The sequence below is a fragment of the Aythya marila genome (assembly GCF_965140915.1).
Source record: "Aythya marila genome assembly, chromosome: 4".
NCBI lineage: Eukaryota > Metazoa > Chordata > Aves > Anseriformes > Anatidae > Aythya > Aythya marila.
Window position 1 is genome coordinate 52925734 of NC_139045.1, and position 110401 is coordinate 53036134.

At 41.9% G+C, this 110401-nt stretch overlaps 2 protein-coding genes across 2 annotated transcripts; one reads left to right on the plus strand and one right to left on the minus strand.

The window, feature by feature from the left end:
• Positions 1–8314: 8314 nt before the first annotated feature.
• Positions 8315–50435, minus strand: UBE2K (ubiquitin conjugating enzyme E2 K). Its single transcript, XM_082759997.1, has 7 exons — positions 49868–50435; positions 35105–35198; positions 29855–29913; positions 27213–27295; positions 18369–18468; positions 14734–14862; positions 8315–14546 (listed from the first exon to the last, which is right to left on the minus strand). The coding sequence occupies exons 1-7, from the start codon at positions 49928–49930 to the stop codon at positions 14472–14474; spliced, it is 603 nt and encodes a 200-aa protein (XP_082616123.1). The 5' UTR covers positions 49931–50435; the 3' UTR covers positions 8315–14471.
• Positions 50436–64291: 13856 nt separating this feature from the next.
• SMIM14 (small integral membrane protein 14) lies at positions 64292–103472 on the plus strand. The gene is made up of 5 exons (XM_082759621.1): positions 64292–64452; positions 79091–79201; positions 93025–93073; positions 99701–99849; positions 100311–103472. The coding sequence occupies exons 2-5, from the start codon at positions 79127–79129 to the stop codon at positions 100341–100343; spliced, it is 306 nt and encodes a 101-aa protein (XP_082615747.1). The 5' UTR covers positions 64292–64452; positions 79091–79126; the 3' UTR covers positions 100344–103472.
• Positions 103473–110401: the final 6929 nt, after the last annotated feature.

The following is a 110401-nucleotide window of genomic DNA, read 5'->3' on the forward strand; positions in this document are numbered from 1 at the left end:
TGTAGAGGAGTTGGGTATTTTGGACATTTGGGGGATTACTTGCTGTCCTGAAATGGCTCGGGTGTGGCTGTGCGCTGTGAAGCAGTGACTGAGGCTGCCTCATCCAGCATTTCATTGGTGTCACAGTTTATTTTTTTCTCTGTACCAGAGAAAATAAACTCTTTGCGTGGAAATGTGCCTAAAGCAGGCAGATGCTTTGACTTGAAGGATTTTAAATACTTTCTTATTTTGTAAATACTTTCTTATTATTAATTAAATACTTCTTTTTATTTTAAATACTGAGGAGGGACTGGGAGATTTGAAAAGCATTTAATTACACATTGATCCATCAGGGTTTTGACATCTAAAACTGAAATATTTTTACAAATTAGATTTACAGATCATAACACAGTTTTGGGTGCTCTGGTGAGATACTTCCCTCATGGAGACAGACGATGTGCTGTGTTGATTTAAAACTATTTTTAAACTTTTTTGTCTATTTTAGAAATGAGCTCCGGTACCTGGTGTTGTGCCTCTAACAGTGATTTGAAACCTGGACTTGACAAATCTTGCAAATACTCAGAATTGTTTCCAAAAGCTATGAGTTTTGTGAAGTGCAAACCAGGCTGGGTATAATTGGCTGAGCAAAAATGGACACAAGCTGTAGGAAAAGGTCTACTAAGGGTGCACTGATTTCTTACGGGACCTTGCCACAGGCAAGGCTACGTGCGGAATGTCCCTGCCTGCCCCCTGCTGCTCCTCACCAAACTCCTGAGCGTGCACGTGGTAAAATTCAGAGTTATCTCGGGGTGAACATCAGCCTTTAGAGCAGTTCCAGGGAGGTACAGGCGCAGCTTTATACATGCAAAATATATGCGTTGTTCATACTCTTTCTGAAGTTAAAACATAAAAATTTGTTAGTGTGGAGCTGTGGGATTGAAGGCAAATTATTGCAAAGAAGATGTTTATTTTGTAGTTGATCACACACGAGCTTTAAAATATTTTACGTAAGAATGGGGATTGTCTCATCATAATTAGAGTGCTGATGCTCAGAGGTTTTTCACTTTTAATGTGTGATAAAGAATAAAAGGAAGACCGATTAAAATATAGTTCTTATGGCTTTTATCTAGGGTAGGACTGAGGTGTTGAGGTTTCACATTCAGTTCCATAGCCAGAGCTAAGTTATCACCTTTTAAGTTCCCATCTTCATAAAAGTGTGGCTTTGTTTCTTAGCGGACATACATTTATTTCTGCGGCTTTGTTTCCTCTGATTCCTAGCCTGTACGGCTCTCAGAGCAATGAGAGTAAGGCTGCTCTGGGACCATCCCCCATAAATGGAGCAAACTAAACCTGAACCACTCAACAGAACTGAACCTGAGCAGTTGGTATAGATGATAACATTTCTAGAGCAACCTGCTGTATTCCTTACACAGGAAGAATAATATGCATTATGAATCTTCTCAGCATGTGCTGCGTCAAGCCTTTAAGCTTTAGAACTGCTATATAACAACAAAACAAATCCTTATCTAAAATCCTTATCTAAGATGTACTTCAGCCAATAGATGCTTAGCACACATGACTGGGCCAAGTTCAACGTCAGACTGGCTGTGGAGTCTCGTGTTGGCTGATGGGGCTCTGGTAGCTGAACTGTCTCATGTGAAGATCCAGGAAGATTTGGGATCACCAAATGTTTGCAGTGCACAGGACACTTTAAGAAATGCTTTAAGAAATGGACCGTGACGATCCTCGTTTACCTGCTCGTGTGCTCCCTGGTCACGTTATCAGCAGTAAGAGGTTTATTTGTTTGTGTGCAGAAATCAAGTCGCAAATCAGCGCTCAAGGAAATGGCTGAAAGCAGTCGGACTGTAAGGCCTGCTCGCCAGGCACGCACAGCTGATAACCAGAATTGTTCACAGACCAGCTGGTCTCAGCCAGAGGAATTGTGTCACGGTACAGCAGCAAGTATGCATTGCCAACAGCAAGGTGTCCGACAGCAGCTTAACAAGTTCTCCTGTACAGCAGCACCTGGTACATCCCTGGAAGCCTTCTCCTCCTCAGGTTTCTGACAGAGAATCGTCCTGCTTTGCTGCCTGGGGTGCTCGAGGGGTAAGAGGGAAATTCAAACCAAAAGAATGTTCTCTTGGAGGAAAATACTCCTAAACTTCAAAGACTAGTAACAGCTCCCATTTTTTAAAGACTTTTGAAGCATGGTATTCCCTGGATTGGATCCATTTGTCTTGGTTCCTGGAAGGAAGCAAACAAGATCAGACTCCTGCAGGAGAACTTGGAAGTCCTGCTCCAGAAGCAGAGACGACAGCCTCTCCTCCCCTGCTGCACGGCCTGGGTCAGGCGAGTGGATCCATGGGTACAGCACTAAAAGCCTGGCAAAAACGCTCAAATTTACAACCTTATGCCGTCCTTTCAACTTAAGCCACACACCCAGACATCTGCCTCATGTGTTTCAAGCATGGTGCGACTTTATTTCAGCCAAAGCCATTCTGGAAATTGCATTAGCATCTCTCTAGCTTTCCAGCTACTGTTCTTTTCAGAGCTGGTTTTACAGTACTGTGCTTACTTTCCCACTGATTCCTCGTGATGGAGCAAGGGCTTTTGTTCAAGAGCAAAACTTCATATTCCTGTAGCTGTTACCACATGAGAGACAGAGGGTGAGTTACCCCCTTTCTTGCTTTAATCTGGCTACAGAGCATCTCCTGTTTCAGACTGAAGATGGCCAGTCCCATGGTTCCATCAGTCATGTTTCAGCACCAAGTCAATGTTTGAACCCACAAAGTGCCTGCTTTCAGATCTGGCTTTAAATACTTATCAGAAACATCTCCCACTCTTCTCTGAGTCCCTTATTTTATCCAGTTCTGAAGGAAACGGTGAAGCTTTAGGCAACTGTGGCTGCTTGTAAAGAAATAACTGATCCAGGGGGACCCCAGCAAGAGGCTGGCAGTTCCAGTTCAAATAACTTCCTTCACTCAGGCCACAAAGCCAAAGCAGCAGGCACACTCACCCCATGAACTGGGAGAAGCAGCTATTCCTGAACTCTGCTGGAGCCATATTTGCCTGAAGACAATGTGGCCGTGTTCCTCGGAGCTGTGGTGTCGCTCACAGGTGTTTGATGCAAACCGTACTAAAGCTGCATAACTCAGGGAGCTGCTGCCTGTGCCGGGCAGTGTAAAGCCATTTTAGCGTTGCTCCAGGAGAAGCCTTCCTGCTTGACCTGGTGGAAAGGTCCTGCTCACCTGTAGCAGCATGACTTTTCTCTGTTTCTGCATGGCAAAGGACACGACAAACTTCTGAACCACCCAGCTGCACAGAGGCTGGGTGCTGTCAGCCGACAGGAGGCAGAGTTGGGACCTGCCGTGACACCGCTACCTTTGCCAAGAAGCCACTTGACTTTCAACCCGGTGGATTTATCGCCGCACAGCTCGATCCATGGCCAGCAGAGCTGAGACATCCACGGGCAACCCCAACAGCATGGTTGGGTCCTTGTGGAGGAGGGACAGCCACCAGGAGATGTCTGTTCTTCAGTGGGAGCACAGAGTTACCTGGGCTGCTCTGTAACTCACCAAGAAGTCATGCTGGCAGCAGTCACAGCACAAGGCAGCTGTGGTACGAAGCATGACCAAACAACTTTGCATACCCTGCGCGTCCTCCACCCACGACAAGACTGTTATTTCAGCAGCCACAAGAGCCCAGCTGCGTGTTCATAACGCTGCAAGGCAGGCGGGCTCCGGAACAAGAAGGACACGTTTTGCTCCTTAAGTTCAGGCATTTAATTCTTCTCTCATTGCCCAGGAAGCCGAGACTGATGTTTGCTGACCCAGATGCACCAAAACTTGTGAAGCAAAAGCTGGCCTACGATCACAGCAGTCCCAGACATGAGCTGAGTTGCTTTGGTGCTGGGTCTGAGTGCTCCACAGCAGGTAGGCATTGCTGTTTGCTCTAGAAATTTAATCAGCAATAATTTCATTTCTTTCCTTGGTGCAGCATAGTTGTGGAGGCAGTCTGGCTGGACAGCTGGCTCACAGCCTGGCACTCTACCCCACGGAAAGTTGGGATGTTTTGGGGTAACACTGGCATCTCCAGGGAAGCAGATTTCAGTGTTTTCCCACCCTGTCTGGTTGGGGGAGGTTTCTCTCTGGTACACTTGTGCATAGCTGCTGCATAAAGCTGATTCTTGTACTTTGACATCTCTTTGCTTCGTTACTGAAAGCCTTTCCAGCCTCTAGTGTGATCTCAGTCAGACCCACAAGCGGTGTTCAGGTTAAAGGCTGGGGCTCACGGGGCTGGTTGGGGATTTACAGAGCAGTAAAAGACCACAGAAACATGATATAGGTAAAGTAGAAATCAAGAGGTGGTTTCTAACCATCTAACCAAAAGATATTTGGAAGGACTTCATAAAAGAGAAGTAGATTTAAGATGGATTTATGTAAGCCTGTGAACTTGAGATTTTGGGGGCCTGTGACACGCAGGCCTGGACTTGATACCACTGTGCTGTGCCTGCAAGCTGCAGTGACGGCTCCATCTCACCTTGCACCACGGGCACCCAAAGCACTGGGCAAGGCCTCAATCCACCCAGAAGGGTTGGTAGTGTGTGATGCTCCAAACTGTCTGATACTTTATAAATAATAAAAATGCTTCCCTTAGAAAACATTTTATTTAATCCAGGTCTTCCAAGCATTCCCTTCTCTTCTGTGCCTATAAGTAACGCTATTAGAAGCAAATTCTGTGGAGCTTCTGTCACTTAAAAAGATGATTTTCCTGTGCACCTCTGAAAATCTAATGTCTTTAGTATCTTGTATTTTTAAACTGCAGTACAGTTTTTAGTCATTTTGATCCAAACACACTTTTTTGCTTAAAGTTTTGATTTCTCACACCAGTGTTTTGCATATGCTCAGCTGGATGTTGGAGAGATGTGCTTAGCTTAACTTAATATCCCTGCTCTGAGTTTGGACTCCCTGGTTTTAAGGTCAGTGCAAGTTATCCTAGGCTAATGGTGACGTTTCCTTTCAGTATAACAGCAATCGCTTTTGATTTCTGTGGTGGTTTTCCAGAAACCAGAGGCAAAGTGGTGTCTGTGGGAGTTAGGCTGGAAGCGCCGGGTAGGCCTCAGCTGGAGGCCGTCCCCAAACTCGACGTGTTCCTCCCGGCTGTGACAGAGCCACACTTGTTCCTTGCCATCATTTGGAGCATGAAACTATCCCAGCTCAAGTAGATGGGTGCTGGCTGGTCTGTGGTAACAGGGATCAGGGATCACTTCAGTGCCTTGGGGGTTTCTGCAGCCTTCAGGCGGCTAGGCAAGCAAAACAGGAGCAATCTCCTCCGTAAAGTCCCATTTATCTTTCAAATGGCTCAAGAACATTGCAAGGCCCACACGAGAGGCGGGACAGCAGGTTTCTCTGACAGGAACCATACTGCATTCAGCTGCCAAAGCCCCATAAAAAGGCAGTGTCCATCCCCCAAAGCCTAAGGGAAGTACGGCCGTGCTCAGTTTTGGCTGTGTCACCAGATGGGTCAGGGCGGGCTGTGGTGGCACAGGAGCTTACACCCAGCATTACTTGCTGTTCTCTTTGTGTGTTAAACAATAAATGCCTGCAATGGTTTTGTGCGGGTGGCTGAGCCACGCGTGGAGCCACCACTGCCCCCTCCATGAGGGCAGGGGCTGAGAGCAGAGGGCCGGGAGGGGCCTCAGGGTCAGGGACAGGTCTTGGCTGCCCCTGGCCCCTCTCCAGGTCTCGTACAAGTCACTCAAGTTCCTACTCAGGTTATTTTTAAGCGGTGCTTTCTCTCCATGGAGTTTACATGCTGAGAAAAGGCAAACCAGATGCGGGCAGCCAAGAGGAGCCCACCTGCTTCACAGCCAGAGCCTGGAGGGGCCCCAGAGCACCTCAAGGGCCTACTGCGTTTACCAGGCTGGACCTGCCATTTTGTTCTCATCTGCTCCTTATGTGGTTGCTCTTCAGCCTTAGAAGCCCTGGCAATACTTGCTTCCCTCCACAAGACCACTCGTCTTCTTGCCCTCTCTGTCCCCCTGCTGCTGGAGGGAGGAGGGCTTCTGCCTCAGCACTGTCCATGAGCATGGTTTGGACTTGGCCTTGAGCAGGTGCCTACGCTTATACCAGCGTTTCATTTGAGTCAGCATTCAGGCCATCCCCCTGCCCTACCTCCTGGTGGTACTGTCTGTCTGTCTGTCTGTCGCCTCCTCAGGAGCACCCAGGGCTGTGGGTCCCAGCCCTGTTGGGCATGGTCACCCTCACACACATGCCCAGCTGGAAGAGGGGGGAGAGAAGCAATTTGCCTACAGCAAACAGCCTAAAAACCTGTCACTGAGTAACAAATAGGTGTAAAACAGCAACTGCCACACGCAGGGCCCCCACTTTGCCCTCACAGAAAGGGGGCTGCTGGTACCCTGGCCATGAGGGCATGCACACACCCCCAAGACCACAGTTTTATTTATAACTCTATTGCTTTTTGTCTCCCATTATGCACTGTTTCGTTGTCAACTGGATGTGGTTTCCAAGAGGCCTCTACAGACATAGCAGCCGTGATTTATGCAGCAGCCCAAACCACAGAGGTTTGCTGCAGAAAAGATTCAGTGAGCTCAGAGCAGTTGAAAGCAGAGTCAGCACGGCCCTGTGAAAGTGAACTTACCAGTTGCTGTAGCACACCTAGCTGTGACACAGCTGCAAATTCAAGGTTTGGGACAGACCTACAGGCTGGTGAGGCCAGCAGGGCCCTCTGGAGGCCCCTGCCCCAGCCCCTGCTCCAGCAGGGACACCCCCAGCAGGGTGCCCAGCACCACGTCCAGGCAGCTGCTGAAGGTCTCTAAGGAGGAGACCCCCACAGCCTCTCTGTACAGCCTGTGCCAGGGCTCTGTCGCCTGCCCAGCACAGAAGGGCTGCCTGCTGCTCACAGAGAACCTCCTGTGCTCCTGTTTGTGCCACTGCCTCTTGTCCTGGCACCGGGCACCACTGAGAAGAGCCTGGCTCCATCTTCTTTACACCCTCCCTTTGGGCATTCACAGACACTGATGAGTTCCTGCGACTAGTCACAGGTAAGGCCCAGCCCTAGGTGAGAACAATGGCAAACGAACAATATGAGGAACAATGCTGTCCTTGTTTGTTCCTACAAACCTTTCGGCTTTTTCCTCATGTGCATCATCTGACTCGGTGACTTTTTTGGTGCTTACTTTGTTCATGCACGTCTACTTCTAAATAGCTCTCCCTTCTGACACGCATGGCCTAGAGCCACTTCACTCCTGGCATTTTTGATGTGGTTCAGACCAGCTGAGGACGTGACTGTGGGAGATTGCTCTAAAGGGAATGTGCAGGCCAAGCAGAGAGGGCGAGCATCCCTCCCCCACGCCCCGTCCGGTTGGTAATGCGCCTCTGGATAGTTAATACACGCTTCATTTCCCAGATTTTTGTCCTTTTAATGGCAATAGCCATAGACATGAGTCTTTTTCATTGCATTTAAACTGACAACTTTATCCCACTTAAATCACTTTCTACACACGTAAGCCACTTTGTGGTCACCACCTTGCAGCAACCTGAAGCCGCGTTGGCCATCACGAGGAACGGCCACGACCTGCTCTGCCACCGGGGCTTGTTCTTCAGCCTTGTACTCAGGGAAAGCTGAAGGTGCAGCAGTGGCACAATTTCTGGTGCTATCTCTTTGTTAACAGACAGGTTTATGTGTAGTTAGCTCTCACGCCTTCTGGGTGAAATGGGCCCAGCCGGTTCTAGGCCTGCTCATTGAACCAAAATTCATCCCAGAGACAGGCTGGTGCTTATTTTCGGGGCTCCAACTGGTGTAGTGCCATGCAGCCAGCCCCACACCTGCTCCTGCAGCACAGCCGTGGGCAGCTGCTTTGCCCTGAGCCACGCAGGGGCTGCCCCTGCAGCCAGGTAACACAGCACGGCTGCAGGAGCCTCCCAAACCTCTCCAACAGGATGGGCAGGAGTTGACTACTCGCTGCCTCGTGTATTTTCAGCAACAGCTTCTCTCTTAAGCTGCCCACAGTGAGCATCGTCATCTGGGGAGCCAGGCAGGGAGCTGGGCAGGGAAAACAAGGTGCTCACTATCCCATTCCCCTTCTCCTGCCCCTCTGTAAGAAAATGGGGCTGTTTTTAGCCACTTTTCCCCACCCAGTAACACCAAGCTCATTTTTTCCTCACAATGCCAGCTGATTACCCTTAATTTCCCCCTGGGCTGGGACAAACCACCTACAAACTTTATGTATTTCAACACAAAGCAGCCACTAAGTGAAGCAACGCAATTTATTTGACATTATACCAGACATGGGTGCTCCAGCTCCCGCCCCAGACTTGACCTTAAAACAATTTTAAATCCTGAATTTGCTGCATAGGCATTATCAAAGTTACCTGGCTGAGAGCTAAAAGGTGTCAGCATTACAGCTACTGAAATACAAAACTAAACACAGGAGGCAGCGAGATACTGTTTGTCCAGTTCAACTGTAAACGTGCTTCCAGCTTTGGGGTGCTGGGAGAAATTACACGGCTGTAGGACAACTTCACAAGGGTTTCTGTATACAGCAGCTCAGTTACTCATGGCACAGCAGTCTCTAACTACAAGAATGAGGGAATAGGTAAGTAGCTTGTGACAACAGCAAAAAGAGACCCTCCTCTAATTCTCACACCATCCTAATTCTGACACCATCGCTGTGCAGTGACACCAAGTTCAGTACCGCCTCCTGTGGAGCCTGCAAAACCTGCCCAGGGCCGAACACTGGCCTGCAGAGATGAAGCAGCAACAAAACCCGTGTGACAAGGAGCCTCCCACCCTGCTCACTGCTCCAAGCCCTTGGTACAGAGAGAACATCGTCCACAGGGCCTTGCTCCGTGCCCCAAACACGCCAAAATGGTGGTGGCAGGTACTGGTGCCACAGCACTGCACCATCTGCCCCATCCTCCTACAGCTGCCCCAGCAGGCAGGAGGCCGTCACCTCCCCCATAGGAAGCAGCTGGAGTTTATAGAAAGTACAAAGGCAAGATGAGCATGAGTAGTAATGAAACCAAAATAACATTTTTTCTTTCCTCAGACACAGCCTTAGACTTCTTTTTAAAAGGAGACACTGTGCACGTATGCATATATTTCTTTATGTAAATACATTTCCTACTGTCTTAGGTGAAACACCACACTCTTCCATCACATGTATTATATTTACACAATTTCTTCCTCAAGGTTTTCAATGTGCATTAGGACAACTCTCATCCTTCCTCTCTTGTTATTGACATGGAAACAGTATACCATGTAACAGCAGAACAATTCAAATTCCCAGAAATAAAATGAAAACTGCTTTCAGGGAAACATGCATTTATTGTTAAGCATTCCCAGTGAAAATCAACATCTTTTAAAATGTGTGTTTATTTAAAAAATCATCTGTGTACAAAAGTGTTTGTGTAGTTTTTATTTTCAAGACAAAAAACACTGATGCTGCATTCCAGCCCACCCACTCATCCTTTACAGGAAGCCTGATGCTCAGGAATCAACCTCCTGCAATATATATATATATTTCTGTAATTTTTTTGTTTTTATTTTTTTATATATATATATTTTTTTAAGAAAAGTCAGAATTTCGGATGGAAAAGGAAAGTGTAAAGCAGGGTTCTTCAACAGTTGACATCAGCGTTCTTATGAGGGCAGCCTCCTTCAGACACCACAACAGAGCACCAGCAGTTGTCGGAAACCAGAAATGGACAGGTACAGCATTTTCACAGTACATTTCCTCAGCTGTTGAGTCTCTCAACTTACATTTTCAATGAATGGCTCAGCACCGTAAGCAATCGGCTAGCTATTTGGATGCCTACAAAGCAGGTAACAGCAGAGAAGGAACATCACGTCACAGTACAGTGCAAATGACTTGCAAGAGTTTGTCGAATGAGAACAAAGCTGAAAACTCGAGCCGCTGACTACAGAGCGCTGCAGCTGGGATAACCGAGCAAGGAGCAAAGTGGGGTAAGGGCAGCTGGCCTTGTGAGGCTGAGGATGAATCGGCCGGTGACACTAACAGCACCGGCAGGAAGAGCAAGCTACGTGTTGTTACCGATGGTGTTGGAGGGGATCGGACTCACAAGAGGAAAGAAGCGACTGCCCCTTTACCTGGCCATGGGAGAATGCTGCGCCGGGGAAATGAGGACAGTAGCAGTGAAACCACCTACGTGGTCTTCTCAGAAAGAGCCCTAGGCACTCGATGAGTGGTGCAATAGATGGCGTGATGAAACGCGTTCTCGCGAGCTATTTCTTAGCCAAGTGCTCATCAAGTCCTACAAAGCAAATCGCTGGATCACAAGCCAGAGCTACGCTCATCAAGATGCTCCTGATCAGCTTCCACAGCCAGCAACACAGAGCAGGAGGGGACCTCTCATCTTCTTGTGCCTGCTCATAAGCAGACATTAAATAAAGCTAACCTTCACTGCTCAATTATTTATCATTTTCCCCTTTGGGCAAGCCTCCAAGTCTAAGCTTTTGTTGGTATTTAGGAAGGAAGCAAGGGCCATGCACACAGCTCAGCTTCCCCTTGCTCTGAAAATGGAACATTTCACAGTAACAGCATATGACCGATGCAGTAAACAAGAACTCTTGCTTGAAACTCTGTTCAGGTTTGCTTTTCCCCCCTCCCCTTCCCTCTTCCCCCATCAAACAAGCAACCCATATGCTCTGAAGTGCCTGGTCTGATTCACAGCTGCTAAGCCCGGATTTGCATAGTTTAAATGTTTGTTACCCACACCATCTAACGCAGATTTGGCATTACAAGGTAAGCTTCTTTCTGGCTATTTAATTCCTCTTTTCACACACACACATGGAAAAAAAAAAAAAAGCCTATACTCCTTATGCCAGTGTTCCAATGCTAATTTACTTGGAAGAGTTAAATACAATGGTAATTAAAAAAAAAGAACATATTCCTACACCACTGGTACCTAATTCCTCAAACAAATGCTCTTGAACCAGTTAGAGTCCAGGCCCCATGTGCTCTGGCAGCTGACGTGAGCCGTGGTAGAAAGCCGCTCACTTGCATGAAAAGCTGCTGCTATAAACTTGAAAGCTGCGGCAAGCTTTGTCCTTCCGATGGGAAGTTTGGGCTAGGCAGAACGAGCAGCACTGAGTGCCACGTCTTGCTGGAAGGATATGTTGTAAGGTTTTGTCTCTGAGATGTACCAGTCCATCACACTGAGGACACAGCTTGTTCACGGGAGAAAGCTGCGAGTTCAGCAAGTGGGGGTGATACGGGGAGGACTTTCGGCACTCAGAGGAAAACTGAGGCTTTTGGCAACACAAAGACATTTATTTACCTCTAAGCAAAAATGTACTGAAGTCTGAGGAACTGGATGTGACAGGAGGTGCTTGTTCCCCACCAACAAAATGAGAGAGAAACCACTTGGCCAGATGCACATCGCAGCATTGGGCAGCAAAGCCTGATGCTCTGGCGAGCAGCGAGCTCCAGTACCAACACCTTGCTCACAACTGGGCCGTCTGGATTTCAAAAGCCCTGCTCCGAGCTGTTTTCTTAAACAACGGCGGAAGACAATGCAGGGTTTATTTGTGCTTAGAAAGCAACTCAACTGTCCCCGTGTTTCACCTTCCTGTTTTAAGTAAGCGGTGAACGTGCCGCAGCCTGCAAACGCACAGGGCCCTGAACACAGAGATGCTCACACGAAACAGAAGGAGGATTTCACACATGCAAACTCACACTGATGAACTGAACACTAACAGTAAACTTCTAGGGCTCAGCCCCAGCTGCAGTTCGACTAACCTGGTACAACGTTACCCCTAAACTCAACTCTGATAATTGCCAGGAATACAAGAACACTCCTTATAAAGGACTCACGTCACCACTCATAGGAACTTCAGACCACAGATGTCTCCCCAAATGCTGGGCCATCTTTCCTTCCCAGCTCAGGTCTTGAGAAGCTTCCCTCTGCCAGCATCTGTGCTAGCACCAAGGTATCTTTGCTATAAAGCACATGGATGGAGGGCAAAAAGCAGTGTCCAGCGCCTATACACAAGGGGACAGGGGAAGGTGAGCATTTTTCTGTAGATGAAAATGAGGTAACTTTATGAGAAATAAAACACAACAAACATTGTTGCAGTGGCAGCCCTGACCACCTCACCTTCTCCTCTGTTCTCCCCGTCTCCTTTCACCCCCTCAGCCACAGTTTGGGAAACCTGCTCGGGTTATCGCCGGGCACGCGCTCCCAGCGGTGTTCTGAGGAGACCGGTCTTGTCAAGACACATTCAGCAGCCCGTAACTGAGAAGTTTTACGTCCCCTGACAATGATTTCCAAGTTCCTTCTCTTGATAAATAGCAGCGAAGAACGAGGGAAAGTAGTCAGCAATTTATAATTACCACCAGGGTATTAAAAAAAAAAAAAAAAAAAAAAGTGTTGATGTAACCAAGAAGTTCTTAGCCTGTACAACAAAAGACAGCGAGGTGAGGTTAACACAAGTGGCATCTGCCAGTTTCCTACCGCCCCTGGTTTTCACCTAGCAAACCAGCTGAACAGTAGCAGGTTTTTTTTGTAAAAAAAAAATATATATATATAAATAAATATAAGGAAAGACAAAACAATTTCCTTTGGCATCTTCGAGAATGATTTACACTAACTCAAGAAAAAAAAAATATCACTGACTACACCTTAAAAAGCTGTAAAGACTAAGCAGATGCACTTAGTATTGCACTGATATGAGTTACAAGTATTTACTGTCTGTGCCCTGAAATATTTTAAGCTTGGACACGTCAGACAGAAAGCCCAGGGAACATCCCTGAGCTAGTTAGGTCTCTACAGCTCTATTTTCTGGTTCTGTTCTACTATGACTATGCTCCAGAAATTTAACAAATACAACAATGTTTCTGATTTCCTCTCGTACAATTTATAAACAGACTGTCTACGAAGTGTGAAACTACTGCAACTTGTACTTCATAGTTCAAGAAAAATCCCAAACAGACATGTATTTCCCCACCCCGGCCCCATGAATCCTACTGCTCAGGAGAAGAAACAGTGACGGAAAAGATGACTTGTACAGTACTTTATGAGCAATGATCCCCACTCTATTCTCAGGATTTCTCTGAACTTCCTTGTCAGATATATTCTCGAGAGTTAGCATCATATTCATAAAGGCATTACCGCTCTCTTTAAATAGATGTACTAGTGTTTGAAGTTGCAAAACTAATAATTTTCAAGCTTTTGCACTCGGGATGAAATGTCATTTTAATACGAATAAAACGACTGACTGTATGTACAAGCCAAGATAAGAGTTCAGTTCTCGTTTATCAGAAACATCAATCCAAAAGAAAGCTAAATTGAGAACACACTTCTACTTCTATGTGCATTTGAAGTATGTACAGAAAAAACACCAACACAGCCTCCATGTGTCAACTAGAGAAAAATGCAAGCAAGGATGAATTTTAAAGTACCTGGTAAGCAATCCTTAAATTGAAGCCCAAAATAAAGCTAGAAAACTGCTGCAAAAACAGCTGATTGCATCATATCAAGTACTCAAAAGAAAAAAAATAATTCTCAGTATGCTAGAGAATTAGCGTTTTCCTCCTTCAAATCCAGTGAAATCATATTATCCAGGATATACTGAACATTTTACATCCATTTAAGACAAGAAAAGTAAAGAAAACCAGCTCCATCTTTTTGTGCTATATCGAGGCATAATAAACCCTTATGAGATGTGTAGAAAATACGATGGATGAAAATCATCACTGATAATTCAAAATATATTCTTTAGAGGGGAGCCTAGGCTACTGTAAATGGCACACAATTCCAACAGATAATGAGAAATAATCCAGCGAGGGTTTTTAGCTGTATGATGTCAGGGAGAGGACACTGAGGTTTCCCATTTTATAAGCTAGGAAGAAAAAGGTTCTGAATAGGTCACCATTTGGAACTTTGGGTAAATCTTTTAAGTCTTTCAGGAAAATAGGTACAAGAACACTCGAGTATTTAAATGGTGCTCTCTTCAGCGACCCTACCTAATACGTCTATTAAGTACAAGCATGCAAATATAGGTCAATCCACAGGCACATAGGATCCATGTTAAAAACAGTAAGATAGCTGTGATGAGTGGCACCAACAATTTTGATGACTAACACTCAAAAATGTTGCTTTCTGAATTACTAAATCAAAATCCTGAAGCAAGTTCCTGCTAGTCTTCGTCACACTGCTAAACACTAAAGTAGGCATGTTTTTCCCCCATTATTTTAGCTGAGCTCAAGGAATTTTTACAATATTTAGTAAGAAAAAAATTAAAGTATTTCCCCTTTTTAAATTTACACAGACGTTTAATTAGCTTTATTTACAGAGCGGTTTTTCAGTCTCCAATAGTGCCTAGATAGCATCATCAGGCAAGAGTGCCAGTTTTAAAAGAGAATCTATATAGAATCCTAAAAATAACAGATGGTGATGCTCCTCCAGAAGGGGCAAGCTGGACTACCGAAGCAGCTCTCTCTACATGGCTCAGTTACTCAGGAGTAATTCTGTTGCAGTCTCTACATCCCATGATTTTGAAGACAAGGCCACTATTACTGCATTCTGCAATGAGAAAACAAAAAGCAAAACAGCATTTAAAATGTGTGAGCCTAAAGCTGAGAATCAGAATGAGAAGTTTGCAGATTGATCAGAACATGTTTGCCACTTGTCAAGAAATAGCTGATCATTTGTAAGAAGATTATTTCAAAGAAGGTGGAGGTGGAAGAACATTGAAGTTATAGATACTTACCCTATCAAAGCCCATAGCACAAAGGTTTTCTATTTTTCTGGTGTATTCTGGACTAGAAACTGGTGCTCCAGCATACACATGTGCCCAAAGTCGAGCTGTCTGTTTAAACATTTCTGGATTTTGTTTGTACTACACAAAAGAGAGAGAGGGGAGAATGGGAAAGTTAAGTCAGCTCAGCAGTCCAAGCAAACAATACGATGATGCGGCAGATTCCTACTCGTAATTCTTTCTGTAACACCTTCAACACTGTTTCACACGGATCACCCCCGTATTTTTGAAATGAAACTTGGAGGCGAGGATTTCTTGTAGAGAAAGCCTGTGCAAGCATTTAATTTCATGTGTTTGCCTTTAGATTAAGTTATGCACTACAGGTATTTTATGAGTACAATCAGTTACTGCTCTCAGCTGCATCGATCGGGAGCTAAGTGGCCGTGTTTAGCACAGCTACTGAGATTTTACATTCAGTGCAGCAAAGCACAAGCTGCCCCTGTGTCGACATCTGCTGAATATATGCACTGCACACCAACATGTTTCTCTAATCACTAGGAAATATGCCTGGTTTTGCACACTGCAAGTAGTTCTGCAGTTTTTTGGGGAGGGTTAGCATTTTACTGCAGGGCTTCCTCTGGAAAATAAGGATATATAAGGGTAGTATGCGTGACCAAAAAAAGGGCTGAAAAAATAGGTGAACATGTGTGAGAAACAGGACATTGCAACTCCGCAAGCTATCGATTATCAGAAAATAAAAACCACGCAGGGCATGTAAATATTACTTTGCACCCATTTTGCCACTAACAAGTTTTCTGGTAAACAACAGAACGGACCAGAGCAGAGTTTTCAGCCAGTGCCAGGAACTCAAAGACAAGAAAGTGGGTCAGCTGTCATAAGTGGTATACAACAAAGCAGGAGGAGTTTCCCATTTTAGCAACTTTCATCTATAAAATAGATTTTTTTAAATAAAGATAACCATATATTGTTTTATTAAAAGACAACTTCTTCCCCCTTAATCATTACAGTTGAAAAAATGTTTTCCCATCCTTAGTCATGCGATTACTTTTAGCACTAAATAATAAGACAATACTGGGAAATACACTATTAAACTATTTAGACACATTTTAAGGATAGAAATACAACTTATTATCATTCTACGTATTTTACCAATGCATGTAAATGATCATTAAACCTGTAAAACACATTTCAAGAGAACACTGCTCACATTCCATTTTATTTCCAACAGCACACACCCCAATCCCACTGCACTGTGTGCTCTGTACACCTCACACTAATTCTGCCCTACATTAAGTAATCTGTGTAGCTACTAGCCAGTTATTAATGGCATTAAAACAAACAGGAGAGAATCTACTGTTGGGAATAACTCAGTGTTATTATACACACACAGTAATCTGAAATAAATTTCTTATTACAACTGAAGAAACAAGGAAGCAGTAAGTGTAGCATCAGTAGCCTCCTGGGGTACTGTATTTTTCTGCTCTTAACATATCTTCCCCCCAAGTTATTATGATTTTTTTGTTGTTGTTCTGTTTTTAATATATTTGAACACACCACAAGCCTAATAAACAACCAGATGAAGCACAAAGCACTGAAGTTGTGTTTGCATAACCACACTTTATTCAGAACTAGCTTTCACTGTTCTATAAATAAAACTGCTTTAGTTATCTGTAAATAATCCAGCTTCTCCCTGAACTGAGAAGCCTACAGGCACCTTCACTGATGTCTCTGTATCAGGAATCACAGTCAATTATGTTGCTGTACTTAAAACAAAAACACCTGTATTTAAGCAGAACACCACTGTGCTCTCCTGGAGATTCAGCTTAGCTCTTCTAGGACACTACCATTGACCCGGACAGTTTAGCAGTCTAACAAATAGTTCAGTAAATTCACTAAGTAAAAGCATGGAGGAGAAATAATTCCTTGTAAATTTGGGGTTTTGGATTTTTTTTTTTTTTTTTGAGAGATGGGAGAGGGGACACAAGAGAAACCATCCACCCCACATGGAGGATCTGGATGCTTACCATCACATCTCTCACAGGGACTATAATCACTTTCTACTGACATACACAAGCACATAACTGAAGGCCAATCTGCTAACACAGCTTTCATGCAGATATTTGCAGGGACCAGGAGAACTGAATCCTCCCCACACCAGCCATGCCATAGTCCCACTGCACACATCCCTACAGGCACCTAAAAGGCAGCCTGGAAAATTGCTCTTCAGAGTCCAGGAAGATTCCTGAAGTCTTTTGTCTGAGAGAAAACCATTTCCAGCTGAAATGTTTCTATGGGACTGTTAGGATTCCCACACAAAATTCTAGTAGCAGCAGCCAGAATGGGAAACTCCATTTTTCTTCTTTGTGAAAAAACAAAAAACTGATTTTTGTTTACGTGAAAAGAGGATGTGACAGCAAGGACAAATATCTGGCAAGAAAAACCTGTGCAGGGGCATCATCTGCATGGGATGCCTGGTGGCTTTGCTGGCCTTTGCAAGGATTTCCCCCTGCCTACAGGGGTTCAGTCCAACAGAAGCAGATGTTCTACACTTACACCTGAATATACACATTTGAGTAGCTTTAACCCAACTGTTCCACCCCGTGACATACTGGGCTACCTCCCATCTCCATGTTTCCCTCTAAAACCTGACAGGTTTGATGAACTATCATCCTACACAGAAGTGTGTGCTCCTTTTCCCTAAAAAGTCTCTCTTTCCCAGAGTGTGCTGACTTAGAGAAGATAGAGATAAGATCGATGATGGAAGAACTTTTTCCTTGACTGGGTTTTTTGTTACTGAAATGTACCCTTATTATCAGTCAATTGCAAAGCCAAGCCCTTGCTCTCCCTTCTCCCCTGAGAAAAAAGGGCAAACAACACATACATACTTGAGATTTTGCTGAAAATTGTCAAACTATTAAGTCATGGAATGATCATTCCTATCTTTAATCAACATTTTAAGTAGAGTTGGTGTGGAACAAGACCCAGTTAACACTATTTTTATAAATTCTTGCTACTGTCTCAAGAGTAACAAACCTTGCTGATTGCATTAGAATTCTACTGATACCTGTTTAACTAGTGACTAAAATAGTCACCCCAAGTACTTGCAAAGGTTAAATACAAAGGATGTATCATTCAGATAAAATGCATCTCAGGACTGAATGCTACAAGTAATTACTCAAAATTTTGACATTATCAAATACAGTGCTCTACAATATTCCTAATAATCTAGGAGAGGAGCTACAAGCCAAACCAAATGCAATGAACACCAAGTTAAAACTTGTCTTTAACACTTTTTTTTTTTTTAATAGTAAAAGCGTTTTTAATAGTAAAAGATTTTAAAAGGCAAGTTATACTGGCATTTGTTTTACTGTGTTATCTCCTGACATTCATGACAAACTAAATAAGGAAGAAAACTGACATTAAATCTCTTGACACTGTAAAAATAACTGCTACTTTGGAACCTAGAGAGTAAAAGTCATAAAGACACTGTAGTAACTCATGCTTACTGTAAAGCAATTTTCCAATAGATTATTTAAAACCTTTCTCTCTCCCAAGGCTTGGGACTTGATCTGAGTTAAGGAAGGTTACAAACGTGTTAGAAGTTCATAGTCAGCTGAGCACCTTACCTGGTTTGCCACTACTGCGTCTTGTGGATCATCTGGTTCTGCAGCTGCCAACAACGCTTGCAGTGATAACAACACTGTTCTTAGAGTCATTGCTGCTGCCCTAAAATTAAAATTTGAAAATGACTTTACCAAATCCCATGTCTTTAGTCATCTGTGCAGTTACATTCCTATAACAGAAGATATAAAAATATAGAGAGTTTTTAAAGCTAAATGTCACAATTTCAAACTGCTGCAGCTCAGAGGAACTAGAGCACCATTCAATACATACTGAAATGAAGTTTTAAATGTGGACTTTGTCATTAACAATGCTTTCTAAAGTGTTTGGAGAATGGTCCTTGACCTACACAATTGACCTTAAACGCTTAAAATTAATTTCACTTACACAAAAAAAATTAGCCTGAAGTTTGCGTTGTCCTTCCTTACTTCCAGTAGAAGTACCTTGCTTATAAAGTCTAGGTACAGAACCTGCAGCCCATGTGTGCTCCCTCTGCTGGCACTCTTGAGAGCAAAATAGCATATACAGAAACAGTGACCTATATTTTAAATTCTCATAACAGATGAGGAATTTTACACATTTGGTATCTTTTGCATTGTACCATTTTAAATATGACATTTTTCCCAATAAAATTTAATGGTTTACATAGTAAGCTACTAATACAATAATATAAAGATAATGAATACCACCTCTGTGATCTACCATGTCGGCTGGCGCATACTGGCAATCAAATAAGGACCCCACTGAGCTGAGCAGCCAGGTAGACTCAGTTGTGGTGCCAGCAGGGACGGATGTTCAAACTAACACAGGAAACTATTTACCCTGCTTAAGAACTAGTAGAAGGGTAAGTGGGAAAACGTGACCTCTTACATTTGATCAAGATAGTTAGGGCACACGAAATGCTAAAGGAAAGTTGTGAAACACAGGCACAATCAACAGAAGTATCAATCAACAGAAAATTGCTTTTTTTTTTTTCTTTTCCCCAAGAAGGCTGAAAGTAAGTGCAGTGAGTTTGATGGAGCGGGTGGAGCTTCACCTGACAGTCCAGATACAAAAACAAACAGTTTGCAAGTCTATTTCCAGTGTCAGGTTCCAGAAGCTCGAAAGTTTTCCAGTACATAAGCACTGTATTGAGGTACTCTGGCACAGCATATTGATGAACAGATGCTGGTAAGATGTGAGAAGTAAGTTTGTGACGCCTGAATATTATATCCCTAGGCACGTGTATGCACAGCTTTCCTGCTGTGTCACTCACAGTCAAATAAGGCATTCTTCCCTAAGCATTTCTAGTTCTTAAATGTTTTTCCTAGAAACTTAGCTTTTTTTTTAAAAAAAACAAAACAAAACAAAAAACTGCTTGACAATCACACTGAGCTTTCACAGTGCAATGTTCCACATCAAAATGCAAGTGAGAAACATCCCAAGTGATAGAGATTTTAATTAGCACATATTGTCTTAATTCAACCGCAACATCAGCTTCAAGTCCCTCAAGCTTAACTTTGTAGACTTAACTCCTCAAAAAAAAAAAAAAAAAGCCTTTGTGCTTCAAGATCTGTACTCTGACAAATCACAAAACCATCACAAACCCTCCAAACCTATTCTTTAGGTAACTAAGCATTTTTTTCCCCAGGATTTCAGACTCTTCCAGTCAATTTAAGATTAAGTGTTTCAACTTCCAAGCTGAATGCTTCCCCCAAGCCAAAGAATGCTGCTTTAAATTACAAAGAAAGCTTGGGATTAACTAGTAAGATGTTTAATCAGATAAAGAACACCTACTTATTGAAACAGCCTCGGTTGCACGATGAGAACCTGGCTAACTCAGGAAACTCAAGAGTACAAAGCTTGTTCTTCTATACCCAAATCTCACACACACACAAAAACAGGGTGACAGAATATTAAAATATTTTTGCTTCACATGCACCTGTGCTATTTTGCTCTTAAAATTTCCTGTGCTGTCATCTCTGCTGACCGATACCATTCTGAAATTCATCTGCTTAACTCACGTATTGCTGGCACAACTCATAGCAGTAGCTGCTACTATTGACCAAATCCGAATGCAACGTGTTTAACTAGTCTGGCACCTAGGTGTCACAGGCCACTAGTCTTTCAGGCCAAAGCTCAAAAGGGACATAATTTTTATTTTTATGCACGGAATTTCAGAAACTACCACAGCCCAAAGTTGTTTTTTGCCCAGTTATTTCATTATGCTGCTCAGTGTCATTCTCAGGAAGGACTTCACATTAAGTATCTCTCATCTATAACCGATGCTGTAATTACTTTCACCAAATTAAAGCTGTTCTGGACTTCCCTTTACACAATTCCTACTTCAGAGGTGTCTGGAAATACTACCATTAGTAAAACTGGAGTAAGTCTCAAGAAAGGGGTTTCAGCAGCACTTTTACAAGCTATTTACTTCTATCTGCACTGTACCTTTTAGGACTAGAAATGATAGATCTGGGGGGCAGCAGGTTTACTTAGGACAAAAAGTGCCATGAACAGCTAGAATAAGTCCTGTGGTGGCTCCAGCAGTCTCTGGTTTTCAAGCCTGGTAGGCCCTTCCAGTCCTCGCTCATCTGTTATGTTTGTAGATTTTTATATAAATCATACTGGGATTTGAACTTCTGTTCTGACATTCCGATTTCAAAATGAGTAATAAAAATAAATACCTCATCCATTTGGATATACAGATGGCTATATGCTAACTCACAACTCAAACTCTAAAAAATAAGCTTATAGACATGACTAGTTTAGCTACATATGTAAAAAGGTTTAAAAATGTAGTTTACAACTTTTCAAGTCTCAGTTCCCAGAATGGCTTCCTCATCTCATGCATACTAAGACAGTCTTCATTGGATACAACCAAAGAAATACCCTTAAGTTATTAAAAAGCTGAAACTGTAGCAGGTTATTTCTATTAAAAATGGAAAATTAAGGTTTATGATTAACAGTAAAGAAAATCTGACATATTTAGTGTAGCTGTCATATACTCATTTAACATTTTCTACCTTGAGGACATCCATTGGCTTTCCTGATCAAAGCTTAAAAAAAAAAGACTTCGTACTTATATAGTTTAGACTTAATTTTTCAGAAACAAATTAAGATTCCCAGAAGAAATTGGAGGGACAGCTAAAAATAGATTCTTATTCCCCCATTTCCTTAAAAAAGTCCTCTTCTTTCTTCCCATTACTTTCTCTGGGGAGAATAAAGCAAATAGAGATGACTGTGCAGAATTACATTCACAGACACTGGAGAAGCAGGACCTGTTCCTCATTAGCAAAGAGCAGAAACGATTGTCATCATCAGTTCTGGAGTAAAATCTAGGCTGACAGTGGCACAAAAAAAACCAAACACAACAAACAAGAAAACACACAGGCACACAAAATCCGTGGCCCACAAGCTACAAAGAATGTGCTGCAAAAAAAGTTGTGAGGATTTTCCTTAAGACCAACTTGCAACTGAAAGCCATCATCTGCCTTTTCCAGTGTTCCTCAAAGGCTTATTTTTAAGGAACATAGTTCTGAAGAAAAAAGATTTCCAACTCCTCTTCTACTTGAAGCTCATTTCTAGGTGTGGATTTATGCACCAACATGCTATCATCAAGTTCAAGCAATTCCCTTTAGTAATGCAAGCTAGCTGCACGTTTGGGTTTAAATTATTTTTCCCCTTCTCCTCTTTGCTAAAGGCACGGGTTTGTATTACTCTTGACAGATTTTTGTCTAATCTGTTCTTAACTGGAGCCTCACAAGTTTCTTGGAAAATCTGTTTCAGTGCTTCACTGTGATCGCTACTCGGCATGCTGAAATGGTTTGCTAAGGTCACATTTGCTTAGGCCATCAGTCTTATTGCTTTGGTCTGGATTTTTCCAATGGTTCCTGTCTTTCCTGGAACACAGTGCTCAAGGAGGGTACAGCAATTCACTTGAAACCTTATAAATTATATATAAAAAGCAGGCAGCATATATCATGAGCTTTGAAGGTAAACCTTTTACATCCCAGCATCCTATTTGCCCTGCAACAAGTCCTGTAACACTACTGGCTTCTGGTTCTTTTAAACTTAGTAACTCCTGACCCTGCCCCAAAACACTGCTTAGCCACTAAGCACGGTAGATATCTTGACATACATAAAATGAGTGAGAAACAGGAAAGGAGTTCAAACCAAAAGCCCCCACCCTGCACCTCCTCTCCCCAGTACAGGCTTTCTATTGGCATGGCATTTGTTAAATTTATAAGTGAAGTGCAGAAACGTACTCCACTAAGGGAAACCTGGAGTGAATCAGGAAGCTGATGGATCTGATGTCTGTACATCATATGCGGACATGCTTGCCTTTTTTTTTCTTTAATCTTGGGGCTTTTCCATTAAAAATAAGCAGCCTTAGCTGCGGGTGAGCACAATGCTAATATTATAAAGCACGGCAACCCAGTTGTGCCCAGCACGCCCGAGGTAAGAAATCTCTTACCTTTTGATAAGCTGAAAGAGCCCTAAGAGGATTACAAAACACTGCCAGCTTCTCTCCCTCTTCCATCATTTTTAAAGGCTAAATAATTTTCTCTTTATGCTCCACACACCCCTCTCAGAACACAGGCTTTCTGGTACTTCACCTTTGAAAGGTAGCCCAGCAGAACGGCTGCAGCCAGCAGGCTGCTGCTCTGCTCTGTCAACCAAGCATGGTTGCTGGAAACTGCTTTTTTTTTTTTTTTTTAATTTTAATTAAATAATCTGCAATATTTGTTCAATTTGTGGTAAAACTAAACTTGTTGATCCAAGAGAAAAGCTCTGGGAATTTGTACCAAGGGTTTATGGAGGGAGGAGGCGAATCAGGCCTTTAAGCAGAAGCCTGCTGTAGAGTCACTAACAAGAGGAGAAATGCAAGACTGGACAGGGGGGGCTTTGACATCAGGGCTGGGGGGGATGGCAGGGTGCCAGTGAGTTACCTCAAACAGCGTTAATGTTCTCCACATTCCTCTCAAAGCTCTGAAGAGGCCGCGTTCCTCAAACAACCTGAGCAAAACCCAGCAGGTATAGATGCCCGGGATGATTACTACTAACTGGTTGTTGCCTATGCATGAAAATTGCATTACCTCCTACAATAACGATTTTGCATCTCAACTAAAACTGAAGCTTGAATGCTCCAGCACAGCCACACTCTTCTAATTAATTTTTATTTTGCTTGTCAAAACCACAACAGCCAATAGTTTTTTGTAGCAGCACACAGCCACAACACGCCCGTTTGATATTCACTGCTCAAGGGATGCATGCAAAACAGCTTTCAAACAATTTGGCTCTCAGATTTCAACAAAAAGTATTGGATACATTTTCTATTTAAGAGTAAAATTAAGGGATAGAGCACTAGCCCGGAAGATAAATATAGGCTACATTAAGCGAAACCACATAACAGGAGTCAGATCAGATCAGCATAAAAAGATATTCTTCCTATAAAATCATACACCAATTTTAATTCCACCAACAAACAATAGTTGTTTTGCAAACAAAGTGGCACAACAGGTATTTACAAATCTAAACATGAAAATCCACAGCTGCAGAGAATTTCAGCATCAACCGTATACTGTGGAGAAAGAAATTCATTAAACTCATTACAAAAACATTTAAAGGCATTACTTCACAATCTGACAAAAGCTTCTGCCAATACGCATAACAATATCTCAGCCATGCTCATTAGAATAGAAAATCATTACCACGGGATGGGTAAGTATGGGAGAAACATGTTTTAACTACAGAAATACATGAAAATTGTGTTTGTATTTGTCGTGTATATCATTTTATTAACTCTTAAAAAAAAAAAAGCAATATTAGGCCCATATTCTCATAGGCCCAAGTTCTGTCCTTCAGCTCCCACTGACCTCAATGAAAACCACAGATACAAACTGGAATTTACACGTTACATTTAAAACACAGCAACAAGAGCATTATTCAGTTAAGACCATTACAAGTCAAAGGCACTTCAGAAACCGAGCATGTTACTAAGAGATTTGACTTGAGAGATTGAGACTAAGTCTACCTTCTAGAACAAAACTACCAGAGTATCTCAGGTTTCAATAACTATCACACTGAAATTGTTCAAACAAGAAGGGACGAATGTAGCCAGAACCATGTCCTTTCTCCCAAAGGACCTGGGGCTTTGAAAAGCATTTCAACACCACGCTAGCAATTTTCACTTACCATGCTGTGATTTAAAAAAAAAAAAAAAAAAACAAAAAACAAAAAACAGAACAAAGATGACCACACACAAAAAATCGCCGAGAGCAACACATTAGAAAATTAAGGGATCACTACATCAAGAATCATTTTGGAAAGGGCATATAGCACATAAGCAGCCTTACCCCACTGCTACCACCAAGGTCTGTGAAATTCTTCCCTCAGTGCTTCTAGATGAAGACAGCATTACAAAGGAAGAGTTCAATGATGCACAACTGGTGTGATATTGGTGCTCCCTGTGCCAGAGTTTAAATACACAGAAGGCAGTTCTGGTTCAGATACCCCTATTTTGTACACATCTTGATGATGGAAGGTAAGATGCTTTCTTTATTGGCAGAACTAAGACACAGATTAGGTGATCTGTGCAAGACCTAACTTTCAAAGATCACAAGAACACAAGTCAAATCTCCTCTCCTGGTCTTCCTTGCCAAATTTCAATTTGAAAAAAAAAAAAAAAAAAAAAAAAGAGGAAGCTCATTCTTTCTTTGGGTCTTAAATGTTTGTCTGTTGCCTTTTGATATTTTACATTTTTTAGCTTGATCAGCAGCTGAAGAGGCCAGGAGCTTTCATCTGAAAGCCATTAACTGCCTAATTCCTAAAGCAGCAGCAACTGCGTGGGATAAGACTGAGTTTTAAGTCAATGTCTGGCAATGCTCAAAGACAAAGGTGACCTGTTCCAGGACCTGTTCCAAAGTGTAGTCTCCTGAATCCTAGTCCACTGCTGCAAAGGCAAGAATATTCATCCTTCCTCACAGGAAACAATAATTAGAGAATATATTAACATGATGGCAACAAGAAAATGTCTTTTAAAAAATCCATTAAGTGACTTCGCTTTTATTTTCAAATATGATAAAATAAGGAAGACTTCTGCTTCTGCTAGGAACTCTTTCCTCCAAGTTTTCAGTAGAAAGTGACAGATGTCATTTAAAAAAACCACAGGAGTTTAGGAGCTTCAGATAGCCTTGAAGATACTTGTTAAAGTCACAGACCTTGATACTGTGAATAAAGCAACCTGACAGCACGTAAAGAAGTAGCAAAAGATGGAAGGAAAAAAGACAACCCTGAACTTATAAGCTTTGGACAAATTCCTTGCAGGAGAGTATTAATGACACTGGGATGCAGTTCCCTGTTAGCCATCTTTGTTGCTAGAAATAAAGAATGCCTTCCCGTGCACTCACTATCTAAGCTTTACCCGAGTGAAACCCCTCTCCCAGGTAGGCTCACATGCTCTAGATCAGACCAGTGAAACAATCTCTTAAAAAGATCCCCCAAAGTTTGTTATTTTGACTAAAAACAACCCCAAAACAGCCAACCAAAGAAAAAAAATCCAGCACAGAAATCAACCAGCCAGCCTTCCTTCTGCCCTTTTGCTAAACTGGTTATAATCTGAGGAAACTGCACTTAAATGTTTCTTCAACTGTGTATCTCCAGTACAGTTGTAGGGTGGGATAAATAGCTACGTGTAGGTTAGAGAAGTACTGGCTTTAGTGATAGAAAAACTATACAATATACCATGTACGTTGAAAGATTACACTGCCTGAAATATAGTCAAGTGCTGCAAGATTGTAAGAAAAAATAAGCACTTCCAATAACTAAGAAGACAAGTAATAACAAGTACAGCTTCTTAGTATTTCATTTGAGTTATGCCACGCTTCACATAATCTTATCACCATACAGAAGCGTACTCCCAACGTGTCAACTGTAAGACCTGAACTCGAGCTTTCTGCTCTAGAGTTTCTCTTCCAAACCCAGCTGACACCTGCTTGACCAATACTGGTCTTGATTAACTTGTGGAAGTCAGAAGCATCGATCTAGCTGGGAATTACACTCCTATTCTTTTGGGGCAGACATGGAGGAAAGAAACAAAGATGAACTCCACTCTTATGCCGGACATCAGAACTACAGCACAAGTGGTGCATGTACTTCATATTGTGCCACTTGGAAAAACAAACCTACAATGAGCTCGGCTGTTACAGTTTGCACACTTACTGATCTGTTCCAAGGATTTTGGTCATTGCAACCTTTTCAGAGCTGTTCCAGTAACAAGTAACCAAAGTCAGCAATTGACAAGCAATTTAACTGCAAATGGTTTAGAGGTTCTTATCGTAATTAATATCAACTATAACTGAGACAGAATTAGTATGGTGGTCTCCTCTTTCCTATTGTCTACCTGTTACCTTTTACACTTTTAGATTCCCAGATAGACTCCATGTGTTGCTTTAGCTCTTTGGGAACTAATTTTATTTGGAAGCACAAGCCAAGAATCACAATGAAGATAAGCACTTGGTTTTTCTGCTTACACCTCAGGAGGCTGAAAGGACAAAATTCAGGAGGCAACAGGTAGCATTTGTTACTGGAGAATTACATAAAAATCATTAACAATGAAATGCTCACCCTAATCCTAATGCAAAAATAAACAAAAAAGCTCTCTACTCAGTTAATATCAGTACTTCATACTTCCCAAAATTACTACCCAGCTATTTCATTAGGATCCTCTTTTCAACTCAAAATAGTCTACTGCAATACTTTAAGCTTTAAGGACACATGAAATTATAGATGCAAACATGAGCTGCTGCCTCCCATCCAGGAGGCTGGTACACTTGATTTTGCATATTTAAGCCTGTAGGGAATCTTACCATTGATCTTTCAGTATATCCAAACAAATGGCCCCAGTAACTGAGCTAATATTAGGATGCCATATTTTGGTGATAAACCGCACCTAAAACACAAGAAAATGAAAAAAATAAAATAAAATAAAATGGTTATTACATGCAGTATATTAAGTAAACATTTAAAATGCATCATTTATAATCATATTATGGAAAAATACTAATTTAGGAAAGATCAAGCTAAAAACAGAACAAAGACATAAGATATGACATATTTCAGGAGGTTTGCAAATCCAACACAGCCTTGCTTTACTGAGAAATGGACGACTGCCCATTTGAGTACACCAAAATTATCCCCAGCTGTTTTCCTGGATACTGTCACATGGGCACACCAGAAGTCATTTTGAAATACCTTCCAACACTACCAATGTTCCAACAACAGTTAAATACAGACTTAGATCTTCCAACATCGTCAAATTAGCTTAAACACTGGAAAGTCTCCTCAATTAATGCTGTGAAACAGGTCCCTGAACCTGAGATGTAGCCATTGGATCTCACTGTTCAGCGAAATTGCTGATAACTATAGGAGTTAAAAGAATTTCTTTGGTCACACTACTTTTACAACTTTCTAGTCCTGTTATTCCTATGCACAATGCTCTTCCACAAACCAAACCCTAAATAGATTATTTTTCTTAGCTGAGACAAGATTCTTCCAGCAGCAGTCTCAGCACTCACTCATTGATCACGTCCACATTTTAAACACTAAAAAGTGTATTCACGCTTATAAAGCGTGCATTAAAAATCCTTTTTAATTTTAAGGACACCGAGAAAGTTAAAAGTAGCATTTTATTTTAGAATTCTCATGAAGCAAAGCTGTCCTCTGAAAGGAATGTATACAAACCTGTGATTATATATATAGAATTTTCTTCATTTTCCTCAAACCTCTTAAGCTGCATTTTAACTGCTTTCTACCGACTTTCACCTGTCTCTGCATTTCCCATCTGTATCTCTTAATCCTAAACTCTTGTCATTTTATGAATGGCACAGATTTTCCTTCATCTTTTGCCCCTGATCTGCAAGCATGTTAAGCACACAGGACACATCGTTTGTCAAGTACTACTGCAAGATACTGTACATACAGGGCTACGATAAAATCAAATCCACAAAATGGTGTATAAAGAGGTGAGGCGATACATTTCTGCTTTCCAGTACAGAAACTGAGAGATCATGTCTGCCTCAACTCTGTAAACAACAACAAAACACCACAAAACAAACAAAAAAACCCACCATGTAAATTCTGGGTGTTTTCTCACAGTGAATGCAGGTTAACAATGGCTGTCAGACCACATTCTGAACAAGATAAAGAAATCTTTCAGATGAAAGGCAGGGCTAGACACAAGCAAAAAGGCCTCCAATTCACAAATTCCTACTCCAGAAAAAGCAGTACTATGCTACAGTGCACTGAGTTTCTAACAGCTACCCATAAGCCTTGGCAATGAGCACCAAGCCCTAAAGCAGCAATTAAACCATGGTCCATAGACCCATCTTTCTGGGTCTATGGCCAGTTTCAGCCCTCCTTATTTTAGCTCCCACCAGAACATGTGCAGATGAGAGAACTGAAACCAACGGACATTTCAGTAAGAAGAACTGTGTCTTTCACTCCAGACTCAAGGAAGTCACTCAAGGGACAAGAGCTAAGAGCTACTGACATCTCTCCCCTCCTCCTCTTCCCTAGTTCCTTCTCAGTGCTACGCTAGAGTGAAAAAAAAACAGGATGTAGGACATTCTTAAATCAAAGAAATCTTTCAGACTTAACCAGAAAGCCAATCAAGAAGCTCTAAGACAGCTGTAAGATAACTCAGGAGCCTGCTGACTCATCATAAACCCCTGAAGAAGGGACTAAACAAGGGTACAGGAATATAAAATCGCAGCTGCACACAGCTGGGGAAGAACACTGTTCTGATCTAGTTAAGATTGAAGCAAAGACAAATTGAAAATGCCAGAAAGACACAAAAAGATGCGGTAAAACTGGAAGGGCACTAAGTTCCAGAAACATGCAAGTAAATTTAAACATTTTTCACATCTCTCATCCTTGTGCACTTTTACAATTTTCTGTGGAGTTACAATAAGATATTATTATTTCTATTGGTCCTGCAGGTCATAACAACTGCATGTCTAGCTGCATTTAATTATTTCTACAAATTTGGCAGGTTAAACCCAAGACTTCACCAAATGTAGCTTATGGAGTTATTAATTGTAATTAAGGAATTAAAGTAATTAAGGAATTAAAAGAACAAACAACTATCTAATACAGCATTTCTTCAGTGATTCTGAGGTGTGGCTGGCAGAAATCAATACTCTCTGCATCAAAATGAACTATCTGAAAGCTGTATCTTGCCAAAAAGAAATTACAGGAGCGTCAGTAAACTGCTGCCCAGGATTTACCAGCTTGCACTCTGAAGAATAATCAGAGGGTATTTCTGACTGAATAGTTACACATCTGACTGAACAGTTACACATCCTGCGTGATTTCTACCTAGAAAAGACAGCCCCAACATCTGTCTAGAGGAGCAGAAGGTAAGTACTACACAGATACACACACAAGCAAATAAGTAATACTCAAAACAACATGTTAGACAAACTATTTTACCCAAATGTGTTTATATTACCTTAGGAGGATTAAATGGATATGTTTCTGGAATTTTTATCTCTAGTTGATATCTTCCACCTTCAAAAGACAAAAGCAAATTAGAAATTAAACCAGAGTATTAATCAAGCTTAGTCTTTTGTGAGCAAAGCCCACATTTCTAAATGCAGAGGTTTTCAAGTAATTAAATTTACTCAGAAGTATTACCTAGAAGATACTTCCAGATTTTGCATACTTTATAAATAAATGAATATAAACAAAATCTAAAAGTCATATTGGCTTATGCAAATCAGAATCTATATTTATTAGGTATACGGAATGTGTACATTTACCTGTAGTTACTTATTTCAGAAACAGAATGTGCAAATTATAATTAAGTAAAATATACCAAAATATAAAACATCCCCAAGAGTAATACCCAATGAAATGAAAAGCCACAAAAGCGGACAGGGTAAATATGAAACATTATTTTGACTGTTTCCTGATGCCTCATACCTACCAACAAGGTTGAATTTTTCCCCCTCCAAATTACACAGTTGAAATTAATTGTATTTCATTTTAAGCTTTCCAGACCTCAGAATCTTCAAGGATGCCATCTAAGAAAAGTTACCATACTTTGGAAGAAAGGAAGTTCCAATGCTACCTAAAGTAAGTTCTAACGTTACTATTTGAAGATGGTAACTCATTCCAATTCTGCACTTTTACATACTAGTGCTATTAACATAGTTTGTAGAATTAAGAGCATGTAATAAAAATAGCATGAGCTTTGAGGATGGAATCTTCTACTGCCCTTCTCTAAACATTTTTTTCTTCTCCCTTTACTATATCATTACCTAAGTCTATTTCAATTACTGTCTTGTTAACATTCAAGCTTTCTATCAATACTTCTGTCTTCTGGAGCAATCTCAAACTCTCTGCCTACTCACTCAAGATTATTTGCCAGGCAGCAGTTTAACGATGAAAAGAACAGACTAGAACAAAACAGATACACCAATTTAGACATTAGTTTAGCTTTTATAGAAACTGAAAGCATTGCTCCTCACTTGCTATTTTTTTCCCCATTCTACCTCTGTTCTGAAAGAAACTCTTCCTATCCTTAAATATACTTTGCTACGATTCATAAGTTTTGGTGAATTAAAGTATTTACAATCGCTTTTCTTTAGGATTTCAAGAGTGATTTACTCTGCAACAGCTCTATACAAAAACAGCTCTCAAATGGTCTTAATATAGGCAGTGAGGTCCACATGCAGGAAAAAAAACTTCAAGAAACACTCTGAACAGCTAAAGCCTATGGCACCTTTTTAATCTGTGCCAGAATACATATTGAAAGGCACTAACATCTCTCACATTTTTAAATATAATTAAGTCTAAACACAGTACACCTGAAACGGCTTAGTGTGAGTTTGGTATTTTACACTGCCTACTGCAAGTGTTTCTTCCTCGCTTGATTCAAGGGTAACTCCAAAAGATTTAGAAGAACCTACAACAGCATCAAGGCCAACAAGCCCAAAATTATCATAGTTAATTTCTAAATTGATTGCTTGTCTTCACTTACAATACAGCACAGGCAAAATACTTTTGAAGACACTTAATATTTACAACAACAAACCTTAAGTTTGCTTTTTCTTTTGTTTGAACCAAAGTACAATTCAGCAGCAATTTTTCAGCAAGAACGAGACCAATTAAACTGCTGCTGGATTACAGAAATTCATCAATCCCTGTTACAATTTTACTGCCATGCCATTTTGTAATGCAATATAATGCCTAACCTTGGGTATTATCATTTCTTTTGCTTGCTATTAAAATTTGCCTGTAAAAGACAGTCTATTACAGCCTTCTCCATAATAGTCTATTTAGCTGCCAAAATTTTCCAGCTGGAATGTACATGTACAACTCCAGGAGATTTTAAAACTGCAAGGAGCAATGAGTTGGCAATATTATTTATCAAGCGTGTTGCTGTGCATTGAAGTTCACAGTTAGCTATATGGGCTTGAAAACCAAACAAACTGAACAAACCTGGACAATCCATGTCAGTTCCTCAATCCTAAATTTAATATGCAATTGAACAGCATGCTAACTGCCGTGTCCTGGTATTTCTGATTTTTTATTTTTAAAGTGAGCATGTATTTGTATGACTTTTTCTAAAATTTAATACTTGAAATCAAGTTAGCCACTAATGAAGAACATTCCTTCTGTACTCCTCCTGGAAAGGACATCTCACAATAGAATTAAAGTAAGTTTTAATAAATTTCCTTGAAGAAATGCCGTACTATAAATTCCACTATTACCATGGTTTACATGCAAACTTGGTTTGAAATTAATACCTTGGTTACACAGTGTTTAAAAATTATCAAAAAAGCTCTTGAATTCCAGTAAAACACAGCAGCTATTAACGTAGACTTTCAAAGGTCCTCACTCCAAACAGGTGTTTTAACATGGAATGCAACAGCATTTGAATTGCAGTTGTCCTGCCATAGTCTGAAAATTGATCAGTATCAATTGACAACACTTACAGAAAAATAAAAGCTGTAAATTTGTCAACAACTCTGCCTCTCAGTCATACACAGACCGATGTCCCAGCGTGGCCTACAAAAGAACTCTGTAGCTGCAGTTTGTTTTCAGATACCCCGTCAGTTGTGGTCAGTGATAAATATTATTGTTCTGTCACTTCTCAACAGCCCTAGAACTCCCTCCTGTAGCAGGGAATTGTCTGACATGAATGGCTGTGCTAGCTTTTCTCCATAAAATACTTGTTGTGTCATTCAGACCACAGATGACAGGAAATCATCTAGTAATTATGCAGCATGCATTACTGCTTTAGTGATAAAATGTAAACTACACACACTGGCAAGCCCTTGGCTTCATGCATTTATTCCCTTATGTAATTACAACGTTACAGAAATATTAACATTCCGAAGTAAAGTACACAGATGTCAGGAAACACCAGGATTTGGGTTGACAGAAACTGATTTTGCCCTTTGGGGCATATGCCTTGCAGATTGAAGTGTGGGGTCACATTGTTTCCCATGGTACCCCTGCCACAATCAGTATATTTAACAATTCTCTCCCACTCCCCACAAAAAGGGATATTTACTGTGTCCTTTCATCCTCATCATTAAACATAAGAGCACGTATGTATGCATGCAAGTATGCCTGCGTGCACTTCACATCAACAAATTCAGCATTAAACATGGATTGCTGGTTTTCATTAGGATACGCTGAACACACAGTGCTCAGCTTTTGAAATTTTGGTCTAGCTGCATTACGTGGGCAAAGACTTCAGTTCTGCAGACAGGCATTAAAACCTTTTTTACTCTCTTCATGAGCTGCTATAGAGTTTTTTGTTGTTGTTGTTGTTGTTTTTTTAAATTTTGTGACACGTGAATACATCTTTCACTCCAATAACCCTCAACACATTTTCCAAAAAAGACCCATTTTATAAACCAAGATAAATCTGGCCTGGAGGGGAAAAAAATGGCAAGCCATCATACACCTATTCACCCAAGGAGTATGAACTATGAGGAAAACAAACAAACAAACAAAAAAAACCTCTACAATTCAGATGTATCCTAGTCCTAGTACCCAATTAATTTTGCGATCTTAACATTTGTAAATAAGATTTGGTTTTTATAAGACCAATTCTGTTTTCAAAAGAACTGCTCCACAAAGCAGAAGGATTCACTTCCAAGTGGGTTTACCAGAAGGACCACGTATTTTAGGTCCACAGCATAATTCTCTTTTTAAATTGAAAGCACATGTTATAACCAGAAGAAATTATCTTCTTTCCAGACATCATTTTCTGTCAACTAAATCCTAGTGACTGATGAACTGAGGCTATGGAGATATGGGAGAAGGGAACCGTCATTACTTGCTCGACAGCAGAGAGGACTCAAGTTCTGGAGGGGAGCATCACTACATTAGATACTTCACTTTTCTACGCTCTCTTTCCAGACCCATTTCCTTTCTCCTCAGCTTTCAACACTTTCTACCCCGCCCAATATTCTCCAGCATCAACCTTTATTAGGTTGTTTCCTTGTCCTTTGCTCAGTCTTAGAAGCCAGAATTGTTGGGAGACCCTACTCTAAGTCTGGTGCCGCTGTGGACGCGATCCCAAGGGGAGTCCTTCTCAGTGAAGCTGTGACAAGCGGATTTTCATCAGCAACCACTGAGGCTTTTGAGTGGATGTACACCTATACTGACAACAATTTTCAAATCTTTTCCCCAATTGATTACAATTTATCATTCAGACTAGTGACAGACAGCCTGTGTCCGATCCCTAGGCAATATTCACATCTCAATCTTAGCTTCGAGACACAGAGCAACTAGAGTAAGTGAAAACTTGGAAAACTGTTTTAATCTTCATCAAAACAATTTGTCTCCAACATTCAGTAAACAAAAATATCTCAAGGGAAGTTTAGCTAAAAACTCAAATTGCAGTAGGCGGGCATGGGAAATTTGGATAAAATACCATTTGAAAGTAAATTAATCTTTTAAAAGCCACCATCGTTTGTCATCAAGGAACTTTAACAAAGGGTGTCTCTGCCAGCTCAGTAGGTATTACACACAAACAGAACATTGGCAGTTACAAGCACTACTGGGTAAACTGCTATCTCAGAAGCTAAGAGCACATACCTGATCAGTTCAAGGTATTTTGTTTTTAAATATGTATTAAAATTACCTTTCTTTTTTTTAGACTGAAGAGATAGAGATGCATGACTACTGATACCAGCTTTTAACAAACTAGAAAGTCAGCAAGGTAATTTTTGAAGACAGCTGTAGATGAAGCTCTACAAGTCTCCCACTCCAGTATAAATTAAGTACTGGGACCCATGGATGCCTGAGATTAATCCCAGATTTAGCTTGCAATAGCATCTCTCTCTCAGACAGGATAACACAAAAGATTTTTGAATAACCACCACAGAAATGAATGTATAGTGACATTAGACCATGAAACTTAGTTTCTTTATGCTAAGACACCTAAAACTGTTAGACCTGTAAACAAAGTCAGCGTTGCACCGGTCATACTGCACAGTTTATACCTGTAAACTAACCTTTGATATCGGACAGTCTGTCCTGCTGTAGAACAGATGCATCTTCAGGCAACAGAGAAGTTAAACTTTAAGCTTGAAAAAATGTTTCAGTTCATATTTAAAAAGCTAATCAGATTTTAAAACACATAGCTCTACATTTTAATGCTGTAAATTAATTTACAAACAAAGTATCTCACGACACATGAAGTCGCAATGACTGCATACACAAAAATATTACTTGCCTTCATATGGTGTGTCCGGAGGTCCTGCTATTTCTCCTCTTAATTCTGTAAAATTTTCATCTACAAGATCTACTTTAATTTGATTTTTGCTCGTCTTAAAAATAAACAGAGAAACAAAGAGTCGTAAGTAAGCATTTGACATACAGATTTCCCCCAAAATAAGATACTTGAAATTTAAGAATCATTTTTATTTTTTTTTAATTCAGTAACCCAAAGTGGATGGCTACCTTTCAGTTGGAGTTTTCCTCCATTAAAAGACAGTTTGTGAAGCATTAGAAAATTCAGTATCGTTCGTACTATTGCTAAAATAAGCAAAACAACCCAGCAATATCTCCAGTTATTTTCATTGGTTACATTTTAAAAGGCATTGCAATCTGTCAAATTAGCTATGAATTCTAAATTATTCTAAAATTACATTGACTTAATCACATGTTGCTTTTTGTTTTCTCATTTAGAGCTGTGAAATTAATAATAGACGTATCTGTCACTTTCACTGGGACACAGAAAGACTTCCCCAAACAGAGTGCTCACTATTTCTGAACAATATCATGAACTAAACAGAATATTGTAGCCTTGTTTAAGATCATATTTTCTTTAATAGTTAGAAGTAAGGTACTATTTTATTTATACACTTGAATTTCATTGTCACCTCCTCAGCATTTTCACACCCCACACCAACTTGCCTACAAAATAAAAACACTGGATTTTGATACTGAAAAGTAGTTTCTGGAAAACATATGTTTTTTCAGAAGTGTGTAGCCAGAGCTATACATTCCATTGAATTTGCCTTCCAAATCCAGAGAGCAGCATTAACGAAATTCATACAGATCCTACAGGCAGTAACATTTTTTTTGGACACTGTGAAGCAAAATTTCTTTTTAGAAAGAGACACTATGAAGTTCTTTTTATTTTTAGAGGTATGTTCTTGTAGGTTTGTTCTGTATAATCCCATATACCATGCTCACTGAATACATCAGGGATTTCCTGAATAGAACATTATTTTCTTCAAAGACTTTGTGCCATCTTCCCAGGCCCTTACAACATGAAGCTGATGGTTGCCATCAGCTGGTTCTTAGACATGATGCAAGCTGTTAAGGGTGCAGAATTCACCGAGGAACAGTCAGGAACAGTCATCCCTAACCTATTTCCTTTCCATAAACACGCTAGATACTCCTCCTACCAAAAAAGGTGTCTTTCAGACCACAGTTACTCACAATTATAAAAGATTATTTTGTTTAAATCAAACTAAGTAATAGTTTCACCACGTAAATGATACCAAATGCAAGTTCCAACAAGTTAATGCAGTGATGATTTGGGAGCTTTTTACATCTCTAGTGACACACATTTGCTTTGAAACTTGGGTGAAAATCCCTTAACCCACATGAAGGAGGAAGCACCTGCAATTGCATATTTGAGGACAAGCAAAAGCACACTTCAAAAAACAAGAGAGTCAGCCACAACACAAATTAAGAACGCACCATGCACCTCCAAAACTTAACATCAGTACATAGCAACAGGAGTTTTACTTGTTTAAACATGTATCTTTTTTAAACTTTAAACTCAGCATCAGGTCTTGTGTCATCCCGCATGACCTTAGCTAGGACACCAGAGAAGGGAAGGATGCTATTAATAGATCCGATGAAATTATAGTCCTCACGTTTTTAAGTTTTCAGCTTGGCTCTCTTTTCTGCTACTGTTCACACAAGTTGCCTGACCAGAGTTCAACCAGAAGTTGTTTTTTTCTCAAGGACCCTTCCAAAGCTTTGTCTCCATAGTACTGTGCAGCAAAAGGGCAGACTGCCCCCAGAAAGCCAAGCACTGCCAGCCTCTGACCCCAAATCAATCGCAGGTAACCCATGCCTCTTGCAAGCTTTCCAAGTTTCCCCCCCCTTTATTTTTTAATCCCATCACTACTTTAATTAGCAGGTCACTGCACAACCTCACAACTGTTAAAAGCCTCCTCAACTACAGATTTAGGCAAAATTACAATCTATTAACACCCACCCATTCCTGTCAGAGCATTATTTTCCAATTTAAACAAGTTTTGTTACCTCTAATATTTACTCCTCTCTCATTATATTTATATCAATTTCCCTTCTCAGCCTTCATTTTGCCGTAAGCAAGCTGAAATTAATTTCTCCACAATTGTTTTCTTTCAATTCCTCCGTTTTACGTCCCCTACCACCCAGCTAGCCCTGTGCAGAGGAATTCCGTGGAGTTTCAAAATCGGTGCTGTGCACACTTTGTTGCTCTCCCTGCAGACACATCACGGCCAGTACACCTGAAAGCCCATTTGCCTTCTTCCATGGCACAAGGCTCAGATCAAGCATGAAAGTCCCAGTTACCTCCTCTTCAGCACCTGCACTGTGCCACCGGAGGTGCTGTCCCTACTTCCCAGGAAAGGGCATTGGTTTAGATAACCACTACGGTTAGTTAACGGGTCACTAAAGCTACCTGCTCAGGTCCTGCAATCACTCTAACATCCACTGGTTTCTCCGGGCTGTCAACTGCTAAGCTGCTGTCAGCTGCTCCAAATTTACAGCAGGACTTCTTGTTCTTTGCAAGTAAACCCACAATTATGCATCTTGAGGACTGAAGCAAGAGCAAAAGGGGTGAAAACGTCAATGACACAATCTACAGTCAACCCATGCTACTACTTAATTTTCTACTTAATATTTTCACTTTTCTTCAGTGTTTTCTGTAAGACCTTGCACACTGACATAGCAGCTTGGCTACCTTCATCTTCCATCCCAACTAGCACACAGCAGCCCCTCTTGATCGAGGTAGAGAAGAACAATCCATCTCTAACCCTGTGATCCATTCTTCCCAGCCGGCGAGCCCAGCCCCTCCTGCAAGATGTTGAGCTTACTGTGATAGCTGTGGCCGCTCCCTGGTGCACAGCCTTGAAGCACAGCGGGCTGCATTACACTGTCACAGTATACAGAGTAATAATATAGCTCGGGGATCGTGCTTAGGTTCTGCCTTGCCCCCCATATAACCCATGTTTCTTCAGCTATGTAAACAGAAACGCAATTCCCTGCTATTCCAGCAGACTTTTCAAGGTGCAACTCAGCTTGACCTTGCCACTTCTTGCTGTTTTCTACACCCCTCGAGTAATAACTAATATTTAACTGTTCTGAAGTGATTATTCAACCAATTAAATGGGGAGTGTTTTCCTACAATATTTCCCCTTAATGAGGATCACGTTGGATAAAATTACTTCATTTTCGCAGCTCTAACTGAATAAATCCTCAGCCTCCAGCACCATCATCAGAGCTGTCTCTAGAAAGCTACCAAGAGCAGCATTCTGTCCAGTGCTCCAAAAACCTGCCTCTGATACCACCACAACCACCTTAGTGGCACAATTTATGAGCCAGCTTATGAGTTTATGAGTCAACACAATGCGAGCTGACTGTCCAGAAGCAGTTCTCCCACCAAGACCTTATTGCTCTTCCAAAATAGCACCACCTCCTGTTGATTCAGTACCAATTTGGTGACTAAATCACTGGGCTAACAATTCCTCAAATATCTGAGCCATGCCATCACTAGTACCATTAATTTCTGTAGTCCAAAGAAGTTAAGTTCTGTAATAACACAGTTCCCACGAGTATTTCTTGCCAAGATGAAAATGCTCCATCCACACCAAAGTTTCTAGGTGCGTACAAGCCCAGTGCTGTACCAGCAGAACTTCCCACCATCTCATTTGAAAATGATTTTGATCAAGACCGACAATAAATAAGGAGTGTTGAAGCAACATATGCAATGCACAGTGCCATTTCCTCTTTTTTTTTTTTTTTCCCTTTATATTTTAGTCAGATTAGGCATTGCCTCTTTTTTCCCCCTCCTCCTTTAAACACTTCCCCTGCTTCACACCAGTGCTGGAGTTGAGAAGCTTCTCTTCTCAGACCACCCCACCTGCTGAGACTCTCTGCATTGCTATAGTCACGTTTACCCCATTTTATCCTGCCTGCGTGGCAATTAAACCCAAGGATAAAGTGAGGGAGAACAGTCGGGGAAGATTCATGTAAACTTTTAACCATCACAAAAGCATTCTCTAAAAGGAAACTCAAAGGAATCAATCACTCCTGAGGAGTCATTCTGCGAACATCTCCCAAAGACTGGGCATTAAATCACACTTATCATAGCAGCTATCGATTTCTAACACTTTGACATGTCTTTGCCTGCCTGCTCTTAAAAAAAATGCAGAAGATTACGCTGTAGAGTCTTATTATCTGAATACCTTCCTTGTGTAGGACACACAAGCCATTCCAGCAGAAACCTTGGAGTAAATTCTGCCACGGGAGGACTTCTCAGTACTGTCTTCCCTAATCTATTAAACTGCTTTTGAAGAGCAGCTCTGTACCTTCTAACATCCCTCTCCGCAGAAAAGGGCCCTGTTCTTTGTGTTCACCATGATCTACAAGCATTAACAAGGAGTCCCTCAGAGGGCTCTGTTTGCTTTCTGCGCTTAATCCGTCCTTTCTCCTGAGCCTTCCATGCCACCTCCTCTCTTCTCCAATCTGCCTTTTTTTCCACTCTTTATGTGTATGTTATTCATAGCCAACTATCCTCTTTATTAGTCAAACACTTCCACTCAGAAATCTAAAAGATTCCTTAAAAGATTAAAAGCAAAAAAAGGAGCCAAGACAAAACGATAACATATCAACAACCCAGGAACACGTTAATGCAAGATGATAAAACTGCACTGTTGTTCTCAACATTTCTTTCCCACATAAAATATTAGTTAACACACCACAAAAACAAGCAAACAACCCCCCCAAATATCTCCATGTCAGTCACAGCTACAAAACACAAACTTAATAACGGCAGATGATGGCATACAGCTAAGAAATTCTGCATGTGGTTATAGAACCAACCAGCTCTACTTACTCTCAGCATGACACTACTTTAACATTAGGCCTTTGATTCCTGCATAAGAAGTTTGCTCCATACAAATATAACAATTCAAATTCTCCACTAGGCATCATTATTAACAGTAATAACTTCAGAAATGAAAACAAGTTCATTCTTATCCTGTTATCCACAAGTTTACAAGGCATTGGTAAAGTATTCAAATTAATTCTGTCAGAGTTGCCAAGTTACTTCCTTCCACTTTTTTTAAACAATAGCATTAGCTCTCTCAACTTCCAGCCCAGTGATTCAGCTGAGACTCTCTTCTTCCATATGCCCGATCTTTTGAATTGAAAAGTCAAATGCTCACCCCTAAGAAGTGAAAACTCAAAGGCTCACCTCCTAGGCTGCTAAGAAGACAAGTCAACTCACCAGCCTCCCTTTTCACCTCCCTGGCTTTCCTTCTTTGCAAGCCAAGGCTTCATCTTCTCTACCCTTTGCTCTCCCAGAGCAGCTCAGGGTAAGCACATCACATCCAGTTAGCTCACCCTTAGGCAAGAAATGGGAAAATAGCAGAAAGGCAGAACGCATCACTTTATTAGAAAGCAAACCAAAGTGCGAGGCACTACGCTGCAGCAAAATGGCAAATCCTACTTCAGAAACGTTGAGCTTCATCCAGAAACTCTCCTAGAGAATCCTACAGAATCCTTCACATTTCACATTCTATTCCACTTCACTGTGTTTTCTTGTTATGCATGTTTTAGAAAAATTAAGTCTAGTTTTGTATACTAATAGCAAAGAATTTTGTCTATTCATCAATATACTAATATGTAACTCATATACAAATACCTCTAAGGAGATCCAAATATGAATACTGGGGAATATTTCTGTACTGGCAATAGACTCATACGAAAGTTTTCATATTTATCACAGCTTTAAGTTAAATGCATCTCTAAAATTTTTCTTTAGAGAAGTGTTTTAACAAGACACTAAACCTGTATCAGCTTTAAAATTGTGTTATTACTTGCATTTACATACAAGAACAGTACTTGGGGGATTTTTTTTTCTGTAAGAACAGAAAACATCAGTATTAAACATCCTCATTTTGCATGAGCTAGATCTAGCATAACACCAAGTTTTAGTAAAACTTTAAGGTATCTAAATGCCATTCTTGCTAATGTTCAGCTGTTCAAACATCACCCTACCAAAATCAGGGTAGCACCAACCAGCTGCCAAGGTCCTGCTGGAAACAGCAGAAAGAAGGGGGTAAGATTTTGTGCAGGCGTTCATCCAACGGCACAGCAGCCACCTGGGTTACAGCTATCTCATGAAGAAGGTTCCTTCTTTTTAACTCAACTCTTACTTCATTCAGCATGAACTGCAACTAGGAGGAGCATGAAAGCAGGAAGAGGAGACCGGGCTGCAAGAGGAACGTGACACCGCTTCTTGGCACTGCCATAGGACAGCTTAAAAGAATTCTGAAACTTCAGCTCTAGTGTCTGTCTAAACTATTTCTGACAAAATAGCTGTGTCAGTCACGGGCACGCAGAGGTGTAAGTGACACAGCTGTGCCAGCACAAGCTCTGGGAGCAGTTACACAATCATCACTTGTCTCACTCCTGGGGATGGCACAGCTTCACCAGTCTAACCACACCACGCAAGCTGCGCACACAGCAGCATACTTGCACTCTTGTACTGGTGTAGGACCCTCACACAGACGTAGGCTGTGTCTATGTTTAACTACGCGTGATATTTACAGTACCTACAAGCATTAATCACGGCAGGAGCTGCAGCAGTGGAACCTGAACCTAACGTGAGTGGCCCTGAGATACTGAGCACCAGTTAGGGACCCCTGCTCTGGATAATGCTGTCCAGGAAAGCCTGAATGAACAGGCAATTCTGCGGGAATGCAAGATGCACGTCCTTCATTTTTCACGCATAGTTCTGTTTTTGATGCAAAACAACTGAAAAACCCTACAGTTAAGAGGATGCTTTAATAAACAGTTTGAATCATACTCTGAATTAGTCACTGTATAAACACAAAACCATTTGAGGCAGATTCTGCAGTCGGTTCTGTAAGTCTGCCCTGCTTAGGTTGCTAGTAATTCTACATACAAAGGAATCACAGGATTCAGCTCATTTTAAATCGATTATGCTAATGCACTCAGTCCCAGAGCTTGAAGACGTGGAAATAGCTCTGAACAGTTTTTCCATGCTAGCTTCCCATATGGACACCCTTATTCCAAAGTGAAAGGGCTTACTCAAATGCCACGAAGGCTCAGAGTTTCCAGAAAGGGAGCAAATAAAACACAGCTACTGTGATTTCCACTTGTATGCGCTACTTTATTTCCTAATAGCCTCTACTACTGAAGTTTTTGCTACATTGGGATGTGTTTAAAAGTACTTTCTCACAGTTTATTTCTAGCTAAAAATAATACATTTGTGTCTCTCGTTCTGGGTCTTGATTTGACTTGAACTAAAACGCTTACATAACTGAAATCTATTTCTTTGTTTTCTCCCCATAAATCATTGTACAAATCCACTTCTGAAGGCATGTTACCTTAAACCTCAATTTTCCAAAGCAACTAGAATTACACAATCATTAGTCATTTTTTTTTTCTAATGAACTTTTGGTTTTACTGGCTAGTAATGAAGACAGATGATGAAATAAATAAAAATGTTTCCTATGTGTCTCATGACAACAGACAAAAGTAGACAGGATGTCACCCTTCCAACAGAAGAGTGACGTACAGTGTGAGCTCAGCTGTTTCAGCATAGTCAAACTGGAGTTAAGCAGTGTGACTGACTGAGTTTTCTGGTGTCAGAAGCAGAAGGACTGAATGAAGCTTCTTCTATAGCCAGGGATATTCACATCTCTCTCCTGTGTGGACACTGATGACCAGACAAACAATCCACAGGCTTAATACAATTCTGTTAAAACACAGTAACAGACACAGACCTAGCCCTCAAACAAGGTTACTTTTGCTGCTCACAGAGGTACTTTGTTTATTATGTGGATAACCACTTTCTGAAATACTTCTGGCAAGCAGATTGAGGTGCTCCCAACTCAAACATTACAACTATTAACACTCATAGTCCTTCATATGATATGGGTATCATATGAATATCATATGGATAGCATATGGAGGGGAAAAGCTTGTTAGGTTAGTAGCACAAAGGTGGACTACGTCCCTGAAGTGCCCAGAGAATACAATTTCTCAAAATTCACAAAGTCTTTGCGATAAAAGAACTAAATTGCTTATTTTCTTCATCTAAAATGCAAAGTTTTACCTAGTTTGTCAGATACAGAAAGCCTGTGTGTTAAAGCTTAACCAGAAGCATTTTCTCAATTTGATACCATTGATAGTGTAATTCATTTTTACCAGTGTAAAAATGAAGCAGTGACAACAATCCTTGTTAGATCATGAAAACAAGCTAGAAGCCACTTAACAGGTAAGTAACTTGAGAACTACACTAAGCACTGCACTAATTTAACAAGCTTAATGCAACTGATACACCATTAGACACAGCTCAAGATTGGACTTAACCAGTACTTTCTTGCACAGTCTCGTAATTATACAAGTTACTGTGACAAAATATTAAGTTTCTTTAAGTTTCAGACTGAGTAAAGTGAACTAACCTTCAAACTCGTACACTTCTTTCCTATTAAAGCCAAACGCCTGAAAACAAGCACAGAAGAATGAATGGGAGACTGGGAAGGTTAAAGGGTGGGCTGGTTTCTGTTGTCCTTAGGTCCACATAGAGCTGTGCTCAGAAGGTACCTACTGGCAGCTGCAGCCTAGCCCCTAATCCTGAACTGCCTAACCCAGTCCCGTAACCAATGACCGCTGTCTTTCCTCAGGTTTTTAAGAGATCACAGGAGGCAACCAAATGAGCCCAACTTCAATGGAGACCAAGTTTTTCCTGCTCTCCATTAACTCCCAGTATCTCTGGGGTTCTGCCAACCAATACAGACCATTCACTGGAAACCTGGGCTCAGCTGGATACATATTAACAAGAAAAATGCCATTAACTGAAGGCAGGAAGGAGCAGTAGATCTCGCCTTCCCTGCACAAATACTCCCATTACCAATGCTTGGCCAACTCACAGGTCTGGTCAAACCATCACTACTATGCATTAAGTATTCTGAATCATAAATTTACATAGTGTGTTTCATAATGCTGGCGTTTATTAGCAGCTACATCATACTTTAAAAGCACAGTTGTATGACAAGTATAAAAATATAAGTAAATTCAGAAAGATCACCTTAGAAGGGAGACTAGTAAGCACTTTTCTTAAAACACCCTAGTCAATGCATTTTGTTTTGAGCAAAATGCTCCTTAGCTAACAAGAAAAAGTGACTTATGGACCGGCTCCTTCAAAGGCAGAGGTGCACGGATCTGTCCTGAGTTACTTCGTCTAAAGGACGTGGTTTACTGAGAGGATTTAATAGGTCAGTCTGATGGTTGGACTTGAAGGTCTTTTCCAAACTAGATGATTCTATGATTTCCTAGTACAAGCTGGAAGACATAACCAAACACACCACCATGGATTAAGAAAACCAAAGGTGCACAGTAAAGGCATTTCAGTATCCTTTTAGGTGACCTCTGATTATAAGAAACAGCTCTAAACCTTGTCTTGCCTATAATCACAGGCAGAGCTTGAAATACAGAGTAGACAGTTCCTTCCAGCAATGTACAAAGGACACCACTAACAGCTATTTTAAAGTTAAGATCCTCACATTTCAGAGAAACACAGCTTAAAGAGGCGGTAAGACTCACATCCCTTCCGCCTTCATGATTCCAACCCAGGACTCATTCGACCTAAGAACTATGACAGTTTTGCATCCACCAGAAAAGAAAACAAAAAACTGCTTCTAATTTAAAGACAAAGAAGATTCATTATTGCCTTACAATAGTGGAGACTTCTGTAGACAAAAACTCTCCTTAAAAGTTCTTCAGTTTGTTTACAGGGAAAACGTTTTGCCAGGTGTGGTGACACAGTTGTAGCCTCTGTGTTACTTTCTTCCACAAATAGGAAAAAAAACACCAATAATTAAGTAAGACTATATATATTACAGTACAGACATAGAATCACGTGGAAGAGATATTTGGAGGGTATCTAGTCCCACAACTCCTGCTCAAAGTGGGTCCAACATGAGCAGCACAAGATAGAGAGTACGACTAATGGAGTTTTGAGTATCTCCAAGGGCAGAGATCTCACAGCCTCTTTGACCAGTCTGGTTCAATGTCTGACTACTGTCATGGTACTGTCACTCTGGTAAATCAATGTCTTTCCTATACAGAAAAACACAAAATTGTACCCAACACTCCAGGAATGGTTTCACAAGTGCCGGATACAAGTGAAGAACCACGTCCCGCAACCCTCTCACTACTCTTGCTAATGCAACCCAGTATGCAGTTGGCCTTCTTTGCCATAAGGCCACAGCTGAAATGCCTTCAACTTGACGTCCACTAGATCGCAGAGGTTTTTTTCTGCTAACCTGCTCTGCCTCAGCAGTCCCCAGCCTGCACCTACTGATGCATGGTGCCATCTCCTCCCAGATGCAGGACATGGTACTCAACTGTTCGACTCCACGAGGTTCAGCTCATGGGTTCCTCTGCACAGCAGACTGTGCTCCAGCGCATTGATGCCTCCCTCCTGCTCTATTTGGTATCACACACAAGTTTCCTGAGATGCTGAACAGACATTGGTACCAACACAATGATTTTGGTTTAAAAGTTCTCATTTTTAAACATTTTTTTTTAAATTAACCAGGCCCACTCTAGCTCTACTCACAGACAGGCCAGCTGTGTTCACTAAGCCTGGACTGCCCTCCACAGACCATTCTTATCAATCAAAGCTTAGACACGTAGATGAGCAGAAAATTGACACTGTTTAAACACTGCTGATTTAAAGCCATAACAGAAGGCATTTCAATCCTTTGTATCTGCTTTGGTTCTACGTAACAAATGGGAAAAAATCCACTTTCCAGCGGGTCTTTCTAACGACACCAAAGCACAATAACTAGTAAAAACCTCCATTTTAGTGAAGTCACTTTCTAGCACACAAAACTGCTTATATAGGAACAAAGTAATGAAGTTTTTTCAAGCCCCAGTTCATGGCTTTTCCAAATAGCAAGAAAGTTGCACCGAACTTTAACTAACTAAATTTTTTGTACCTAAATTTTTGCCACCAAGCTGCTGTTTCCACTTGAAAGCTATTTTGGATTCCAGTTAGTTACAAATTTTAAAAATTTGTAACTAAAATTTAATTTTTTTATTTCAAAATTTTAATTGCTCCTTCACCTATCTGCTAGTGCAGATATTCATGTTCTGTAACTGCTGTTGAGTTTAATTTATTCTCAGCTCTATCTGGGTTTACCTCCCACACAGATAAGCTCCTGCATTCTGATACACACGAGAGAAACATTTTGTGGTAGAGACATCAACAACTCTCTCCTTGCTAGGAGGAGGCTGTGTTTAACAGCGTGCTACCTTCAGTACCAGAGTAGTGGTTTCATTACCTAGACTATCCTTTGACTTACAGAGGACCAGAAAACTTACATTTCTACACAAAAGAACAATGAAGGGTTCAAACTTCTTTAGCATAATACCATTCCTTTCAAGCAATACACGTGATGCTTATTAAAATATGAAAAAAATTCACATTAACGTGCCCGATGAACTACTACCACTTCTCAGCGTCAGCCTTTAAATGACCACAAGGTTTTTTTCAGTGTTTCTAGTAATTAAGTGCCAGGTTCTTCCCCTCCTAAGGCAGCTGCTTATAAACAGAAAGAAGGTAAGAATTTGGCTACCCACTGCAGCATTCCAGGAACTTTATTCTGAAATAAGACTAACCTCCACCAAAGCCGTCGTCCACTTATCAAAAAGGAAGATGAAAAAACTGGGCTACTACTCTCCCTCCAGCAATTTTTGGTTTCTCCATCATGCTGCAGCATCAGACTTTTGTGTTTTGCTACTTTAGAGTTTCGTTTAGCCTAAGCCATGAAGCCAACAAGATAACAAACTAATGAAATGTCAGAACAAGAAAAGAGAAAGTTGAGCAACTGATGCCTTGCCTAGACTAGGATTTGAAGTGTTGTGTGAATTAACTGCTTACTCATGTTAAGTTTTAATACAAGCATAGTCCAGTAACTTACCACATTTAACTTGTCAAGTTACTACCTAGACTAACAGCTTCATCTTTGTTAAAGATTCACCACCTCACCTACCTTAGGATTTTAAAACTTTTTCCTACACACACAAGTGTATGGAGCACTCCTGACAAAGAAATTGTTAGCTTTACCTACTTAATTCAAATATTTGAAAAGATGCAAAGCTACAAGGATCTCTGCTAAATGCACAATATCCCATTCCTTAACTTAATGTCTGAGAGCTTATAATAAAATTAGAAAAAAAATAATGCAAGCAGAGAAAAATGCTTCTGCTGCTCTAGTGTGTAAAGATGTTAAATGCTGCCACCCCTCTCCAAAATACCCTCTCTTACCTGTAAGCCAGAGACTAAGCCATGTCTAAAAGTTGTTTTAATGACTTCCCAGAAACACCATTTATATTAGAAAAAGAGAGCAACAAGTATATTTATTCATATAAAACAGTACACCTTATCTATAGCAAGGATAAACACACTTTTCAGAACTCTTTCTGCACTGATATTTAGAAGTGAAATTTGGTGCTTCCAATACACACTACAATTGCAGAAGAGATTCATTACCATCCAGCTTCTCCTTTTTAAACATTTCTGGTTCTACCACCCTATTTCAGTCCCCAGATGAGGGCTGGAAGACAGAGCAGACTCCCTCTGTATTCTTTCCAAGTGTGCCCACCCACTTCCCCCAGGCATTTGTGCTCTTAAAGCATCTGCAAGAAACAGAGGGGCTGCTCTTCATGTTCAGGTGTAGCTCAAAGCATCAAATCAAGAATAATTTGAGAGCAGATAATGTGAGCCACTTTGCCTTCACAGAGAGACTTAAACTTCTAAATAACAAATTTAGCATCACCATTGGTGATTATTATTATTTTTTTTTAAAAGGAGCAAGATTTAAGGCTCCTCTTGGCACACAAATTACGCAGAAGAAAACATCTGTTTTCCTCTTTGATTTGTACACTTAGTTATACCTCCCTATTCATCATCTCATTCCACGTACTTTCATGCTTAGTGGTACTACTGACATCACAGTTTGATCGCCTTTGAACATTCGCAACAGAATTTGGTTGTCTAAGCATTTATGAATGCCCAAGTTCCATGTTCAAGATGCAGGTAGTATATCCTGTAAGCGGCAGTTCTATACGCTTCTATGCCAATATAACACTCATATATGGCTTGCTAATATCAAACTCTTGTGTTATAACTTTAAAATTTCATAATATATTTCATAATTATTATTTGTGGGAAGTTTTGCTCAGTTTAAATAATACTATGAAATGGTCTTTATTTCCAGCCTTCTATGCTGAGCTCTTCACTGCATAGACTAAAACAGGAACAGAGAAAAAATGTTCCTGGACCAACCTCTAGAGTAAGAAAATTTGGCATGGATTCCCCTTCCCCCACACCCTGAACTGGAGAACATGTTTTTTGTTTGTTTTCCCTACATCAAGCAAGGGGAAGGTGTCTTGAAGCTGTTATACAGCATTATCGAATCGAGTCTTCTTTGTTCCCACAGGATCAGCTGTTATATGGTGTACCAGGTCTAGTCTTTGTAGCTTTGGTATGAAGATACCCACCTAGAAATTTCTCTTAGCTTACAGGCAATTCTGTAGTCACTGTGCAGGAACTTGGTGACAGCAGCCTGGGCTCTAAAGGCAGCTGTAAAACAAGGCCCTTATGTTTTTCTAGGGGCTAGTTCAAGCTGCATAGCAACAATACTGTTCGCACACTAAATTTTAAAGCACGTTACCTACTGCTACCCTGAACACGTTTTCATTAAAACATCACCATCTTCAAAAAAATACCCTCTTGGCTTGTCCTCTGTGAATGTGTCCAGATTTCTAAAGCACCAGCGGTAGGAGTTCCAGGCTCACATTAGCATTTCACAAGCATCTAACCTGCAACATCATCCCAAGTAGGACGACAATGACGACACAACTATTAAATCCTATCTGGCTGACGTTCGCCAACTCAGCCCCAGACACAGCAGAAGCTGCACTGATGCAACACTGCAAAAAAGCCGCCGTGTAGGGCCCCGAACAGCTCCAAAACTTCTCTGATGCCCCCTGAAAGCAGCCAGCTTGCCTTACCGACCACCACACGCCCCTCAGGCGCACACCATTCCAGAAACACTCTGCTGAGCGAGCCAGGAGGGCTAGGCAGCGAGACAGAAAGGCGCGTGAGGCTTAAAAATCCATCCACCTGAAGGCGAGAACCTACACGGGGGGGAAACGCAAGCTCTGCACTGAAGCACCCTCCGCGAGGAGGGATTTACCTGCAAGAAACGCACAAGGGTGAGGTGCAAGGGGGCTGCGAGGCGCTCCCTGCCCCAGCCCCAGCCCCCCCCGGCCTCCCCCAGCGGGCAGGGCCTCGGCTGCGGGGGCGAGGGCCGTGGGCGGCGGGGCAGGCCCGGCAGCGGCCGCCCCTCACGGGGGCTCCCCGCACACGCTCCCGTTCCCCCCCCTCGGCCCCCGGGGGAAAGGGCCCGGCGGCTGCCGGCTCCCCGGGCCTCGCCCTCCTCCCCTTCCCTTCCCTTCCCTTCCCCTCCCCGGGGCCGCGGGCCGGGCCCACCCCCGGCGGCGGGGAGGAGGAGGTGGGGCCGGGGGGGACCGGCGGGGCCGCCGCCAGCACCGGGGGTGGAGGAGGAGGAGGAGGAGGAGAAGGGGGAAGGGGAGGAAGGTGGCGGACCGGGAGGGGAGGGAGGAGGGGAGGGAGGGGGGGACAACGGGGAGAGGCTCTGACCTCCTCGCTCTTCAGCACCTCCTTGAACTCCCGCTTGATCCTCTGCACCGCGATGTTGGCCATCTCCGCAGCGGGCACCCCCACCACCACCTCCTCCTCCTCCTCCTCCCTCCACCTCCTCCTCCACCTCCTTCTCCTCGCCACCGCCGCCGCCACCGAGCCGGGCCCAGCGAGCTCCGCCGCCGCCGCCGCCGCTGGAGAAGTCCCGGCCCCACCAAAATGGCGGCGGCGCCGAGCATGCGCGCTGCGGAGCCCGGCTCCGCCGCCGCCGCCGCTCAGGAGGGGCCGCCGGCTGCGCGGAGCCGAGCCCAGCCCGCAGCGGGGGGCGGCGAGCCCATGGACGGCTCCCGGGGGGTTCCTCCGCCTGCCGCCGCTTCCCCCTCCCTGCCAGAGCTGAGGGAGCGCCCCGGGAGGCGGCCGCCTGCCGCCCGCCCCGTCACGGAGCGGGCTGGGCGGCGGGGAGCCCGCCCGCCGCAGGGCTCGGGGCCTCCCCGGCGGTGCGGGGAAATGGGGGGGCCCCGAGGCGAAAAGCGGCGGCCCCCCGGGGGGACAAGGCGGCAGGGAGCGGCCGGAGGGGTCCCCGAGCAAACACCTGGCTGCCCAGTGTCCTGCTCCAGTCCCCGAGCACAACCCAGCAGTGAGGGCGCATCCCGTGCCCTGAGAATCTGCTCGACCTGTCCATGCAGCAGTTCACACCTGTATTTTCCCCATAAAAATAAATAAATGAAGATAAAACCTCGCTTGGAAAAGCCCCAGTGCCCATCATGTCTCTCTCCCAGCCCAGCTCCTCGCCTTGGGTGCGCTGATGTCTCCTCACACAGCTCGGGGGGGACCCATGGGCCACAGCAGGCCCTGGAGCAGGTAATGGGGAGGCAGCACACGCAACCCTTTTTATGGATCCTGCTACAAGATTTTAAAAGATAAAAGGTGAACATGTCAGGCCTGCCTAATGGACTGTTATATTTTATTGCAGACCCAAACGCTGCAAGCCACAGATGTTGCTCTGTCTGGAAAACAGGAACAGGACAGCAGTAACCATCCCTCCGGCCTAAGGTGCGCAAAATCTGAGCAGTGTAGGTAGATTTTCAGAACAGAGCATGAGATTGCACTTACAACTGTTGTTTATTCAGGAACTGGAGGCTTTCAAGACACTGAGGTCTATAGAAAGATAATGCAGTGCCTGCTCTTTCTGTACGGTGCAGGACAACATACAGCATAGGCGTTTGTCTCAACAAAGCCCATTTCCATTCTCTTCGAACAGATTGTAGTGGCTTCCAGTTGGGATTGTCTGCTTCTACTCTGGCTTTAAGTGCTATCTGTTTATCTCCATTAGTATATGTAGCATTTTGACCATTACATGCACATCAAAGAAAGTATGGGCTGAACAGATTAAAAATAAATAAATCTGGCAGCTATAATGCAGATGTATATTGTTATTTTTCTGTGCATATTTACTTTTCCCCAGTGGTTTGACTGGAAAAAGCCCATTTTCCTGCCACAGTGTTGTACCATGTGCATCTGTTCATCAAATTAGCTCTTCTTCAGATCAAAGCTTGTTTTTAACACAATATACAATGCAGTCTCTCAGATGAGGTTTTTCAGAATCTTTCTGAGTACAGTTTTGGTCTTCTTTCTTTTTAATGACTTCCAGTGTGATCTTGGGTCTTTATCTTCAGAATAATTTAGACATACAGGTCCTGATGATGTGTTTAAGTTCCTTCTGAGGAGGCAGGCCATGACTTCTCTGTGCCTTAGGTTCTCACCTGTAAGGTAACAGTAATAACTCCTCTCTGCTACACAGAGCTTTTGGATGAAAGTTTGTTTTATGGCGTGCTGAGCTCCTTTGGACAAAAAATAAATGGGCAGTTCATAAAATCTGCAGGTTAAATGCTTCATGTCTTTTCAGACATCTCATTGTAGTAAAAAGCTGAGCTTCTAATATTCAGATTTTGCTCTGAATGGAGTGGAAAACATGACCTTTATCAAGTGTCAGAATCCTTTGTGTTCCTATGAGTGTGTTTGTATGTTATAGGTAGTAGACATCCAGTAACAGCCACAGTAAAGGGCAGTGATTTTGCCTGGTTTGTATCTAGGTTCATTCCCATGTGCTCATTTGGATTACAAATGTCAGTCTGTTACTGCAAAAAGCAAATCAAATTAATATGAGTTAGCATATCTCTTTTCCTTACTATAACACACTCTTTTACTTTGTCCTTAAATAGGCATTTTTCCTTATCTTGCAACTGTTTCATAATCATCATATAGTTTTCCAACCCCCCCATTTTAGTTGTCCTTTTTCTTTTGATTTTCGTTTTGGTAAAAAATAGAGAATATAAAAAGGCTTTTTTTTGGGGGGTAGAAATGAGTAGTTGCAAGGTCTGCCAGCATTAAAATATCGCATAAAATCAGTACCCTGTAGTCAGCATGCTGGGGTTATCATTGTATACCCCCTTTAGGTATACTATATACAATGCTGTAGTTTACTAATTTGCAGAAGAGTCTACAGGGTTTTAGGCCACAACAGGACTGTAGACTAGAAGTCTTCAGACAGTATTTTTTTTAAATGCTTGGAAAGAAAAAAATGCTTTGAAAAAATGAGAGCATACTCAGCCTCTTTGCATAATTTCAGTGACTTCCATGTCTGACTTCATTATATATTTTATAGTATTCGACAATACAAATCTATGTGTATCCTCTGAATTAAGTTCTCATCAGTCTTTTACCCTTAGAAAAACCCACAGACCAAACACTGCAGACACATAGCTCACTTTTTGTAATGTGAAATTTTGTAGTATATCTCAATTCAGAAGATTGTTCCTTCATTAATCCCATTGTCAATTTAGCCTTATAGCAGACAGTTCTTTCAATAGCAGCTTTCACAAACTAGCTGCAGTGGTCTGTACTTTTGCCTGCGGTCTTGGTCGTAAATAATAAGACTGGGAGGTACGGTTCTGAGTATCCATGCATTTAGTGTGCTTGGCATATTGCTTTGAAATACTTCTGGAAGCAGGAGCAGGAAATATGGTGTATTAAATGAAGTTGTAACTATACAATATTATTGCAGGAGGAAAGTTTATAGGATCAGTGCCTATAAACTGAGGTCAGCAATTTAAGACATCAGCCCAGTCTCAGCAGGAAGAGGCTGCTGTTGCCGATACTAGGATAACCAAACATGCTTAACAATATATAATTTCCCATTTAATATGGGAGATGTTATCCATCCCACAACCTATATGTCAGAAACAGTTCCCCACATTTTCATGGAAAAGTGGCTCTTTTTCATGCACAAATTGTGTGGGCATGCTGGACTCGCCACAAATACAGGACAACCACTGTGTGCATGGCTCATCTGCCTGAGACTATGGATTCCCCTCAACCCCAGCATACTGCCTGAGGACTCCAAGATGCTTATGTCAGCACTAAAAGTGATTTAATTGCTGTTCTTCAAGTTAAGATTCTTGGTGATCTCCTTTTCATTTCCATATTTTGCATATTTTATTCAGTTCATGTCAGTAGTATATTTTTCTGTTATAATTACTCAAGAGAATTTGGACTTATTGTGGTTGTTCCCCATGATAAGAAGAAGAAAATACAATTTCTGAATCTGTAACTTTCCAGCATACAATGCATTTTTACTTCTCTTGCTCTTTTGTGTCTTGCATAACAAGACTTCAGTCCTTGCCCCCCCCCATCTTGGCCTCTTTAGTTTAGAAAAATCAGAAATCTCTCATTGTTGCTGGAGGATTTCTTACCAGAGGAGAGAGCTGTCTCAAGAGATCTGTGTCGTGATTTCAAACACTTTAGAAAGAGGGACTGAAATTGTAACGTATTTTGTATTCTCATTTCACTGTAACATATTTTGTATTCTTATTTCACTTGTCTTCAAGAGGCACCTATGAAAGGATTAACCCTACAGGTTGTGTCAGTATTAGGTGGTATTCCCTTTGCATTTAAATGCTCATAAGCTCATTTATAATATGCTTTATTAAGAAATCAGCAACACATTGGAAGCACAGAATATTGATAAAAACAAGCCAGTTTTAAATCTAATTCTTGTTTTACACCAAATTTACACCTCCAAATTTACACTCTGGGTTATTCCAGCTTGCAGAGAGGTCTGTCTGCCAGAAGCCGTTTTATTTACCTGCGTGGCATCTTGCACATCACAGGGACCGTGAAAACAGATTTATCCCGCGCATTTATTGCCTGCCACGTTGTGTTCCTGTTGTGGCAGCGTCCAGGTGACTCAGCTCATTCCGAAGATTGGCTTTATCATAAAAATAACCAACTGGTTGTGCGAGTTGACCGAGTTTTTTAAGTCGTCGGCTGAACTCTCCTGTTCCTCCTCTCCGTGTCCACGTCCGGTTCCGTGGCCAGGTGTAACAGTGCCCTCTCCTGGGTGGAACCGGGCGGGTTTGCTCGCTTATCTGAGACACATCCCGCTGTTGGGGAGCTCCTTGCCTTGCAGAGAGCTCTTGGCACCGCTGCTATATATAAAGGCTTGTCTCATCTTTCCTGTCAAGGTGTTCAGGAAGGACTTGGAGGGGTTCTGCAGTCGGAAATGCCTGAAGCGGTAGGACAGCAATTGGTGTTCCCACTGGAGAGATGCTGCCTTCAGTCACGATTTGCTCTCTCTAAAGTTGTGGTTTTCGTGTCATTAGCAGCTGGAATCTTATTTCTTAAAATACAGTAAGTGCACTAACTGAAGATCAGATTTACCTGAAGTCACTTGGTTTGAAAACATATGATGCCACTTGCCTGACTTAGTGGGGTTAGATCAGAAATTAATTCAGCTATTGATTTCACATCAAGCCATCTATGGCTAAACAACATTTAGCAAAATTTCCATGAAATAATTAATGCCTGTGTAGAAATGTTTGGTAGTTTAATAGTAATACCCTATTTTTCTTCACTTGTTAAGGGTTTTCATTAGAAATTGATGTTATGTCCTGGACTTTTCATTAATTTGGTGGCATGGCAATATCTTCTAAATTAGTATTTTATCTGAACCTGATATTTTTCATAAGAAAACCGAGATACAAACAGCTCCCTTTTAAGTCCGACAGCATTTTTATTTTTTTAAAACTTATGTTTCTTTGTGGAGGAGTGATTTTCAACTGGTGGTATCTACACCTTGGGACCCAGGAGCTGTTTCTTGTGGGTTCATGAAAGGCAAAAAAACAAACAACAAAACACACTCAAAAAAACACCAAATAAATAAATAAATAAATAAAAACAGGGTTGGCTATGACAAACTTCTTGTAATTCTGTGGGAGGTCACAGTTTTTTAAAATGTTCTTAATGAGTGGGCATCTGCCTTGAAAAATTTGGCCTCAGGAGACCAACAAATCGATCAGAGGGAACTAAAAGCATTTCTTATAAGGAAAAAATTGTGAAGCTGTACTCTTTTCTTCCTATTACAAAAAAGAAGATAGCAATCCTTTTGAGGATCCTTTCAAAATGAAAGCAAGTTTGGAGTACAAAAATAGATTTCACAACCTATTATTATTAGTTTTATGAGTATCAGAGTTATAAGGGAAGAGAGGATTTGGCAAGTAATATAAAGGATATAGTTACCACACTGCTTTGCTGGTATATTTTTTTTCCACTTAGAAACATTTTCTGCTCTGACTGAAGAATTTGTACTAGTTTAAGCATTTTGCATTACCATCTAATAACGTAATAACTTTTAGTACATTATCAAATCTATGTAACTTTATTTAATAAAATATGGCAGTCTTCATAGATAGATACAAAAGGGACTGAAGAGCTGCCTTAAAAGGGCAGCTGGACAGCTTTTCCTGGACAACTGGACATCATCTTCTCCCCTGTCCTTAGTATTTCTGACTGAATAACAATCTCTGCTATTTTAATGACCATGGGGACTCAAATCAGATTCAGACTGATGCACAGAAAATCTCAATTTCATAAATGTCATCAGGGCTGAAGCATATACAACCTTGAAGCTAGAAGCTTAGATTTGTTGTTCAGCACAGTAGTAGCCAGAGAAGTAGCTAAATGCTGTGAGAAAGTGAGAGAGAAGATTAAAATGGCACTGATAGTGTGGAGTGATTGCTTGGGGATGGAGTTAGGGTATCTCATTAGGACAAATTAATTTAGTTAGAATTGGAGCAGCATTTATTGTGAAGCATTAATTGAATGAATATGGGAATCCAGAGTAAATAAAAAATAAAAACACTTTCTGTTTGAAAGTAAATGCAGTAACAGCCTAATTGCACAGCACTGGTAGTAGACTGTGGTCATTAACTGCCAAAATATTTTAATGTTCCTGAAAGTGTAGAAAAGTTACCTACTGGAAAGCTTTTTGTGCACAAAGTGGTCCAACTGTTCACATGTAGATCAGATTAGGGTCTGCAGGGTGCTTCCACCTGGCTTCCTCCTTTTTCTTTTGAGGAGACAGGCAACACTTACTTGGGTATTTTATGTTAGAAACTGTTTTGCTACATCACCACTGTGTCCGCTTGGGAGAATGGGATGTGACCTCTTGCTCTTCACAAAAATTTTTGTGATCTGAGACATAGAGCCATCAATGCAGGCTGCAAAATCGGGATCAAGCTTCTGCGGGCAACAGTTACACATTACACCTGGTCCCTACTCCAAAAAGCTTTCCAGTTATAAGAGATTGTAGATTAATGATGTATAAACAACCACAGTATGGGCAATATACATGCAATAAAATAAGAAGTCTTCTAAAGACTTCTTATTACAATATACATGCTATAAAATAAGCAGTCTTCTAAATAAAATAAGAAGTGAGAACCACAGAGAGGATATTTTCCAGAACATTTTGCATCATCAGTTGTTATGAATCCCTTCAATCTGTTTTGTAGTGCACAAGATTTCTTAGGCATCGTGAAAAGGGGAAAATATAATTCCTTTTAATAAAAAAGAAATCTAGAGCTCTTGAATTCAGCTATTATTACTTGATCTAGCAATTTGGGGATTCTGAGGCGTTTTTGAAGATTCTAACCAGAATTTGAACTTATTTCTAATGAGAGCCATCTTGCTAAACTACAGTATGATCTGTCATGATGGTTACCAAATCCACAACTGATGGAAGTCTTCTGGAACTGTCTAGAATAACAATTTTCAATCTAGTGAAGTTTGTCAGAGATCATCCCAAAAGTGCTCATCCATGACAGATGGGTAATTTATCAAGTTGTGTTGCTGTTGATACCATCCTAACATAGCTGCTAGGACAACTTTGTATTAGGAAAAGAAACTTCTCTATTGATCTCGCTACAGTAGAATACTAATTTAGCTAATTCATTAAGTCTAAATCACTACTCACTGTTTAGACCACAGTCATGGAAACAGTTAATTGAACTACCACAGTCATGGAAACAGTTAATTGAACTGCATTTGTAGTCGTATAAACCAGTAACTACCAACTCAAGAATACAAATTAAGACAAAGTGATTTTGTTGTTTTCCTAATCTAATTGTCTCCAGTCTGGCCACAGGGCTAGCAAGGAAATGCGATCTGGCAAGTTATTAAAGGAAGAACTGGAGGATAAAGTCAGGTGAAACAAACAATATTCAAAGAGTGGATGGTTAGTGCATCAGCTCATGTGCAATGTCCCTGAACAGAGCAAAAGCAGGCAATTTCTCTGGTCTTTGGATCTCCGTCAGGTACATAATGTTTCACAGACCAGTATCGAGAAGATACCTACTGCTCTGTGTGCCTTTGTTTTCAGCAGTAGTGCTCGCCTTTGTTTCTGGAAGATCCAGTTTGGGTATGAGGAGCTTGTCTTGTGCATTTTCTCAAATGAGGGGTAGCAATTATAGCAGTTTCAGTGAGGTGTAACCCAGCTCATAAAATTCCATTACAGCTTTCCCATCTTCCTGACAGAGTGCAAAAAGATTGCATGGTAAATTGGAAATTGGCACCTTTTAAAAGGCACTATTCTAGACTGTATTTTTCTTTCCCCAATTAGAGGTTAGTCATGCTGGGAGAAATTCAGTCATGCTGGATGATTGTCTTTCAGGACTTTGCAGCTCCCATCCCCTAGTCCTAGGAATGCTGTGGTTGGTGTTACGCTGTTGGTCCCTTCCCTAACCATACAGCAGGCATAAAACCTGTGAACCCCAAATAGTCTATGTATGCACTGCCTTCCTGCACAGCTATTTCTGGGTGTCTTGTTATCCCTGCATTTTCGTGTCACCCATCTTAAATAATTTTAGCCCCACTGAAATTGGGGTGGAAGCACTCTCATGAAACCATCTAGTCCAACCCCCTTCTGAAGCAGGACCATCTGAAGCACGTTGCCCAGGACCATGTTTGGCTGGGTTTTGAATATCTCTAAGGACAGAGATGCCACAACCTTTCCAGGCAACCTGTTGTCATGTTCAACCACAATCAGAGTAAAGCAGTGTTTTCTTATGTTCAGCTGGAATTTCATGCGTTTCAGTTTGTGCCCGTTGCTCTTGCCCTGACACTGTGTGCTGCTAAGAAGAGTCTAGCTCCCTCAGTTGTTTCTGGCACCAGCTTCAAATCCTTTTCATCTTTTTTCAGTAATTACCTCCAGTTTTAGAGGCAACATCTGTGTCCAATTTAGACCTCAGTAGCTTAACACAAAGGTAACCACGAGAACCCATTTCAACATTGGAAATGTAAATTCACGCTGTGAACATTGAAATGTTTTCCCTTAATTTATGCAACATTTTTGCAAAATTTGCTAAGTGTGAAGTATGAGCTGAATACTACAGATTTTTTTTTGTTCCTGACCTGATAGCGTTATCAATTCCGTAAGTTGTAATTATCTTTTATATACTAACCCACTTCTAGGGTTTACAGCTCCTGTTCAATAGATTTGACAGAACTTACTGCAGCAAACATCCAGCTGTGCCATAACCACAGCCTCAAAGAGCAAAAGTGCACCAGCTAAAACCGTCGCATTAAGTTCACACAGATCTTGGCAAGCTGAGAAAGGAGTTATTCCTCGGTTTTGTCAGTACTCACCTACTAAGATCTAAGATGAAAAGCGTGCTTGAATGTGCTGCAGAAACCAAAGTATGACTTACCACGATAATAGATCGGGTTCTCTTCCAACATTTTGATTTATTCCTTCTGGAGTCCATGCAGAGGTGCAGCCATCTCTTTGTGACAGAATACTGACTGGCAGAGTTATGCCTCTTGATACACCTCCTCAGTGATGTATGAAATGTCGTCCCTCTTTGATCTTAGGAGATAAAGCCTTTTTTAATGGAAGGTTACTCTTAAATTTCAGTTGTATACCGAGTGCTTATTACCAAACACAAAACTGCATATCCATTTCAGATCAGAGTAATTCCCAAACCCTGACCAGAAAAGTTTGACTCCTTGCTGCTTCTTAGTTAGATGTAGTAAAGTGTTCCAAAAAATCCTTTGGGGTCCTGTTTTCCTTTCCTTTTCTCACATTTTCTTCTGCACTAGCATTCATCAAACCTACTGGCTTGCATTCTGTGCCTGTGGCTCATCTATCAGATACGGCTTCTTCTATCAGACGTTCACCTGGAAAATGAACAGGGATTCATTTTTATTTCAAGTCTGTAAGAACTGTAACAGTTGAGGGCTCTGACTCATATTCAGAGGCAGATTCAGACAGAATGGCGAAATGGCTCTGAACACAGAGAGAGGGTGACATGATGTGTGTTTTTCCCGAGTGGCAGCAGTTTTCAGACAAATATAGCGACGTTAGCTGCTGGTAAGTTTATGGCTGCAGATAATTTATGGCTGTGAACTACAGCGGCTCAAGAAGCAGTTCACACTGCTTCTCATCTTTTCTTTGCAAGAAAGCTACCACAACTGTGCAGCTGCTATTATGGTTTCTGCCCCAGAGGAAAAACAATTTGTTAAGGTTATGCTAGTGTTGGTTCACTGAGACCACATTTTTAGAGGGGATTTCCCAAAGTATTTGCAAAATATGTTCCTGACACTGATTGCATAATTATCAATCACAGTGAAATTCAGATCTAATTTTCAGCCTGGTTCAGATGAGTGTTGTCATTAACAATTCAGTGGATCAGATCTTAATCTTCCATTCTTAAATATTATTTTGCCAGCCTGATCTCGTAACTATTATTCTAGTTAACTGTAAAACAATCCTTGCCTCCTCAGTCTCAGAGTTCCTTCCTCCATTTCCTGGCTTGGAAAACGTCACTGGCCAGCTGTAATCTGGCAGCGTTATAGCAATCCTTTGTGATTGTTTCCCCTGACATCTCAAAGTCCGTGTTGGTGTGTCGATGCTTCTAGAGCACAAAAGCCCTCCGTACAAAAGCCCTCCTCTGACAGCTTCAGTGGGGTTTCTTCCTTCCACCCAGCCATATTTTATTCTGTGAGTCTTGACAGCTTAGGTTGTGGTCGGGCATTCATGAGGCTTGTATCTGTACATTGAGAAAATCTAGCAGTATAAATTTGTTTCAGTTGGGATTACACGACTAAATTTCAGTTACATTAACCTAAGCACACAATACAGTCTTTGTGCCAGCTAATTCGCAGTCTCGCTGCCTAGTATCCCGGGGTGCTTTGCAATTCCCCAGTGCTTTGTGCGATGCCATCCCCGCTGAATTCTAGGAATGTCTGTGAGCAACTTTGCTAAGGACTTGGATCCTTTTTCCAAAATTAGATGCCTCCTTCTAATTGGAAGTGTTGCTAAAAAGACATGTCGCTGCCAAAAGGCAACTCATACCTTGCTACTACTGCAAGGGGACGTTATAGTCTTTTTTTCTTCGACTTCTTGGATGCCGTTTTCAGACCATGCTTCAGACGTCTTCCAAGGGGCTTTTCAGCATCAAAATTTGCAGTGTAGTTTTTTTCAGATTCCTTCTGGGAATAGCATTATCTAGTTATTACGGACTGCATACAGGAAAAGAGGGAGCAGACAGAAAAGGAGTTTTGTTAAGAGGACTTGTCCCATTTCTAGGTCATTTTTCAGATCAGGCATGAATTGCAGCTGAAGAATTTCCGTTCCACAAAGTATCGGTATGGGAGCGATACCGTACCTAGTGGCACAGGTCAGGCAGCAAAGATGAGAAGGACATCAGCAGAAGAACTCTGGAATGGCAACAGTAGTAAGGTCTTGGATATCTGTAGCAAAGTCATGCATTATTTGGCAGGTTAGCTCACCAGCATGACTCCTGCTTTTCCATTGCCTATTAGGGTAAAAAAGTTGAAAGCTAGCACCAGGATCTGGAATGTGACATCTGCCTGCTGCTTTGCAGAGTGCCCCAGCCACACTACTTTCATGTGACAGATGTAGAGAATGTCACAGTAAGTTTTGCTCAGCTCCCACCCTCCTCTATGGTACAGGGTTACGGGTGGAAGGAACATTACCATCTTCTGCCCTTCAAGTGGAGTTTTCATATTTTAGCTTGGCAGTGGGCAGTACAATTCTTTCTGGTGTGCCAAAATCAATGGATTTACTATTCTGTCCTTGTTGCTAGCTGATCTTGAATGCATCTCATGCCTTCGTTCGTAAAGTCATTACCAGTAGCCTAAGTCATCACTGTTTTCATCCTAGTTTGCCTGCCAGAAGGGAGAATTCATGGAGTGAGTCTGAACACAGCCTCCGTATCAGGTTCTCGTGCTATTGCTGTGTCGTGCACTAAATTTGTGAGTGTGAGGGGAGCAGATGGCTGAAGCCTGGGAGTGGGAAGCTGAGATAGAATCAGTGCCTGCTATGGCTTGTTCATTTGCCCGTGGGAACCAGGAGGGCCAAATTGTGAGGGATGCTCTGGCAGAATGCTTTATGCAAAATACCTACTCTCTGCCTATATATGTACTTGCTGATTTGAAAGTAAGAAGCTGAGATTTTTCTTGCTCCTGCCCTCTACTATCTGTAGCTCTTATTGCCTTCCTTGACGGTTCATATTCTGAAGTTTCTTTCCACGAGGATCACTCTTTCAGCAGTCCATCCTTCACTAGGGTCATCAGGTTCCCAGCTCTCCAAGCACGCCGATGGAAACATACATGTTGAACAGAGAAATGATCAGATTTTGCTGTCAAATATGCAGTGCAAATAATGCAGAATACGATACCGAAAAGGTCAGCTTTTTCCTGAGCCCAGTTACGTAAATTTGTTCACAGATATGTAGAACTTTGCAGTAACAACATGAGGGAAAGAAACAAGATTAAGGAGAGAGGAGCTGTTTGGTGCGTGCTTGCATATCACCCAGCATGCTGCCCAACTGGCCAGACACTGCTGCATGCATATCTTATCAAGGGACAACTTCAAGAGATTGCACTGTGATGTGAGTTCCTGGATGGGGTGATGTGAGAAATGAGTGAGAAAGTTGTGATACGATGAGTTTCGAGGGGGCTGCATTTGAGTCAAAGGAAGAGAGGAAGTCATCACAGCTGTAGCTGTAAGTTCCATGCTGCTTTCTTGTAGATTGCTCAGTCTCCATCCCCACCAGCTCCTGCCTCTCCTTTGCAGACCCTTTGCAAGTTCATGTTTTTTTTTTCAGACAAGGCATCTGAGCCTGTCTAGCTCATTTCGTCTATCCCTTCCAATTTTAGGATTGTACAAATTGTTTGCCAAGAATCAGTCACTGTGAGACTCTCTTCCCAATTCCAGCAGTTTGCCCAAGTGTGCTTGTCAGCCGTTTAGCAACAACAGACTGCTTGGCTTTACCCACAGGCAAGAAAACAGAAGTGTTCAGTGTTCATGCCTTAGCTTGACAGGAGGAACTTTCCCCTCCACTACTGATGAGTTGCCACTGCTCTCCTCTCTTATCTGAGCCAGGACTAGTACAGTAAGTTGGTTCTGGTTTGGGGATTTCAGGATCTCACCTCCGTTTTCTAGAACAGTGACTAGCCCTAGGTGCTTGGTATGGAGGGGTAGACAGATAGGCAAGGCTGCTTAATGGTGTTGGGAAACCATCTCTGCTTGCTTCTAGGATGGCTCGTTCCCTGCTAAAGGCTTAGGAGGACGGCTGAGGGAGAGGTGTGAGCAAAGATGCAGCTACAGATGATTGTACTGCTTATGACCACCCTCTGGCACTGTGCAGGAAACCATTAACACAGGTAACTTAACGCTGTCCTGTGTTGGGTCAGGACAACCAAAATATACTTCAAGCCAGAGAAAGCCCAAACAAGTGTACCTCGATGCAGCTGGTGTTCATGGTTTCTGTTGCACTCTAAATTCCTGGGACAGGCTGTCAAGAAACCTGTTCTTCCAGGAAACATTGTAGGGATATAGTTTTGTATTCCCAAATTAAAGATCTATTTTAGCATCCTTAGTGCCTTACCAGAGGTTCAGTTCCCTGGAACGAGGAAGAGAAGACAACATCGGCTCTGTGCACTTGAGATTTTTTGTGTGATGGCCTGGCTTTGTGTCTGTGCTTCTGTTCACTTTCCAGTGTTGCCACTGTTTAGTCTGGCACTGAGACAAGAGAAAGGGCTGACACATGGGTCATGGAAAGAGACAAGAGAAAGGGCTGACACGGGTAAGGAGAGGAAAGGTCCACGACAAGCCAGGACTGTGGGCCGTGGCCAGCTGCCTCCCAGAAGTGGGCTGTTATGCCCAGGGCCAGCCCCGCAATGGGAGCAGGCAGCTGGGCCAACCACGTTGTAAGGACAACACGGCTTTGCACCCCAAAAACTGCTGGAGGGGCAGGACTGCCAACTGGCAATGCGCCCAAGGCTTGGCAGAGCAATGTAGGCTTGACATGCAAAGCTTGAAAAAAACGCTCGGATGAAAACAAATGGCAACCCTATAGCCATGAAAGAGGGTTTGAACGTGCTGTGACGTGGAGAAGTGATGAGAACAGCCAGGGTTGTCCCCGTGTGGGCCGTGTCAGACCGTAGGAGGCACTCGTGCTATGAGGTACTGACTGGTGGGAGCCTGCAGCTCCCATCCCGCCTGCCTTCTCTCTGCAATTCAGCAGCATCCATGTTTTCTGGCTTGAAGGACGCAAGCCAGCCTTGAAAACATCATAGGACAAGATTTTTTTTTTTCCTGTGTAATCCCCGGTGCATGATGGTGTGGGGTCACGGTGCCCAGGGCAGGACTTGGCCCCATCCTCCTGCACAGCGCCTTGGCCAGGCACGGCCGATCCCAGCTGGCTGCCTCGAGCAGCCACCACTTCAAGTTCCCCATTCCTAACTTCACCCCACACCTTCTAGCCGGACTGCTGCCATAAGGAAGGCTTTTATTGCTGAGGGGCTTTGGGGCCAGGAGCTCCTGGAGGGCTGCGACGCGCACCACACGCCCCTCACGCCTCAGCTCGAGGACTGGCCGCACCCCACAGCCCGCTCCCCTCGAGGGGGGAGGGAGGGCTTCATTTTGGGGCCGTTCCTTCGTTTGGGGGCCGTTCCATGGATCGCCCCCCCCCCTTTCCCGAGGCGGCAGGGCCGGGCCGAGCCGCTGCGGGGCGGGAGCGAGGGGCGGTCGCGGCGCGGCACCGCCCCGGCCCCGGCCCCGCCGCCAGGAGCCGGCAGATCCGGGTCTCGTGGTGCGGGCTGACGTGGGAGCCGGCCCGGAGCAGCGGGGCCGAGCCCGGCCGCCCCAGCCCTCCTCAGCCTCCTCTTCCTCCTCCTCCTCCTTCTCCTCCTCCTCCTCCTCGCACGGCGGCCGGAGCACGGTGAGCCCGCCCCCCGCCGCTCCCCCCGGGGAGCCCGGGGCAGTGCCCGCAGCGAGGCCGGGGCCGGGTTTTTGGGGCTGGCCGGGGGGCGTCCCCGGTCGCTTTGGGGTTTGGGTGCCGTGTGGTGACGGGTCTGGGTGCCGGGGTTGCAGTTGGTGCTCCGCGGAGAAGTGACAGGCTGACAGCTGGGCTGGGCGTGCAGCTGGAGGGGGGATTGGGCTCCTCGTGTAGGGCACAGAGCCCCCAGCACAGGGACGGTGTCACGGTACCAACACCCTGCAGATGGGCTTCCAGCCGCGAATTCCTCATCCGTGTGCCCCCAGCTGTGGCTGGCAGCCGGGGCAAGCCACGCAGGGGGCTGCTGGCCGCAGAGACCCCGATACGAGCTGTGGCCACCCCTCTGTAGCTGCCACCAGCTCTGGGTCCCCGACACCCAGCCCCAGGAGCTGGAGCCCACAGCCCGGCTCCTCAATGAGGTGAGCCCCGTGCGTGACCTGCCTCCGAAACTTCGTCCCGGCAGACACCTGTTCCTGCGCTCCGTCTCCAGCATCATCTTTGGGTTATGGATTTATGGCTATGGGGAGTGTGCCTGCACCGTGCTGGTAAACATCCTTGTGTACGCGCCTAGATAAGTCTCGAAAACTCATCTCGAGCCTTTAAACATCAGGACTCTTTTTTTTTTTTTTTTTTTTTTTTATAGCATATTATGTTAATGTCATTAGTGTGCACAGCCTCAGTGAGCTTTAGCGGGTTGCTTCTAAGAAGTCTTTCGTGTTCAGCTCTTCGAGTGCTGCTGACCTTTACTCGTTTCTGTTACTTTCAAAAGCAGACATCAGCTGGAAAAAAAAAAGACAACAAAACAAAAGAAACAAAAACAAAACAAAACCAAAAAAAAAAAAAACAAAAAAAAAAGAAACAAAAGAAAAGAAAAAAAAAAGAAAAAAAAAATCTTACTTCTGATTTCTTCCTGCATGCAGCAACAGAGAGTAAGGTCCCTGATAATTCCGTCTTGTTCTTCATATTCGTATGACTTGTCCAGATGAAAGAAATCAAGCTGTTGTTGCTGATTATTGATTTTTGCTTTTCAAAAGTGACCCTGTCACTGACAGCGTGGCTCGAAACGGTATAAGCAATTGGTAGAGAAAAGGGATTGTAACGGTTAGCAGCACGGTTGCTGGCTCAGTCCTCAGTGCCATCCCTTCCCCTGCTGCTGAGGTAGGTGTGCGTGAGCTCTTTTTAGTTCTCTTGCCCCTTTTTTTTGTAAAATGAGATGTACTTTTCTCACCCAACTCCAGAGTAGCAGGGAATTCTGTGTTTTAAGTGGTTTAAGATCATCTTGTGTAAGGTGCTAAACAAGGGTTGAGGGCTGACTGAGTGTATGTTGTTGGTCCTTGCACAAGACACTGGGGCACGTGTCTCCCTGGCAAGCAGGGGAGTCCCTGACCTGCTCAGGGCCACGAGGGTCCACTTCCAAACAGAGATTGCAGTGGCAGCCATTCTGTTGTCCTGGTCGGATTGTATTTTAGCCTCGCTGCCTATAGAAATAAACATTATGAGCGTGGTTCTGTGGGGTTTCGTATGCCATGCTTGTGGCAGTGGTTTTCCAGCACCTTACCAAAACCACGAGTCTGGTCCATTAAGTACAAACTGCACAGCCTGCTTACCTGGGCTGCATCCTGCAGTCTGTGTTCTTCCTTCATTTTAAAGGAAAAATAAGAAAAATATACCTGTTGTTAAAGAAGCAGTCTACATACAAACAGTATAAAAATGCGTTATGGTTTTAATTGTTTTGTAACTGCCCTGTCTGCTTTCAAAAGGTTGGTATTTGGCTCTAGAGAAAGTTAGTTTCTAACTGACTTCTTGTTTCGTTATGAACTTCTCATTTTCTGCTTTTATATATTTATACTTCAGAATTAGCGATGCGTGAGTGTTATTTGCATAACAGATGTGTAATAAAACAAACCCCGTGTTCGTGTTTCAGAATTTTCCCTCCTAGATATTTTAGGTATTTGACATACGCCCTTAAAGGCCACATTTTGTCCCTGTTAAGTTTGTCATAATGGGACCTAATATCAAGAGTCTTTGCAGAAATTCAAGCCAGTGCCATGGAAGTAGCAAGATCTTCTTTTTTCAAAGTGCGCATGAGTGGAAGTGTGTGGTGCCCCAACAATACCAAGTATCAGTTTCTTACTCTGTGTGCTTTGAACATTTAGGTTTCTTTTTGCAACAGATGTAAAAATATTTTGGCAGATGCACTTATAGATAGAAAAATTGATGTCATCTGCCTGTATTCTGCTTAGAAAGCAAATTAGAGAGCCCGTGAGCATATTCATATATACTATCACACTTGGTGTTAAGCATGCTTTCTGCTCTAACTTCCTAGATTCAATTTATTAATACATTAAGAGCTATCCAGTTGCTAATGAGGCACCTGGTGCTGCAAGACGCTGAGTACTTGGGAGATCCAGGTGCTCCCAAGTCCCTCTCAGTGCAGTGGAAGCTGAGAAAATGTTGTGAAGTTACACCACGGAGCCAAATCTTGAAATGCTTCTTCAGGTTAAGAACGAAAAGAGGGAAGAAAAAAAAAATATATGCTTTTCCCAGAATAGCTCCTTCAGCTTGCAGGCCTTGACTCACCAGCAGCGAGCTTCCCAAGTTCCCCAGGAACCCATATTTGAAGAAAGCCTCAACTCCTCCTCATTAGGTGGGGATGCACCCAGGCGTATGAGAAGGATCAGTCAGTGTTAGCTTTATTTCTGCTGGACTTCAGTAGCTGTACAGCAGAGGAACGTGCTCCTATCCTCCCCTTTCCATCTTGGTACCTCGCCTGTGGTATTGGTGGGGGCAGGAGGAAGCTCCCTGGAGGTGACTGATGGGCTTTTCGTGAAAGATCTGAAGGTGGGCAGGGAGCAGCCCCTGGCATGATTGCGTGGTTGTACGTTTGCATGGCTGTTAATTGAACAAATATGCTTCAGAGGCTTAAGTCAAAGAGCCTGGCTGGTATTTTTAGAGATAACAGAACAAATTAGTCCCGTTTGGGTGGGAACAGACTGAGTTACACTTGATAAAAGTTTTCCTCATTAAGATTAGTTCTGATTCTTCAGCAGCTTTGCATGCATTAAGACCCGTGGCTTTCTGGGGCTAAATATAGTTTCATTCTTACTTTATAAAACTGATAGACAAATGTCAGATCCAAAGCACTGAGCTCAGGAAGAAAAGATTTTATCAAAAGGAACAGAAAAGCTGTACAAAAATGCAGCTCCAGCCATTAACACGATAAAAGCATTTGCAACGCTTTATTTGTCAAATCGGTGCCAAATGCAGACCTGGAGTAACAGAGTTTGGGTCTTCGTTTGTTCACATAGTTGTATGTACATGCTCATGTATGTCTTGCTGGTTAATCGTAAAAGCTTTATTTTTAGCAGGGCAATAATTTTAGAGAATCTGATTAAATATTACATGCCAATTTTCATATGTAAAAAAGTTATTTTAGGAAAAAAAAACCATCTGAATAAAATTGCATGCAGATGTGAAGAAAAGTCGGGTGTTAGCTCTTCAAACAGTCGGACTAAATCAAGTGTGAAACAAAGCTTCCTGGTGCGAGCAGCGTTGCCTTAACAAGAGTGCCTCTGCAAGGGGTTTGTGCCCCGGTGGGGCTCACTGCTTTCATGTCGGGCTGGGCTGGTTAGGTGGCACCTATCATCAGTGCCCCTGTTTGAAAACACAGGGGATGAGGATTTTATCAGAGAACTCCATGAAACACAGAAATATCCCGGTATTATAATATCAGTATATCCTATTACAGTATAATATTCCTGCATTTATGGCAATAGAGGCTTTTCTGAGGCACTGAGATTGTTGGATGCTTCAGTTTCAAGTCCATATGTAGAAAGGAAAGCGTCTAAAGGTGCAATCTACCTTCTTTCCTGCAGGAAGACTTAAGAGACGAAGATGTGAGACGTGTTTCAAAGCAACCCACCCTGACCTCATGAAACAGTACCACGGATTTTCCTTATGCAAATGAATAGATTGAAAAATCTGTTGCTCGTAGGTGCAGGGGAGAGTCGCACGATTTGCATAACACTTTCCTTTTGATGATCTAAAGTAGTCAGCGAGTCTGCTGAGTGGATGCTATTCTGTGGTGAAAACTGGGTCTTCGTTGAGCTGAACATATGTAAATAACCAAGCCCAGAAATCCTGTTAATTGCAACAGATTCCCTCCGGTAGAAGTGCTGATTAAAAATTCCCTAATTGATAAGCTCAAGTTGTTTACTGCAGGTAGGCAGAGAACCTGATTCAACTTCTACTGAAGGCAAAGGCAGGCATCCGCTGGCTTCAGATAAAATTTGATCTGGCCTAAAGGGGTTAGGAGTAGGGCTGCCAGGGAATAGAGCTGCTTTCATCTGAAAATTGAAAATCCTGCTATCTTTCTCAGCATGCTGCTACCCTGCTAAATCTGTTTTCTCAGTGGCAAGTTATTAGAAACATATGTCATCCCCGGAGAAAAAAAAAAAAAAAAAAGAAGGAAAATATTCCAAAGAATTTCAATATAATTTTTATGTTTGTGTGGGGTTGGAGTAACGTGAAGGAGTAGCCTGTTTTTACAGTTTTAAGGATTTAGTAAGGTATTTTATAAACTAAATAATTGTACTCCTAATAAACAAGTCTCAGAAAATTTCATTGCTTAGGGCTACAAGACATTGTGTCTCAGGACATTGGAAAAACTATCATTTTTGTTTGTTTTTGATCTGGTACTTTCTTCTGTAAAGGAGTGAGGGAATTTTTTAATGTTTACTTTTGCAAAGCGATGAAAAGTCTAAATTCTTAGTTCTTGAGCATCCAAAAAAAGTCACTTCAAAGCAGTGAGTTATTTATTGCAGGTGATCGGAGCTGCAGCATTTGCCCGGGTGCCCCGGCAGTTCAGAATAAAGTGTCTCCCCTTAACTTTTTTCTTTTGTGGATTATACAAAGTCCCCTCGGCTCACAAGTCCCATGGGGTAAGGGCGTGCCTGGGGACAGTTCCCCCAGCCCAGCAGCTGTGCAGTGGCTTTGTTACGCCGCGGTAATTTGCTTATGAGCTGGAGTCCTGAGCTTTGCTTCGAGCTCCTAAGTTGCTTTGGTACGTTTGAACACATTAATGGTAATCTTAACCTGTAAATCTTGACACAAGAGCAGAGATGGAGTTTGTTATAGGAGCATATTCTTTGTCAACACTTCATCTTTGAAAGGAAATAATCATTTTAAATTAGGAAAGTGAAGAGCAAAGCACCTCTCCGGCTGGGTGACCGACGGCGATTTCCTGTTGTCCTTGCTGCCCTACAAAAGGCAGGGAAGGGAGCTCCAGCTCCTCTTCCCTGTGTCACCGCTCGGTTTGGATCAGTCCTGCAGGCCCTCGGCTCTGCAAACCTTTAGCCCTGGAGGCTGTGGCACAGCACGGGTGTCCTCCTGGAGCTGGGCTTTGGGGCTCAGCGTGTGCAGCTTCCAGCAGCAGCACAGCACTGGTGCAGCGCCAGGGACGCCAAATTGAGGGGACTGGGAGTTGTTACTGGGGAATGGGAAGAGGAATGTCAGCAGAAGCCGCGGGTAGTCCCTGGTGCTATCCAAAAGCAGGAAAGTAAGCCAATTTGCCTTGGAGCTGGCTCTTCTAGTTCCGGCTCAAGGGTAAAATCCCATTAAAATCAATGGGGTTTTTGCCTTACCACAGGAGAGGGCTCCCGGTTTGCTCTGTAAGCTGGTTAGATGCAGCAGCTCAGTAATTTTACAGAGGGTAGCCCAGCCTTTTGCGTTAACATATGTCAAGCAAAATGATTAAATTTCCATTAGTCCTCCAGTGTAATAGAAATAATTTCATTGTCCTAGACCGTTGTCGCAGCTTCTACTTTAGATGTAAATGTTGAAGTGCAGCTGAAGCATTTACTTTGCAGAAAAAGAGAGTATTATTCTTGGACAATGTCCTGTGCCACTGACATCTTCTCTTAATTAGCTTCCATGTTGCAGGGGATGAGATTTCTTTCAGGGAAATATCATCATTTTAACAAAAGGATGACCAAACGCTGACAGCTGGAGTTTGGCACTAGCGTTCTGCATCAAATATTAGTAAATGAATTCCAAAATAGCTGGACTGCTTTTTTGGTCCCTGGCTGGCTGTGCATAATTAGCTCCTTTTCAAGTGTTTCGCCCAGAAGAAATGCTCGGCCACCTGCATGGGAACAAGCCAATAGCTTTTTTTAAATCTTGGTGGGTCCTATTAATGCTGAATTCCCCCAGAAGCCAAACCACTGGCAGCAGGCTGGTAGCCTTCACCTCTGAAGTCTCTCCCCCCTCAGCTACTGGGGACTGGCCACGAAGAGGAAAGCGGGGAGCAGTACCAGAAGAGTGGGGTTTGGATGCGTGGGTTCTTGTCCTCTAAGGCTTGTGCTTGACGTTGCCTGGCTTTAATTAAACTCAAAGAAGCGTCTGTGCCATCTGGGGCTCCCTGATGAACCATTTGGACCTGAGCTGATTTACCTCAGCCTGCTCTTACCCTCATTTGCCTTGTGTGGTGTCCACGAGCAGTGCATTTGCTGGCAGCTTTGTACCAGCTCCTGCCACCCTTGGAAGCAGCACGAGCTTTGCACGGACCTCGGCGAGAGAAGAATTGTGATGCTTGGCTGTCAGAGGGCTTTGGCCGTCCCATAACCCTCCCAAGTCATTGTGTGTGGCTCCTGCTTCGTTGCTGCCAGGAAGAAGTCTTCTCCTGACCTCCTCGGGACACGTCCAGGTGACCACGTTGGGGTGAAAACACCGGTGGCTGAGCGATGCTGGTGGCGTTGAGACAGTCACAAGTTGACGAGGACAAGGAGTGCACCAATGCTGCTGTGGTCCTGGGAGACCGCTGGGAAGAAGGTGAGGAAGATCCTTGGCACTTTCTCCTTGGTTCTGAGCCAGGCCCTGCTCAGCAGCTCCCTCCCTGGTCTGGGCATGTCACCGAAGCATCCCTTTGTGCCTGGATCAGCGCTTCTTTGGTTCTGCTCCTACTTTTAAGGAGCTGTTTGATAGCAAATCAGCATTTGTAATAAGCACCAGATGGATGACACTGGAAAATTAATTCCTAATTTACTTACACACCAAACGGTTTGTGAGGCAGCAGGAAAGCTTCCCAGCAGCGTGCGCTGAGCGGGATGTGCCGGGTGAACGGTTCTGCTCGGAGCTCCAACTGCTCGCGGTGCCTCTTGAAACCACGTCTGTGTGCGCGGCTCAGCGCTGCTTCCGTGGGGAAAGACAGGAACCGGCTGAGCTTAATCTGCACTGAAAAGTTCATCTCGGATCTTGTTAATTATCCTGAGGAAAGTCACGGTGCAAAAATACACTTGCCAACTCATTAGGCTGCGGCTGGAAGTCCGGGGAGACCCGCTGATGCTTTCGAGGACAAAATCAGCTGCTTTCCTCCTCCCCCCCAGAGTTTTAAGGGCAGAGACCGAGGGGAATCGGTTTATGCTTTGAAAGTGTTGCTGTGCCTAGGAGCTCTCCTTGGGTATTGTATCAGCCAGCAAAATCACTGCAGCCCTTTCCATGAGGAAAGCCACACGGATGGGCTGAGCGGGGCCAATTAGCAGGAGGCTGTAATTGGAGCCACACTTCGCTGTGGTGGTGCAGGGCCCACATTTGCATCCTGCTGTTCTGCTTTCGTGCCCGGCCAGCCAGTTGGTTTTCTTTTGTCCTAAAAACTCCGTTTAATGCCCAGGAGTTGGCCTGGTGGAGAAGGATCATGAGTAGCCCTCTGAGGATCTGAGACCTTCCAGGACCACTGGATCCTGGTCTGCCGACAGCAGTGGGAGCATTTCCTTCAGTGCCAGTCGGATGGAGCTGTAAGCGTGGAAGTGATGGGACAGAGCTTCCCTTGCATCGCTAATGAAAGGGATTAAAAAATTACCACTGTAAAAACAGCCAAACGTAGTGTTGCGGTGTTTCAGACCCAAGTTCTGAGAGGGAACATTTACTTGAGCTATTTAAATTACAGTAGCAGAGGAGAGCAGGTCGCTGGGATGTTTTCATTAGTATCAATTTGTATACAAATTCTTTTTTACAGAACCTATTTTTAGCCTTGTTTGAACCGAGGAAGTCGCTTTGTGAAGGAAGTCTCTGTAGGAATCTCCAAGCTCCTTACTGCCGGTCCCATAACCCCAGCAACTGAAAGCTTTTGGCTACGTGGCCACCTCCAAAGGATGCCTATGCCAGGTCCTTGGCTTCTGGATTCATTTTGATTCATCCCTGTGAGCAATATGCATCCACTAACTTCAGGCAGAATAGCCCGCATTTATTTTAAAGCACTGCCTATTTTCTCCTTATTTTCTGCCTATTTCTGCAGCTCCTTTTGTGATGTTTCTTCCCTATTCAACTACGAGTGCTTTTGTTTTCCTACGCTGTCCTGTAGCTTTATCCTGTGTTTAGTTATTTGCTTCCTTTGCTTTTTTAATGGCCTGGTTATCATTTCTGCCTCGTTCCTCCTTTATATTGCTCTGGTGATAGGCAACGTGCTGCATTTCTGGTGACAGTAATTGAGAAATGAGAAATTTCGCCAAGTTCTTTGCAGGTGAAATCAGCCAGTCCCAGCTGCACATGTCTCCGGCTAGTTTATTTAAGAGAGAAACCCCAAATCCGTGCCTATTGTTTTTCCACTCTGTGCTCTAACCCAGTCTGAAGAGCAGCTCAATGCAGGAGTCAGTGGGTAAAATTCCCTGGCCTTTCTTACTCCGAGTTTGGTCGTACAGCTGAAATAGTGGGCAGCCAAATAACGGGCTGGTGAGCTGGAGGCAGGTGGTTCAGTAAAAGGCTGATAAAACCCTCGGGGTTGTGTGGATGTGCATGAAGTACAAGGAGAGAGAAGATAGCAATCAGCAGGAAAATGCACAGTGTAACAAATTTAGCTTGGATTCACTGGATTTGAATGTTTAGACTCTATTGATTGTTTTTTAATTAGCAAGATTTCAGCATTGCCCCACTGAAGATACCTTTACATGTAATTTCACCGTATACCTGTGTGATGTTGAACTGGACTTTGAGTAACCAGGCAGGGTTACCTTTATGGGAGGGAGGGGTTCTGCCTGTGGCAGGAAGATTCAAATGGGCATTTTATCTTTGAGGCATGCTTTGTGTGTGGCTTTTGGTGTTTCAGCCCTTCAGCATTTTTCGGAATGCCTGCGGAGCCTTAACAAGTCGCGTGCTTTCTTTCTACATTTTAATTTCAATTTTTTGTACGTATTTTCACTTGTTCTGCCGTACTTCGCTAAAGCTGAACTCAGAAGCAAAATTAACTCTATGGCATGTTAGAGATATTTGATAATTATGCTTTGAGATGTTGCAGTTGTCTGTAAAATAGTAATAGGGAGCTAAATAGGGGAGATTTTGTTTCTCTTTAAAGTAAGGTGGGAAGTTCCTGCTACTTGTTTGCTGCATTGTGAGATATTTTGCTTCTAAGGACTTCCAACCTTCAATATTCAAGGAAATAGCAACACAGCAAAAATAGTTCTTGGCAGAAAAAAAAACACAACACTGTATTGTGTGTATGCCGTGTGTGATTTTCAAGAGTGCTCGGACCCAGGAAAGATGAGACTTAATGGGTGTAAAGTTTTAGTGCTCAGGATGCCGTGTTTGAGCTGTGATAAATCTGTAGCCATGCTGGCGATGTGCTTTGGGTAGTGAGTTTCTTCAAAAACTTGAATGATCATTTTGTACACTTCCTTTTACTAAAGAGTAGAGTTCACCTGGACAATCTTGTTAAACAGCATAGTATTGGAGTCACGCTGGAGAGCATCCAGCCCATGGAAAGTGGACAAAACTTCTCATTTGCCTTCATGCTAGAAAGGAATTCAGTTTTGTAATGATGAGGGTGGAGAAAAGCAGAGCATAATTTCTGTCTCCCAGAGCTCACCAGCTGCATGCTGTTCACTCAGGAGAGATGCTGCCGAATTGGGAAATAATGTATAGTCATTACAAGAATTTTAAAGTATAGGAGAGTCTCCAGGTCCAAAAAAAAAAGACAACATTGAGATTGTTTTTTTGATAGTAGGATGTATAAAATACACCACGCAGCTGTAGGGCTCAGGTTGGGAAAGACAATAAAAGAAAAAACAATTTACAATAATTACCATAGCTGAGAAGACTCATGATTTTAACAATTGCATGGAAATGTTTTTCAATATGGCTTCATTGCCTACAATTGCAAATAGCTGCTCCAGTCGGAAGGTAATGGTGGGCTTTTATTTCTGCCTTAACTCATCAGAGACCGTCTCCTGTTTTGCTCCTGAATTATAGCAGTCCTGGCTCTGGCTGCAGCACTTTAATTTCAGAAGTGCTGTTTGTGATTGCCTCCGTGGGCCTCTTTACACCGAAGAAGTCCTGTTGACTCGCTGATGGTATGTCGTATTCACCCACGCCTCCTGGTTCTCTCCTTCATTAAGGTTTCTGTATCATTTTGCTTATCTGGGGGCCGTAACATGTACCTTGCAGCTGTTAGTGCTGAGAGCTGTTTGCCAAACACATCTTCCAGCTGTTTGTAAACCCGGCGTTAAATACTGCCTTATCGATAGCGTAGCCGAAGCAAAATGCAGTCATTTTAACGAGGTTGAAAGTAGCTCTGTCTGAGTGCTTGCGTTCATTTGGTGCCACGGCCTCACCAATTGCTGTGTTCTCACCAGTTACTCTCTAAATTCCAAGAAAACCGAGGTTACAACAAACAGGAGAACGTACAGAAAACACAGTAAAACAAAGCCACAAGCCCGTTTCTTCTTTCTCTAGGTCATGAAGAAAAGAAGGGAGCGTATCCTGCATATCCTTTTTTTTTTTTCTTCTTTTTTTCTTTCTTGTAAGTGGAAGAGCTGTATTTGCAGAAGGTGGAGAGTCGGCGTGGCTCAGCGAGGAGGTCAGAGCTGGGCAGAACAAACGAGCAGCTGACGTGCGGTCGGACGATTGCGAGTACCGGGAGGCATGCAGGAAGCACGCTGCAGGGCTGGCACAGGGTTTTGTGAACGGGCTGCCTAAGAGCACGCGGCGGAGCCAAGGAATCCTGCTCCCAGATAGATAAAAATACTGGCCTCTTATTTCCAAATCTCACACGGGAGTGAGACGTTAATAAACTTAGGGATCTAGTTACGGAGCTTAGCTGATATCGAGCACTTTCTACATTCACAGTGTGTTACAAATAATCCAGTGATTAAGCCAATAATGAGGAACACAGACACGAGAGTCTGTGAGAGTCATTTTACAAGTGAAAATCATCATATAGTACCGAGTGGTTCGTTATGCCTTGTCACTGGACAGATGCATGTAAAATCTATTTCATCCAGTCCTTTGTCAGGAAAAAAAATAGTGTTCTTCTCACTATAAATGGTCCATCTTCATTCCTTTGCCAGTAAGAGTTTGGTATAGACTTGAAGGAGGGACAGATGAGGGATGATTCCTTTAAGTGTCATTTGAAGGTGAGAAAGCTTGTAAGGAAGACTGTGCTGAAAAGCTTGGAAGGCATTTTACCTGGTGACATGTGTTGTGCTTTATTTTATCTTGTTCAGGTAATTTGTCATGTACATTGCAGATGCCTTGGGGTAAACCCCTTCTAGCACACCTCTCCTTATATTTATGATGTTGTATGACAGATTTCTTTTCCTCGTTATTGTCTAATCTTTTTCAGTTGCATGCTCAACAAAGAATGGTTTCATTGGTGGTGATTATTTGATGATTTGATTTCTCCTAGTCTTATACAGATTAACAACCCAGCTCTCTTAATTGTTGTGCCATTACTATGTGATACTGATTCCTAAATCCCTCAAGTTAGAATTAAATACTGTTTTACACCTTCACTGGTTCAAGTGCCTTGTTCTGGGTGTCAGTGTATGTCCAGAGAAACCATTTTGCACTCTTTGGCGCTACCAGGGCTTTTACCAGGGTTTTTATCAGAGCTTTTAGCCTCATGCTAAAATAGAAGAACTCATGTTAAAATTTAAGAACTTCTTTCAATACTTAGGTTTATTTTTCTATGCAAATCTGTACGCTACGTAATCTCTCAATCTTCTCAATAAACTGTCAGATTAATCTTTTTTATTATCTAAACCACCTTTCCTCCATCTCTTCAATATTTTTTGTGCTCTTTTTCAGTATTTAGTATTCTTTTTAAAAAGTTGTCGTGGTTCCGCTCAAGTGGGCAGCCGAGCTCCACCACAGCCGCTCTCTCACTCCCCCTCCTCAAAGAGGAATGGGGAGAAAATATGTGAAAAGGGCTCAAGGATTGAGATAAGGACGAGAAAATCACGCAATAATTATTGTAACGGGCAAAACAGACTCGGCATAAGGAGATAGTAAGATTTATTGCCTACAACTAACAAGCGAGAGAAGTGAGAAAACAAAGGAAAAAAAACAAAAGCACCTTCCCCCCCCATCCACCCTCTTCCACCTCCTCCCCCCGAGCGGCGCAGGGGAACGGGGAATGGGGGTTATGGTCAGTCTACAGCACTTCTTCTCTGCCGCTCCTTCTCGGTCACTCTCGTCCCCTGTGCTGTGGGGTCCCACCCACGGGATGCAGTCCTTGATGAACTGATCCGGCGTGGGCTTCCCACAGGCAGCAGCTCTTCCAGAACTGCTCCAGATATGGGTCCGTACCACGGGGTCCATCCCTCAGGAGAAAACTGCTCCAACCTGGCTCCCCTACGGGCAGCAGCTCCTGCCAGATCACCTGCTCCTGCGTGGTCTCCTCTCCACAGGCTACAGGTCCGGCCCGGAATCTGCTCCGGCAGGGGTCTTCCACAGGCGGCAGCCTCCGTCGGTGCAGGGCCACCTGCTCCACCGTGGTCTCCTCCACGGGCTGCAGCATGGAACCCTGCTCCACCGTGGTACTCCATGGGCTGCAGGGGGACATCCTGCTTCACCATGGTCCTCACCACAGGCCGCAGGGGACTTCTGCTCCGGCGCCTGGAGCACCTCTCCCCCTCCTTCTACACTGACCTTGGTGCAAGGCTGTTCTCTCACTCCCTTGACTCTCCCGGCTGCTGTGTGGCGCAGCGTTTTTTCCCTGTCTTAAATATGCTCTCACAGAGGCGCAAAACAACATCGCTTATTGGCTCGGATCTGGAAAACAATGGGGCCCTTCCCAAACATGGGGCAGCTTCTAGATCTTTCTCACAGAAACCACCCCTATGGCTCCATGCTACCAAAACCTTGCCACGTAAACCCACTACAAAAGTGAAGACCCAAGCAGATAACTGCACTGGAGTAGATATTCTATAACACAGATACAGATCTCTCTTACCTTCTTTCACTATCTGGCCTTCTGCTCCATGGCAGAGGGTAACACGGAAAAGTGGCAAGCATTCAGAGTGAATGGAGGAAGGACTTTGGAAGTGCGTTTTCTTTTTTCCGCTTCTTACCCCAGGAAGGAAGAACAACTGTGGTGACACGTTCTGGTGTATGAAGATCTCTTACAGCCGTATGGGTTGTTACTCTTTCTCCTAATGAGATTAGAATATCAGGATGTTTGTGTGTGATCAAGGCCCTGAGTTTTTAAAGGTGAAGGTTGCAGAGCACGACGTCTGCTCATTGAGCACACCCTCAACAAAAGGCTGGCACTTCCACAAGCTACTTTAGGAAGCAGACAGGTTGTATCTGCTCCATGCGCCTGCCTTTATGAAGCCTGCCAGTTACCTCACATTAGGACCCCAGTGAGTGCAGCACAAACACAATCTGAATCTCGCCTTATTAATACCAAGTTAAGCAGTCATACTTTGGAAGTATCATTCTGGAGAACTAATCTCGTGCATCCTAACAGTCCTCGTTAGAGAGAAGACAATCCCTGACTTGACCACAGCGGTAGAAATGCCTTACAATTTGCTGCCCCTTTTGACCATCAATTAAGTCACTGAGAAAACTTGCTGAACAGTAAAGGTGGGCTCGTGCTATTGCTGAGTGTCTGGTGTGCAAGTGGTTTTAGCAGGTGAATGACCTAGAATGGCTTCCCTTCCGTGTCCATTACAGCATCTTTGAACTTTTGTTTTCTGTGTAGCTAGCTGGATGACCTACTTCTTTGATCTAAAATTAGTATGAGTAGCTCCATTTTTAAAGCGTTTCCAAGTACATCCACTTTTGCACCCCTGCTGCTTGCTTTCATTATACAATGGGGATGATTGTTTCCCCCTCTAGCAAAGAAGTTACAGAATTTTAAATTATTTTCCTGTACATTGATCCAGGGGGAGAATGCCAACAGTTTGTAAGGGGTTTAAGAACACAAGTTCCCCTGACTTTTCAAATTGTATTCATACACTTAAAAGTCTCACTATGCAGATGAGAAACCAGAATTTAATTTGTGTAGTTCTTGTTTGTCAGGCTACATTTCATAGTGGTATGTAGGAAAACTCAGGGGGGATTCACAGATACTTGCAAAAAATTATTTGGCTCTCTAAGGAAGCCTGTGTGAGACACTGCTTTCAGCAACATCAAAAGGTAACTGCACACACCGGACTTCTTCATTCATGCTGCCAAAGGAATAATAGGATTACTCTGCTTTGTCTTGCCTTTTCACTCTGGCATTAAATGAGCTGAAATTTGATGTGGGAGTCTGTAAAATAAGGTCAGTTGAAAAAAGAGTTCATTGTACCTTTATTCTTATTTTTCCTAGGTGTTCACAGACGAGTTCAGGTTTATCCAGAGAACCATGGCAGAAGGTGGATTTGATCCTTGTGAATGCATTTGCTCACATGAACATGCAATGAGAAGACTCATTAATCTGGTAAGGATGATATGAGAGTATTGGGAAAGGTGGTTATTCAGACATTACTTCAGCATTTGCACACTTGCAGTTACTGATGCTATTGATTTTGCTTATTCAGCTGCATGTACAGCTAGAATCTCTGCATCTGACTTTCTGATGAGCATTTGAGTACTTAATAAAGATGATAACTTTCTCTTATTTTCCAGGGCTGCATTTTTACAGCATTGGCATTGTTTCTATTGAAATGCTTCTCTGTAACCCCCTTTTTAATCTGCATAAAACCAAAGAAACTACCCTGTACACTCTTTGAGTTCAGTTTAATACCATACACATGAAATTCCACCTACCCATGTGGCAAGTTGATTTTTAATGTTTTTTTTTTTTTTTTTTTTTTGTAACAGTTTTTATATTTTTTAAACTAAGCTTTAAAAAAATACTGGATTTGAGAATCTAGTGATATTGACTTCTGAGTTCTGTTTGATGTGCTTCCCCTTGTTGATTTTCATATATTTGTTTTTATCCCATTTTTCTTTCTTAGGGTTTAAAATAATTTCCTTTTAAGTTACTGAGTACACCAACTGCTTAAGGCAGTATTTGTGAAGAACAGCCTCTCTAGGATCAGACCCTTCTTCAAAGGGTTTCTTATCAGTGTCTTAGGAAGGTTCTCAGGAAAACATGGTCTCCAACTAGCCTAGGATAAGAGTAGGGGTAATGTGCAAATCCCAAACCATATATGTCTGGGAATCAATTCCTGTGCTTGACCTTATAATAAAACCAATTCCACTTGCATACATCCAAGGAAGGACAAACTTGCTTTAAACAGTATTTTGCAAGACATATTTATAGCTTGTTCTTGCAAATGTGTGGGTTTCGTTGATATGGCTCTGCTTTACCCTGAAGACCAAGTCCTGCATGTCCATGTTCTCTTGACCTTGGAGTTCATCACTATACTGTCTCCTTTGGACTACCAGGGGAAGAACCTAAAGCCAGGCAGAAGCTGTACCTGTGCTCTCGGGAACACAGGTGACCCCATTTTCAGAATTACTGTGCTCAGAGTAAGCAGTGTTCACCATAGATGTCCATAACGTAGCACTGTGGAACCCATGCCGTCATCTTCTCACCTTGTGCCTCGTGGCCCACACACCAAGAATGACTTAAAAAAAAATAAATATATAGGCCACACAGGGAGCCAAAGCAGTGCTGAAAACAAACAAACAACAAAACCAAACAAAAATAAATAAATAAAGCAGGCTCTGTCACTGGCTGCAGCAGAAGGCAAAATGATCCCCCGCAAGGATAAGAGGAAACAATAAGCATTTGGCTCACAGACCGTGGCAACCCTTGTGCTATGCATCAAAGCTGGGGTTGCCAAACAGTCCAAATCTAGTGGCCAGCTGCACTGAAGTCCAAAATGGCACCAGACAAATAGAGCACGTCTGTATAGCCAATTCCCTGTTCTGTGTGGGCCTGATATCATTTCCCTTTGGTAGCTCTCAAGTGTGGTGCAGCCAGTTCTTGCCTGGGTCTCACAAGTCATTAGAGGCTGGCTTGCTTTCATATCTCATTACTGAAAGGCAACAGTTTGTCCCAAGAAAGGATTTTTGTCTTTTTCTCATGATGAGATATGTGCCATGATACATGTGAAGGTGGCAGAGGAAGCCCCAGGACCAAACTTCGTGAAGCTGGGAGGGAGGAAGGAGGATGAGTGTTTGCTGCTCTTTCCTCAGGTTTGTCAGATGCAAGCCTGAAGCAAGCCTGAAGTATGGTCCAGGCTTTTGATGCCAGTTCTACATTTCTTACTGTTTCATTATTTTTTTTTGCTGGAAGATACCGATAAACAATGGCATAAGTCTGCTAGTGCTCTTTTGCTGTGGCTGGAGGATTCAAAGTAGAGGTGTGTCCAGAGTTACACGTGCCACAAAGGTGTGTGAGATTGTGTTCCTAGGCAGCACCATGCAGTAGGTGGGTGCAAATGGGTGATGTGGAGGCACACTGGTTCCTGTGTTGTGAACGTAAATGGAGCAAATCACAGCTGTCATCCTCAGTGGGGTGGTCACCAAGGCCAATCTTACACAGTTCTGTGTAGCTGCAGGAGTAAAGTTTATTGTTCAATGTTCAGCTTCCAAAAAGATGATATGATTCAACATTTGAAACTGTGAGGAGTAATGGGAAATGCCAGATTTCATCTGTTGTAAAAGGAAAACCAGCTGTTGCTAAATATTTATAAGAACAAATCACTAGCTGGGATAGTTCAGCAGAATCTAGAAAGGCAAATTCTCAAAATGCTGTCAGTGGCCAGAGAATCATCCTCAAGTGACCTTTTGCATGATTTAGCAGACTTCCTAAATCTCCATTATTATATAGGTAGCTTGTATTCTTCGGTAAGAGTTTGCTTTCTAAGCTTCTGTTTTGTCACTCAGTTGTACACAGTGTGAGCAAACAGGAATTTGTTTTAAAATAAACCCTTGGATATTTTCCAAGGTTGCTGAATTCCACAGGTCTCACTGGAGATGGGGTGCCTATTACCTCTGAAAGTTGTTTCCTCAAAACCTTTATTCCAAAACCACTGGGATACAAGAAAGGTAGGCAATCTGCAGTTTTTCAGCATGGAGGAGAGGAAATCCAGACATGCTGTATATCCAGAATGGTTCCCTACTACTACATACTGAATTGTTGATTCTTGTTGATAGGCATTAAACAAACAAGAGCACATTGGAATGGTATTATAGTTGGGAGTGCTTGTCAGGACTCGAGAAGTGGTTGTAATTTCCTTTAGACCAAGCCCTGTGAACCCAGAAGATCAAAGTTAAGATCAAATTTATCAGAATAACAGTGTAGTTATGAGAGATGCTCAAGTGTGGAAATATAGTTCCAGAATTCTTCAGTAATGACATTGTGCAAAAATTAACATGATTGATGTAAAGACTTTAACAGATTACATTTAGGTTAAAGTAATTCTTACATACTGATCTGTTTATACCTGTATAGAACAATACTGATAAGGATTAAGGTTTCTGCTGACGAAGAAGTCATGAGGCATTAAGCATGGCTGTTACATGTAGAGTTAAGAGCTACATATTCAAATGCCCAGGATTTCCATTAGAGTTAACTGTATGGAAAATTTCAATGATGGTGTTATGCCAAGGACAGCAGGAGGTCAAAAAGGTCTGTTTACAACCTGAAGTTCTCATTTTAATTCCCAAAGTGGGACTTTAAATTTCTAAGTTAATTGGTGTATTTACCTTGAAATTCTTTTACAACGCATTTGGTATTCCAAGTACAATAACTAGGGGATTTTATTTTTTTATAGATAGCACATAGTTTAAATCTCTACTTTAAATGATTTAAAAGTTCATCTTGTCAGTACAATTAATGCTTATAAAGTGAAAAGGTTTTGTTGTTGTCATTTAAGCTCTTCTTCTCTGCTATTAGCAACGCCACAGAAAATTATGAGCAAGTAAGCTGTCTTTTTTTAAGAAGACTAACTTTTACTAAGCCATGTGACTTGATTATTTTTCTGTCCCTCATTTTACTTGACTAAGCCAGGTTCTGTTCTTTTTCCTTTTCTTCTTAATTCATAATACCGTGATGATTTTATAGACAGTAGATTTTATATCTCTAATGCAAGTGACATTTTAAAAGATTTTTTTGCTGCTTATTAGGCTGCCTGGAAGATGCTGTTCATACCCACAGTTCTTATAACTTATGTACACGTGTGTGAGTGGCATTGATTTACCTTTTGTTAGATGTTCTATCATTTTTCCTGAGGTGGATTTTTCAGGTTTCTCATTGGTGTTTTGCACATACTAAACTTCCGTAGCATGGCCACCACCATAAATAATATGCAAATATTATGATTTCCAAGTATTCCAAGCAAACAGCAGAGATCTAACATCTTTGGCTGTGACTTCATCAATATTACTTCCAGTATGTAATACCCATGGCACCATCTGTTATGATTTGGAGTTGTTGTATAACAATTTGATTATTGTATATTGGGCTCATTATTTACACTATGGATATAGCAGATAATTGGGAACTGCCATAAAAGGAAGTAAGCACAGAAGAAAAATATCATCAGATTTTCCATCCTCTGCAGATACATAAGCGTTGTTAAGAGACAATGACAGACCTGTTAGTTCGTATGACTTTATCTCCTGCTCAGTCTCTTCCATCTACACAACTTATTTTGACAAGAAGAGCCAAAGTTCAAGAATGAAGAACAACAAACAAAATCAAAGACTTTAATGGGGAGGACTCTTGACAGACAATGGGCCAGTTGTTTAAAAGATTTTCAGTGAAGGATGTTCTGTGGTATCCAGAGAAAATGATTCCTGTCTTAGTTGTGGCAGAGAACAGCAAATCTCTGGATGAGAATGATGTTATATTTAAATCTTTGTATTTCCATTTTCTTCATTTCTCTTGCAAAATAAAAATCTGATCACACTACATAGTTCCTCTAGACTTCCGTGCTATTTGAGTAAAGGTGTGATCCATGATCCAAGTGTGAACACTAGACTGTGAAAGCCCAAGGTGACAGGAATAATCATGCAGAGAACATCTTTCATGAAGCCTGACACCTGTATATGACTACTTAAAGTGGCCAGAAATGCTGAAGTGAGCCAGCAGCACCTAATTTTGTATGGTGTAAAGGTCCTTTATATTTTCTCTGTTACAGCATTATTTGCTTTACAGAAACTGTGACTTTAGATTTCCCTCATACTGGGTTCTACAAAAATGAGCAATATGTTCTTTCCCCAAAGCATTTCTAATTCTGTAATACAAAAGGGCCCGTTTTGGTGAACAGCCAACAGTTCTGCTGCTGAGATTTGATGGCCTTGCAGACCTCTGTGGGAATTACAACCTTGTGCTATGCTCTTCTGTAGCTAATTGCAAAGTAATGGCCCATGTCTAGTTATGTTGCTACACCAGAAGGCTTGAATATCTCAAAAACTCTAGGGAATAGAAAGCAAATCATTTTTTCATTTGTCTTGTATTTTGAGGTGCCATTCGATTTTTATAGCAAAAAGATGCAAATTTTCAAGCTATTTCCAAAGAAAAAGAATGATTCAAACACTCTTCTGTGAACCAAATTTCCACCTAATTCTCTTGGCCAGGTCACTGTAGAGCCTTGTTAAAAACGGGCATAGTCTGAAATAGTATCCAGCCATGAGTCTTGGCTGAGCGAGACCGTGCAAACAGCACAGAATAAACACATGACTAAAATAGATCTGCGTTGTTTGCTGCAAATGGTTGAAAAGTTCTCAAGATGTCAGCACAGCTAAGCCTGACTTAAATAGTCCTTCAGGCATCCAGCAAAAATGAGTTACCCTACTGATGTGGCTTTCTATTGAAAGCAGAGCAGAACTACACTGAATGAATTCGTGGTGATTTAAGGTGACCTTCTAAATTTGGAGGTTGCCCTGGAGACTTGTTACACATGCTCCATGGCATTTGCCTTCTTAATTATTTTTTAATAGCAGTTGCTACTGCTGCTGGTCTGTAGCCCTTCTGCTCCCTGGCTGCTTGGCTAAGGAAGTCACATTTTGCTCTCACCGTCCCCTTTTCTTCCAGACCTGTGCCTTCAGTTCCCAGTTTCTTGGAGTGCAGGGTGATTCAGAAAGGAGCCTTCCCAAGAGCTGAACGTTAGGTTGCTCATTAGGATAAAGAAGAAGCTGCCATCCTTCTGAGATGCAGGAAAGACCTGTTGTGTACCTCCTAAGGCACTGTGCCAAAAGAATAAAACACAGGAGCAGAGTAGCGGGATGCTTGCTGGTCCTGAGCACCCTTTGCTCCACTGATTTCACTGGGTGCTCAATATGCTGGCTCTGCACAGCTTAAGGTCCCAAAACCGTATCACAAAAATCATGCACTGCTAATGGTCTGTAAACTAAAAACTAATTCTAGATCAAGCAGTACAAATGAAGGCTATTTTTGTGGACAGGTGAGTGTTAAAAAAAGCCAGGAAAAATGTTGTCCACTCGGGTCCAAGTCCCATGGAGACCATTTTTGCCTATAAGGGGTTAGGTTGCAGAACTGTTGAAGGTGCCTGGCATTCTTTGCGTTTCCCATTACTGAATTTTGTGGCATGATGGAAGCAGCTGTTTTTTAACTAGTGTGTATATATATATACACACAAATACATACGTACATATAAAAAGGTATAAATAAAAGCAATATAGTAGTAAATATATATATAACTTGTATTTAAAAAGTTACATTTAAATATAAATATATCTCTATATACATATATTACACTTATAAATATATTTATAAAAATATAATGTCTCAGTCACCCCTGACTGTCTCAAAATAATGCTTGTGTGGTCTAACAGTATTGCAAGCAGTGTGGAAGAACAGGCACTGAAAATTCTGGCTGCTAGATAATCCAGCAGTAGTTCATAGATACAACGTGTGTTATGGATGGCTGTGGTGATCAGAGCTGTGTTAGGGCCATCTCGTTTGAGGAACAAGGAGAAAATTGTGCTTTGTCCCTCAGGCCACATGTGGATGTAATCAGCACCGCACACGGGTAGAACTCCCAGTTCTAAGCCTTTGTCCTGAAGGCTGTCTACGTGGGAGCACGTTTTTCATCTGCGAGCGTGCATCATTTTGCAGAAGATACTCAACTGGTCAAAAACCAAATAAACATGTATTCTGTGTTTGTATTGTAGATGCAAGTTTGTTAGTAACCTCGTGGGAGATTTGTTTATGTTGTTCACAAATATTTTCAAAGGTTTCAGTAGTGATATTGTCCAGTTATTTCTGCCTTATCCATTTGTTGTCTGGTATTTCATGTAGTCAGAGGCACTGTGAGCTCCTTACGCTGATCCAGACATTCACATTCTTCATTTTCTTTTCCCTGACTCTGCTAATTCGTTCTGCTTCGCATTCACCTACAGTAGGATGTCAGACGTATCCCAGGTCCTCAAGGCCAGTACCAATAAAAGTTACACAATTGGGGGGAAAATAAGGGAAGAATTGAAAAGGCAGATCTATGTGACACCGAGGTGAAAAAGAAAATGAGGATAGGAATGAGTTCTTGGCAAATCAGTGCTCCTGGCCATACAGCGGTCACTCATACTTACCTGCTCCATCTTCCTCCATAAAATTTCATTTTTTCAGTATAAAAGTTAGTGTAATGTTCTCCCTCTCTCATAAGTGGTTGGTGATTCTGGGTCTCGAGACTTGGTTTGTAACCTGGGAATACTGCTCTGAAAGGTACCAGACATCCTTCTCGCCCTTTTGCTGTGGGAGGGAAAATTATTTGTCACCTCACAGGACCAAGCTCCATGTTTTTGTAGCAGACTGATGTTCTGTCCTGGTATGAGCAAGCATTTATTTTATCTTAATTCTGCACTTGCTCATAGAAAATGGGGAGAGCGAGTGGGGAGGGCAATGTTCACTTTTTCCTTGCTTGTTCCTCTAAAAGAAGCTAATGTGGTTTAGGAGACAATTTAAACTATCAGTATGCCCTTCTTTTCTCCTTTTTTCCCCCTTATTTCTCTTGGCTAGCTTGTAGCAGAATAATGCGTGTAGGTGTCATTTTTTTGCGTCTTTAAGTCTGAACTCTGTGGATAATGCTACAATTCAATTTGCAACCTGCCTTGTATTCAGGACTGTCCTATCGTACCACGGCAATTTATCTATCATGTTGTTTACTAAATCATTTATATACTTTGGACAGGACAGATGCGGCTGCCAACAAAGTTTAAACAGTGATTTCATTACCTAGAAGCATCAGAATGCAATCAGAAGTACGCCGTGGGGCTGTCAGCTTCTGCCATAGCTGGGGAGAAAAGGCAGAGCTTACAACTGGTCTGAATTGCAAAACAGTGTTGTCACAAGGGATGATATTTTGCCCTTGTTATCGCACAAAATTTTCTATCAACAGTCCTTATGGTTCCACTTTAAATATACTTTTATTCGGGGATAAATGACCGCATGAAGTTAGTTATTTGTCCTTGCTTCCGTACTTATCTATCCTTTTCTTTTTCTTGCCAACCTTATCTGTCTCTGCTCTCTTATCTTGGTACCTAATTTGTGTGTTTCTTTCACACATTTCTCTGAGCTTTATTCCACCCCAATCTTTTGTATGGAAATCTTTTCCTGACCTGGCTCATGAACTTGCTAATTTTTCAATCACGTCTTTTCTGAGGACTTCTTTCTGATTTGAAGTGTCTCAAAAGTTACTCTAAAAGGCGATTATTTTAATGATCCGTACATAAACAATTTATTTACAGCTCATCTACGGTCAGACAGATGACTGGACTTCACTGATTATAGCTTTGAGTTCCTGCTACTAGCCTCATTCCTCTTTATTACACTGTTTCAAGAGCTGGAAGGTGCTTTTGGATAGGGATTATGTCATTATTTCTTCTGGAAAATGACACATTTGTGAGCTGTGTGATCCTCAGTATCTTCCTGATATTAGGCAAGCACTGTTTGCTTTCTTTTTTTCTCCTTTTTTTTTTTTCCTCCTTTTTTAACCCTAGTTGTATACTTAACCCTTAAAAAGTTTCCCCTTTCAAGTCTTGCTGGATAGGAACTCATAATCTTTTGCCGTCAACCTTAATGAAAAACAGTTTGTCTGAGCAGAGACTGCAAGACCAGTCCCCAGAGACTGTGGGGTAGCAAATTCTGAAAGCTCGTCTGAAGAGGAAGTAAGGGAGTTGTGTGGCACAAGAAGGAGTTCCTGTGAAGGTAGGCAGATGCCTTGAGTCCTCCACAGAAGCTTCCTGTGGTGAGTGGGAAATGCAAAGTAGCCCAACTTCTTTCATGGGAAGACTGAAAGGGATCCCAGGGGCTGAGGTCACTGTGTCGGAAAAACAAGTTCTCTGTTTGGCTCGACGAAGTGGGTTCACTGGGCTCACTATTTCACTTGGACTTCAGTGATTTTGTGGAGCAGCTAGCGTGCAATAGAAGTTCACGCCCTGATTGCACCACACAGCAGCATGTTTGTCTGCTCACGGATTGGGCCTGCATAGGAAAACACAGAGACTTTGCTTCATACAGTGACTTCGCAGAAGTTTTCAGAGGCCGATAGGGAGCCTCCTTTTCTGTGACTGTCCATGATTTGGTCACAGCTGGGGACTGCAAAAAGAGGTGGCTTTCATAAAAAAAAAGTGTAGACTCTTGTCAGAGCACGGCAGGGGGAGCAGCAAGAGCCAGTTGGGTTGCAGGTGTGCTGGATGGGTAGGGGCTGTTGACCCACAAGACCATAGGTTGAAGCCATACTTTACATACGTTGTCAGAGGATTGGTATCTAAACACGGCTGCGTTAGTGTAATCTGAGGCTATGAGCTGTCTTTTGAGGAGAAAAAAAAGGAAAAGGTATTTCAAATTTGAACGGGGAGCCATGCTGAATGTGCCCTTTTGGTTTGTTTTATTTTTGCAATGCAAAATATGAGCATCAAGGGGAAAGAATGAGGAAAGGCCATTTTCTCTCTTACCAACGAAAGCATCTCGGTTTCTTTTTTTTTTTTCTTGACATTTTGTCAGGTTTACATTCAAGATATATCAGTAAGTAGATATTGATTTACTGTAATTCAGCCACTGGTGCCCCCTAGTTCCAAGAACTATCTTATGAGGGGCATCGTATAAACCAGATATTCATATTGACCAAGAGTTCTTGTGGTGTGTGGATTATTAATTTGAATTGTTTTAAACTGTTCAGCCCTTTAAATGTACTTTGAAGGATTTGAAGTTCACAGTTGTACTTTAGATAATGTGCATACATTTGTAATTAGTATTTTTACTTACATTGCCTGCAAGCCTATACTGCTAAAACTAACAAATTTGGAGCCTTTTTAGTTTTTCTTCTGTTTACACTTTGTTCTTACTTCATTTTGGATAATAAGCAATAAATTAGTTCATTTTTGGCTCACATGCACCAAGACATTTACTGTATTTGGATGACAAACTGCACAAAGAATGTTTAAAATTCAGATATAAAACTCTTCATTTAAATAGAAGAAAATAATTTTCTGCAAACATTTAGTTTTATAACATTTGTCATTCTTTCATCTTTTGTTGAGTAAGCCCTGATGTTTCGCTCACCTAATTTCTGTATTATTTTCAAGGGCCTGATCCAAAATACACTGAAAAATATGAAGAAAAGGCTGTTACTGACTTTAGTGGCTATCAGGCCAGGCAGTCAGCTATCTGTCATTCATTAAATTCACATTTTTGTAAGCATTAACATCTCTGAAATATGAATAAGACCAAACCCATCATCAGTAGTATTTGATGCCTTCGAGTACATAAGAGTTAACATATCCTGAGAACCGCTTCTCTACTCAGATTTTTCTTATTGACTCCGAAGCGCTCCCAGCTCTAGCAGTCCTGTGAGCATCATACATTCAAGTTATCACCGTTAAAATTGGCTGAGCAACTGCTGACCTGTAAAAGTGGGGTGTATTTGAAAAGTCTTTTTGTGGGTTTTGTTGAGAAGAAGGAAAGTCTGTTTCAGCTTTTTACTGTTATTGCACAAACTTTCATCCAAACTCCACATCAGAAGAGAAAACCTGAGTACAAAAGATGGCTTATTTCTAGTCCCTGATAATTGCTCTTTTTTCAATTATCTGACAATTGAAATGTCTTGCATTTGAGTTTTTTTCTGGCAATTGCTATGTCCCTGAAGGGTGCAGTTAACAGGAAAGAGAGCTAATTGGTAGGCAAAGGAGCAGTCGTGTTTCAGCAGAAGGTATTACCTTTCCCAACCGTTCACCTTACGTAAGCTTTTCATGCATGTGCCAGAATCTGTGCTCATCTTTTGACTAATTTAGTGACCGTAAAGGATCAGATTTGTACTGGGTTACAGAGTTACAACCTACTTCACCTGAGTGAATTGAGAAAAGCCTGTTTTTACTGCTGCTCCTTTGCAGTCATCTGTTGTGTTTCATCCCAGGAGAGCACCACGCGGCCTGTCATTGAGTTGTTAGAGACAAATCTGTTAGCTGGTAAAGGAAGCCCTCCTACAGCTCGTGCTAGTAGGATAGTGAGGTTTTACATGTGCTGTACTCAGGGGGGGAAGAGAGCATGAGGAGATGCTTGAGTGTGTTTTTGCCTCGTCATCTATGGTTTCTGAAAGCCTGACTACTGTAGAGTCTACGGGTAGTGGTCCTGTGCTAGCACATCTTCTCCAGCACAAGTGGGTTTTGTAAGAAATTTTGGGATTAACTGGAAGAGTTAGCTTCCTAAGAAATATTTTACTGCTGGATATGAATGTAGGAAAGGCTATGCAATGTAATTTTTTTTAGCTGGGATCTTTAAATCTGCATGATTATATGACCATGTATTGTTTTCAATTTAGAGGAATTTCATATGAATTATAAAAACTGAATTTTTTCATATCTCCTCATGTAACTATTTCACATAATACATTGTTTTTAAACCTACCTTGTAGAGCTAGTTCCTCAATTGCCATGGAAAAAGTGGAATATTTGTTGCCCCAGTCCTTTGGAAAGCACAGCCCCATTAGCAAAGTGCAGATGACTACTTTGTAAAGGTTCCTCTGTACATCGTTCCCCCATGTATACGCAGACTTTTTTTCATATTGGCAGGATATTATCTAGTATAAGAGCATTTCTTTTTTTCAGCGGAGATCTGTAGAGCAATTCCTAATGGTATTTCTCTTAACACTGTTCAGTTACTGAAATATTTATGTCATTGGTGTTGCCAGTAGCACTCATCGTTCTAGGGTCTTGGAGCCTAGGGTCCTATCTGTTGAGAAGTCACCAAGAGTGCCCATGGGGTAAAACTCTGTGCCTTACAGACAAGGAGCCTATGAGCACCCTCTGGGCACACAAAATCTCAGGGCTTTAGTACTTCTGGTGTCTTAATCAGGTGGCCTCCTACTTCAGCAGGCATTTCCAGGCAGCGCATGCCTTTTCAGGCAGAAGTGGCCAAGATGCCCACGTGGCCTTGACCACACCATGCTTCAAGTGCCCCTCGAAGGACAATGGCAGGGCTTCAAGAGGTTGTGTTTGGACAGGGTGTAACGCTTAGAAAGGGAGTAAATAACATCGTGGCTAGAGAGCCCCAAGGCAGTGCTGCCTATCTGGGCAAGTGAGACAAGGCTACCCGAGTATTAGCCACCCTGGGGACTGGGGAGGGACAGGTGGATGTTGTACAATTGTTGATTTGTATAATATTTTGGATCATATACCTATTACCTGTTCTAATTCTGAGCATTATTCTGTGCTGAAGAATACCTGCAAACTGCATTTTACAGATTAGGGATTATAAATTAAGCCCCTTCCAAGATTAAACCCATATAAGAGCAGAAGAAGATTTATGTTGCTGATCTCCGTAAAACATGGGCATGGCTACATCCAGTCTTCTCAGCTGAGGAATCCTTCAGTGTCAGATGTTACCAATTTGTAATGTCTGCTATGTAAAATCTCCCCTTTGAGAAGGACTTCCAAAGGTTAAAAATAAATGAAATTTTGCTTCTATGTAAAAAGGCCCAGAAGTATGCATACTTTGATAACATTTTTTTATAAGGTAAGTAGAAGTCTTTTGCTTGAATTTTCCCTGTTTTTGTTTTTAACTATAGAAATAACCAAAAGATGAAACCCAGCCTTCCCAGTACTTCCTAAGGAACTTCTTGCTAGTCTCCGTAAATTTACTAGCAGATCTTAATATATTAATCAAAGAATGAATGTGGTTAATCTCTAATTACATTTTTTTTTCCTTCTCAAATATGCCTGTAATTAAAGTTCCTATGATCAAAGGAGTTTAAAGTTTTCCAAGTGTCTTTCTCACGCAATTGCCCAGCTGTTTCCTTGGTGTGCTTTGTGTAATATTATGACTACATACAACAAATAAGCATACAATTCATGCCAATAAAAGGGAGATTTGCATTTGTAAAAATTATTCTCACGTTTCTTTCATAAAGAACATCTTTTCTATTTTGCATTTGTGTATTTACATTGATAATAAATAGATTAGCCTGTTGTGACAGAGTATTGGGATTTTGTGGCATTGCTGTGACATAAAACCTGTCGTAAAGCAAATCTCTGTTCTAACCAAGGCATCACAGCAATTCTATAATTTTACAACTTTTATTATTCATCAGTTTAGCTTACCTAAGGAGGGAATAGAACCTATTTCCATAATACAGCAGATTAAATCCCATCCATCTAGCCTCTCCTGGTGAAGAATGGGATATTTGTCTGTATTGACTCTGTCATCTGTAAAATGGTTATAGACAGGTTGGCCAGTGTTGACTTTTCTTGCAGTTACCAAGCTTACCTAGTCTGTAAATGCAAATGATCGTTACAGCTGTGCATGGTAAAAGCGTTTTAATTTTTACCCATCAGTAAGCAGGAAACAGACAGTCAAATACAAGAAAGATGTTAGGTAGAAAAATTAGTAATTGATATGTTTAAATGTGAAACTTAAAATTTGCATCTCTATGCGTAAGTCTGATCATTTATTGTTAGGTAATCACAGAGTACTTCAATGGCACTTGATTCAGATAATAGTAGTACCACCTATTTCAAATCCCAAATGTGTGTGTGGATGGAGAGCATATCAGAATCTGTATCACTATAGATTTTTAATTTGAATTTTAAAGGGCATTCAGTGGCTGCAATTCATGTGGAAGCGATAACACTTTAGTCAGGTGATTTTAAGTTATTATGTAAATAGTGTTCAGGAACTACTTCAGTGACTGGGATTCTTCATGTACTGTAAGCCACGTGATGCAGTAAAAGATGGGTTACAATTTCCCTCCCCTTGAACTTGCGCTCTGATAATACACAGCATCATGATTTCAGTACAAGCTGCCTGAGTCTCATTGCTAACTATCGTGTCTTTCTTTTTCTCTGTTCCAGCTGAGACAATCACAGTCCTACTGCACAGACACAGAATGCCTTCAGGAATGTGAGTAACTATTGAGATCGAGTGCATGGAAGTGAAATAAACAGTCGTAATTGAAATGCAGTCTGACTGGTCCTTGAGATACAGCAGTTGGTCTCTGTTATAGGAACATATTAAATGAAATCAAATACTAGAGTACAGAAATCATGTGGGGGAGGTAATTTCTGCGAATCTGTGATTCAGATTAAGGTTTGTACATTTGAAGCATTGTATGGGAGGGGTGATGGTGAGCGAGCTCAGGTACCAGTACACCAGCACAAGTGTTGAACAGGCACCAAGTGCTATTGAATCTTACCACTGACCTCCGAGTAAGCTTAAAGTTTGATTTTCACCCTAAAGAGAGAATCTGGAGAATGGTGTTATTTTCACTCTTACTGTCATGGCAGCCTAACCAGTAAAGCCTGGATATTCAGCTATTGCAGCTCTGGCTGTTAAGCCAACATATGCCATGACCGTGTCTCTGTTTGAGTCGGTGGCTGTATAGTTAATGAAGCAGAGTACTGATGTGTACACTGCCTTGAAATTTGCTGTGAAACACATCAGAAACAAACCCTCCCAAACAATGAGCATTACTGGGATAATCAAACGTTACCAGCTTCTGCAGGGAAGTATGACTGTGTAGAAGTTATGCAGCAATGTGAGCTTGCCCTGAGGTGCTCTGTTTACACTCTTCATAGTCTGGAGTGAACATTGCCAAACACTTAAAAAAAAAAATGAAGTGGATCTGTTTTTCCTATATTGCTTTACCAATTGAGCATGTGAACACACTCAATTAGCCTGCATGAGGACTACTGTGAGACTCCAGGGAGCACCTGAGCAGTGCTCCTGGAAGTAGGAGCTGCTGGTGCTCTTCTGCAAGAGGTGTTTGTGTCTTCTACAGGTCTGGGAGCAGCGCAGTCAAGGTTTCTCAGATGCTGGGGAGAGTGCATACCTTCATTCACTCATGTTCCTCCTTCTTCAGTCCCCAGTAAATCCTGGTTAGAGACAGGCATCTAGCTTGTATTTGCACTGTGTCCTCCCAGCGTGCCACGCTCCCAGATTCATAGTCATGATGGGCTGAAGAGGAAAACCTATGAGCTCTAAAAAAGTGGGAAGCACATCTGCCATAATGGCACCGTTGGCTGTACTTTTTCCTTATGGACTTTCCAGCCATGCATCTGAGACCTCCAGCAACCCTCCTCTCCCAAATGCACCTGTCCTTTTTAGTCTCCTAGACCTTAGGCTTCTATGTCTATTGTTTTTCTTCAATCTAGGAGAGGAAATCATCAGTATTTATACGTCCCTTAGGCTAAAGGCTGTATAAATGAGTAAGTTCTCTTATGTATGAGCACAAAGCTTATGGGATTGCTTTTGTGCTACCAAGTCATAGTACAGTGGAGACGTGAGCGGTTTGTGGCAAATTGCTTTCCATCCTGAAAGGGATCCATGTAATAACTGTCTGTGCAGATGCAAGCAGTTTGGCAGCAATTGTTCCAAACCAGTGGTTTATTTCAAAAACCAAAGCAAAAATGATAGAGTAAATCCTCCCCTATGTTATTATATTGCTTTAAATTTAGTTCCAGCGAAGGTATTTTTTTTGCTGATGCAATGACAGCGACTGCCTATTTGTCAGATTATTCTGTGATGCTTCTGTGGTTCTGTACTTGGGCCAACTCCCAGGAGTGAAAGTCAAAAATAAACAGATTGAGCCTGCAAAAGCTTCTAGAGACGTTTTCAGAGACAGATTAAAACAATTTTGGACCAATCTTCTGCCCATTGCCTCATTCCCATTCTTTTGAGCTGTATCACGATGAGCTTGTGATTGAGGCGGGTCTTCTCTTCCCTAAGTCCCAGAGCTTCATTTTGTGTTACTTGCTGCCTTTGATTCCTCATTTCAGGACCTCAGTATGAAGAAACTCGTTTGACTCCCACCCATTTGCTCATTCCCTGGATTTGGTCTTCGTTTTGGAAGCACAGCTGGGAGTGTTATCACACACGGATTCTTAAGTTGCAGAGTTGTGGAATAACTGATGAAACGTATGTGGTTTTGTTCTGGGAAACGTCAGGGCTGTGGCTCAGCCAGTGTCACAGCAGTGTCATGAGTTTTGCTGTTGATACCAGCTGGAAGTTTTCAGAAACGCCCTATATTCATTCTTCCCAAGTACACATTTCATTTCTTCAACCCTTGATTTCAGATCTTTTTTAGAGTTCAGGAGCCGGATCAAAACAGTAGCACCAACTGAAGTACAAGACTCCCTCACTCACATTTCTGTGTTACTAGCTCTAAATTCTTTTTAATGGTTGTTTGCCCCATTATATTGTAGTGACTGCCTTGTGGAAAGTTTTCTGCTGGGTCCAGGGCCAGTGCTTTTAGATTTGTGCTCCTACTACAGGAGGATATGAGCACCACTTCAGAGAGAATTTGGTTGCTCTGCTCGATGGCTGTTCTCCATCAGGATATCTGCTGTGATGGGAAGGCATCAGGGTCTGATGACTGTCCCCTCTGTTTCAGTGGGTGCCTTGGAGGAAGAAGGCTGCAAATTTCTTGTGACACATTAATGTTCTGTGGGATTCTTTATGCTCAGGAAATCAGAAGGTCTTACGGGATCTTACAGTTTCCAATAAAATGAGGAATAGAAGCGATAATTCTTTTCTGAATTCTGCCTAATGCAAATGTAGGGTAGCAGAGTGGAGAGTGTTTCTCTGAAGTGTGTTCCAGTTGTAACATCAGTGGTTCATCCAGCCCAGGGAGGATCCCCACCTGGCAGGGGGCTGCACTGATGGCTCATGGCCCTTCAAAGTCATCCTACCCCGTGGAAGGAAATCAGGGGCCACCGCCTGAGTTTTTTCTCTGTGCTCTAGCAATTCCCAGATGTAGTGACCTGGATTCTCCGCACTCATATTTTCTACACTACTCTTTTCTGTGCTCTGCTGGTTTGTAATGTTAACAGTCGAGAGATGACTGTCTGAAACATTGTCTACCCTACTTCCAAATTTTTATGTGTTTGAAAATTAATGTGTATCAGTGATTCATGTTGAGTTGGACTCCTCTGGGGGAGTCACAGCATCCTGACGTAACGACATGAAACATCTGCCAGCTCTTCCCTCCCTGTTCTGGTAATTCCTTTCTCCCTTCCTCTGCTTGAGTCCGTTTTGGCTCTCTTCAGTTTCCTTATCCCTGCCTTTGAGTCTGCCGGCTTGCAGGGGTTATCTGCTGAAGGTCCCATTGGCTCTTCATCTTCCCTGGTAATTCATCTGTAAGATACCTCTCTTCATATGGTTTCCTGCCTTTCTTTCACAGAACAGGAAAGGCTAAAAACACTGTGGAAAGAAAAAGACACAAGTCTGAGAGCATACTTTTGTCTTTCCACATGCAGATGTTAAACAGTAAAAAGCTGAAGATCCAAAGGAGACATTTCTGCCATGAGAGGGCAGACAAAAAGCACCACATGGATTATATTTTTACTGTAAAATAAATGCAGTCTTTCCTTCTTTTCTCTAGAGTACAACCTCACTTTGAATGAAAAATAGTACTTTAAGAGGAGAACTAATCTCATGCATGGAGTATTTAACAAGGGTATTTGCTTATTTTAATTCTTGAGATTTCAGTTGCTTGATGAGAAGGTGGTTGACCTTCAATCTTTAGAAATTATTTTTACCAAACTCATCATTTTAGTATCTTTGACTGCCTCTTAGTAGAACATTAAATGAAGTGGCAAACATCTGCCACATAAGATTTTTTTTTGCCTTCCAGTCTCTCTCTGAGAGAAGACTGGCTGATGTGGCCTAGTGTTGTTTTGTTACCTGTTGTAGTCTCTGTTTCTATAGCAGAAAGCAAGCCAAAGAATATATAGCTTGTATGTGGAGCAACAGCTATGACTCAGTGTATTTGTTATCTTCCATGGGAGTTCATCCCACAGTCTCAAGCCATCCCTTCATAAAACTTCCTCCTGCACAGAGATAATTCAGCCATGGCATAAAAAAAATCCGGGGGCAGAGCTGCTCCCAGGCTTCGTTCGGAGTTGCATGGGTATGTAGGTATGCTGCGCCCGAGGGACCAGGTGCTCTGAAAATAAAGACCTTGGGCTGGGTTTGGTGTTCTGTGGAAAGCCAGGTTGGAGACTATAAGCTTCATTTCACTCAGTGCGATAGGTTATAAGGGGGAAACGTACTGCAGTGTTCTTGTAGTTGGTGTCTCCCAAGCACTGAAGATTAATAACTAGATCTTGCTGTAATCAAAATGGATGGTGGCAGGGGCATTCGTTTGTGAGGTCAGGACAGGACAATTTCTTAGTTATCTGGAGAAATTAGAAAATATCACCCAGGTAACCTTTAACAGATTAAAAGGATAACCTTTAATCTTCAAGAAATCAAAAAACACCCAAAAATTACCTCAGAATATCAATGATAGGTAGAACTACTTTGTGAACTCTCAGAATGTTTTCTTGTGGCCATCAGCATAAATTGCATCCTACCTGGTTTCAGCTTCTCTCAGCCTTTCTTTATCCATAGGCTGGTCTTATATGATTACCTTGTGATCTTTGTGCTGGAGCTCTTTGTAGCGTAAGATTCACGACTTCTACACACTATTTCTCCCATTAGCTGTAACAGCTTCTTATTTGCATCTCAAAAGCTTGGAAATGTGTTATTTACCCCAGCTGTGTGAGACTTTGCTTATTCTCATCTCCTCATGTCAAGAGATTAACGTAGCAGATTCTGAAATCTCTCTCATCCGTATTAAGACACATGGCCATTTGTAACAGAAGTGGCTTTAGTGGTACTTGAATAGTATAAACAGTGTTGTGGCTGTTTTAGGACCTGGCATGCTTTAAGTAGGTAGAGCAGGGCCAAGCCGTGTTAGATCAGCTGTTGTCTCACTTAGTCTTGAACACGTTTTGGCACATCTGGCTCCATCCAAACGGTATTACAACGCACGCTGGTAGGATTTGTGCCTTGTAGGAATGCCTGTGGTTTCCCACTGTGGTTCCTTTAACTCCCTTCCTTGACCTGTAGCATGAGCCAACCTACCACCATTTACTTGCCCTAAATCCCGTTTAACCACAAGCCTTAAGTGCTCTATGGTTCACCAAAAAATCCAACAACTTCGAGGAAGGCAGCCTGACCAGTCCATTTCCCTGCATTGTGTGGAATCCAGTCTAACAAGTGATCTGAATTTTCAACGCACTGCTGAGCATATGTGCCAAAGCAGGTACCTAAGGCTGTCCTATGTGCTGCTGAAGGTGGTCTCAAGGTCGCTATTAATTCTGGAAGCCCCCAGATGAAGCAGTTGTTCTTCTCATGCCAAATTGCATGCTGATTTGCTGGCCTGCTTATATAAAAAAGGTCATCCAAGATTTGACATACTGATACATCACATTACGTATGTTTTCTGAGTCAGTTTTGTGTTAGAATTTAATGAGCTAAAGGCTGTAAGATTCTCATTTATTCACTTCACACTATTCCTCATATACAGCACCCTTAGACTTAGATCTCCAAGCAAATTGTCACTTTTCATTGTATATATTTCTAATAAAGTTCCTGCACATTGGCAACTTCTTAAGTTTTGAATTGTCTGTATTTTGGATGTTCAAAAGGCAGGAACTATATGGCAGTTTCATTTGCTCAAACGTGTTAATGATTTTGTAGATACCATGAGAAGTATGAGCTTCCATAACACTTTTTTTTTTTTTTTTTTTGACATTTTTGAGTGTATATGACGTTGGTAAGGGACATCAGTCCAAAAGCCCTGGTTTGTAGGTCTTACTCACAGAACAGCAGTGTTGTGCATGGGATAGCTAGCTGTAAGCTTCCCCATGGTGGCCCACTGCTGTATCTTAACTGGGTTATCAAGAAACCACTTTCTCAGAAGAGCCTCTGATAGCAATGCTACCCAGTATGACAATGATGAGGACAGTTCTTTGGTATCAACAAGCCTTCAAAGAAATGACTGACTTCAGCAGTTTACTGGGTATAAGTTACCTAAAAAACATTAAATCGTAGCAGCTTCCAACCCATATTGCATCCAGACTTGACTCTATGAGATGATCCAAATGAGTTGATGAGACAACCAAAAATCTGATGGATACAAGTGTTCCTGTGAAATTTTCCCATGTGTTAAAGTTTTCATCTGAAGTAGTAAATAAAATAGAATAGCTCTTCTTGTTTTGAAGGTTATTCATTATAGCTTTGTATTAAATGCCTTTGAAAACAAACAGTTAACACTTAAAATCAATGACAGATTTTCTGTTGTTTCAGATAGTGCATTTTCAGGAAGTGAGAAAAAAGCAATTAGCCTTACACATTACTAAACGAATCTCTTTGATTCTGGTAGTTTTATGGACTAGAACATTACTTGTTTTATAGGTAGCATGGAGGGGAAGCTAGTTTAGAGATGAAGATGCTAATCTTGAGAATCAAGTTGAATTCTGTACTGTGCCACAGATTTCATGCATGGTGGTCAAGTTGCAAGGTCTACCAGATGAATGTGATTTTTTAAAAGAAGTGACACTAACCAAAAGGAAGGAATAACTAGGAAAATTGATTGAAAAATATTTCCCTTTTTTTCTGGTATTTATATTGCATTTTTGTTTTAATTTTGAAGAAAACTCTGCTGTCACCCTGTTTTATAACTTGAGTTTTCCTTGTCTTTAGTGCCAGGACCAAATTTCTCCGGTGACAATGGCATCAGCTTTGCCATGATAGTGATGGCCTGGGTTGTGATTGCATTTGTCTTGTTCTTACTGAGACCTAGTAATCTGAGGGATTCCAGTACAGCCGGAAAGCCCACCAGCCCACGTCATGTAAGTGTCTTAGAGGGACTACAATAGTTTAAATGTATTTGGTTTTAATACAGATCACGTTGCAGTCATTGTTTTTTTTTTCCTTAAATTGTTTTTCCTGTACTTTCTTCTCTGTTTTCTTGGAACTCTATTTAAAATGTAAATAAGTCAAACCAAAGTGACTGTAGAATCACAAAGGCCAGCTCTGAGGTCTGCCATCAGATGGAGCTAAGGTGCATAGGTGCGTATGCATAGATGCCTGAGGGTGGGTAAGGACGTTCTGTGGGCACTGTCTCTGGCTGGAACTGCCTCCTGCCTTCTTATGTGTCATAGATTTTAGGTAAGTAACAAAATTATAGCATGAAAACGTGAAAAAGAAAAAAGTATCCTGAGTTTTTTTCATTTTTTCATTGCTAAATCTTCTTTTGTGAGGTACTATTCCTAATCCTGTTCATGCTTTTTTTCTTCCTTCCTTCTGCTAGGGACAAGAACCACCCGCCCCACCAGTGGACTAGAGCTTTCAGGATCAGAAAGGTTCAGCAGCTAAAACCTTGCACGACCAAATGGACGAAGTGACCAGATTACTCCAAAACCCCATTCAATATTGTTCTTTTCTCATTTATATAGAGCAGAATCCAGCAGTTATCTACACGAACTGCTTTTAGCTACTTCAATTTTAAGTTAATTTTTGCTTTGTATATTACTACAATCCCTGGTAGGTTATAATTTGAATAATGATAAGGTGTTGCAGGGTTTTTTTGGTTGTTACCATAACTGTGGACATTCCACTCAGTCTTGTTACAGTGATCTTAATTTCTTTGCAGTGGTTTCTGATATGCATTGAAAGAAAATGAAAATCCCTGTGCATCTATAATAATGGAAAAAATTACAGATCTTTCTTCAGATTAATCCATATTTTTTCCTCCAGTATACTTTTGAGAGTTATATTATGGTTGCAACTATTAGTTTAGTTGTGCTGTGAAAAAAAAGAAATTATTTTATATTTGCCCTGGGTTCAGAGCAGCTTTTAGCCTGGTCTTCGGACCACTAATATAGTTTTTAGAATTGTTGGCAAAAGCACGGATTTTCCACTAGAATTAAACTGTATGTTTGTGTGCGTGTGCAAAGAAGTGAATGTGATATAACTGCTACTGTCAAAGTCTTGACATATATATTGGGAACTGTACACAAAAGATATTACCACCAAAAAAGAAATTAATTTAATCTTCTTCTTTAATAAATGATGCATCTTATTCAATATATTTTCAAAAATATATATTCCAAAATCAGATTTATTTACTTAGAGACTTTATGAGAAATATAGTGAGAAGAACTTGGCAGAATTTTCTGTCCTTGTATAGTCATTTAATAATCATTATTTTAAGTTTTTAGCCACAAAGTAATGTGGCTAAATGGGCAGGATGAAATCATACCAAGAGGTTACCAACTTCTGGTATGCAACACGTCCTGGATGTTCAGTTTTCTTCACTTGTACGTTATCAGCAATTCCTGACATTTCATCCTTATCTACTGGTTGTAATTGTAGAATAACAAAATTGCAGGTGACTACATATGGCATGTCTCTTCCCTCTACTACTTGTGTGTATGTGTGGTGTGTTTATGTGTGTGTATGTGTGGCTGTGCACATACTGGTGCACATCTCCCATTGTAGCAAATGGGAATGACTTTTTTATGTACATTAATTTAAGAACATTTTAAAGATGTACAGAAAAGCAACACTGTATATTTTTCTTGATCAATATGAAAAATTGATGAGAATAATGTAAAGAACATTTTTATGTTACCAACATGAAGCTTCTTTCCATAAAGGTCAGTAGAACAGGCAGATGGGAATTCAAGGCCTTACTCTAGAAACCTTTATTTCATGAGGACTTTAGTTACAGAGCTGAAGGGACTAACTGTTCAGGTGCATCAAGGTTTGTATTGATGGGCTCTTATAAAAATCTCACATCAGTCCCGTGGTTGACAGGCACAGGGTTTTCCTCCTCAGGGTAAGCAGTGGGCCAGCTAAGCCTCCTTGCAAAGGTACAGTGTAGGCCTGAAGAAAGGCTTCTCTAGTTTGATGTAATCTCCCTTTGAATTTCAGTGGAATAGCATGCTCCCAAGCACAGGATGAGTTAAAAATCAAACGAATGAAGAAGATTGGGCCAGGTGCTCTCAGTGACATCCATGTGTTGCCCTGTAAAGCAGTGGAGTTGCGGCAGAGAAGCTGAGTTTGTCCTGTTGTGTCTAATGGTGTCCAGGCCACAAACACTGTGTAAAGGTGTCACTGGGACAAGCAGTCTGACGGTGCTTGCTTTTTGCCTTGTACGTTTCTGTTTGGAATACTTGTTGGAACAAAGCAAGTAATTTGGCCTCATTTTGTTGAACCAACAAGGAAATATGTATAATCTACTACACTGACCTTTTCTCCAAGATTTTTTGGCCAGAATCCTTTACTACTGGATGCATAAAACAGGCTTCCAATTGATTTAAAATTTAAATAAATAAGTAAAAATGAAACAGGCTTCATTTCAGCCAGATCGAGCCACTCCTCATCCTGCTGGAAGTTAGTGAGATTTACAGGAGATGCGCCTCACTCACGAGGATTGTTCTTGCTTTATGTAAATGTCTCTGGATGTATTTGTAAAACTCACCATGTGCTCCCAGCTCTAGCGGTCTTGGCAAACAAACTTTCTGTTCAGAGTAATGTTGTGTTTTACATTTAAATGAACTGTCTTTGCTTGAAATTCCTCTAAGTAATTGCCCCAGTGATTTTATACCTGTATGCTTTCCTCATGTAAATTGCTATTTTAAATTTTCTATGGAAAAGAAAATCATTGGAATATTTTATTTGAAATGTTTTACTAAAGAGCCAGGCCACTATCCCAAATCAAAATGTATGCCTTTTAAATTCAGATACTCTCTCCAAGACACAACCTCCAGACCACCACTCTTAATGAAAAGATAGGACTGTATTTTGCCACTCTTATTCATGTTAAATAGTGCCTTACTCATCCAGTAGTTGCACTGAAGCTTGTGGGACTACTCTGAGATAATGTACTAGTAGCAGCTTTGGTAAGGGTGGCAGAAATCTGGCCTTCAGTGGTGTGGTTTGCTGACATAACTGTATCATGGTTACAGGTGCTTATGGTAAATTTTGAAAAGAAGCGTGGAAGAGATTAGTGGGATGTGAAGCTTCGGGATATAATTAATTCTCTAATAACGGTTTTAAGCTCAGATAGTAAGAGACACAAGTTGTAGCAACTTGGGAAATATGGAGGAAAGTTTACAATTATACCTTAGCTTAGAACTTTGTTAAAACAATAGTATTTTTAGAGTCTGCTTAACACAATTACTATACTCTGAAATGAGAAATCATATGTATTCATGTATTGTCTGCCGATCACTTAGCCTTGTAATGTTCATTATTGAAAAAGGAAGAGTGACGATGTGATGTATCTAATGTAAATCAGTGGTTTAAAATGTCTGAATTATGCCAAACAAAAAATCATCTGTGCCATTTGCAGTTTCCTAGTAATCTTTTACTGAGTACTTGGATTGGGATAAAGGGCTTGTACTATGCACTTTTTATTGACTAAACAAAATAAATAGCAATCATTAGTAAGCTTTTGTCTTGGTCTGTTACTTTGTATGAGCTGAAGGACTGCGCCAACTTATGAATTTCTAAGGTGATTTGAAATAAGTACCAGTAAAAATAGAAATGTTGCTGCTTCTTCCCTCCAGAGCACAAATTGCTGAGCTCTGCCCCAGCAGCAGCTCAGGCCAGAGGAGTATTAGGGTTTAAAATAATATACAACTATCCAGAGATAGTGACTATAAATACCAGAGAATCAGAAGCAAAAATTGTATTTTTCTTTAGTAATAATAATTTGATAACATACTTTAGGCATGTATGATCTCAGTCAGGGATTGTTAATGTCTGCTCACCAAGTCTTCCCTTTTACTTGAACGTGAGATTACAAATACGAATAACCCCTAAAACTGAAACTAAGCTTTCTATTTCCAATTTTACTTTTAGGTACACTTGTTGAAATATTTGCCAAGAATATGCATACCTTTTGCGAAAAGTCATGCGGAAAGGAAATGAGAAAAATCCACAAATTTAAATTCACTGTGTTGAATGGATCTGCATAAGCCTGGCTGCTCAAGACCACCAGGCAAGTAGCAAAAATTACTCTGCCTTAGAGCCTGAAAAAACAATACCCTATACAGCATGTTTGGGAGAGATGCATCAAACTGCAATATATTCCAGTAACATGAAGTGGATTCCTTGCACAAACTGACCACTTAGATTGTTTCCTCCTACCCCTACTTGTTCAGTAACAGCAAATGATGCAATTCACTGCAGAGGCATAGAACTTGGGGCTAGGGAAGCAGCAGTGTCTCATGGTGAACCAAATCCTCACCTGCAAAACAGAACAGCTCTGTTGGCTTCTGGAGAATCGTGCTGATCAACATAAGCTGAAGAGCTGGCTCTTGCCATTCAAGAGCAGGTGAGCCTGTGTTGCTTGATCTTGCGTCAAAATTATTGCTTGTTGGCATAGCAGACACTTCATAATAAGGTATAGCAATTAGAATCTGGCTTCCACATTGCATTTTTAACGTCCACAGATAAGAGTGTTGGTCAAAGAGGGCATCTGAAAGACATGTACTTCAATGCATGGCAATAAATATTAATGCAACATATATATGTATATGTATATATATATATACACACACAACTTTTTAAAGGTTTCATTATTCTTGCTTGTATAGAAATTTGTATCTTACACAATGTTAATTGGAAATACAGCAATAATTTCTAGTCAGAGATGAAAAGTAGCAAGCTTAAAAATAAAAAAAAGGATTTTGCACTTACAGCTTGTGTTATGTCCTCCAAGCTATAAATGATGAAACAGAGGAATAATGCAGTTTTCAGACTTATAGCTGCTTTAAAAATCTTGATTTTTTTTTAAATTTCTTCTAATATTTCTTCTGAAAAAAAATCCTTAAAATCTAAGAGAAGATATGAGCAGGTTGATGAAAAAGAAAAACAAACAAAAAAACACTCCATATCATTTCAAAGGTCACAGCCAGTGGTTCAATGTAATAAATAAAATAAAATAAAATCAGAAAACATACAGGACCTCGGTTAAGAGCAGAACTTGCAGATGAAATGATAAATGATAGACTTGCCAGATGACTGGCAAGGAAATGAACCACAGAAACCCTCACAGGACTGGACACTACCAAGTGTAATTTGTATGTAACTATGTGTTACTCTGTGTAACACATAAAAATCTGAGTTTTTTATTGTGGTGGGGGTGGTGAGTAAAAAATCTACTTTTTTTTCAGAATTCCTAGTTATTCCTTGCCTTCCTAGTCATTTCCATTTCATTTTCAAATGAAATTTGCCCCCTTGAAGAGATAATAGCTTGCAAATTAAATCACAAGCATATCTTACATCTGACACCCCCCTGGCTGATTTGTTCTTTGGGGCTTCAGTATGTAGGAGAAAGAGATTAAGCCAAATTTGCTTTTAGCTTTTCTAAAACAGTGGATCAAACCTTTACCTATTTTATGTGAAAATTGTTAAGGCAATGGGAGAACTTGACTAAGGAAAATCCTTCAAAGAAGTAATGCTACAATATGATTTCCAGTGGGGCTATGATGAAAAGCAGTTCCCTATCTGACTTCTTATGTCCATTGCACTACTTTTAGCATTTAAAACTTCCTTATTGTTTTATTGAAACGGTTGTTATGCCTGAAATCTCCCTCCTGTTGGGAGATTATTATGCTCCATATTCATAATGGCAATTCTGCTGCCCACAGCCCTGTTTCTGAAGGAAGAGCTTTGATGTCTGCTATAATGTTTGTGGTTTGCAGAAGAACATCAGAAGAAAAAAAAAAAAAAAAAGAGGTATTTACTAAACAATAGATAAGGCCTTCAACTGTAATCATGCCTGGGAGGAAGTGTGAATAATTTCTGTGTATACAAAGAGATTTAAATAATCTAATTAGAGGAAGGTCATATACTGGAAAACAAAACTTCGTCAGGCAATAAATAAAAGCATAGCGTTTGAAAGGACATTCTCATCAGGTTTCAGGGTGGTCTTTGATTTTTAAAGGTTATTTTAATCCTGCATGGGTTTGTGGTTTTATTTATGCTGCAGTATTGTCTGCGAGTCCAGCTGTCCAGATGTCCTAGGCTCTGTAGGCAAAGGCATGCTGACCCTGACCCCAAACACACTGCATCTGGGGACAAATTTTTCAATAACTGCAGTTTGGGGGTGATGGTTATGCACCGTATCAGATTATTCATAAACAGTTTGAGCTTTTAAAGGGTCAGACCCAAGAGCAGAGTCAATGCTCTGGTGAGCAGCAGAGGCAGAGGTGAGACGAGTGCGTAGGCCACGGCGTGCCAGGCAGAAAATGAGTTCCTCTGTCTCATCGTGACTCGTGGCTCTGCCTCTGCGCCAGGAGCTGTTATGGTTGGCTCCAAACACACGTGGGAGCGCTGGCACCCAGCTGCACGTCCTCCTCGCCAGTATCCAGAACTGCCGTATGGTTTTCGTCACGCAGCTGCGCTCCTTTTCCAGAGGAGCGCACATGCCCAGTCCCACACGCCCCTGTGTAATCTATTTAGCTGCGTCTCCTTCCTTCCTCTCGGCGTTGTGAAACACAAAGCACGGATTCAGATGCTGATCCAACAGGTCTGTGGGCAAGTCTTCTGGGTGCTCTTGTCCCTCGCTCTGGGACTGCTGCCCAATAGCTCAGATTTCTGTGTTGCATGGGGGATGTCCTCCTGGCCGGGCTGTGCGAGAAGCTAAAGCAAGGCTTTATAGACAATGGTGTTTGTTGAATCTGTGTCAGATGTCAGTGTCACACACTGGTTGCACAAACACAGCTGCCTTTAGTTAATGATCGGCTAAAACTGGCAGGGAATTAATTTGACATTAGACACTCACTATAGAAGACACAAAACTCCTTTCATATCCGAGGCTCCTTGCTTGCCTTTCCTTTCACCTCCAACATCAGGGTGCTGACCAGGAGATTACACAATCATGAACTCGTATGCTTTTTTTTTTTTTTTATACCTTCCCCTCCCCTCATCACACAAATCCTTCATAAGTCATGATTTCTCTCTCGTGTCATGGAACAGTTTGTGTATGAGAGGTGACGAGTGGCCCCTCCGCCCAGCTCTGGCATCCCCATCACCATTAGCTCCACGGCTTCTGCAGGGGCGGAGACGTGGCCTTGAGCCCACCCCACCATTTTTCACAGGAAGATAACACAGAACCAGATCTCACGCCACGGGTACATGCTCTGGCTGCTAAGCTGTTATATTAAAAGGACATTACCACTGGCCTTGGCCAAGTGTTTTTGAATGAAGCAGTCTTAAATCTTTGGCTTGTATGCAGCTTGACCCTGCTGCTTGTATGCAGCTTGATCCTGCTGGTGCTAGGCTTTGAGCACACATTAAAGACGAGGTCTCTGAGACCATGTAGCAATGGGACTGCTAATTTTCAGGACCAGGTCAAGTTTAGCTATGAGATAGGAAACTGATCTGAATCAGGCCTGATTAGATTGAGGCAGAGCTGAGCACACAGAGATGTGCCTTTAGGTACATAGGGAGATATATTATTAAAACTTGAGTATCTTTTCTTTTTATATACCTTTTGGAGTCCATCCCCTACCACTAGGTTATTGACTAGGTTATTCTGTCTGATGTGTATCTGTATTCTAAGACTTCCAAATACCTCTAAAAATGCCTGTTGTCCTCAAGCATGTACGTATGACTCATGGTAGTCACCAAACTCTCTTGGATGTGGGTGCTTCCATGAAGTGCAGTGCAGGCTGTTAATATCAGGATCTGAAAAGGTGATCATGTGTACATGAGCAGTGCTGTCATAAGTGTAGATTAGTTACAGCTAAATTATTGTGCAAATGTCAGTCTTTAAAATGTAAAATCCTGAATGAATGAACAGTGACTCAGCAGTCTTATCAGTAAGATTTCTCAATTTTTGATTCCAAAATACCACACAGGAACTTAAATAAAAGGAAAAAAAAAAAAAAAAAAAAGATGAAAGGATGAACACTATGGGGAAAGCTTTGACTCAGTTTGCAGGAAACTTATTTAGGATAGTGACAATCCTTCACTGATGCTGTTGTTTAACTGAATGGATGACCCACCAAGATATCTTTTCAGCAGTTAGCTAAGGGAGTATTTTAGTTTAAAACCTGCATAATATACATATTAAAATCTTAAATTACAAAGCCAGACTGGGCTACTGTGAACATCTGTTTTGACATCCTGTATAGCACAAACCACAGGATTTACATTAATTAATTCATTTTTATTTATTTTTTTTTCACTAGAAAATGTATTTTAGAAAAGCTTTTCAGAGATGGACAATCTCTGAACTGTGTCAGTACTTATTTATTTCACTATTAGAAGACATCTGTCTTGAATCAGAATTTGTCAGGCTAAAGAAAAACATATACCTGAAATACCATCCCTCATGTTATTTGAGTTTTTACCTCTGCACTGCAAAAAGACTCACAACTTGCATATAGCCTTCAAAACAAAACAAAACAAAACAAAACAAAACACAAAAAAAAAAAAAAAAAAAAAAAAAAAAAACAGAGCATAATTCACACTTATTTTAAAATGTAGCCAGAAGCAAACCGGCCTCATCTGTTTTGCCTGTAGCCCGGGGCTGTGTTTCCCAAGCAGCAAGCTTCAGAAGGTTCAAAGGTATGCCCCAAAGCATTACGGAAGCTTTATTGCTTCTGTGCATTGTTGTAAAACATTCTATATACTGGTAAATGATGGGTCTGCCTGAACAAAAAATAAATAAATTAAAATTAAAAAAAAAAAAAGAGAGAGAGAAAAAAACAACAGTAATTTAGCAGTTAGATTATTCAGTAACAAGACATTGTTACTTTCATTCCAGTGACTTCAAGCCCTGTGTTTTCCCCCTCCCAGCAGTGCCCTAACCACTAGAGTAGAGGTTACAGGGGGAAACAACAAAAGCAGTCCCCTTCCTAGGGACTTTGTAAGGACTGTGTAGTCTTGCCAAAGAAATTTCAAGATGCATGTCATCAGCAGGCAGTGTGACAATGTAGTCTATCAAGAAGGCCCTTTGCTAAGAAAAAAGTCTGGGCTCCATGACTTGCTCCAAGGACTGCATGCTGAATGTGCAGAGACCAGATGAAGTCTGGTCTAGTACAAATTCATGCATTTTTAGCTATTCTAATACAGCTATTTTAGCTATTCCAAGAGATAGATAGGCAGGGGTTTTGAAGATGATGGTATAGATAGGGCTGTTGAACTGACTCAGGAGTGAGAACTCACTGTGGTTTAATTTGCTTAGCCTAGGATTGGTCTTCCCCAGAAAAAAGGATGTGTTCAAAGTTGAGACATCTGTGCAAATTAGCAGTGAGACAAGGCATTACTTGTCTTCGCTTCAGGATAAACACAGTGAACCCTACAGCCTCGTCAGGGAGCTGTTTGGTTAACCACACTGACCCTACCAGGATCCTGCACTGGGACTAGAGCTTGAGTAGGTTCTTTCAGTCAAAACACACACATTTTGTGGTACTATTTCTAAAGGACCAGTGAGTTAGGATATGTTCTCACTTAGGTAAGCACAGAGTCTTCTAGGGAAAGAGCAGATCTTTTTTCAGAGTAAAATAGTAACACAGTAAAATATAAAAGAGAAATACTGAATCCAATCTGTTTTAAACATACTTGAACATCTATGGGTGAAAACGCCATATGAGAACAAGGCAGTACTTATCAACACTGTCAGCTAGGATTTACATGTATTACCCATCTAATCTGGAAACATTTGACATAGAAACAGTGATCTCTTAAAAGCACGAAGGCTACAGTATTGCAGTTGTCACACAAAAGTAATCTTCTAAGTGACTGGGGAAGGAGGCAGGAGATTTTTCACAATCTTTCCAATCCCAAGGTCAGACAAAGTATAACAGAAACACACGGCATTTATACAAAAATCCAAGAACTTTGATACAAACGGGCACCGGATCCTTGGGCAGTGCCCAGATCACGAGAGCAAGAAAGTGCAAGTTCATTGTAGTGCCTTACTGTGGGACTTTAAACACTGGGTTTTTATTGTTAGCTGTCCACGCTTGTAACAACACTTCTTTGCTCAGAGGGCCCTGTAGTACAGGAGGGAGAAGGAATGATGAATTTATTTGGAAAGGGGTTTCCCAGGGAGGTGGCGAAGTCACGGTCCCTGAGGGCATTCAAGGGAAGGTTGGACGCGGTGCTTGGGACATGGTTTTATGGGTGACAGTGGTGTTGGGGGGTGGCTGGACCAGACGATCTTGGAGCTCTTTTCCAACTTTAATGATTCTGTGCTTCTAATTTCGTTTCCTGGTAAGCACGGACGAAGGACCAAACACGCTTCACCCTCATATTTGGCCACCAAAACGCAGCCCTCCCCTCACAACCCCCTGAGGCGGCACAAGAGGCGGCACAAGAGGCGACCCCGGCGCCACCCCCTCCCATCGCCCCGAGCCGAGCGGAGCCCGGGGGGGG

Excerpts from the sequence above, each read along its gene's own strand:
- SMIM14 (XM_082759621.1), top strand. The coding sequence starts at position 79,127 with ATGGCAGAAGGTGGATTTGATCCTTGTGAATGCATTTGCTCACATGAA. Across the intron at positions 79,202-93,024 it reads TGAGAAGACTCATTAATCTG|CTGAGACAATCACAGTCCTA; the intron begins GTAAGGATGATA and ends TCTCTGTTCCAG. Across the intron at positions 93,074-99,700 it reads CACAGAATGCCTTCAGGAAT|TGCCAGGACCAAATTTCTCC; the intron begins GTGAGTAACTAT and ends CCTTGTCTTTAG.
- UBE2K (XM_082759997.1), bottom strand. The coding sequence starts at position 49,930 with ATGGCCAACATCGCGGTGCAGAGGATCAAGCGGGAGTTCAAGGAGGTG. Across the intron at positions 27,296-29,854 it reads ATCCATTTAATCCTCCTAAG|GTGCGGTTTATCACCAAAAT; the intron begins GTAATATAAACA and ends CTTGTGTTTTAG. Across the intron at positions 14,863-18,368 it reads ACGCAGTAGTGGCAAACCAG|TACAAACAAAATCCAGAAAT; the intron begins GTAAGGTGCTCA and ends TCTTTTGTGTAG.